The sequence below is a fragment of the Miscanthus floridulus genome, chromosome 8, assembly GCF_019320115.1.
Source record: "Miscanthus floridulus cultivar M001 chromosome 8, ASM1932011v1, whole genome shotgun sequence".
Lineage (NCBI taxonomy): Eukaryota > Viridiplantae > Streptophyta > Magnoliopsida > Poales > Poaceae > Miscanthus > Miscanthus floridulus.
In genome coordinates this window covers 35,727,800-35,869,800 of record NC_089587.1, presented here as the reverse complement: position 1 = coordinate 35,869,800, position 142,001 = coordinate 35,727,800, and the positions used below count along the sequence as shown (strand labels likewise).

Sequence of the window (142,001 nt, the reverse complement as noted above, 5' to 3'; positions counted from 1 at the left end):
GGTTGGGTCGTTCGAATCAGTAGAGGGCTCTAAAGAAGTCCTCATAGACCCCGGGAGCATCGAGGGTAAAATGGTACACATCGGTACCACGCTTTCCTCTAAATAGGAAAGTTTGCTCGTCGATTTCTTCCGCGACAACAAAGACATCTTTGCGTGGAAACCCTCAGACATGCTGGGCATTCCGAGGGAAGTCACCGAGCATACTTTGAAAATCCATCCAGGCTCCCAGCCGGTGAAGCAACGCCTATGTCGCTTCGATGAGGAAAAATGCAGGGCCATCAGGGAGGAAATAGCTAGACTTTCGGCGGCCGAATTCATCAAAGAAGTATACCACCCAGAGTGGTTAGCAAATCCCATTCTTGTACAAAAAAAGAGTGGGAAATGGAGGAAGTGTGTTGACTACACAGGTCTCAACAATGCGTGCCCAAAGGATCCGTTTCCTTGGCCACGCATTGACCAAATTGTCGAGTCTACCTCAGGGTGCGAAACCCTCTGCTTCCTCGATTCATACTCCAGCTACCACCAGATCGCAATGAAAGAATCTGACCAGCTCATGACATCTTTCATCACCCCCTTCGAATCATTCTGCTACATTTCTATGCCATTCGGTCTGAAGAACGCTAGGGCCATGTACCAGCGTTGTATGCTCAAGAGCTTCGGGGATCTCATCGGGCGGACCGTTGAGGCCTACGTAGACAACATCATAGTTAAGTCCAAATGGGCTGACCACCTCGTGGCCGATCTTGAGCTAACCTTCGCAAAACTCCAAGCGAATAGCATCAAACTCAACCCCAAGAAATGTGTTTTTGAGGTCCCAAGGGGCATGCTGCTCGGCTTCATTGTCTCTGAGCGCAGCATCAAAGCCAACCCAGACAAGATTTCAGCCATCACGAGGATGGGCTTGATTCAGAACATAAAGGGGGTTCAGTGAATCATAGGGTGCCTTGCCGCCCTCAGTCGATTCATCTCGCGCCTCGGCGAACGAGGTCTCCCCCTTTACCACCTTCTGAAGAAGACCGATCACTTCCAGTGGACCCCCGAGGCCTAGGAGGCACTTGACATGGTCAAACTGCTTCTAACAAGGACCCCAGTCCTGGTCCCTCCAAACAGTGGAGAAACACTCCTACTGTACATAGCGGCCACCATGCAAGTGGTCAGTGCTACCCTGGTAGTAGAGCGAGAGGAAGAGGGCCACGCACTTAAGGTGCAGCACCCTATGTACTTCATTAGTGAGGAACTGTCCGACTCTAAGACCTAATACTCCTAAATCCAGAAACTCCTATACGCCATCCTCATCACCAAAAGGAAACTACGCCATTACTTCGAGTCACACCCTGTGGCAGTCGTGATGTCATTCCCCCTCGGCGAGGTCATCTGAAGCCAGGATGCCATAGGAAGAACCACAAAATGGGCGCTCGAGCTGATGGATCAAGGCATCACATATGTCGCCCGAATGGTGATCAAGTCCTAGGTGTTGGCTGACTTCATCATGGAATGGACCGAGGTCCAGATGCCACCACCGGTCGTCGATCAAGAATACTGGACGATGTACTTTGACAGATCGCTTATGAAGAAGGGCACTGGCGCAGGGCTAGTCTTTGCATCACCCCTCAAGGTCCGCATGAGGTACAAGGTTCGCCTCCATTTTCCCTCATCAAATAATATGGCCAAATATGAGGCACTCATCAATGGCCTATGCATCGCCATCGAGTTGGGCATCCGACGTCTCGATGTCCGAGGTGACTCCTAGCTGGTCGTCAACCAAGTCATGAAGGAGTCAAGTTGCCATGATGCCAGGATGGCCATGTACTGCCAAGAGGTCTGATGGCTGGAGGACAAGTTCAACGGCCTCGAACTCAGTCACATCATAAGGTGCCTCAATGAAGCGGCCGATGCACTCATGAAAGCAGCATCCGGTTGAGAGCCAGTGCCGACGGGTGTCTTCACCAGTGATCAACACAAACCCTCAGTGCACTATGAGGGGTCAGAACAGGCCAATGAAGGCCCATCTGATCCAGCCCCGAGGGCTAACCCGCCGACTGCTCCATCCGACCTCAAGGTCATGGAGCTTGAAGAGGATCCATCTGCAGAGCCCAACCCTCTGGATGACTAGAGAACACTTTACCTCAACTACCTCCTCCGCGACACACTACCGATGGACAAGATGGAAGCTCGATGGCTCGCATGTCGCGCCAAGTCCTTTATTCTTGTAGAGGGCGAACTCTACAAACAGAGCCATACCGGGATCCTATAGCTCTATATCCCCGACAAACAGGGAAGACTTCTACTAAATGACATCCACGGTGGGGTCTGCGGTCACCATACCGTGCCAAGGACTTTGGTTGGCAATGCATTCCGATAGGGCTTCTACTGGCCCACTGCAATAGCCAACGCTAAGCAAATCGTATGCACCTGCGAAGGGTGTCAGTACTACGCTCGGCAAACTCACCTCCCAGCCCAAGCACTCTAGATGATCCCCATCACATGGCCCTTCATGATCTAGGGGCTTGACCTAGTTAGGCCACTCAAAAAGGCGCCTGGGGGCTTCACCCACCTGCTTGTCACGATAGACAAGTTTACGAAATGGATCGAAGCTTGATCGATCTTCATGATCAAATCTGAGCAAGCCTTGTTGTTCTTACTCAACATCATCCATCACTTTGGAGTACCAAACTCCATCATCATAGATAATGACACATAGTTCATCGATAGGAAATTCATTCGATTCTACGATGAACAGCACATCTGGATCGATTGGGCCATCGTCGCGCACCTCCGAACAAACGGGCAAGTCGAGCATGCAAATGGCATGCTCCTACAGGGCCTCAAGCCTAGGATCTTCAACCGCTTGAGCAAGTTTGGTGCACGCTGGGTCACCGAGCTCCCCATAGTGCTCTAGAGCCTAAGAACAACTCCCAGCCAGCCATCGGCTACACACCTTTCTTCATGGTCTATGGTGCCGAGGCTGTCCTCCCGATGGACCTCGACTATGGAGCACCAAGAATCAGAGCGTACGACAAACAGGAAGCCAAGACATCCCACCAAGATGCCATGGACCAACTAGACGAAGCCCATGACATCGCCCTTCTCCATTCGACCAAGTCCCAGCAGGCGCTACGGCGGTACCACAGCCGACAGGTGTGGGACCGAGCCTTCAACGTGGGGACCTTGTTCTCCGCCTCGTACAGAGCAACAAGGACCGCCACAAGCTCTCCCCACCCTAGGAAGGGCCGTATGTCATCATGGAAGTACTCCGTCTAGGTGCCTACAAGTTGAAAACTATTGACGGCAAGGTCTTCACCAACGCCTGGAACATCGAACAGCTACATCGTTTTTACAATTAAATAAATGCGTACTTTTCCTTATCAATTTTTGCCTTTATAAATCCCTGATCTTTAGTGACATCCGACCCCTGCAAATTGCGAGGGGTTAGACCTCACTCAGGGGCTGATACAAATGATACAAAGTATGTTTATCTTGCAAACACTTCCTATGTTATCTTTGCAAACATTCTCTAAGTTTTTCGTTCTTCTCATAACAAGTCCTAAGGGCTAAGATTTTGGGAACAAATTCAGAGTACAACTAGTAGGACTGTGGGAGGCCCATGCCCCAGCGGCTATGACCTCTTTGCTCACCAGTGTGATCAAAATTAATTCGCCCGCACTCCTAGTTTCTTACAATTTGAACCATGGGAAGGGTCGGAGGGCACCGAAACCTCTTCTACAAAAAGAGGAAACTGAAAAGCTATTTGTCGTAACAAAAGATAAAAATTTGTTCATTCTTCGCACAAATTCACCACTTACAAAGTGATTTCATCACGAAAAGGACTAATGTAATCTTAAATTCAAAGGACTGTTCACTCGGAGGCTCCCCCACAAACTTATTCAATTATAGTCCCTACCTAGCTTTACTACGAGTAGTACTGCGGCCGCCGCGCCACGCCCTCCATCGGCAACATCCGGGCAGGTACACGGGCCAGTTCATCTACTATGGCCGCCACACCACGCCCTCCATCGCAACGTTCGGACAGGTACATGGGCCAGTTCATCTACTATGGCCGCCGCACCACGCTCTCCATCAGCGACATCCCACCGCCCCATAGGATCCTCGAAGGCATCATCATCTGCAACGTCGAGCACCATGCTGGCGACTGTGGTGCCCCTCCGCCGGGGCATCCAGGGACTACGCCATCATCATCAGCCACAACCCTAACAACGGAACCTCTACCGGAGCATCTAGGGACTACGCCATCGTCATGAGCCACAACCCCGACAATGGCGTCTGACCGTGGGGCGCTTGCCGCCGAAGGAAGGCTGCAACGAACGACGGCGAGGCCAATGATGCTCGACACCCTCCAACGCCCTTCCTCCTTCAATGGCAGCGACCCCTTCTCAGCAAAGGCGACCCACACCATCTCATCTATGTTGGATGACTTCCAGCTCGACATCACGCTCTGAATTCACAAAGCAGATCAGTGAGTTTCTCTCTCTCTGGCATTACCCTTCCTCACTCAGGAATCGCCACGACGCACAGATGCATTTGGTGGAAAGGGAGAAGAAGAAGAGGAAGCGGCTCAGAGGTAGGCTAAGAAGTGGGACGAGAACTCCCCTCCCCCTCCCTATTTAAGGAAGAGGCGTAGCGGCTAAGGAAAGGCAAAAGGTGGGGACGAAAAACTCTCTGCCTTCCTATAATTCAACGTAGGTGCGAAATCAATGCCGATGGGAACCCGAGGAGAAACGGTAGAACCGACGAGACGCGCTCTGAACTGACAGAATGCGCTCCAGTCAAACAAGACATCACTAGGGCATGGCCCACCACTACCGTGCACCGGGCGTGGGAATCAAGGCGCACATGCGTGCTGGCGACCCTCTACTTCCCCAGGCAGGACCACGGAATGATCCGATGACAGAACCCCTATCCAGGGGGCCCAATGGGCCACCTGGGCCAATCGGATGGCCTGAGCAAAACAATGAACCAAAGGCCGCTGAAAGATAAGCACCCCTATTTTCTTACTTTGCGCGTCAATTCCATTACCAAGCTTCTGACCCCAGCAACGGTAGGGGCACGGACATCGCTCGGGGGCTGCCGAGGATGTCTACCTGTTTAGACATCCTCTTCAGCTGACCCCACCATACGTTTAAAAACTAGAGGCATGGCATGTGGGTATGAAACTTTGAGTAAAACTGGACAAACTGCTAGACCCTACACCTCGACGGCTATGACGTTTTTTGTTCACCAGAATAATCAAACTCATAGTCCCCCGTGTCTCTAGCTTCGGCATCCGCCTTCTCAAGAAGGGTTCGGAGGGGTCCACCTATGGAATCTCCTCCAAGGAGAAGCTGTTAGGTCGCCCAAGTCAATCTAACGGCTCGGATCGCAACCGAGGTTATAGAAACAAAAGTTGCGATACTCATGCAGGTTGCACCAACCCCATCGTGAAACGTTGGACTCGAACCCCGCACAGACACATTTGGTAGGAGCTTCTCGTTGCTCGTACCACCAAGGTAACGTTACCAACCCTGTCTTCATTTCGATTAAATTATACATTCAAAACATTGCATATGTAAATCACTGCATCCCAATGCTTCGTGTCGCGTCACAAAGCGGCAGCCGCCTCATTCAATATGTGCAGCAACCGACCGAGGTTCGAAGGCCGGCCCGCAAAGGGCTTGAGGCCGCCTTGCATCAAACAGAGCCAGGGGAGAAAAACTGAGAGGAGCCCTAGCGGCCCTACCCAACCCTACTTAGAAGCAAACAGGGACGTCTCGACCTTTCTCATTCGATTCTAACCCCGAGCCAAACCCATAGAATCTCTGTCGAGGAGAGGCCAATGGGCCACCTGAGCCCAACGAATGGCTTGGACATCTGCCGGGAGGCGGGTTAAGGAGTAGTGGAATGCCACATAAGGGCTCTGCCGACCCTGTCAGCGAATGATGGATCCAGATTCCACACGAACATACCTGTTAGTGAGCTTATTGAGCGCGACACTCGAGCCATTGAGGCAAGTATCATCAACTCAGCCCCTTCGGTCGTGAAAACTGAGGATGGGGTGACACACAAAAACACGGCCGACCTTTATCAGACCCTAAGGGTCCTAGGGGCTCGAGCCGCTTGATCCAAGATCGAGAGACCAAGGTTCGAAGGCTGACCCATGAAGGGTTCAGGGCCGCCTCGGATCAAACAAGAGCTAGGGGAGGAAACGCAGATGAGCCTCGGTGGCCTTCGCCCAACCCATATTGAGGTGGATAGGGTCATCTCAACCTTCTAGTTCAATCCAGCCCCTAGCTGAGCCTATAGAAACCCCATTGAGAGGGAATCTGTTGGAAGGCAGGGCAAGGAGCAACGAAATGCCACCCGAGGGCTTTACCGACCCTATCGCAAAGCAACGGGATCAGATTCTGACTGAACATCCCCATTAGCGAGCTCATCAGGCACGTCACTCGAGCCATCGAGGCAAGGGATGTCGCCTCAAACCCTCCAGTTGTGAAAAACCGCTGATGGGGCGACAATCACAAAACGTGCCGGCCCTTGACCGAATCACCACCATGCGCGGGGGCTCGGGGAAGGCCGGACCAGCAATAAGACCAAGTATAATCTCCAGTAACATCTGACCCCAGCAATCGCAAGGGGTCGGACCTCACTCGGGGGCTGATAAAGGTATGGGTACCTCCTTTCTTTTTTCAAAAGGGGAAGAAGGTAAGATCAAACAAATGAAACAAAAATTACGAAATGAATCCACGAAACCGTTTCCAGGACACGAGAGTACCGACACTTGTTCACATATTACGAATAAAATTTTATCAAAACTGATTGAACTAACTACTTCCACAGAGGGAGAACCACTTCTTTTAGCTTGTTCGCTAGGTTCCATGCAAGGGGAGTCACCACCTTCTCCATCTCATCCAGCTCATCATCTTCATAGATAGGCACGAAGCCTTGGCTCATTACCTCCAGGTTGATCTCCCGATCATAGTGGGAATGGGCAACAGCGAAGGCTTGGGTGATCCCAACGTGAAAGGCATCCTCCTCAAGTTGGACCACCCATGCTGTGATACCCGCGGCATGAGCTACAAGCGAGCTGGTTTCCACCGGCTGCGCCACCCTCAAGGCATCGATGACCACCCCGACAGCGGCTTGTACAAGGTCGTGCTCATCACTCTTGGTCTAAAGGATCCCTCACACTTCAGTAAGCTCCTTCTCCAGCCTGGCAGCAGCTCTCTCGATATCGAACCTTTGGTTCACTGCAATGCCAAGATCTGCCCAGAGGGAGTTGGCCACCCGACGTGCCTCATCACGCTCCTGAATGGCCCAATCATGATCCTCATGGGTTGTGTCGCGCTTTGAGTGAAGTCTTTCCTCGGTCCGGCGTAGCTCGTCCTGCTCCTCATGCAACCAGACGATCACCATGGCATCTCGGTCCGCCCTCTGCTACAACGCCACGGACCTCTGCTTAGCCTTCAGCTTGAGGTCCCGCTCTGTCTCCAGCTCCATCAAGAGCTCGATGGCTTGCTCCCCAACCATAGCATCCTTCTGTAGCAGCTCATCCTGCTCTTTTCGAAGCCTGGTGGTTGCCTCCTTGTCCACCTTCACCCTCACCAACAAATCATCGAACATCCCATGGATCTCCTCCACATCCCAACGCGCTGCAACCTCCCGCTATTGGGCGGTAGCAAGCTGCACACCAACGTCTCCTCATAGCTAGGCCTCCTTAGTAAGATGGTCCTACTCCGCCTTTTGCTCGTAGAGGAACCGGGATTTGTTCCAGCTGTGAGCAACGATACACTAAAAAGAAGACCGGTATCAAAAATACAAAAACACAAGAATACGTAAAGAAAGCAGGAAATAAGGGAGAAGATTAAGCAGACACCTGGCTAGAAGGAACAAGGATCTCACGCAGGGCACCACTGGCCTGCCTCAAGGCATCCATCATCGCCAAGAGCCCAACGTCAATATTCTCTCGCTCCATGCTCTCGGAAGCATCATCGAGAGAGAAAAGAACCGATGTTAGGTCCTGAGCGGCCATCCACTGAAGCGGCGGCTCGCCCCGCATAGGGGAGTGACTACCCCCGACAACAGGGTTGGGGATGACCTTCGGTGTCCTCCCCACCACCTCCATGACACCTGAAGACCCTCTAGCTGTGTCCTCCTCCATCCGACCCGCCTCAGACGCCGTGGCCTAGGCCACCGTTTAGGCCTCTGGTGGCACAAATTACGCTGCTCCCTTGGATGCCACCATGGCTACATCTGACTTCGCCCAGCCTATGTCAGCCGCCATCAATTGGGCCACCGAGGGCACGAATTACGCCACCCCTTCGGACACCACCACGGCTGCGTCCAGCTACTCCTAGCTTGGCGCGGTCACGGCTGCCTGCTCAGCAACCTTCGAGGGCACGAGCGCCACCATGCGCTCCGTCGGACCAGCCAACGAAGCCGTGATGTCAGCACCACTCCTGCCCGAAACAAGGGCGACGTCGGGCAGCACCATACGTCCCTCCTGAAGGGCAAGGCTCTTCTTGGGCGCTGGACCTAGAGGGTGGCCCGTCACAATAATCTACAAAAGGGGAAAAGGCATAAAACCAGAATAGAAAAATAAAAAGAAAAGAGCGAGGGGAATTGGTGACATACTCTGGCGCTTTCGGGTGGCGGGTATGATTTGGGGACGAACCCCTAGACCCCTACTCCAACTCATGTGGACGGGACCACTTCAAGCCTACCCCTGCTCCAAGGCAGGGGGCTCGTCTCCCTTATCTCCGAGGGTGTGGTGATAGGGCCGCTCCCCTCCATCGGCTCATGGGGCACGGCGATAGAGCCGCCCTCCTCCATCGGCTCAAGGGCTGCGGCGATAGGGCCGCTCCCCTCCATCGGCTCATGGGGCATGGCGACAGGGCCACCCCCCTCTATTAGCTCATGGGGCATGGCATCGGAGCTATCCCCCTCCATCAGCACCTTGGGGGCAGCCGTAGATCCGTCCCCTCCCATCCACTGATCCCCCACCGACACCCCGATGGTGATGGTGGATCCACCGGCTCTCACTGGACCTAGGGGTAGGCTTGGCTCCACCGTTCTCACGAACTCGCTTCCCTCCACGTGGAACCGGAAGGGTCCCTATGTGGACAGCGAGTCCTTGTCCTCCAGGTCACCCCAATCCACGAGGGGTGCTGCCTCATCAAACTTGTCGTCATCATCATCATCTTCACTGCTTGTCTCCTCTCCTCGATCTCGAGCTTGCTGCTTCCGTATCACCTTTTTCTTTGTGAGCTCCCACGTCTTCTTGTCCCAACTGGCCATGGCGCGGTTCGCTGCCACCCAGGTTGGGTCCTTCGGCAGTGGAGCCGGGCTATCCTTGAAGAATAGTCCCCCCGGCTGGTCCCGCTATCCCGATGTTAGCATCAGGGGGTCAGAAATTCAAATAAAAGGAGGAGCAATGGGAAAGAAAACTTACAAAATCAACAAACCCTGGTTCCGGCTGCATTGGGGGATGCCCTACTGTAATAGAACCGACCAATTATACGAGATTAAGTAAGGAAATCTTCCACCGAAGTAGATAATTTAGCAAACTTAAGCCCGTATAACCCGGTAGTCCGTGAAACCACGAAGAATTTCAAACCAATTAACATACCAACCAAGATCATACAAGTTTAGCAATCCCCGTCACATGTTACATAAAGTTCGCAATGATAGTTGGATACATTGGAGTTTAGAACATAAAGTTATTACAACCCAAGTTCAAACTGAAATAGCGGAAGCAAATAGTTTTAAAGCCACACACACACTTTTGGTTCAGATACAGTGCCAGTAGGTAGTCATCTCCAACAAAAGCATCAGATGAGAGATACGGAGTGACCATTGCCCTTGGTCCTAGTTGTCACCCATTGCCGGGTACAGGCAGTTAATGCAATAGCCGTAGTACATTTGACCATCTGCAACAACAATGGGAACAACGCCCTGAGTACGAGAAGGTATTCAGCTAGACTTACCCGTCTTAAACCAAAATAAAGCGACACCAAGGATTATGCAAGGCTTTCTTTAGTGGGCTAATTGACTCGTTTGTGAAAAGCATAAGCTATCATGAAGAAACCATTTTAAGTACTTTGCATCATCTTTATTATGACCTATCCATCTAGGTAAACACCTATACTATAGCAATCACTTGATTAACCAATAACATCTAGTTACCAACTTAGATTTAGCATATCCCATACCATCTAGATAACCATCAGTGTTCCATCATAATTACTACGATGCTGTAGCTCGAGTCAAGTGCTCACTATCTAAGAGTGATGGTGATTCAAATCGATTCCTAACCAGCTGGTGATTTATTCCTCACACAAACCACACTCACCGATCAAGTGAGCTACAGATCACTAATGACACTTTCCAAGTAGCCGTGGGATAACAGTCATGGACCGCACTACCCAGGGATCGCTCGACAGCCAGGATGCACCTTGGGCTCACTCTTCGCATCCCCGTCATACCACCTTCAGCACCAGTCTACCAATCCGAGTTTATCTTGGCTCGAATAGTGTCACTAGCTTCGTGGTCGAAAGGTAATTTATTCGGCTAGCTAAATGTGAGGCATACATTCAACATGACAAGAGGGACGAGCAACGATCGGTCCTTAATCGACATAGACGGAAAACTAATAGCACCCTAGAACCCTATCTGGTTGCCTCCAACTTTTTCGTCCAGTCTCCAATTATCCATCATACATGGTTAATTCCAGGATATCATTCTTTCCATAGCTAAATTCATTCCAGTAACCACCTATAAATGTAGGTGACCGAAAATCACCGATCGCTGCCGATCTAAGCAAGGCTAAGCAGTTATTCGATCCTGGCCTAACAGGGTAAAAAGGTAATAAGGTAGGTAAGGATAGTAATAAATGCATCAACGGTTTCAATCAACTCCTACAACTTAATGCGATAATATATAGACTCATATATAGAAAGAATTGCTTTTATAAAGTAGGAGACTTAGAATGCTCTGAGGCTTGCCTTATTCGAACGAACTAGGTTGATGATCCACGCACTCAGGCAAGTCCTCTCCTTGCTCCTCTTCCTCTGGCACCTCTTGTGCCTGGATTTCTTGTGGATCTGTCCTGGTCTGCTCTTCCTGAACTGCTACTAGCAACTCCTCCTACGATCCTGTATGATGCAGATGTATAAGTGCTCATGCATAGGTGCATCAGAGAGATGACATATAATGATCATGATGCATGGAATGTAGATGAACATGTTTAACTTTATTGGACATAGTAGAAGTAAAGCTCTTCTACAAGGTAGCCAACATCATCCAAGAACATGTACTACTATAATACTACTACAACCACTGTACTAACATGCCAAGTCACCATAGCAAGCTAAGATGCTTCAAAGATACACCAAAGCAAACATTATTAAATCAACATGCATTAAAAAGGTTAATTAAACCCTAATTGAAACTAGATTTGAACAGCAACACCTACTTTGGTAGCACAGAAAAATCTGAGAAAATTACGGTAGCATAGTACTACTCTAAGTAGACTACCATAAAATTTTCATGGCATTTGGATAAGTAAAATAGCCTACACAAAAATGACAAGCTATGGCATAAATATGAGCATGAAAATACTTTGTATTATAAAAAGTATCAAACAACAGATTTAATATTTTTCCTATGTTCTACATAGTAAACAATCACTACACAAAAAATATCATACACATGTTTTATACAATTTTTGCTCTCTATCAAAATAACAAAAAAACATCAATTAAAGGCACTTGAACTACACATCAATATTTCTCTACAGAACATGCATGGCATATATTTTTCACAGAAAGTACATCTCAAGAATAGATCAACCAAATTGGAATCATATTTTTCTGATGTATATTCTATTTATTAAGCATTTTCCAAGAAAACACCATATACAAGAATTAAATAAAACCCTATACAAAAGTATCACAAAAACCACATGCAATATTTTTCTACTGTAGATCTAAGAATAAGAAGCATATAGAAATTTGTTTCATCAAATTTGGACCAATATTTCTTAATTTATGAATTTCCAAAGCATTTGAACAAAATCTAGAAATTATTTCTTTTATTTCTAAAAAACCAGTGGGCCTTAAAACGCTGGGTGCACCCAGTGCAGTGCACCCAGGTTCGCACTGAGGAGCTAACGCGTGGGCCCCCGCAGTTCAGTTGGCCCCACCTGCCAGCCACTGCGATAGGGGAGGCGGCGCTGACCGGCGTGAGCTCGCCGTCGGCGAGGTGGCCGGCGACGAGGTCACCACCAACGTGAGCACCATGCCAGGGCGGGCACGACAGTGCAAGCGGTAGGGTCGGAGGAGCTCGAGAGCGAGCTGGCCGGCGGCCATGGCGACGCGGTGGCGTGGCTCACCGTCGGCCGGCCATCTCCGGCCGAGAGGTGGCGCGAGAAGTGGCGTGGGAGCTCCACCGAGCTCGGGCAGTGCTCGTGCGCGTGAAGGGAGGGTGAGAGATGGAGCGGAGAGGGGGAGTCCACGGAGCGGAGCTCTCCGATGAGCTCGGCCGTTACTCCATCGAGGGATTCCCAGGGAAGGGAGGCTTCCCACGGGTTACCAAGACGAGCGTGAGATGCGCGAGGTGGAGGAGGTGCTGAGGTTGAGGTGTAGCGGCTGGCGGTGAGCGGTGGTGGCCGGTATGGCCAACTCCGGCAAGGCGCGCGCGGTGGCGGAGCTTGCCTGCATGCGCAGGAACTGTGCTGCTATGCCGTGGCTGGCGGAGTGGAGAGACGAGTGGGGAGCACAGCGCGGTCGGGCAGGTGAAGGCGAGCGCATGGAGTGGCGGAGCCCACTGGGGTGCCACCCGTACGCCGTCGGCGGCGAGCGGCGGCCACGCGGCGGTCGTCCTCTGTGCGCGGTCGACGTGGGCGCATGAGTTGGCGCAGGCGAGCGAGCGGCGGGCACGGAGGTAGGCCGGGCCAACTTTGGCCATGGGCCGAGAAGCGAGGGCGCGGCCCGCTAAGCCGGGCTCCCTTCTCTTTTTAAAAAAAATTAAATTCAAACAGCCCCAAATTCATCATTTTGAGCAACTTAAAAGCATTTTCAAGATTTGGTGTAAAAACAAAAGTTGCTCCATTTTTCAAGCTCTACAACTTTGCCAAAAAGAGTAAGGCCAAAATCCAATTAGATTTTGAACTATAGATTTAAAGTTAATTTAAATCAAAAACCCTATTTTTAGAAGATTATTTTTTAAAGCAAAATTTTGAGAAAACTTTGAATATACACCTTGCTCCAAATTGCATCCTAATTACTTCTAAGTGGTCTAAGTGATCAACCCAGGTACACACATGGCAAAACAAACATAGCATCCAATCTATTAAAACAAAACTATGCAATATACATGTTTCATTAGTATGTTTCAATTCTATATTTCATGTCATGCTTATGAATGCATAATAATGATTATGCTCATGATTTGCAAAATGTTAATGCATGCTTAACATCGAGGTGTTACAGCCCTCCCCCCTTATAAGAATCTCATCCTAAGATTTTGAGTTACGAACCATTTGTTATAAAAATCCTTATAAGCGTTTTGCAGATATTCTCCTGTTTCCCACGTCGCATCACCATCATCGTGATTACTCCACTGTATCTTATATGTTCTCACCACTTTATTCCAAGTGACTCGGTCCTTAGTGTCCAAAACTTGAACCGGTTGCTCACAGTATTCTAAGTCTGATTTGATCCGAATTCCCTGAGGTTCTATTCTCTCTTCCGAAACACGCAAGCACTTCTTCAACTGTGATACATGGAGGACTGGAAAGATCGAACCCATCGCTTCTGGTAACTGTAACTTGTAAGCCACTGGACCCTTCTTTTCTAGTATTTTATATGGTCCGACAAATCTAGGAGCGAGCTTTCTCTTTACTCCAAACTGTTTCTTCTTCATTGGGGTAACTTTCAAATAGGCATAGTCACCAACTTGAAATTCTAGTGGTCTCCTTCTCTTATCTGCATAACTCTTCTAGCGTGACTGTGCCGCTTTCATGTTTTGTTGGATAATATGGACCTTTTTCTCAGCCTCATCAACAAAATCAATTCCGTAAAACCTTCTCTCTCTAGGCTCAACCCAATTCAATGGTGTCCTACATTTCCTACCATACAATGCTTCAAATGGAGCCATCTTGATACTCTCTTGGTAACTGTTGTTGTAAGTGAACTCTACCAAAGGTAACCATGATTCCCATGAACCCCTAGACAATAACACAAGCTCTAAGCATATCTTCAAGAACAACATTAACTCGCTCTGTCTGCCCATCTATCTATGGGTGGTAAGCTGTACTACGAATCAAGCTAGTACCCAAACCTTTATGAAGATGCTCCCAAAAATGAGCGGTAAACTGTGACCCACGGTCAGACATGATAGTCTTTGGTATACCATGTAATCGGACAATCTCTACAATGTACTTCTCATCATACTAAGGGGGTCGAAAAGCATTCTTGACTGGTAAAAAGTGAGCTGATTTGGTAAGGCGATCTACAATCACCCAAATCGAATCATTCCCCTTTGGTGTGGTGGGAAGACCGGTGATAAAATCCATACTTATGTCATCCCATTTCCAATCTGGTACTAACAAAGGTTGCAACATTCCTGTGGGTCTCATGTGAAGAGCCTTCACTCTACAACACATGTCGCAATGAGCAACATACGCTGCAATCTCCTTCTTCATCTTCGTCCACCAATAACGAGGTCTCAACTCTTGGTACATTTTGCTACTTCCAGGATGGATAGACAACTTAGAGTGATGAGCTTCATCCATCAATTTGTTCTTGAGCTCTTGATCTTTAGGTACAACCAGACAGTCCTTAAACCATAACACTCCTTGTTCATCCACTCTAAAGTGCTTGGTCGGTTCTTTCTTCATTTTCTCCTTGATATGGAATATTCCCTTATCTGTTTTCTGACCCTCAATGATCTTGCTCTCCAAGGTACAACTAACCTGGATATTATGCAACACAGCAGGGTGCAACAAATTGAACCCATCTTCAAACAACGGTTGCATAGCAAGAAAATGTGACTTCCTACTTAAGGCATCTGCTACTACATTTGCCTTTCCCGGATGATAGTGCACATTTAGATTATAATCCTTTATTAGCTCTAACCATCTTCTCTGTCGCATATTCAACTCAGACTAAGAAAATATGTACTTGAGACTCTTATGATCTGTAAAGATATTGCACACATTCCCAAGCAAGTAGTGTCTCCAAATCTTTAGAGCATGCACAACGGCTGCAAGCTCTAAATCATGCATAGGATAGTTAACCTCATGCTTCCTCAACTGACATGAGGCATAAGCAATGACCCTTTCATCTTGCATCAGAACACATCCTAAACCATTCTTTGATGCATCACAAAACACATCAAATGGCTTCTCTATATCCTGTTGCGCCAGAACAGGAGCAGTGGTTAGCAAATTCTGCAAGGTACAGAAAGCTACCTCACACTCCGCTATCCAAATGAACTTATGATCCTTCTATAGCAAACTTGTCATTGGCTTGGCAATCTTCAAGAAGTCTAGTATAAAACGACGATAGTAACTGGCTAATCCAAGAAAACTCCAAAGCTCATGAACTGTGCTTGGTGCCTTCCAATCTATAACCTCTTGTACCTTACTAGGATCCACTGAGATTCCATTCTTAGATAACACATGACCGAGAAAAGGAACTGTCTTCAGCCAGAACTCACATTTACTAAACTTAGCATACGGCTGGTGATCTCTGAGTCTAGTCAAGACAATTCTTAGATGCTCTACATGATCCTGTTCGTTCTCTGAGTATATTAGAATGTCATCAATGAACACAATCACGAACTTATCCAACTCCGACATAAAGACCAAATTCATCAGATACATAAAGTATGCAGGAGCATTGGTCAAACCAAAGGACATGACAAGATACTCGTACAAACCATATCTGGTGGAGAACGCGGTCTTGGGTATATCTTGTGGTCTAATTTTGATCTGATGGTACCCTGATCTCAAATCTATCTTAGAGAACACCTTGGCTTTTGACAATTGATCAAACAAGATATCAATCCGAGGTAGAGGATACTTGTTTTTAATTGTCACTGCATTCAGTGGTTGGTAGTCCACGCACATCCATAAAGAGTTATCCTTCTTCTTCTTCACGAACAGTGCAGGACATCCCCATTTCGATGAACTTGGACGAATTAAACCCTTAGTCAATAGATCTTGGAGTTGTTTCTTCAACTTGGCTAATTCATTTGGAGGCATCTGATAAGGCCTCCTTGAGATCGGTGGTGTTCCAGGGATTAACTCAATGGCAAACTCAACATCTCTATCCGGTGGAAGACCGAGTAACTCATCTGGAAACACGTCCAAAAACTTGCACACTACTTGAATCTTGGCTAGAAGAGTAGTCTAGACTACACAAGTTGTACTGGCCAGATCTATTCTCTAAGGTAAAATTACTTGAAATGTACCTTCTCCAACAGGTTCCTTGAGAGAAATGCTTCTTCCTCCAACATCAATTACTACTCCCATCTTATTCATCCAGTTCATTCCCATAATCACATCCAGAACTAGTCCTGGCATAACTATCAAGTTAAGCTTATACTGTCTGTCTGCTATACTCAGGGTTACCCCCTGGATTATCTGATTAGTTAACAGATCAACCCTAGCTAAACTTATCTGATAAGCACATTCCAATTCAACTATCTTTTGCTCATACTTTCTTGCAAATGCTTGACTTATGAATGAATGAGATGATCCAGATTCAAACAGAACGACTGCAGGATGATTGTTGATAGAAAACATACCGGCTATCATGGGCTCTCCTTCCAGGATGTCATCAAGGGTGGTGTGGTGCACATGAGCTTGGTACTGATTCTGCTGCTTCTTGGGATATGGGCAAAACTTCACAAAGTGCCCAGGTTGATTGCAGTTGAAACACGGTCCTCTTACTTGAGTAGCAGCTCCAGATGAACTGTATTGTCTGATCTTGGCTTGTGGCACCATCATCTTGAATGGCTTCTGATTCCTCTGAGGTTGTTGGGCATTCTGATTCCTCCGTTGGGGTGGCCTAAACCATGCACCAGGGGCAGGCTGACGATACATAGAACGATTTGCCATCAGGGCCGTTGGCTAGGACGGACCTGACTCAAAATCCCTCTTGTGAGTCTTGGATGCAGCATATACATTGTTGTTCTTTTCTTGCTTTAAGTAGTCACTAACAAAATCATTGAAACCAGTTCTCATGTTGGTACCCACGTGCTTCATCATCTTGGGATTCAGACCTCTCTTGAAACTAGCGATCTTTTTGGCATCGGTATTCACCATGTCAGAGGCATAGCGACTTAGATTGTTGAATGCATGTAGATACTGTGTCATAGTCTTGGTGCCTTGATTTAGTGCTAGAAATTCTCCAAACTTCATTTCTGTCAAACCAGGTGGAATGTAAACTCCACGAAAAGCCTCAGTGAATTCCCTCCAAGTAATGTGGGCATTGGGGGAAAAGTGGTGCGGTGGTGCTTCCACCACATTCCTGTAGGGCCTTGTAGCTAATGAGCTGCATACTCAGTCTTCAACACTTCTGTCATCCTTAGAACACAAAACTTATCTTCCATGGTGTTTATCCACTCTTCTACATCTAATGGCTCTGCTGCTTCTTTGAAAATTGGTGGTCTGGTGTCCATAAAGTCCTTAAAACTGCTATACTGATTCGCTTCATGTCCACCTAGGTTTAACCCACGACGGGTGTTGTCAGCAATGTGGCGCAATGCAGCTTCCATGTTTTGCTGCATGCCCTCCATGTTGCATTGACTTTCAAGGAACTATGCGAAGAACTGTTCCGCGGTGTACGGTGGAGGAGGAGGTGGTGGTGGATCACAGTTCTCATTCCCAGTGGCACTGCCACCTGCCTCAGCAGCATCATACACGGTACGGTGAGTGTTCGGCATCTGCATATTTCAGCAACAGTAATTATTAGGTGATGTTGTAGAAATTGCAGGTGAATGAAAAATTATGTCGTACTGAATTCATTGGAGAGAATAAATTCATACAATAAAACAGGGGCACAATAAGTCATTCCAATTAATACAACATCACTAATTAGATTACTTAAGCGCACACATCGCATCCATTTCAACCAAATTGCTAGCATACATACACTGGACTTTTGACGTTCAGATATCGCCACAAACACATCCAAGTTTTCTAACATTACATCAAGGTCTTAGTCTTTCTACTCATTATTACATGCCAGACATGCCAGCCATGCAAAAGGTCATCGCAAACGAAACCCTAGTAGCTAGCGCAACAACTACTAGCCTACTCATCGTGGTCGTTGTCTAAGTCGGAGATGTCGACATTGTCACCATCCACATCATTATTGTCATCATCAGTTGGTGCCTCAGGCCCTTTGGGATCCTTGTCCTCATCTAGATCCATCTCTGCTGCTCTAGGAGGAATGTAAGGGTGGAGCTAGTTATTCAGCTGATGAACCTCCTCATGTAGGTTGTCATTGTACTCTTCTGCATTGGCCAGCTGCTACTCCAGCTCAACCTGTCGAGCTCTTAGAACATCTTCTACAGACCAGACTTCATTCCTCTGGTGGAGCACATGGATCAACATGCGCTCAGCATTCCTGTTGGTGGTGGTCAGACGCTCAACCTGCTCTCTCAGTGCACGTACGTTTCCCTCATAGACTCTAGTCCTCTGGGTCACCTGATCCCTCTAACAAGTCAACTGAGCCATCTCTGTATTGAGCCTCTCAATCTCTGCACCGTGATCCCTATGAAGCTAGCATCGGTCATCACGGGCCTGACCAAGAGCACCAGACACACGTCTCAGGCTACCTTCTACTCTATCGAAAGCCTTCATCACTACGAACATGGCGCTCATAGTAGGGTTATCACTGTTCTGTCCTTCTACTGCACCAATCTCTAGAGATCTTCCTCTTGCTTGCTGCCACGAGTCAGTGGAGGGGTTGCCCCTCAGAAAGACTCCATCTATAGTGGCTACCAACTCCTGAGGAAAACGATCCATGATATCCCTCAGTATCCCAAAGGCTACCCTATCAGCTGCTTCTTCAGTGGTCCTGCCAGCTGACTCATAACGCCAACCAGTCCACTTAGAACCATCACCTCGGGGACAAACAACGACCTCCACAGTAACCAAGAGACCTTCCCCCAACTGCTTATTTGTCTAGAAATAGCGGGGCTCCATTCTATCAGGATAGCCTACATAGTTGAGCACTCTCCACAAGAGTGTAGGCATCCCAAACTCTCCAAGAAACATGTGGTGCTGATGGTTACGTGGAGCAAGCTGATGACGGGGAGCTCTGCCTCCAGTGGACTTGCGAGTGGTCTGCTTTGTGCGTGCCATCTGTAGCAAATTTTGTTTTATTACTAACGTGAGAACAAGGTTAAGTTGTCATTTTTATCAAAATGAGATAATCAACTTATAAGGGGAGGAACAATGCCATGAATGATATGTAACAACATGATGCATGCACGTTCCGTACGTTCTCACAAACTTAGGAAAAATAACAATTGCTAGCGGCATAGACGGTGGCATACAACGGTCTCTCATAAACATAGCTAATACATACTACACGATAGCGCTATTATGTACCTACAAAAGATCCACTTCAGCCCAAACCCTGACAGTATGAAAAATATGCATGAAAGCAGTAAAGTAATCTACTTGCTCTACACGCATCCCTAGATACGCGTACAATGGTAGCAACTACCCGAACCATTGTCCTATTGATGGCATCGTCACCACAGGACAGAATTCCCCACACATTGGATACCTTCATACAAAGACGCGTATGGCATGTAAATAATCTGGCATTATATAAGCACTTCCCTAGATCGGTAGTGTATCCAATCATGCTCTCACAACTCTCACTTACCGAGGCATAGAGGCAATGGATTCATACATTACCACTCAAGTGAATGGCACTCATACAATAGCATGCCGTATGAGCAATGAAATAGAAATATGGTGCAAAGACCCCCAAGTCACTACTTAAATAAGCCACCTAGAGTCCTTAACTGGGCATACAAGATATGACCACTGGCACACTATTAAGTTTTAAAACTTAGTTTTTAAACATAATTTTGGTTTTAAATACTCATGGGAACAGTAACCTGCTAAACCTTGCTTTGATACCAGCTGTAACAGAACCGACCAATTATATGAGATTAAGTAAGAAAATCTTCCGCCGAAGCAGATAATTTAGCAAACTTAAGCCCGTATAACCCGGTAGTCCGTGAAACCATGAAGGATTTCAAACCAATTGACATACCAACCAAGATCGTACAAGTTTAGCAATCACCGTCACATGTTACATAAAGTTCGCAATGACAGTTGGATACATCAGAGTTTAGAACATAAAGTTATTACAACCCAAGTTCAAACTGAAATAGCGAAAGCAAATAGTTTTAAAGCCACACACACACTTTTGGTTCAGATACAGTGCCAGTAGGTAGTCATCTCTAACAAAAGCATCAGATGAGAGATACGGAGTGGCCATTGCCCTTGGTCCTAGTTGTCACCCATCGCTGGGTACAGGAAGTTAATGCAACAGCTATAGTACATTTGACCATCTGCAACAACAATGGGAACAATGCCCTGAGTACGAGAAGGTACTCAGCTAGACTTACCCATCTTAAACCAAAATAAAGCGACACCAAGGATTATGCAAGGCTTTCTTTAGTGGGCTAGCTAACTCGTTTGCGAAAAGCATAAGCTATCATGAAGAAACCATTTAAGTACTTTGCATCATCTTTATTATGACCTATCCATCTAGGTAAACACCTATACTATAGCAATCACTTGATTAACCAATAACATCCAGTTACCAACTTAGATTTAGCATATCCCATACCATCCAGATAACCATCAGTGTTCCATCATAATTACTATGATGCTGTAGCTTGAGTCAAGTGCTCACTATCCAAGAGCGATGGCGATTCAAATCGATTCCTAACCAGCTGGTGATTTATTCCTCACACAAACCACACTCACCGATCAAGTGAGCTACAGATCACTAATGACACTTTCCAAGTAGCTACGGGATAATAGTCATGGACCACACTACCTAGGGACTACCCGACAGCTAGGACACACCTTGGGCTCACTCTTCGTGTCCCCGTCATACCCCCTTCAGCACCAGTGTACCCATCCGAGTTTATCCCAGCTCGAATAGTGTCACTAGCTTTGCGGTCGAAAGGTACTTTATTCAGCCAGCTAAATTTGAGGCATATGTTCAACATGACAAGAGGGACGAGCAATGATTGGTCCTTAATCGACATAGACAAAAAACTAACAGCACCCTAGAACCCTATCTGGTTGCCTCTAACTTTTCCGTCCGGTCTCCAATTATCCATCAAACATGGTTAATTCTAGGATATCATTCTTTCCATAGCTAAATTCATCCAGTAACCACCTATAAATATAGGTGACCAAAAATCACCGGTCGCTACCGGTCTAAGCAAGGCTAAGCAGTTATTCGATCTCGACCTAACAGGGTAAAAAGGTAATAAGGTAGGCAAGGATAGTAATAAATGCATCAACGGTTTCAATCAACTCCTACAACTTAATGCGACAATATATAGACTCATATATAGAAAGAATTTCTTTTATAAAGTAGGAGACTTAGAATGCTCTGAGGCTTGCCTCGTTCGAACGAACTAGGTTGATGATCCACGCACTCAGGCAAGTCCTCTCCTTGCTCCTCTTCCTTTGGCACCTCCTGTGCCTGGATTTTTTGTGGATCTGTCCCGGTCTGCTCTTCCTAAACTGCTACTAGCAACTCCTCCTGCGATCCTGTATGATGTAGATGTATAAGTGCTCATGCATAGGTGCATCAGAGAGATGACATGTAATGATCATGATGCATGGAATGTAGATGAACATGTTTAACTTTATTGGACATAGTAGAAGTAAAGCTCTTCTACAAGGTAGCAAACATCATCCAAGAACATGTACTACTATACTACTACTACAACCACTGTACTAACATGCTAAGTCACCACAGCAAGCTAAGATGCTTCAAAGATACACCAAAGCAAACATTATTAACTCAACATGCATTAAAAAGGTTAATTAAACCCTAATTGAAACTAGGTTTGAACAGCAACACCTACTTTGGTAGCATAGAAAAATCTGAGAAAATTACGGTAGCATAGTACTACTCTAAGTAGACTACCATAAAATGTTCATGGCATTTGGATAAGTAAAATAGCCTACACAAAAATGACAAGCTATGGCATAAATATGAGCATGAAAATACTTTGTATTATGAAAAGTATCAAACAACAGATTTAATATTTTTCCTATGTTCTACACGGTAAACAATCACTGCACAAAAATTATCATACACATGTTTTATACAATTTTTGCTCTCTATCAAAATAACAAAAAAACATCAATTAAAGGCACTTGAACTACACATCAATATTTCTCTATAGAACATGCATGGCATATATTTTTCACAGAAAGTACATCTCAAGAATAGATCAACCAAATTGGAATCATATTTTTCTGATGTATATTCTATTTATTAAGCATTTTCCAAGAACCACATGCAATATTTTTCTACTGTAGATCTAAGAATAAGAAGCATATAGAAATTTGTTTCATCAAATTTGGACCAATATTTCTCAATTTATGACTTTCCAAAGCATTTGAACAAAATCTAGAAATTATTTCTTTTATTTCTGAAAAACTAGCGGGCCTTAAAACGCTGGGTGCACCCGGTGCAGTGCACCCAGGTTTGCGCCGAGGAGCTGACGTGCGGGCCCCCGCGGTTCAGCCGGCCCCACCTACCAGCCACTGCGGCAGGGGAGGCGGCGCTGACCGGCGTGAGCTCGCCGTCGGCGAGGTGGCCGGCGATGAGGTCACCACCAACGTGACCACCGTGCCAGGGCGGACACGATAGTGCAAGCGGTAGGGCCGGAGGAGCTCGAGAGTGAGTTGGCCGGCGGCCATGGCGGCGCGGTGACGCAGCTCACTGTCGGCCGGCCATCTCCGGCCGAGAGGTGGTGCGAGAAGTGGCGTGGGAGCTCCACCGAGCTCAGGCGGTGCTCGTGCGCGTGAAGGGAGGGCGAGAGATGGAGCGGAGAGGGGGAGTCCACGAAGCGGAGCTCTCCGGTGAGCTCGGCCATTACTCTGGCGAGGGATTCCTAGGGAAGGGAGGCTTCCCACAGCTTACCAAGATGAGCACAAGATGCACGAGGTGGAGGAGGTGCTGAGGTTGAGGTGTAGCGGCTGGCGGTGAGCGGTGGTGGCCGGTATGGCCAACTCCGGCGAGGCACGCACGGTGGCGGAGCTTACCTGCGTGTGCAGGAACTGCTGCTGCTGTGCTGCGGCTGGCAGAGTGGAGAGGCGAGTGGGGAGCGCGGCACGGTCGGGTAGGTGAAGGCGAGCGCATGGAGTGGCGGAGCCCGCCGGGGTGCCACCCGTACGCCGTCGCCGGCGAGCGGCGGCCACGCGGCGGCCGTCCTTTGTGCGCGGTCGGCATGGGCGCGTGAGTTGGCGCGGGCGAGCGAGCGGCGGGCGCGGAGGCAGGCCAGGCCGGATTCGGCCATGGGCCGAGAAGCGAGGGCGTGGCCCGCTAAGCCAGGCTCCATTCTCTTTTTAAAAAAAATTAAATTCAAACAGCCCCAAATTCATCATTTTGAGCAACTTAAAAGCATTTTCAAGATTTGGTGTAAAAACAAAAGTTGCTCCATTTTTAAGCTCTACAACTTTGCCAAAAAGAGTAAGGCCAAAATCTAATTAGATTTTGAACTATAGATTTAAAGTTAATTTAAATCAAAAACCCTATTTTTAGAAGATTATTTTTAAAAGCAAAATTTTGAGAAAACTTTGAATATACAGCTTGCTCCAAATTGCATCCTAGTTACTTCTAAGTGGTCTAAGTGATCAACCTAGGTACACACATGGCAAAACAAACATAGCATCCAATCTATTAAAACAAAACTATGCAACATACATGTTTCATTAGTATGTTTCAATTCTATATTTCATGTCATGCTTATGAATGCATAATAATGATTATGCTCATGATTTGCAAAATGTTAATGCATGCTTAACACCGAGGTGTTACACTCGGCATCGGATACACAAAGTCAAGGATGGCGCTGACGGAGTCCTTCGTAGGCTCCATTGCCTCCATGATGCGCTGTGCCACTTCAGAGGGAGGGAGCGCTTCGTCGGTGAGCACAGTTCCTTTGAACAACGCTCCGAGCACCATCTGATACTGGGGGAGCGCGCATGCCATCAGCGGCGCGACCCTCCTCGCATGGTAGGCGCCGATAATCCCTGATCCCTTCATGCCCCTGTCCTTTAGAGTTCGGAGGGTGGCAAGAAGGCCATTGAGTTGCTTCTTTTCCTTGCCTGGGACACCCCAACCCCATGACCCCGGGGTCTCCACGATGTAGCGCCCGGTGAAAACCGACAAGGGGGCGGCGGTGTCATTCTTGACATAGAACCATTGTGAATGCCACCCCTTGTGAGAGGTGGATAGATGCATTAGCGGGTATGCTCCTGCCCAGTTGTTGTGGAGGTGGATGCTGGCACACCCCATCGATGCATGCAGCTCCTGCTTCCTGACCTGCCTCTTTAGAAGATTGACGGCAAAGAGATACCGCCACAGATCAAAATGAGGACTGATCCCCAAGAACCCCTCACACAGGGCAATGAACACCGCAATATGCTAGATCCCATTGGGGGTAAGGTGTTGTAGCTCCAACTGATAGTAGTCCAGCAGTCCCCAAAAGAACGAATGGGCGGGCATGGTGAATCCCCGCTCATGGAAGTGAGAAAAAGACACGACGTACCCTTTGGGCGGCTGCGGCTCGTCCTCTTCACCGGGCAGCCGCCACTCCTCGGTGGCGGTCAACGGGCGAAGGAGGCCTCGGCGGATGAGGCCCTCTAAGAGCTGAGGGGTGATGTTGGATCTATACCCTGGTCCATTGCAATGGCGGGAGCAGCACAGGGAAGAAGGCAGCAGCGAGTTTGATGGCGGGAGCAGTACGGGTGCAAGAAGCTCAGGCGATTGGCGGCGGAGGCTAAGAATGCAAGGGCGAGGAAGCAAAGTACGGAATCCTAGGGGCGAACCCCATGGTTTTATAGGGGTGACGGATGCGAGAAGGGCAATGGTCCACCTCGATCTCCAAGCCTGCCATGACACACCGTTGCGTCACTTCACGGGACACGCGCACGCGATCCCTATCCCTTCTCATGAAAGCCGCACCGAGCGGTTCGCCTTCCCTTAGCGGACCAGGACTCTCTTCCCACTGATGGAACATGGGTCACAAAGCTTTTCTCTCCGGCCCACTTAGGGCCCCAGAGCCCAAGGACCATCCCGACAAAGGATGGGCCTGCAAACGACCAAGACTCAAAGATACGAGTATCATCGGGGCCTTGATCCATAGTCAAGCCCCAGCTAGGCTGGCCTAGAATGAAATCCCCGTGAATGGGATACCATGATCCCCTTAAAAATATCCAGTTGATGAAAAACCAAGTCTTACGGCCTTACCCACGGAGGGTCCGATACTACCTCCAGGCGATTCTACTCGAATCACCCGGGGGCTCGGGGGCTACACCCACCAGGTGCGCTCGCGCGCACCCTCTGGCAAATTAATTCCAACGAAATCAAAACACCCCCCGAGCGATTCTATCCAAATCACCTGGGGGCTCGAGGGCTACACCCACCAGGTACGCTCACGTGCACCCTCTAGCCAATTAATTCCGACAAAATCAAAACACCCCTCGGGTGATTCTGTCCAGGGGCTCGGGGGCTACTATCGAGGACCTAATACCAGGGTACCTAAGGAGGTAGAACTAATAACCATCGAATGTTAAACACTCCCGGACGGCCAAGAGCACTACTACGCTTCTTACCCAAACGACGGGAGTTTGGTTCCACCTCTCCCAACGCCCGTGGGCCAGCTCCAACTCACCCGATGGCTGAGGGCTGCTTTTGCCTCGCCCGAGAGCTAAGGGCTAGTCTTCGCCTCACCTGAGGGCTGAGGGCTGGTCTCCACCTCACCTGTGGGCTGAGGGCAGGGACAGCCTCACCTGAGGGCTAAGGGTGGGCCCCGCCTCACCCAACGGCTAAGGGCCGGCTCCGCCTCGCCCGAGGGCTGAGGGCTAGTCTTCGCCTCACCCGAGGGCTGAGGGTAGGGACCGCCTCGCCCGAGGGCTAAGGGTGGCCCCCGCCTCACCCGACATCTAGGGCCAGCTTCACCTCGCTCGACGGCTAAAAACAAAGCTTTGCCTCGCCCGATGGTCAAGGACTAAGCACCGTCTCACCTGACAACTGCACCCCGCTCCTTCGTGATGACGGACATAGGGTAAGACAAGGCATTCGGGTCAACCGCGGCATCGAGGACCATGCCCTATGCCACTGTGGGAAAGTACTATTAGAGCACGATGGGACGGGCGCTTTAGACCCTTCCAGGCATGGTTGGGGTTGAATAGTGTTGTGGGCACGTGCTTTTTGCCCTATAGTGTTGTAGGCGCCGCCTTCAGCCCTCGGGTGAGGAATCGGACACCAATATATGACAACCACTACAGTCCAAGAGGGGACTCCCATCCTCTACAGCGACGAATGAGCAGTCACTGCACCGTCTGCTCCCCATAGGGCCGTGGGACAACACCTTAGCCCGACACGCCACCCGCAGGGGCAGGACGAGACGTGACCACTTATAGATCAAGTAAAGGCCCAGCGTCATCAGCACCTAGGTACCCAGCGAACGTGCCAACCTCTAACACCAGCTGGCCGTGTCAGCAAGGCTAGCTTGGAGGAAAAGGAAGACCTGGACCCTTCAAAGGACCTTCTATACCCATGGTATTTTCCTCTTTCACCCATCTATAAACCCTGCTCCCCCCTTGGTCTATAAAAGGGAGGGCAGGGCTCCCTGCTGAAGGGACGACTGACTTTTGATGGACAACTCACACACAGATGAGCTCATAGAGAGTTCAATTTGATACACACACATACAATGCATCACACACACAGCCAGGCAGCCACTAGGCTCTCGGCATCCTTTCGACCCTTCCATCAGAGACCTAGGACCAGTCCCTCTCTCGACTGTTTGTACCCCCTACTATGAATCATTTTTGGTGTTAATAACACGAGCAGCAACAGACTGGAGGTAGGGACATTTAGCCTAAACTAGTATAAACCTTGTGTCCTTTAGCGCACCATCCGGGCCTAACGCGCATAAATACAAATTTACTAGCCGGTGTTTGTTCGAAACACCGACAATGTCCGGTCACTCTAGTGAGCCAGAGTCTGGTCACCTCGGCAACTCTGCCCGCGCCTGGCTAGAATACCAAACACATCTGATATGGATATCGGACGTGTTCGGTCACGTCAGGAACACTGCCGCTGAGACAGATACCGGACGCGTCCAGTACACTTATCGGACGCGTCCGGTCACCCCATGACCAGCGCATTCAATTCCTTTTCTTCACCAACTTATTCTCCTTTGCAAATATGCCAACACCACCATGTGTATGTGTGTTAGCATTTTCATAAACATTTCCCAAAGGATTAGCCACTCAACTTGCCACGCCACTCAATCCTAGCGACGATGCAAAGTTAGATCACTCAAGTGGCACTAGATGACCGATATGCAAACAAGTTTGTCCCTCTTGATAGTATGGCCATCTATCCTAAACCCGGTCATAAACTTATCTATACACCAATAACCAGTGAAATGAAATGCCCTAGGTTATACCTTTGCCTTGCGCATTCCATTCCATCTCCTCCAATGTCGATGCAACACATGCACCAACATGATCAACAATGATATGATCCACTTCATATCATCATGTGATCATATTGGTTCATCGATCTTGACTTCACTTGCTTTTCATCATTGCCTTTGTCCATCGGCGCCAAGTCTTGCTCAAGCTTCACCGCCACGAGGTCCATCGCTCCAAAGCCTCCAACTTGCCCTTCACGCTTGCAACCGGTCCATCAAGCCAAGTCATGTCTTGACCTTCTCCACCTTGATCACATGACTCAATGTCATGTCTCATGTGCAATGAGCTCCTTCATCATCATATGTGTGAGCTTTGCAACATCTCTGAGCCATTTCCACCTCCAGGGCATATGTTGCTCACACACATGTACCTGTGGACTAATCACCTGTGGATCTCACATAAACACAATTAGTCCACTTAGCTTGTCACTCAATTACCAAAACTAAATAAGGACCTTTCAGCAGGCCCTGTGGGTCCGGTCACAAACGCTGTTCAGCGTCCGATCATAGCTCAGACCAAGCCTGAGCATGCCAACTCCTTTAAAAATGACCAAACTCACCAAGCCTATGTCTGGTCACTTCGTGGCCTAGGTCCAGTCACTGAAAATAGTGTCTCCTCAACTCCAAACTTTGCCAAACTTTACCACCTTTGAACAAATGTGCTAACCACCAAGTGTATCACCTTGTGCACGTGTGTTAGCATATTTTCACAAACATTTTCAAGGGTGTTAACACTCCACTAGATCTAAATGCATATGCAATGAGTTAGAACATCTAGTGGCACTTTGATAACCACATTTCACGATGAGTTTCACCCCTCTTAATAGTATGGCTATCTATACTAAATGTGATCACACTCATTAGGTGTCTTGATCACCAAACTAAAAAGCTCCTACCAAGTTTCACCTTTGCCTTAAGCTTTTTGTTTTTCTCTTTCTTCTTTTCCAAGTTCGAGCACCTTGATCGTCACCATGCCATCACCATCATCATGATCTTCATATGCTCCATCACTTGGAATGTGCCACCTAATCTCATGATCACTAGAGCAAGTAGGTTAGCATCTAGGGTTTCATCAATTCACCAAAACCAAACTAGAGCTTTCAATCTCCCCCTTTTTAGTAATTGATGACAACAATTTCACAAAGATATGAACTATTCAATTTGAATCCATGTTGCTTGCCCAAGCTTTTTTACCATGTGTAAAGTAAATAGACAAGTTTCATGAACCCCAATTGGTAGCATTAGCTCCCCTTACATATGTGCTAAGAGTTTGGATTGAAGCTTGCACATATGCATAGATTGGAGTTTTGGGGAAGTAATGTCTACCAAATGATGCTAAGGTATAAGAGATGGACCTTTGAAGCGTGATACCAATCAGAGTGCACCAAATATACCATCCTTAGCACCATTGTTAGTTAGTTAGCTACCACTTAGAATTACATGCAAAACACAAACACTAGATACCTCGTTAGATCACATTATATGCAAGGCTCTAGTACTATTTGAAACACAAAGCCAAGGCATATCTAACTATCCTATGCATGCTAGTTTCTCACTTCATCATTCAATCCTACAACTAGCATACACCACACAAGCATAGAATTTTAATTTAAAACTTGTGTCATGTAAGCATACATATGAAATGCACATTCAAGTTTATGAGCTTGCTCCCCCTACTTGTATGCTCAAACTTTTAATTGATCCCTATTGATACTTCTTAACGACTATTGGAGGATTCTGCAAGCGCACAGAACTATCACATAGCACTTCGCTCGGTGAGTACCGAGTATTGAATTTATATTTTTCCCATAGGAAGGCGGAAGGCTAGAATTTGTATAGGACTAGGATTTGTTAAAGGTAGGTCTTAAATTGATCCTAGGTAGGTGAACGATAGTGAAGGATGGGTGTGAACTACCTAAACTAACTACTAAATATAAGCTAACCAGAGATAGCTAGGTGGGAGAGCGAACGATATATCTTTCTAGTAACTAAGGGTAAACAAATAACTAGGAGAAATGCGATAGTACTTTGGGGCATAGCCCGCCTACCAACTAGGAGAGTTAAATAGACAAGGTCTGCCATGAGCTCTACGATTTAATAACAAGACCTATCGTGGTGGAATATAGAGGATGGACAAGGCTATCACCACTTGCCACCTACCACAATCTGTCCGAAGGCCTAGCCGTATCCACATGTAATCTATAGCCTAAGCACCATGCTTAATCTATAAACTTACTACTTTGATCCAAGCTCTGATGAAATGAGATCAAAGCACCCTAACTAGATGGTGGAACTAGTACTAACGAAAGACTACCAATGATAAGATAACATATGCTACTAATGCCAAACAATAAGCACCTAAGCTCACTAATGACGAACACTAATGACTAAGTACTTAAAGTAAAGCAAGCAATACTAGAATAAAGTACTAAACTAAATACTAAATAAAGTAAATGCTGAAATGAAAGAATTACAAAGGAGCTATACCAGACCCAGAAGACTCTTCTAGACTCCGAGAAGCTCCGCTCTTGCTCTACTCCACTACTAGACTACTACTCTATAGCTAATGCTAAGCTAGAAAGCTAAGAGAAGCTTGGAGAGCTTGGAAATGAATGGGGTGTCTTTCCACCGAGCTCCACACCCTCTATTGATAGTGTAGAAAGGCATGGTGGTACTTGTAGGTAGTGGCAAGGTCAGTGGCCACAAGGGGGTGTTGGGCGGTGGCTAGGGGGCGCTGGCCAGCCCATGGATGCACCACCTTTGCATCCAAGGGCACTGGTTGCTCCTCCAAGGCAGTTGTGAAGACAACACATGGTGAAACTTGGCCGGTAAGTCGGTTGGTGAAGTTCCATGTCTATAACAATGGGCCTATGGATCCATGGCCTCTCCATCGTGACCATTGGTTGGAACTAACTTAGATCAACGCATCCCATTGGTTCTAGAGGGGCTCCCATAGATCAGTGACATGGCAAAGTGCTAAGGTGGCACCAGGTGGGGCCAGGCGATGCTAGCCTATGGGCCCAGGTGGCCCTGCCACGTCCACTTGCTTCCTTAGTCCATGTTTGTCACTATTTTGTTCAAAATTTGCCATATTTCCTACATACAAATAATTCTACAAGCACAAGTGGAACTAGGTGAAATTTAAACATAATTCTTCAAATATGATGATGATTTACCTCACTTTACCATGCTTTTGGGGTGGAATGTTGATGGTCAAAACAGGTGTTAGTGACCGTCAACAATGCCTTTCCTTTATCATATTTCTCCCCTATATCAAAGTTCTCCCCCTTTGTCATTCAACCTTATCTTTGTGCAATTTCTCCCCCTTTGTCATCAATGACCACAAAGGTTCAATTTTAGATAGGTTAAAATTATCAAAGTCAATCAATGGGGTGAGGATCATTTTCCTAAATTTGGTTTAATCTAGAACACTTGCCAAAGATATTTAACTCAGCTTGATCTAAGGACAAGCTTCTTCACACCTCATTGGAAGGGTTATCTTGTACCATGTTGAGTTAAACACTTATAACTCATTTTCTAGATCAAACATTAGGTTCACAAGCCCACAAACATGTCATATGCTACCACTAGATCAAGTCAAACATAGAAGCAATAGTGGTACCATACAAGCATCAAATTCATTTGATTTTCATGAATGAGCCTATAAAACATGAGAAATGACTAGATGCACTAAATATGTCCTTAGCAAGGGATGTACGCATGCCAATCAACTTTTACCTTGGATTGCTTGAAGGAAAGGCATGTCATATAAGTGTGGGTGCATCAACACATATTTGAGAAATCCAATATGTTCAACTCATTCCTTAGCTTGCAAAACCTCTTCTCATTAAGTGGCTTGGTGAATATGTCGGCAAATTGATCTTCGGTGCCCACACTCTCAATGCAAATATTGCCTTTTTGTTGATGATCTCTTATGAAATGGTGGAGGACATCAATGTGCTTTGTTCTTGTATGTTGAACCAAATTATTGGTTAGCTTGATTGCACTCTCATTGTCACATAGCAATGACACTTTCTTGAACTTGATTCCAAAGTCATTTAAGGTGACCTTCATCCAAAGTATTTTTGCACAACAACTACGGTGGATATGTATTCAGCTTTGATGGTTGATAATGCAACACTATTTTGCTTCTTTGACGACCATGAAACAAGTGATCTTCCCAACAATTGACAAGTGCCTGAGGTGCTCTTCCTTTCAACCTTGCATCCCGCATAGTCGGAGTCCAAATATCCAACAAGCTCAAACTTTGCTCCTTTGCAATACCACAAACCAACATTTTGTGTATGCTTCAAGTATCTCAATATTCTCTTTATAGCCTTCAAATGACTCTCTTGGTGAGGCTTGAAATCTTGCACACATGTACACACTAAACATAACATTCGGTCTTGATGCGGTCACATAGAGTAGGCTTTCAATCATAGAGCGATACAACTTTTGATCCATCATGTTGCCACTTGCATCACTATCCAAGTTGTCATTTGTTCCCATTAGTGTACTAATGGCTTTGCTCTCATTCATGCCAAACTTCTTGAGCATGTCCTTGATGTACTTGCCTTAACTCACAAATGTACCATTCTTCAATTGCTTGATTTGAAGACCAAGGAAGTAACTCAACTCTCCAATCATGGACATCTCAAACTCATTAGCCATCATTTTCCTAAACTCTTCACAAAGGTCTTGATTGGTTGATCCAAATATGATGTCATCAATATAGATTTGCAACACAAATAAGTCCTTTCCAATCTTCTTGGTGAAAAGAGTGGTGTCAACCTTGCCCATCATGAACCCTTTAGAGAGTAGGAAATCCCTCAACCTCTCATACCATGCTCTAGGCGCTTGCTTCAAGCCATACAATGCCTTCTTCAACTTGTACACATGGTCGGGCATCTTGTCATCTTTAAAACTAGGAGGTTGCTCAACATAAAATTATTCATTGATGTAGCCATTGAGAAATACACTCTTGACATCCATTTGATATAGCTTGATGTTGTGGGCACAAGCATAGACTAGCAAGATTCTAATTGCTTCTAATCTAGCAACCGGGGCATATGTTTCTCTAAAGTCAAGACCTTCAACATACGTATAGCCTTGTGCTACCAATCTTGCTTTGTTCTTTATAACTATCCCATCTTGATCTTGCCTGTTTCTATAGACCCATTTGGTTTCAATCACATTGTGTCCTTTTGGCCTCTCGACTAGTTCCCATACTTGATTTCTTACGAAGTTGTTTAATTCTTCATGCATAGCATTCACCAAAACAATATCCTTCAATGCTTCATCTATCTTCTTAGATTCAATGGATGACACAAATGAGAAATGCTTATAAAATAAAGCCAATCTTGATCTTGTTTGTACACCTCTAGAAATATCTCCAATTATTGTGTCTAATGGATGATTTCTTGCAATATGAGTTGGTTGGAGTATTGAAACATTGCTTGCACTTGCTTGATTATTAGGTTGAGATGATATACAAGCCACTTGATCTTGCACATTGTCATGCGAGCCACTTGTACTTGCTTGATTTTTATCATCTTGCACATTTAAGTTAGAGAGCACTTGCACTTGATCATCTTCTTCATCAATCACTTGTCTAGGCCTCAATTCACCAACATCCATGTTTTTCATGGCATTTGAAAGTTGAATGCCTCTAACATATTCCAAGTTCTTATTCTCATCTTGGGAACCCTTGGTTTCATCAAATTCAACATCATGAACTTCTTCAAGAGTACCACTTGCCAAATTCCAAACTCTATATGCTTTGCTAGTGGTTGAGTATCCAAGCAAGAATCCTTCATCACATTTCTTCTCAAACTTGCCCAATCTAGTGCCTTTTTTCAAGATATATCATTTGCAACCAAAGACCCGAAAATATACAATGTTGGGCTTTCTACCATTCAAGAGCTCATATGGTGTCTTCTCTTTCAATAGGTGACAATATAAAGGGTTGCTACAATAGCAAGCCGTGTTGATAGCTTTGGCCCAAAAGGATTGACTCATATTGTACTCACTCAACATTGATCTTGCCATGTCAATCAAGGTTCTATTTTTCCTTTCAACAAGGCCATTTGATTGTGGAGTGTACTTGGCTAAGAATTGATGTCTAATTCCAAAATCATCACACAACTCATCAATTCTAGTGTTTTTGAACTTACTACCATTGTCACTTCTAACTCTCTTGATGGTTGTTTTAAACTTATTGTGTATGCCCTTGATAAATAATTTGAATGTTGCAAACATATCACTCTTGTCCACTAGAAAGAATGCCCAAGTGTATCTAGTATAGTCATCCACTATCACAAAGCCATATTTGTTTCCACTGATGCTAGTGTATTGTGTTGGCCCAAACAAATCCATGTGCAACAACTCAAATACTTTACTAGTGCTCATGATGCTCTTCTTAGGATGGGTGTTTCGAACTTGTTTACTAGATTGACAAGAGCTACAAAACTTATCCTTCTCAAACACAACATCTTTTAAGACTCTAACCAAGTCATGCTTAACCAATCTATTCAATTGTTTTATTCCAACATGACCAAGCCTTCTATGCCATAACCAACCCATACTAGACTTAGTGAACATGACAATTGAGCTTCACTAGCATTGAAATCAACTAAGTATAGATTCTCATATCTAAAGCCTTTGAAGATCAAATTAGAGCCATCTACACTTATAATCTCTACATCATCTACCTCAAATATGCATTTGAATCAAAGATCACACAATTGAGCCACGGATAGCAAATTGAAGTTCAAGCTCTCAACTAGCAACATATTGGAAATACTCATATCATTGGATATTGCAATCTTACCAAGCCCTTTGACTTTGCCTTTGCCATTGTCACCAAATATGATACTATCATGACCATTGCTATCATTGGTGTTGATTGAGTTGAACATTCTTGCATCACTGGTCATGTGTTGAGTGCACCCACTATCAAGAACACAATATCTTCCTTCGGCTTTGTAATTAACCTACAAAGGAAGATTAATTCTTTTTAGGTACCCAAACTTGTTTGGGTCCTTGAAGGTTAGTTACTAAGCTTTTTGGTACCCAAATGGCTTTCTTCTTTGAGCCCATCCATGGTGCACCAATGAACTTAGCATGAACACCATTAGTACCCTTGGTAAGCAATAGAAAGAATCAAGCTTAATTGAGGATACATTAGCTTATGATTTCTTGTTCGTGCATTTTTTCTCTATGTGACCAACTTGCTTGCAACTAGTGTAAAACCGACCATTGTTCTTCACAAAACTAGTCTTATGAGGAGCAAAGGCCGCCTTGCCTTTCTTGGGGCATAGCCCAATCCCTCTTTGTAGAGAGAAGCTCTTTGGCTACCCAAGCACATAAGCAAGTGGTCCTTACCACCATAGGCTTTGCCTAAGGCGCGAGTGAGCTCATTGACCTCCTTCTTCAAGGTCTCATTCTCAACCATAAGTGGGGCATCATAAGTGAAACAATCACTCATAGGTGAGGTGGAAGTGGATGATGAGCTACATGAAGGGTTAGCGGGAGCAACAACAATAGCTTTATAGAAAGATTCATCAATTATGTCATATGTTAAGCCTTTGTCACATGTTACAACATGCTCCTTCTCATTTTGCTCATTAAGTAGAGAGGAATGAGCTTTTTCAAGCTTTTTGTGAGCCTTGCCAAGCTCCTTATGGTCTTCCTTTATACTCTCATGAGTTGCATTGAGCTCATCAAAGGCTTGCTTAAGGGCTTTTAGTTCCTTACGCAAGTCTTTATATTCCCTTCTCTTAATGTCAAAATGTTCTTTAGCATCTTCCAACATGTCAATTAGTTCATCTTTAGTGGGTTCATCATCATCATCACTTTCACTTTTATTATCATGTTCCTCATCACATCCATCATCACAAGTTTGTACCTTAGTGGCCTTAGCCATGAAGCAAGTCGATGGAGTGTCGAAGAGAGAAGACTTCTCATTGATAGCAATGCTTGCAAGAGCCTTCTTCTTGGTGGTCTTGTCATCATCACTATCATCATCATCACTTGAGGAAGCATCACTATCCCAAGTGACCACATATGATCCACCCTTCTTCTTGAAGGTCATCTTGTCCTTCTTCTCCATCTTGTCCTTCTTCTTACTCTTCTTGTTATCGTCATCGTTGTCGCTATTGTATGGGCATTGAGCAACAAGATGATCCTTGCTTCCACACTTAAAGCACCTTCTTGACTCTTCTTTGTTCTTAGATAAAGACTTCTTCCTTCTAGTATGATAGCCCTTCTTCACCATGAACTTTCCAAATCTCTTCACAAAGAGAGCCATCTTCTCATCATCCATATCATCAAAGCTTAAATCTTCATCTTCACTTGATGTATCTTGCTTGGCCTTGCCCTTTGATGATGATGTGGCTTTGAATGCCACACTCTTCTTCTTCTCATCCTTCTTCTCCTTTTCTTCCTTCTTATCATCATCTCTATATGTATCATCGGTCATCACATCACCCAACACTTGGTTTGATGTCATTATGTCCAAACCACTCCTCACTAGCAAGGTGACCAACATGACAAATCTTGATGGTAAGCATCTCAAGAACTTATGAGAAAAGTCATTGTCCTTCACTTCTTCACCAAGTGCTTTGAAATCATTGACTAGCACTTGTAGCCTATAGAACATCTCTGGCACACTCTCATCATTCTTCATCTTGAAACTAGCAAACTTCTCCTTGAGGGTGTATGCCTTGGCACCCTTCACCACTTGTGTGTCCTCAAATGATTCCTTCAACTTCTTCCAAGCCTCATGAGCCATCTCAATGTTCTTGATTTGCTCAAATGTTCTCTCATCAATAGCATCATGAATGGTACTAAGAGCAATGTCACTGTTTTGGAGAAGTACTTCTTCAGCCGCGGTGGGATTCTCCAAATTGGCTATCTCAATTTTGGTCTCCACCACTTTTCACACCTTTCTATTGATTGACTTGATATGTGTGGTCATCTTTGACTTGCAATATGGATAATTTATGCCATCAAATTGGGGTGGCTTCTTGGTATTGTTGATTTGAGCCATTTTGACACCAAAGGTTGTTAAGCCTCAAATTACGGTGACCACGGCTCTGATACCACTTGAAAGGTCCTAACGGCTAGAGGGGGTGAATAACCTATAAAAATTTCTACAACAACACTAAGCAATGTGGTTAGACAAATATGAGGCAAAGCAATTGTTGCGCTAGCCTACTAAAAATGCAAGCCACCTACCACAATTCTAGTCACTGTAGTCTCTAAGCACATAAAGGGCTATGTCACTATCACTAATTTAGTGAGCTCTTAAAGACTAACTAAAGAGCCTCACTAAACACTAGACAAGATACAAGCTAACTCTCAAAACTAATTACACTAAAGAGCTTAGCTACACTAAGAATGCAAGTACAAGAGAGAGGTAGTGAAGATATACCGCCGTGTCGAGGAATGAACTAATCACAATATGAAATCAATCAATCATAATAGAATCCTAGTGGCAAGAGATGACACAATAATTTTTTTTCACCGAGGTTCACTTGCTTGTCGGCAAGCTAATCCCCATTGTGGTGATTCACTCACTTGGAGGTTCACGTGCTAATAGGCATCACACGTCTAACCCGCAATCGGGTGCCGCACAACCAACATAAGATGAGGATCACAAAAGCCATGAGCAATCCCCTATATTATCTTTTGGCTCTCCACCGGAGAAAGGTCAAGAACCCCTCACAATCACCATGATCGGAGCCAGAGACAAGCACCTTCCTCTGCTCGATGATCCTTGCTATACCAAGCTATCTAGGTGGCAGCAACCACCAAGAGAAACAAGCGAATCCCACAGCGAAACACAGTCACCAAGTGCCTCTAGATGCAATCACTCAAGCAATGCACTTGGATTCACTCCCAATCTCACAAAGATGATGAATCAATGATGGAGATGAGTGGGAGGGCTTTGGCTAAGCTCACAAGGTTGCTATGTCAATGCAAATGGCCAAGAGAGTGAGCTAGAGCCGGCCATGGAGCTTAAATAGAAGCCCCCACAAAATAGAGTCATTGGGTTCACCACAGAGCCCTACTCGGGGTGACTGGACATGCTAGTCACGCTGACCGGATACACTAGCCCTAGCTCCAGTTGCTGCCAGACGTCCACGTGTCCCCCGTGTTCAACGTCGATCGCCCGATCCCAATGGTCAAAATCGCCCGCGCCTTCGCTTAAGTGATGATCAAACTCATGACCTTATGACCGAACGCGCCGCTGTAATGTCCAATCGTGCCTACGCTCGAGCCAGCCATGCAGTGATCGGACGCACCGTTCCCCACGGTAGCCCAGCCTCAGATCACTTCCAGTAAGCATCTAGAGCTGATTTTTCTTGATCGGACACGTTAGGTCAAGCATGACCGGACGCGTCGGTGAGTCTGGTCACCTCTGCCTCACTCTATTGCTTGCGTCAGCATACATCACCACCTGACCAGATGCAAGCCCTGTGCATCCGGTCACTTTTACTGTACATCATCCAATCACACGACCGAGCATGCCCTTCTCTGTGTGCCACCTGACCGGACATAGGACCGAGTCCAGTCACTGCCCGAGGCAGAGTCCGGTCAACTCGGGACACCTCCTCCACTTCTCAAACTTTGCCACCCTCTATCAAATGTGCTAACCACCAAGTGTATCACCTTATGCACGTGTGTTAGCATATTTTCACAAACAATTTCAAGGGTGTTAGCACTCACTAGAATCTAAATGCATGTGCAATAAGTTAGAACATCTAGTGGCACTTTGATAACCATATTTTGATACGAGTTTCACCCCTCTTAATAGTATGGCTATCTATCCTAAATGTGATCACACCCACTTGGTGTCTTGATCACCAAACCAAAAAGCTTCTATCAAGTTTCACCTTTGCCTTGAGCTTTTTATTTTTCTCTTTCATCTTTTCTAAGCCCGAGCACTTGATCATCACCATGCCATCACCATCATTATGATCCTAATTTGCTCCATCACTTGAAATGTGCCACCTATCTCATAATCACTAAAGCAATAGGTTAGCACTTAGGGTTTCATCAATTCACCAAAACCAAACTAGAGCTTTCAGCTTGGTCTTCATCTTCAATTTGAGTACCAAATATGTGCTAAGTATACTCCACAATCAAATGGCCTTGTACTCTTTGCTTGTCATGCATCTAGCTCATCTCAAAACCAAACTTAGGTTTCTCAATCATTTATAAACATGTTTCCAACTTAAGGACCTTTTAATCAATCCAATAATTGTCACTTTTCTCGCAGATTCTATACCCTTCAAAGAATAATCCATATCTCCCAATATACAGATTCAAATACCAAAAAATTTGGTGGAGATGTGCTTCACTAAGTCATCTAGTAGCTGTAAAAATGTGATCTTCATTTGACTTAAAGATTGCTACCAGATTTCAATTTTTCCACCACCGCTACATGCTGAAAACTGCTGCACTATAGCTGACAAGATCTACTCCAAAACTTAAGCATCTCTTATCTAATTCTCATGAAATTTATACAGCAACTTATACCACAAGTCTAGAGCATGCATTCCAAATTTCAATCCAATTCAAATAGATTTGATCACTCGAATTCAGACTTGATCATAGCTAGCTCAGTTTTTGCAATTTTGGACAGATTTCAATACTTGAGCTATATTTCACCAAATGTGAATCAAACTAGAACTTAACTTGTTTGAATACTTTCACAAGACATATATCCATTCAATCCACTTACTAAAAGTCATCTTATGAATTTATCCAACTCAAATCAATTCAAATTTGATTACTAAGCAATTTATCCAATCAAACATCTCATAGAAAGCAACATATGCATATATATCCAATTCAATCAACACATATGCACCCAAATAAATGAGATCAACTAGGGATATACCTTGATTAGTTCATGATCATCTATAGCAAGCTTCAACTCAATTATTTGTAAGCCACCAAATAATTCCAATAAATCACCACAACTTGAATATGACACTTGTATGTTGTAGCACTTGGACTTCACTTGTTTTGACTTGGCATTGGGTTTGGATGTGCACTAAGCTTCACAACTTGACTCAATCATATGATGAACAATATGAATTGAATTGAATCAAGCCTCCAATGTTGATGGTACCTACAAACAATTATTCATTTTTTGATGGTACCCAAACTAGTTTGAGTCCTCTCAAGTTAGGAGCAACATACTTAGACATTGCCTTAGTATGGATGGTGGGATGTTTTGCAATAGCAATCAATGATGTACCATTTCCATCCCTTCTAAGCACATTATTATCATCAATTGAAATGGGCTTAGAATTATTACCTAAGGGACATAAATATGCCATGTGTCCTCTTTCCCGGCATGAGTAGCACTTTATCTTTAGTTGAGCCTTCTCTTCCTTGCTCATGTTGTGCTTCTCATTGCCTTGCCTCTTGTGAGTTGCTTGAGCCATCATCTCAAGCTTGGTAGGACACTTTGAGGCAAAGTGTCCCTCATTTTTCACTCAAAGCACTTGATATGGGTGAGGTCTTGTGTTGATCTTGATTTTCTACCTCCCCTTCTTGCCTTCTTCTTCATCATTATTAAGTCACCACCATCTTCTTGGTTGTTCTTAATTTGCTCTTGGGGTGATTCTTCTTGCTCAACTTATGGCTTTGGTTGAGGCTTCACTTGATGCTTCACCAATTGCTTGGTTAGGCACATAGAGGTGAGATGACCCCATGTGCGGCACTTGAAGCGTTTGACATGCTTGAGACTCTCTTTTTCTTTCTTTAACTTGAGCTTCTCTTCATTGGGGCAATCATTTGCAAGATGTCTAACTTCATGGCATTTGAAGCACATAAAACAAGATAGCCTCTCTTTTTCTTGCTTCTTCATCTTTCTTTCTCTTTTTCTTTCAACCTTGGCCATGCTCTTCTTGTTGAATTTGATGCCACACTTGTCACCATAGCTTCTTTGATTCTTCAACATGTGTTCAAAGGTGACTTTGAAGTTGTAGCACCTCTCTAACTTGTTGCTCAAATTCTACAAGACATAAAAGTAGAACACGCATCTATATGTGAAGAACATGGTATATCTAATAAATCATCACAAGAGGTGGATACATGCATCTTGCCTACATCACAAGAGTTAGTCACATGTTGCAATTGATCACTTGACTCATGTGATGAGCTCTCATTCTTTTTAAGTTTCTTTGAAAACACTTTAATAAAAAGAAGCATGTTGTTCTAATAATTCTTCATGAGATGTAAGTAGTGTCTCATGAGTCAATTTTAGCTCACCATGTGAAGAATTAAGAACATCAAGTAAGTGCTTATGTTCTTCACATGAGTTCTTTAGAAATGAGTTTTTATTTTCCAATTTCAATGTTTTAGCTTTCTTATTTTATAAAGACATGGTCATGCTAACAAATCTACTCACAAACTCATCATATGAATCAACATGATCAACCACATTAGCATTTTGTACCTTTGTGTCACCTTGTGACATGAAGCAATGTGGTGAAGATGGAGAGCTTGTTGTGGCATCACAATCATGGCTTGAGCATGAACCATCATCATCAAGATCACCACCAAGTATGCTTGAGGTAGAATCATCATGTGCATCACTTGTGGCATCATCATCAACCTTGTCAAGTTAACTTATGGTAGAACGATCATCATCATCACTTGACCATGAGGTGGAGCAATCTTCCACAATCACCGAATTGTGGTCATGCTCAACACACTCATGCGCCTCCTCCTTATGATCATCCCCCTTCTTGAATTTTTCATCATCACTTGTGGAGGAGTCACCAAAGAAGGCTTGGAGTGCCATCCACATATCATAAGCACTCTTCAAGTCCTACACACGTCTAAAAATATCTTCATGCAAAGCACACGTTAGATAATATTGAGCACGTGTATCAAGTTGTAAGCAATCCTTTTGAGCTTGGGTTAGATTTCTCTTATCCAAAGCATCATGAGAAAAGCCAACAATAATGATCCACCATTCCTTTGGACCCATTGCATGAAAATGATCAAGCATATGGTGTTTCTACCGTGCAAAGTGTGTGACATCAAAAATGTGTCACACTCAACATCTAGCCCGAAGTTCGCCATTCTCTCGGGTCAGTGAAGACCACAAATAAGAGACCTAGCTCTGATACCATGTGCAGGGTCGAGATGGTAGACTAGAGGGTGGTGAATAGTCCTTTCTAAAATTAAACGCACCGACTAATCGAAACAAATGCGGAATTAAAACTATTGATCTAGCCAAGACTATACCCCCTCTATCTAAGTTTCAAACACCTTACAAGGAACCTAAATAGGCAACAAAGGTGTCGGGCTAGCTAGAGCTCACCTAATCAATTCTAGAGTAAGGTCACATAAACCTATGCACTAGTACTTTGTCAACCGGGGAGCTCCTACATATGCTAGTAATACAAAAGAACAAAGCTCCTAATATCACTAGCAATGCTCAATAACAAGGCTACACAAGCCAAAATAGAGAGCGCAAACTATTTAGCTACATAAACTAAGCAATGTGATTAACAAGGTTACTAAAACCAAATCAACCACGCAAGGAAGCTACTTTTATGCTACACAAGCAAGAAGGTAACTAGCAAGCTACACAAGCTAACTAATTATAAGAGCAACTACACAAGCACAATGTAAAGAATGTAAGTACAAGCTTGTGTTAGGAAATTGCAGACCAATGAGAAGAACAATGTTGACATGGTGCTTTTTCTTCTGAGGTTCACGTATTTACCAATACGCTAGTCCCCGTTGTGTCAACCGCTCACTTAGTGCTTCGACGGCTAATTGGCATCACCCGCCAAGCCCACATGTTGGGCACCGCAAGAACCTATCCACAAGTGAGGGTAGCTCAATGACATGCTCAACTAGAGTTGCTCTTCACGGCTCCCGCGGGGCGAGCACAATACCCCTCACAATCACTTCTCTGGATCATCGCACAATCTTCTTTGCGTGCTTCAACGGAGACCACCACTAAGTCATCTAGGAGGTGACAACCTCCAAGAGTAACAAGCATCATTGGCTTATAACTCGATCACCTAGTGCCACTCGATGCAACCTCACGATGCAATCGCACTAGAATCGCACTCACACTCTATCGGATGATCACTATCAATCGTATGTGAGTTAGAGGGCTCCCAAGCACACCTACACAAGCTACCAAGGCTTAAGGGTGCTCAGCAACCAGTCCAAGGTTGAGCTCCACCTCTATTTATAGCCCCTAAGCCAAATAGAGCCGTTGGAGCAAAGTTGCTGGTTTCTGCGAGGGCACCAGACATGGCGGTGCCCCTCCCAATGGTTAAATTCCAATGGCTAGTCACCGAATAGGGGTGGCGGTGACCACCTAGGCCAACCCTCAAGAAAACCATCTCTTTGGAAAATTAGGGCGGTGCACCGCCATCACCATGGTAGTGACCCCCTGCCCTCAACACCGAACTCGCCAGCCTCAGGTAAAAAATAGCAGTGCCGCCGGACAGGGCAAGGCGGTGCACTACCCCTGGCACGACGGTGAACACCGGTGACCAAGTCACCCACGCTCGTGCGAGACAGCCGTCCAACTGGTCACCGAACACAAGGGGGTGGTGCCACCACCAAGGCAGGGTGGTGCCACCTCCTTCACTGCTGTTCTCGGCCATGGCCAAACAGTCACCGCCACTGGGGTGGCGGTGCACCGGACAGGTAGGGGCAGTGCCTCCAGGGCAGCCCCTCGAGCTCGGTTTCGCCTCCTTTCTTCACATTTTGACCTCTCCTTTGCAAATATGCTAACACCACCAAGTGTTCACCATCTTGTGCACGTGTGTTAGCTTTTCACAAATATTTTCCAAATGATTAGCACTCTTTTCTCAATGCCACTCAATCCTAACACGTATGCAAAGTCAGATCACTCAAGTGGCACTAGATGACCGATATGCAAACAAGTTTGTCCCTCTTAATAGTATGGCCATCTATCTTAAACCCGGTCATAAACTTCTCTACACACCTATGACCGGTAAAATGAAATGCCCTATAGATTATACCTTTGCCTTGCGCATTTCATTCCATCTCCTCTGATGTTAATGCAACAGATGCACCAATCATATCATAAATGATATGATCCACTTCATATCATCACGTGACCGTATTGGTTCATCGATCTTGACTTCACTTGCTCTTCACCGTTGCTTTGGTCCATCGACGCCAAGTCATCACTCAACTTGCCCTTCACACTTGCAACCGATCCATCAAGCCAAGTCTTGTCTTGATCTTCTCCACCTTAGTCACATGACTCCATGTCATGTCTCATATGAAATGAGCTCCTTCATCACATGTGTGAACCTTGCAACATATCCAAGCTATTTCGCCTCCATGGCATAGGTTGCTCACACATGATGTACTTGTGGACTAATGACCTGTGTCTCTCACTCAAACACATATTAGTCCACCTAAGGTTGTCACTCAATTACCAAAACTGACCTTCCAGAGCGTAGATGGACCTGTTGGGCCAATCGCTGTGCTGGTTTAGGAATATGTCCGGAAGGACACGTCCGAACGGACGCCCTCACCATCGCATTAGCCTCTGCTAAAAAAATAGAGCATTAGCCATTTTTTATCTCCTAAAATTACCATTGTAGATCTAGAACCAATTTTAGATGTCTCATCATCTATAAACTTTCAAAGCCGTGACTAGCCAAAATTGTTGTTATAGTTTCGCTATTGTCATCGTTGAAACAAAGACAATGCATAGTTAAAAGAAATTTTAGAAAGGGTGTAGGAGAGTAAGATGTTTAGAGCATCTCCGAGAGAACCCAATATTTTCTTTCTAAAAACATAGAGTTTTACAACTCCTAAAAAAGTATTAGAAGGAATAAAGAAAGCAGTCTCCGAGAGTTTCTAATAATACAGTCCTAAGACAATTTTACATCAGGAATCCTATATTATTTCTAAAGTATCGTAACCACTTTTATATATTCTTTCTCTCTTGTACATTTGCATCCGGAACCCTTTTCCTACTCTTTATTCTTTTCACGCCCTTCGTTGACCGACAAACACACACGTGGAGGGAAGATACGCGCGACTCGAAAGCGCATAACTTTACGTGGAACATGGTGACTTTTCGCAAGTTCTAAAAAAATAGGGGATGGATTAGGAGTTGTTAGAGGAGAGTTTTTTCTCATCTTGCTAAAAAATAGGGATTTAGGGAACTCTTAGAGATGTTCTTAGTGTTGATTTTTTTTTAAGATCTCACAGCGGTTATTTAGACAGATTTGAATTTTTTAGGGAGTAGAATACCTGGGAGGGGTGAAGTAAACAAGTATAATTTTTCCATTTGGACGAAGTCCACTTTAACAACAGCATATCTCCAATTTTCTTGTTTCTTGAGCCCTTCATCAAAAACAGCCCGTACTTTCTCGTGTAGTCGTGTGTGACCGCCGGCGCCGGCGCCGGCGCCGCCCTAATCCAGGTCCCTACTCCCTAGGTCTTCGTTGGATCCTTCGCTGTCGATGAGATCCCACCAGGTATCGGCACCCTTTCTCCCTTCCTGCTGTGCGAACCCTAACTTGTTATGTGGCTATTTGTATTTGGATCTGATCGAAGTGTATCCATGGCCACTAACTTCGATTTTTTTTTTTTTTGCCAAAAATATTGAGTCCCATGTTCTCTACTTGCCCCTGGTCTGGAACTTCATTTTATTTATTCACTTTTAAGTTCTGAACTTCTGATGCATTCTGTTTCTACCAAATGGCCAATTAGTCATGTGCTAATCCTTTTTATGTTCTAGAAATGTTATACAACCCATGTGTATTTTAGCGAAAGAAAATACATAGATTTTTTCTCTCTATCCCTCTCTCTTTTCAACTGTAGTCGACGTGACTGAGCGCGTCGTGCGTACAGCAGCGATGCCTTTGTTGCCTTGCGCGACGCTACACGCCTGCGCCACAGCAACTGCCAGACCGCAGAGTTCTTGCCAAGCTACACCGGCCTGCAGAAAAAAAAAAACTGCCGACTGGGAACTTTTTTTATTTTCTTGTCCTCGCGTAGAAAAAAATTGTTTCCTGTGGATTTGTGATCTTGTGATTTATGATTGTCTAGAGGTAAAAGAAAGTTGGAGGTAGAAGAAGACTGGAGGTAGAAGGGGATGGAGGCTGTTGGATCTTAATTCTATGATGTAAAAAAATTCATGTGATAAAACTGTATAAAACACATGGTTGTTAGGTAGACAGACTCTTTATGTTCTCATTTATGCCTTCTCAGTAATGGCGTTGCCAATCTCAACAAGACGCTATCAGCAATTTCCTTTAGTACAAAACAATGGTGAGCATTTGTAGTCATGTTCTGTTACTTGATCACAAATGTTTTTATTCTCTACATTCTCGGTTGCTGGAAATGAAATGTTCACGTAATTCTTCAGTATACAAAACTGGTTCTGAAAAAGAAAATTTCCAACAAGTTATCCCAGAGAAAATAAGAGCCATTTGGAAGAGACTGCAAGCCTCTGTTGTAATATTGTATGTATCCACTGTATTTAAGATGAACTGGCTGCATGTTGGTGCGCAAGCTAATCATTTTGTCTGATCAACTTCACTAAGTACTTCTGGACTAGCCTTGATTATTTTATTCTAGTTAGCTTTATCATTTGCTTTTCTGAAAAGTACATATTTTAGCAACTAACAGATCAATGATACCCTTCTTTGGTTTATTGTGACATTTGAGTATGTTAGTATTCACTGCAGTATATCAATAATCATGTGGTTTTGCACAAATAGTACTTCAACTCACTTCCTTTATATGCTCTACCACCTTACCCTGTCTTTTCCCACACAGGACTTCCAAGAATTTCTAGAGTAAAAATGTCATGCTTGGGAACAAACCAAAGTAACCATCATTCTCATACCGTCGTATCTTCATCGCCTAGTTGTGGAGATACCAGAAAGATCCACCCTGTAGTCAAAATGTGTGGCATCACATCGGCTAGAGATGCAGAAATGGCTGTAAAGGCAGGAGCTGAACTTATAGGCATGATACTGTGGCCCAACTCTAAACGCTCTGTCTCTTTGTTGGAGGCAAAAGAAATATCAAGAGTTGCACAATCTTATGGTGCTGAATCAGTTGGTGTCTTTGTGGATGATAATGAAGATACAATACTACGAGTGTCTAATTCATGCGACCTTAACTTTGTCCAGGTTCGATTTAGAAATGCTGTAGCCTATGTTGTTTACGCTGGTTATGACTATTATTTACACACTCCAGAATTTTTATTATGCAGCTTCATGGTGATGAATCTCGTGCATTGGTTCATACTCTTTCAAAGAACAATCGTATCATTTATGAACTAAATGCTGATGACAATGGAAAACTAATCAACGCTCCTGACATGGAATATGAACTTGATTGGTACTTAGTGGACAGTGCAAAAGGCGGAAGGTTAGATCTTGCTCTTATTGCTTCTATAATCCCATGTTTGCTCGATGTGCTAAAATTAGTTCTGTTTGTTCTACAACAAGGAAATCATATGATTGTAATTAAAACCCAAAAGAGATAGTTGAGGCAACTGATCATTCAACTGTCCGTGATGTGAATACTCACTAAATTCAGCGTTATTATATTGCATTACTTCATTGCAAAAGCAGTATCTTGTCATTCCTTACTCTATAATTCGTAGAGAAGTTCTCTTGGATTGTATGCTAGCTAATGGACATATTTCTATATGACAAATGCGACCAATTTTCATTTGCAGTGGAAAGGGATTCAATTGGCAGAAGTTCCAAATGCCGTCTGTCAAAAGCAAGAATGGATGGCTGTTAGCTGGAGGGCTTCATGCAGATAATGTTTGTGAAGCCTTTTCTGCTCTGAAGCCAAATGGTGTTGATGTTAGCAGTGGCATATGTGCTCCTGATGGTATCCAAAAAGATGCAGACAGGATTGATTCCTTCATAAGCAATGTAAAATCCCTGAACTTCCTATCATAAGGTCATTTGCTGGTCGAGAGCTTAGTTTTATATCATTTGCTCACTCCGCGGAATCCCTGAATTACTGCAACCTGAAGGCAAGCTGTCGAAATTGCGCTTGGGGATGAGGGGAAAATTAGTGATTGAATTTTTGAAGAGTGAGCATATGTATCACCGTTTATTGTTGAGTGTAGCAAACTCCTTAGTGAAGGTAAGATGTTGAAATTGCACTTGAGGCTAGTGATTAAATTTTTGAATCTGAATATTATATGTATCACTGTTTGTATTTGTGGATTTTGTACGCATGTCCAGTTCAAACGCAAAAATAAAAACACATTGCACAATCTGACAAAATCCCTGCAGTAAACGATATACATATTATGACTTTAGTTATAACTGGAAAATTTTCATTACCTGTATCTTGATCAAATTCGTCGTCTGCTATGTCAGCTAGCATTTGATACGAGCAAAGAGTAGTGCCACCATGGTTTTTGTTAGGCAACAAACAGGGGTGGTGTAACCTGAAGCTGGTTATTGGAAGGTAACATGAAATCGCTTCAATTTCTATGGACTTGGGAACCTGAGTTTTGCCTGAAAGAGCACATTTGCTGGTAAAAGCGAGACAAAAAACATATAGAACATGAATACTGACGTTCTCGAAAAAAAACATGAATACTGGTGAATCACAATTTCGAGTCGAAGCATCCCATGCCAAAAATTTCTCTGACGAGAAACCTAGTTTTGACTTTCAAGCGTCCTTTTTTTTTGAAATTAATATATGAAGTAAAGTCGATTACATAGTTAACCTACATCGACTAGCATACAGGGCCCCAACCGCACCGATTACACTTGAAGATTTTCTCAACAGTCCCTTGAATTCAAGCTGACAGAAATGGCCTCAGTTAAATGATGGCAACATTAACTTCCAAAGGAGCAGCCTTTCTGGGAACATCAACTTCATATGTCAACCAAGTAAATGCCTAAGGAACAGAATCAGTGGTTGCCCTCTGATGGCTGTGCATAGGAGAACGCAGGCGGCTGTGGAGCAGTCGGTGGAGCTGGAGGAGCACCAGAAGTCGTACCTGCGGGTGCTGATGGGTTCGCTTGGTAAATGGCTGGAGGTGCTGCACTGTTAGGAATGGGGGCACCTGGGACTCCAGATGTTGGAGGCGGAAGCGTTGGAGGCCTTGGGAGTGGGGCCATCTGCATCGGCATAGAACCAGGTGGAGCGCCTGGTTGTGGCATGGAGCCAGGTGGGGCGCCTGGTTGCGGCATGGAGCCAGGTGGGCCGCCTGGTTGCGGCATGGTTGGTGGGCCGCCTGCATATCCTGGCACATTTGAAAAAACAGTAACACAAAGTAGCTATTGTTAGGTTCGAATAAGTGAAATCGATATGGAAAATGTAAAGAAAACTCTTCCAAAGGCCAACTTATCAGCTGTGTAACTCAGCACAACATTAAGCAACTCCCTCCATCCACAAGTATAAGCATTTCTAGGAATTTTAGGGCAGTTGAGGAAGAGAAATGATTGTGGTAACCCTCAATCAATCGCTAAGATTACTGAGACGCCGTTGCCTTTACAGAGATGCCAGAAATAGAAGACTCCAACACCAACATCACGTTGATGCAAACAAGTATTTTTTTTTAGTTATGAGGGAGATAGGGTTGATGACGCAGCGGATGTCTGTGGACAAATTTTGAACGCTAGTAGTAAATAAGGACGAGGGAGAGGGAGATAAACGTAGTACCATGTTTGAGATAAACGTGAATACAAAAAAATATCAGAGTACTCTAATCTAAGCATTTTAGATAGATCTCCAATTCTCCACTCATCACAAACCACGTGATTAATTGCTTTGGCAAAGGTAAAAAACTGGGGTAGTTTTTGAGAATACATTTACAGCTTGTTCTAAAAATTCTGTTTCGTTCCCCAGAAAAAATATCAGTACAGAACAGTTTGCTCATATTGGTTTCCTCGCATAAAATAAAGATCAGTTTCTTCTGGATTGGAACTGTGCAAAGGGTTTAGAGATCGCTTAAAGTCACTAGTAACTACAAATCAGGATGTACCCAAAACAAATCAAATCCATGAAATCTCATGATACAAAATAAACCAAACCTAATTAACCGACATATGGTAGGTAACAAGCGCCTTATATACCGATGCCCTATTAAGTAACATGAAAATAATTAATGCACTGTGCAGATACATGCAGAAGAACCTGATTCGGGCCATAACAAACAAGTAGCATTCTTTGCAGAACATTGAACTTTTGATGTTTGTTCTGCTAAGGTTGGAGGCAGGGGTAAATGTAGTTATTTCGTCTTCAATGAAGAAAGCAATATCGAATTAATGGGAAATGAGGCATAAATGGGTTATAGACATGTACACATAGTAGCCATCATAATACATGCTAGTAATCATGATGAATGATACAAACAGCAGCCCTATTTACCTGGAATACCTGGAGCTGGTAAAATCGGGGGCCTAACTCCTGGCATCAAGTGTGCTTGAGGGAATCCATGAGGCATGCCAGGGGTTGGCAGAATTGGAAGATGAGGGCGGGCCACAGCTCCTGGGAATGCAAGCAGATGTTGGTTGAAAGGGGCACCTGCCTGGAAAGCTGCAGCTTGTCCAAGATGCTCCTTGATTCTTTGATCAATTAAACTTTGAGTTTGCTGCTCCTCAAATTGCTGATAGTAGGTTCGAACATTTGCCTAGAATATTTCAAATAAGGTTGAGCAACATTTTATAGATGAATAGGCACCAAAAAACTAAGTTGGGACTATGGAGATTATACAAAGAATAAAATAAATACCTTGTGTTTGTATCCAGCATTGTGTTGTTTCCGGACAGATGGCTGCAACATTTTTTACAAAGTAGTCAACTCACGTTTCAAAAAGAAGACGAGAAATAAAGAGTACATGGTAGCAATGAGGAGACAGCATTCATGGATCTTTACAGTTTGCAGAAGCAACTATGGGCCTCTTTGGCAGGGCTCCGGTGGCTCCGACTCCCGCACCTGTCGGCCGCCCATGGGCCGATATGTGCCAGGCGGAGCCGGAGCCGCGGAGCCCGAAAAACGAGCTTCTCCGGCTCCGCCTCTGTCTGTGAGAGAGGATAGGAGGAGAGAGAAAAACAGCTCCGGTGAACAGTAGCCCCCTGTCGGCCCATGGGCGGCCGACAGGTGCGGAGGGGCGGGAGCCGGAGCCCTGCCAAAGAGGGCCTATGTTGAAATCACTTGTATGCAAGGTATGAAAGTCTAAAAGGGAGAACACCTATTTTAATTCAGGAAGCCAAGAGAACTGTAGTTTGTGAATATCTCATACATTATGCAAGCTTGAATAGGCGGCTACCTAGTGCACTGATATATAAAGGATGGCGCACTGCAGTCTATATTGAGCATCAATAATTTCAAGGACCACGCAATGTCACAAAATATTCTTAGGGAGTTGGAAACATAATTGAACTGAGCCACTGAGATGAACAAGTGGCATAAACAACTCTTATTTCGCTTATGTTCGTTAAAGCATGGCAGCAACACAACTTATGCTTAGATTAGATTACTGCATGCAATCCTAAGGAAACCTACACAGAAATGACGAGCCTGCTACATGTCTGTAGCCTTATAAAATTGAAGCACAACAAGACACTCACCGAGTCATGGGTCAGGTAGGTGTCGCAGTAGTCACAGTAATACCTGCACGGTAAGAACAAGAGAGAAGTCAGAACACGAGCTAGGACATAAATCGAAAAGAACATATACAACAACGCAGCACAGACAGAGGCAGGTAGTATCATCTAACTGGCTCCCGGTGAGCAAACCCAGACCCCAATCACACCGCACCGTGGAATCAACCAGCGAGATCTAGGCGCAAATCATGGAACACCAGTGCTAGGGTTTCAACGCCTATCACCCCCCACCCCACAACCGCACCCCCGCGGATGGACATATGGGCGCAAGTTGAGTAGACAAGACGAAGAAGCACTCACCGAGGCATCGCAGCGGCGGAGGACGGCAGCGGCGGAGAAGGGGATCGCGTCTCGGTCGAGAACGGAGTCGGAGGCTCGGAGCAAGAGCACCAGTCTGCTGCGCCCTAAACCCTTGCCAATACGAGCCGCTCGAGAGTTCCAGCCTTCCAGGACCCTTAAAGGGCTGGGCCGGTCAGTGGCAAGTAGGCCCATCCAATTCGGGCTCGATGACGGCCCATAAGCTGAATCCTGACCACCGGCCACCGCCCCTGCGTAGCGAGTAGAGTACTTCGCCCTCGTCATTCGTCAAGGCGCAGCGCAGCCGCCGCTGGCGGCCAGAGATGGCGCGTCGCGGTGCACAGCTCCTGGTGGCACGGGGGATCTCCTCGTCGCCGTGCCTTTCTCGGAGGATCAAGCAAACGGGTGAGGCGCGTCTTCCTTGTTTCACTTATTTCGGTTTCCTAGCTCGCTTTCGAGGAATTTCGGGTAGTGTCAGTACCCTGCCTATCAGTGTGTGCTTAGCACATTTTTAGATTTCGCATGAAGTTTTAATGAGAACTAGATTGATCTAAGTAAGGTCGGATTTATAGAGATCAGACAAAATCGAAAGCAGTGTTGTGGTAGTGGGGCTATGAATTTGGGATGGATGTAGATTTGTGTTGGGAAACATGCTTTCAACTACCTGGTGTATCCAAAAGTAAAAAAAAACGATGGATTATTTTGACATGTCACCAGAATGCGGAACAGACACTAGTGAGGAGTCGCGGACTCGCGATGTACTGTATATGCAACAAAAAATGTATTGCACTTTGTTTTATTTGGGCTCTGTTAGAGTTTGTGGGAATTCCCAACCTCAGCTTTATAATTGCAAGAGGGAAGATATTACACAAGTCAGATTTGATGAATTGCTGACACATAATATGTCTGTTGATATTTAGCAATGTAATAATGTGAAATTTGCTATGCTTAGTATGAGTAAATTAATTCATATGTTAAATCAGTACCAGAAACCAAGTAGAATGAATTTCCAACAAACATAGTTCACAAGTTGTCCTTCCAGATTAGAAGCTGAAGCCAGTCTTGATTTGACGTGCGTTTTGTTAGTTTTAGTTTTAAACCAAAAAAAAAAAGCTTTTCTAATGATGACTGATGCTACGTTTTTTCTTACTATCTTTTCCCCTTTCCTTGACCACTCTTGATTTTTTGGCTTTCAGAAAGTGAGATTGTTCGGATGTTTCATCCTCCAGTTCGTCAGAGTGAGGAAGCAATAGCAACCACTGTGCCAAGATACGCGCATTCTGTGCGTGTCTTGGATGAGAGGTTCATTAGGATCCTGAAGATATTCAAGTGGGGCCCTGATGCTGAGAAGGCACTGGAGGTTCTCATGCTTAGAGTTGATCACTGGTTGGTACGGGAGGTTATGAAAACTGACATTGGGGTCAACGTGAAGATGCAGTTCTTCAGATGGGCTGCAAAGCGGAGGAATTATGAGCATGACACATCCACTTACATGGCATTGATACGTTGTTTGGAAGTAGTAGAGCAGTATGGTGAGATGTGGAAGATGATCCAAGAGATGGTACGGAATCCCATTTGTGTTGTCACCCCAACAGAGCTGTCAGAGGTAGTTCGGATGCTGGGGAATGCTAAGATGGTCAGCAAGGCAATTGCAATCTTCTACCAGATCAAAACGCGGAAGTGTCAGCCAACTGCGCAGGCATATAACAGCATGATAATAATGTTGATGCATGAGGGCCAACATGAGAAAGTCCATGAACTATACAATGAGATGAGGACTGAGGGTCATTGCTTCCCAGACACTATGACGTACAGCGCACTGATTTGTGCTTTCTGCAAACTAAGTTGCAGTGATTCAGCAATTCAGTTGTTGAATGAGATGAAGGAGAACGGAATGCAGCCAACTACCAAGATATATACAATGTTAATAGCTTTGTTCTTCAAATTGGATGATGTTCATGGAGCATTGAGTTTGTTTGAAGAGATGAGGCATCAGTATTGCCGACCGGATGTATTTACTTACACTGAGTTGATCAGGGGCCTTGGTAAAGCTGGCAGAATAGATGAAGCGTATCACTTCTTCTATGAAATGCAGCGAGAAGGCTGCAGGCCAGACACGGTTGTTACGAACAATATGATAAATTTCTTAGGCAAGGCTGATCGTTTGGATGATGCTATGAAGTTGTTTCAGGAGATGGGAACATTGCGGTGCATTCCTAGTGTGGTGACATACAATACTATCATAAAAGCACTTTTTGAATCAAAATCTCGTGCTTCTGAGGTTCCGTCTTGGTTTGAGAGAATGAAGGAAAGTGGAATCTCCCCCAGTTCATTTACCTATTCTATCCTGATTGATGGATTCTGCAAAACCAACAGGATGGAGAAGGCCATGATGCTACTGGAGGAGATGGATGAAAAGGGTTTCCCTCCATGTCCAGCGGCATATTGCAGCCTGATTGATGCTCTTGGAAAAGCTAAGCGCTATGATCTTGCTTGTGAGCTTTTTCAGGAACTAAAGGAAAATTGCGGCTCGTCCAGTGCTCGGGTGTATGCAGTTATGATTAAACACTTAGGAAAGGCTGGACGGCTTGATGATGCTATAAATATGTTTGACGAAATGAACAAACTTGGTTGTGTTCCTGATGTTTATGCGTACAATGCTCTCATGTCCGGATTAGCAAGAACGGGCATGCTTGATGAAGCTCTTAGTACAATGAGAAGAATGCAAGAGCATGGGTGTATTCCTGATATCAATTCATACAATATTGTCCTTAACGGGCTGGCAAAAACGGGAGGACCTCATCATGCAATGGAGATGCTTTCTAACATGAAACAATCTACAGTAAGACCTGATGTTGTCTCTTATAATACTGCCCTTGGTGCCTTGAGTCATGCTGGCATGTTTGAGGAGGCAGCAAAGCTGATGGAAGAGATGAACACATTGGGGTTTGAGTACGATCTTATTACATATTCGTCTATACTTGAAGCTATTGGAAAGGTTGATCATGAATATACTGGCCAAGGTTGCTGATGGGCAATAGATAGTGTTGTTTGTTTTCGACATAACACACCTAAATGCAGGCTTTCTTTCTTGATAAAATATTCTTTAGGAGAGCTTTATCTGTTTGCATGTGTGAAAAGATGTGCCTCATGCTTACTCAGGTGGATTGTTGTAAAAAAGAAATACCGAAGGCTGAAACTGATGAAACTGTAAAGGTGTATATTTCACTAATTGATCATGTCTCATGTATTGTCCAGTCCTATTACTTTTGAGTATCTTTTGCTAATACACAATTACAAGTCTAACTACAGTTAGTTTTTACGAAAGTGCGAATCATCTGACAGTTTTTCCTGAAAGATTTGAGATCATTGAAGCACAAGCCTAACTACTGTATGTTGAGATGTTTCTTCAGCAACCCACATTCACAAGTATACATTCCTGAAGTCCAAGCAGCTGTTACTGTGCACAACTCTGTTTTTTTCAATCATTCTATTACAGTGAAAGAAAAATATGGAACACTTATTTGTCACACATTTCTCTTGTGTGGCCATGTCCTCGATTTGGACATGGATAAAAGATAAATCCTGGTTTCCTTTTGATGTTGGCACTGCTGAAAGCCTAAAACTGACTTTTATTTCCGGTTACTACTCTAATGGGGCCAATGTCTGGACTTCTTTTGTTTCATGGTAGCATCAAGATGTTCCATGGAAAAGAAAGGTTCCTGGGTCAAGCTATGTAGGCATCCACATTGCAGATCTACCTTCCGCTACTATCATGTAAAGCAAGATTCCATTCCACCGAAAGACAATGCAAGAGCAAGAAGGCAAGTTTGGGATCAACACTGCTCTGGAGGCACATGAAGTTGCATGCTTAACTATTAGCCTCTGACAGAGCCTCTTGTTACTGAGATTCCTGTATAAACTGTGCATGTATGGTCCTTGCCATATACAGACACGCTCATGCATTTGAGCACAGCTCAACGGCATGTGAACAATCACATTGTTTTCTGAAAGTGGATGTCATCACATGACCGATTCGTGCATTTGTTTCTGAATCCTGGTCCTGACCATGGTCACACCTGGGCCAGCTGATGGGGCCAGTGATGGGAAGATAAGGATTTCGTAAAAAAGAACTGGTCATGTAAAATTTAGTTAGGATTCAAACTCAATTATTTCCACTGTCAAATCTGAATTATTTATGCACGTACCATGCGTTACCGATGTATAAATTCAAGTTCGACTCAAACATCAACTCAGCCTGACATATCAGAGTCATGGGATGATCAACATACCATATGTGGCACTAGCTATTCCACAAATGTCAAATATTTTTAGAAGATCCAGAAATGAATGAATGAGCTACTGCTCGCATCAAAGAAATCTTGCGGTCTTACTTCTGTAGGCAAGCATCGGACCTCTGACACTGATTGTTAGGGCATGAATGTATAATTGTATATACACAGGTAATATTTATTTATATGTATACCTCATCTGGAATAATATAGGAATTCAAGGAACTACATGCATTTTACTACTACACTGCTACTGTTGGACGGCATCAATCTAGCAATGACTAGATACAACAGAAAGAATAGCCAAAAGTGTTTAAGGATGAGACCCTGTCATTGTACGGCCATAACTTCATCTTTGGAGACAAGCAAGAAATAATCAAGAAAAATTCTCCTGAATTTAAATGTCACTGCAATTGCCGTTGTCTGGAAATCTGCCGAAGCCCTGCTTCCAGGTCTTCCAACGTGATCGTGATCATAGTATCAGTGTCGTCGCAGTTGAAATCAAGCCGTGAATCCAGGTTCTCACGGGCATTGATGAGCAGTGTGTCTACAAGGCCTCCATTCATCTGTTTCCGCCGCTCTTCGGTGGTCTCTCTGGCAATCAGCTCTCCAATGACTTCAATGCTGCAGCTTGGGTGCAGCTTAAACCCATAAAGCAAGCTACTCTCACTTGGGCTCTTCATCTTCATATGTAGGATCTCTGCTAGTTCTGTCGTGCTGAAATCGTCAAAATAGAAGAATTTTGTGACCCGCCTACAGAAGCCATCATTGGAAGCGATGACTCGCTTCATTGGCTCACAGTACCCAGCAAATATGACAACTATCTTGCCACTGTCCATTACAGACATTATCTCCTCCAAGGCTTCTAAACCATAATCCTTGTCGTCAGATTTTTGCATTGGTATCAACCTGTACGCTTCATCCATGAAGAGAATACCTCCCTCTGTGTCTTGTATCTGTTGAACCATGATCGTGGTAACAAAGTATTATGTAAGGTAGAACATGTAATAGAAATAAGTTCAGAATTTGTTTCGCAATTTCTCTGAAATTGAAAATTGTGCAGCTGACAAAGCCTTTCTGACAAAAAATAGAGGATAAAATACCTTCCTCCTAGTCTTTGGTCCAGTATGCCCCACGAATTCTCCAACAAGATCAGTTCGCTGAACTTCAGTTACTTTGTCAGTAGGGAGAATTCCAACCATGTGAAGGAGCTTTCCAAGAATTCGAGCAACCATAGTTTTGCCTGCAATAGAGGATGGATAATATAAACAGAATATTGATGTTTTCAGTAACTATCTACCCGAAACTTGTGCATTTTACTGCACTGTACATGTAAGTGCAAAATGTATAAGAAGCAGGCAAATTTACAAAGAATGTAGCCTTTTAAGGACATGTTTAGCCAAACTTCCAGGTAACTACTCTTAGTTCATGATCAGAGCAAAAGCTCCCAACAAGATGTTTAGTATCGCATAGCTGATTGTAACTGTACCATACAAACCCAATGCAATGATGCGCAACACTATGAAACCACCTTAAGGATAACCCATGGCAAAGCATTTGATCATAGAACTGAACAGAACTGTGGTAACACAAAAAAGGTTGCTTCTTTCGAAATTTTACCAGTTCCCGGATTGCCAAGAAATGCCATATGGGGAGCTCTCCTTCTAGCAATCCCTAAGCCCATAGCCCGTCGCTTCTCATCAAAAAGCATTCCCTTTGCCCATCGGCGCAATTGCATTTTTAGCTCCTGCAATCCAACAATTTGTGATATTGCCTCTTCAAACTCTGACATTGCTTTCCCTTCGAGGCATGACATGAGAGCTTTCTTTTTTCTTTGCTCTTCCATATGATGAGTGAGGAGTTTCAGAAGCTTCTCACTACCAGCTCCTCCTGGAATATGATTTAAGGGCATTTTGCCTTCCTGGTGGATAGATGTTATAACAAACCTTACCACATTGTAAATTATAATATGATTTTAAACAAGTAATTGAAAACCATTACTGTGAATCAAGTAGTACATCATCTTTCGCAAAGCAATCCGCGTTGTAGCTTAGTAACACGCTAACCGTGCTGCAGTCTCCAGCTTGAAGTGCATGCCAGACAGCTAAATGCAATGGTGTCATGCCGTTCTGCACCACCATGGGTTGAACGTAATAAAATTTGTGCATGCAATACGAGAACCTCAAAGGAAATGAAAAGAAACAGGTAGATCATACATTGGCTTTGGTTTCTATGCGTGCACCATGTTCAAGGAGTAGATTTGTTGATCCGCAAGAACTGTTCTTCACTGCCATATGCAGAGGAGTCTCTCCATACTGTCAAAAAATGAGATAATTGGTTTATGTATTAAGCTCGATGCATGAAAGAAGTGTGGCAGAGTACCCAATCAGATGCAAAAGAAATGTGGCAACTTAATTACCATGTTCTTTGCCTCCAAATCAACTGTTTCTGTACCTTGCTGGTTAAGCAAGAACTTGACTATTTCTGTATTATTGTAGCCAGCAGCAACATGAAGTGGCGTTTGACACATCTGCAAATTACTATATTTTCAGAGAGGCAGATCGCACAATGTTTAATTTGTTTCCGCCTTGTAAATGACTAGTGTAAGCTGTGTCAGGAAGGCAATTGAAGCCTCAGCCAATAAAGTCAGGTTAGTGCATTACAGCAGTATAGGATATAGGATAATCAGGTCACAAAACAGAAAGGTCTAAACTCTAGATTAGCAAATGCAAGGCGATAAGAAGGGACACGAAAGCGAGCCCGCCTAATGGAAATGGCCGCAGAGATTTTTTAAAGGAGACCAAAAGCAAATCGTAACTACATCAGACCTAACAAATTAATCTTGCCTGCAAAGAACCAAACACGCAAGATAAAAACAAATCTCGAGAGCAAGTGTTTGACATTCCGAAATCCGGGGAATTTTTAAACAGGACAGAAGAAATAAAAGAACACAATAAAATTATCAATCATTAGTATATCATCTTCTTGGCCCAGAAAGCATCGAAACGGCAGCGACAGAAGGAACCAGACGAGAAACGCATAGGCTACACAATGGAGCAAATGAGCAATTAAAGTCGCAATCAAGACGGAACGCAAGCTAAACGCGCACTAAAGAAGAACGGGAACGAGGAGCAAACGCCGCCCCACCGCCCAAGAAATCTGTTCCAAGAAAAGGAACTATAGAAAGCACAATACCAAAGGGCAAATTAGCCAACGCCGCCTCACCGCCCGGGACAAATTCAAGAACCGGCTCAAGAAAGTCAAGCTACGTTTACACGACTCCGAGCAAACTCACGTTTCTCCACATTAAAGAAAAAGAAATCAGTTCCTAATGAATCTAATACGCTCACCCCTCACAGCAAGCATCAAGAACCGTGAAACCGACCAAAGATCGTATATTTCTTTAAGCGAGAAAAGAAGCACGGATGCTGCACGCACCACGGGATTCTTGTCGTTGAGGAGGGCGGGGTTCTCCCGCAGCTTCCTCTGGACGCCGGCGAGGTCGCCGGCGCGCGCAAGACCGTGGATGGTCTCGGCTTTGACCGGCCGAGGCCTCGGCCAACCGTTCTGGCTCCCCGGCATCTCCTCCCTCCCCCTCCTGTGAACCTCCACCACCGTGTGTGCGCCCGCGCGAGCGCTCTCCGTGTGAGTGAGTGTGAGGAGGAGGTGCCGTCGAGGAGGAGGAAGAAAAGGAGGCGACGGCGAGGCCGTCAAGAGGACGAGGCGACGGGACCAGTGCTTTCGCTGTAATTGGCCTTTTAAAAATAGTCGCGTTTCTCGCATTAATTTTTGTTTTTTTATTTTTATTACTTTTTTCTTGTTTTATTTTTGGCATGTATCCCGGATTCACTCTGCTAGTGGGCTGAAACCCAACCACGTAACCACACCAATCCATACAATATTCAACAAAAAATAAACCCACCCCAATCCTATCCGTCGTCTACAGAAACCAACCCACCCCCACGTACATGCATGTGATCAGTGCATATTGGATCACTTTGGGAGGAACAAACCTTCCATGTGGCAATATATAATCTGTCCTCTACCAGTGAGTTCACACATTCAATAAAGTGACATGATCTCGATCTATTCAACAAGTTAACAGCATGTTCATACAAGTAGCACCATGTTCCACACTATGAAAAGCAGCACCATGGTCACAGAAATAATACAGACAAATTCAGCTCACGGTATTTTCAGAACTGCAACAGGATGCAATTTTCTGAAAACAGATAACAGGAAACAACCATGTCTTCATATCAAAACGCTGACTGGTCACAAAGAGAAGACATGTTCACACTAGAAATAACTTCTTCCTCGACTTCTTCTCAATCTGCCATATCAACTTCAAAGCACTGCAGCAAGAAATGCAACAGCTCACTATATTCACAAAGGTTTGAACAGCAGCAGTGCAGGTCAAGAAACAAGCAATGGGGATCAATATATTCAACAGTCAACCAGAAATTTACTACTGCCAGAAATTAGCTATATATACTTCTAAATTTGATTTACTAGCTAAGATCACTCAATCAATATGCTGGAAATCACTAATTGGCTAATACACAACAGCATATGCTGCAATTGAGCAATTTCAGAGCGTAGACTCAAGCAATATGCTGGAATCACTAATCGGCTAATACTCCGTAGTATGCACAGCAGATGCACCAGCAAGCTGCAGACATATAAATCACCCAAAAAAACAATTTCAGAGTGTATGTGGAGTAATAGCCGAAGTAAATTATCTCCTCAGTACATACAAAAATTTTGAAAACTTCCTTGTGGCAATGCCGAGAACTAAATAAAGGGCACTATAACACAACAACTCAGCAAGCTTGCGTATCAATTTCCAGTTGCTTATTAGAAAAGTAAAAATGAACGAAAAAAAAGAGGACAGGAAAAAGGTACTGATCCTCCTAAAACATGTCAATGTAAGAACTTGTAAGTCTACTGCATAGAACAACATCCTTTCCTACTTGCAGAGAACAGCATCTCTAGCTGTGATAGCTAAAAGTACTGATAGACAGACCAAAGTACAGATAAGGAAGGTCTATCAAAAGTTAAAATACAAAGCAACTGCAGCATAGATACCTGAAATTTCCTAAGGCAATTTTAGAGTTGTACTGTAGCTTCCAGCATTATACAGCCTGTTCGTTTCGGCTGGATTGGCTTAGACTGACTCCAACGAGGGAACCTATACCCAAAATGCGTCACTCACAGTGCCTTTGCCTACCCAAAACACCGTCCAACGGAGGACCCAAACCCACGACGCATTTTGGCTATCAGCTGAATCGCTACGCAAAAAAGCATCCCCTCTCTCTTGCCTATGCAAATCGCCGCCACTGCCAAGGTCGAGGAGGAAAGGAGGAAGCATAGGAGGAAGGAAGGAGCCCCTCCGCCGCCGCCCGGCACTTGCACGGGCACTGGCCGGCGCCACCGCAACCACAGCAGGCGGCCCTGCAGAGCCCCACGCGGCTTGCTCGAGGGCGCGCCCCGCCGGCCCGCTGCTCCGAAAGCCGCCATTACCGCCGAGCGCAAGGAAGAGGAAGAGCCCCGCAACCGGCGCCCCTTGCAGATCCGGCGTCGAACTGGGCCGGAGCCGCCGCCGCCGCCATGGGTGTCGCCCAGCGCCCGCCCAGGCGCGGCCCGCCCGAGCGCCACGCGGATCCGGCCCTGGGACCACTGGATCCGGATGCCGGGGCAGGGAGGCCGCCCCGGTCCGCCGCAGCCGTCGGCGGCGGTGCACAGCGGCCTTGCCGCGCCCGAGTACGCCGCGCGCGAGCCCATCCGCGTCCGTGCCCCTACACCGCGGCAAAGGACGCGGATCTTGGCCGGAGCCGCAGCGGGTGGTGGCCGGAGCCAAGGGAGATGGACAACGACGGAGATGGCTGGAGCTCCCTCGCTGACGGAGATGGCTGCGGCGCGGCCGAGTGCAGACTCCCACAGTAGCTGTTGGAGAGGACGAGTTTACGGGTGCGTGACCCTTTCCTGTAGGAGACCCAGAAGCTGAAATAGGCGTCGTATTTAGGTCTCCCTTGTTGGAGACAGTCTTATAAGCCATGAGTTGAAAGTACTGTTGGCTGGTTTGGTGTAAGAGGAAAACATTGTTGGCTGACTGATAAGCCAAGCCAGATACAGGCAGTTACAGGCTGCCGAACATGCTGATAGATAGTTGGATCAATTTTAGAGTTGCACAGTTTCAGATTAAAGCAGATTTGAGCAACTAATTACGACAGGAACTTATAAGGTTGACATAGATATATCAAATCAAACACATGGATCCAACTAAGCTGCAGTACATAGGCCAGACCAAACCACTAATCAAACCACTAAGAATGCAGTACATAAACAGGGCTGCAGCCAAGTGTTCTAGAAACAAAAATTCTCCATGCCGAAAACAGGGAGGCATGTATAAAATTTCAGAAGAGAACTTTTTACCATTCTTGGCTACAGATTTGTGCCAACACTTTTGAGGTTAAGGCCCCACCGGCTCAGCTGGTTCCACCTATTCAAGAGGCCTTTAGTAAAAACAGAACAGACCTATATGGTACAAATAAATACAAAAAAAGTGGACCAATGTTGTACCTGATAATCCATACCCACGATGTGAATACAGAAGGCACTAAGACAATAGTCCCTACATACACTAGCAGTAAAAAAAAACAAAGAAGAGATTCAAAAAGGATATTAACAACTCAGTCCTGAAATACTTCAGGAACTGTGCCGTGGAAACACAGAGATGAGGAGATATGTCAGTCTACAGAAACAGTAATGTGGCCAAAGGTGGCTTAAAAGCCAAAATATAAATAATTGCCAATTTGGACGGGAAAGAAAGCTAATCATTGGAACTAATCATACTTAATCTACATGGACAGGAATAACAACTTATCAGTTGCTCCAACTAGGATCAAGGAAAACGGGGTGAATTCAGAAAAACTAAAATATTGAACTATGTGGCCACTTATTGAAGCTTACTTATGTCATATCCATAAACTATCATCTGAACAATATTAGGCTGGGCATGGCAATGTCAATTTCACAACAAGTTCACCAAATCACCAATTTTCAGGACACTGCTAATGCAAAAGTATATGTAAACAATCAAAATAATTAGTTCTAGAGAAGCTAAACATAAATGCCTTGAGAAGACATCAATGTCAATCTCCAACATATATGCATGCCAGTTTAGGATGATTAAGATTTAAGAAAATCATTTAATACTACTCCCTCCAGTCCAGGTCAAAGTAGACCAGAGATCGAGGGTGTGCTCACCAAAGACGGTGTTGATGGGGATCATGGTGACCAGATAATTGGTTGCATCTCCAATGAGCGAAATCCATCTCGGCAATGGTTGCATCTCCAATAGGCGGGCTTGGGTAGTAGCTGTGAATCCACCTCGCTCCTCCTCACGGGATCCATAAGGCGTTCTTGGAGAGGCACCTGCGGACATCGCACGATAGAGGTGACCAGGGATCCATGATTTCGTTTCTTTTGAAAGCAAGATTCAGAAAAACAGAAGAGGAAGGAAAGGGAGAAGGAGGCGGAGAGAAAGCACGCACATCTTGGAGAGCGGCGAGCTAGGGTTCCTGTCGGTGCCGGCGCAGACCAGTCTGATGGCGGCGGGCGCAGGCGAGAGTGAGATCCAGGGGGTGGAAAGACTCCTCTCCTACGCCGACGAATTCGTGGGCGTCCTCCGCGCCAGCACCGACCGCGACGGCATCGCGCAGCCTGTCGATCCGAGTCTGACGACCTCGAGCTGCACCCTACGGTGATGTGCTTTTGAGGAGATAAAGCCGGTACTTGCAGCGGCGTTGGCGTGGCGGCGGCCGTGCGGTGACGAGGTGGAGTCGTGGAGTCCGAGCGTCGGAGCGTATAGGCAGCCTGGGCTGTAACTCGTTTGCACCCATGGGTTGGGAACGTTTGGAACTTGTAAACTCCGAACCAAACCATGCCTCCTAGAAATTCTGTCACATCAAATATTTGATACATACATAGAGTAGTAAGTATAGATTAATTATAAAACTAATTACATAACTTACGACTAATTTACGAGACGAATCTTTTAAACTTAATTAGTTCATAATTTGACAACGTGGTACTATAGTAAACATGTGTTGATGACAGATTAATTAGACTTAAAAAAATCGTCTCGCGAATTAGCCTCCATCTATGTAATTGATTTTATAATTAATCTATATTTAATATTACTTATTAGTATCTAAACATTTGATGTAACATGAATTTTAGGAGCGATTGAAGAACCAAACACCCCCTAATCCATTAGGCCCGTATCCCCAATTCTATCCAGCCCAAGACGCACGTGAAAACTATTGCTCCCAATCCAGAGCCATCCGATGCACAATGCAAACCATTAAAGCCATTCCAGCCCAATCCATTAGCAGAATGATCCCGGATTGTCTTGTTTCATTTGTTGTGCGAGAAAACTATTTTCTTGTTTTTCCTCTTTTTCACATGCAAAAGTTGCTTGCTCTTGTATCTTGTATGTAGTTTGGCTGTTCTCTATTTTACCAGAAAAATTCAAGAAGGCGAAACCAGTAAATAAATATTGCAGCCGTCCTTTGGCAAAGAAAAAGAGAACCATGAGTTTTTACTAGGATAGCTTTTGAGAAATCTAGAGTTTACCTAGAGTAAACTTTTACAAAGCTTATATAATTACTATGTTGATTCGCCCAACTAACCATTAGCTGAAAGAAATCAGCTAATAGCTAATTGTTAGCTTGGTGGTAGATAAGATATTAGCTGGCATATCAGCTAAGGATTATAAAAAAACTAAGGATCTAAACAGGTTTTCGACTAATTTTAATAGCTAACTATAAGCTATTGAGATCAAACAGGAGCTACAACTATCCCGGTATCCTTCGTGATTCGTATTGTGATTAGACATTTTGGGTTACGTGAAAACAACATGATTTTAGTGGACAAAAGAGGTAATGATCCAAGGGATGACAATTTGATTCATCAACTTGAGTCCCAATTCTCAACACTATATAAGGCCAAATTCAGTGAGGTTTCATCTAGGTTTTATTTGTATTTAATATTATGACACATTAACAGATTTGATGGCTTAGCAGGTTAACTATGAAGTAAGATAGAGAGAGTTTTATAAAACTTTGTGGATAAAACTTGTTGTCATAGTTACCAACACAAAAGTTAATGTGATAATCTTGGTAACAACGTCATAAAACTCACTACTCAGACTACCCTAAAGACCAACATCTTCTGTATGAGCTCGATAGTTTACTCCAATACAGCTACATATATATATAACAACCCCCCCCCCCCCCCCCCCCACCAAGAGCACAACATTGTTTATGGAGGAATCAAGTGTTTGAAACTATATTTGATTTTCTATAGGGTAGCCGTCCCCACCCAACAAAGATTCCAAGTGGTGCATATATATCGTGGCATTGCTCTCTCATTTTTCCAAATTTGCTTAATCCCTGCTTGTCTGCTGTTCCTATTTCGGTCAGGGAAGCCAAGAATAAGCTGCCAAGGAACTTTGACTCACGAGGACCTTTACCACCTACCGTACGGCGAGGCGTGCGTGAGTGACAGGATGAGGTGGTGTTTAAATTCAAAGGTAAAGTTTAAGATGTCATATCACGCCGGGATATTAAATAGGAGTGTTTCGATAATAATAAAATAAATTATAAAAATATTTAATAATTCATGAGACGAATTTATTAAACCTATACTTAAAAATTTATCTGACAAATTAATTATAATCTATATAATTTGTTATTTTTTTAATCTACGTTTGATACTCCAGACGTCCAAATATCAACATAAGGACTAAACTTTAATGGAACGCTGTCGGTGGGCGGGCGTGGGTCTGCACGTGGGGAGCCGCGTCGCACTCGCACAGCTGTCTCTGCATGCGCGGCTGGGTGGACGGACGCGGCGCGGCTGCTCGATCGCTGCCAGGTGCCAGGAGTGCCCGCTCTGGCCGTGCCGCGCCGCAGGTCCAGGTCCAGGTCCAGCAGCTCACCGGAATCCAAAAGCCAGTGGGCACTGCCCAGTGCGGCAGCGGCAGTGCTCACGGAGTGAGTGTGTTAAGCGCAGAATGAGTGCAGTCTCGACGTAAAACTATCATATACAGTTTTTATAGCTTTCATATACAACAGTTTTTTTTCGTACAGATTTGTATTCCGTACTCCTTTTGGTCCTCTTTCTTTCCGGCTTTTTCAGGTTCCTTTTTGTTGGATTCAAGAATTTTATTGGACTTGGTCTAATTTATCAATTAAAATCAAATAAACCTTAAATGTGCAATAGAGTCTTAGTCTCACGTGAGAATTGGACTCAAGGTTGGCTCAGTTTAAATAGGTGTTTATTTACGCCGAGCCTGGTTGAGTTGGGCTTTCACGACATGGTACAGAGTAGGTTGATTATAGGTGGATTGATTGTAGTTAATGGTCAAATTTGTAATGGTCACGATTATGGCTGCGGTTATTATCAGCTCATATAGTTATGGCTCCACTAAACAGTAACCGATGGTTATGGATGTAGTTACTAGAAACTCCTATGTTTGTAGCAGTGGTTAGTAGTGATTGATGAGCGCTTCATGACATTCTGGTTCGTCCTCTGCGCTTCACCTTCTACCTCCCGTGTCTATAAGGAGTGCTTGTCTTCAGCCTCGCATATGAGCAACATACATCTAGCGCCAGTGGTGGAGCTTGAAGAGGATTTGAGGGGCTAATAGTATTCAAGTTATTAATATTGTGCGAATTTTTATAACTTTCTATTGACTAAATATAGACATCATTAAGAAAAATGCAATCATCAGGGGGGCATGGCCCACTTTGGCTTCCACATAGCTCCGCCACTATCTAGCGCACCATTGTTTTTCTATTGCTGTTGCTTTCTAGTTTTCTCATCACAAGCGTTGGGAGAGCAGGCTTACAAAACTTATGGTGCTTAGGAAAATTAACTAATGAGATTAGGAACCTAATAAAAATTACATGACTTCTGTGACTTATAGTGCTTTGTTATGTTTTTTGAGAAAATAAATTGGTTTTTATTATTTTTAGAAAATACAAAAACAATATTTTAAAGCAGCTATTATCCTGTATTTGATAGTTCAGTGATCAAACATCACTAGTTAACTTCAAAAAAAACACCACTAATTTAAAAAAGAGCGGAAATGCTAAACTCAGGGCGTCCGACGCTCCGAACATGTCCTTTTTAGGCTTGCGCAGCCCAATACATAGCTCCTCTCAACTTTCCCATAAAAATTGTCGATTCCCCATACATCCCGTCACGACCTTCTTTCACCACATGCATGCGTCTTCCGCGGGCGACTCCACATGCCGCCCGCTCATCGCTCACCTTCCTAGCGCGACGCTCGACGCGGGTAGCGCAATCACCCCGCGCTGTCACCTCCACCGCGGGGGACCGCACCTGCCTGCCCTATCGTCGAGAGCCGCGTTGCAGCTCATCGGTGGCCGCACAACCGCTCGCTCGCTGGCACCCCCCTCCCTCGCGCCACTCTGTGACATCAAGCTCCGTGTCGATGAACCTCTATTCATCTAAGCAGCAAGTAGATGCTACGCGAAAAGCGCATGTTGCAAGAATATATTTCAAGTGTTTTAGATGTTGCAAGTGTTGTATATCGATGTTGCAAAGTATATTAGGATGTTGCACATGTTTGTAATGGTTATACACGTACGTCTCAAATGTATGTTCCAAATGTTTCATCTGTTCTAGACTATGTTGCAAGTGTTTTCTCTCGATTTTGCAAAAGTAGATCTAGATGTTGTATATACATACATGATGCAAGCATATGTTTTCAAGTGTTTTAGGTGTTTCCATACGTATATTGTAACTGTTTTATCTGGATGCTGCATATATTTTGCAATGGTTTTTCAAGTGTTTTCAGGCGTTTTCGCAAGTGTTTTTGACGATTGTTTCAAATGTTTCATCTGTCTTCTTTTGTATGTTGTAGCTGTTACATCTGGATGATTCAAAAGTAGATCGAGTGTTGCACATGAGATGCACGTGCAGTGACGAAGCCAGAAAAAAATTTAGTAGGGGCTGAACAAAAGAATAGAGGCTTTTTTTATCTTCTCCTAACCTTAGCTTCCCCTACCTAATACATATATGCATAAAATTTTAAGAGAAGGCATAGGGGGGCTCCATGTGCCCAGAATCGATAGGGTGGGCTAGAGCCTAGAGCCCTCAAGCCCCACCGCTGGCTTCGTCACTGTGCACGTGGGAAGCGACCGGCGGTGTGAGCGACGTTCGAAACAACACTGGCCTACTGCTAGGGGCTCGCTCGCTGTGCGGGCACCATCCGTCGCTCCGGTCGATATTAGGACGCTAGCATTAAAAGAGTTGCATTGTAAAAACAAAGACAAAATGGACTTCTTGCTAACTTTTTTGACGATGGCCATATTAGCACATTTTTTTTGGAGCAATTGCATATCTGCCCTCCTTTTGACCTCTTACTGTATGCTTGCTCCTCTTTTTCTGAGTTTGCAGGTTTGCCCCCATTTTTTGAGTTTGAATGGTTGCATTGCCCCTGTTCTGTTAACCAGGACTAACGGTGTGTGCATGAGTACATAAATACATATTTGCACTTGGTATAAAAAGCACTTCAATCCATTAGTAAGCATCATCTATTTTGCATTAGATAGTAAGCAATAGACTAGAGGTCCATATCATATTTAAGCACCATATACTCTGAATGGTTGACTTGCCCAAATCACATCTAAAATTGTTTACATGTCCAGATCACATCAGACCAAAATAATGGCACTATATGCCTAAATGACATGTCAGATCACATATCAAGACCAAAATAGCGGCATTATATGCCAATATGACATGTCTAGATCACATCTTAAGATCAAAATAATGGCACTAATTGCCAAGATGTCATGTCCAGGTGACAAGTCATTACATATCCAGTCAAATGATCATGTTTAAGCATTGAAGAAAGCAGCAAGCCTTAAAACACCTCTTCCTCTTCCTCTGCCTGTCCTAGTTGGTGGTGTTTCTTCTACCATCTGACTTTCAGTAGCACTTCAAAAAGAGAGAAAAATTGCACCAGTAGTGAGAGAACTATAAATTGAATGTTTGCACTGCCAAAAATATTACAAACTGAATAAATACAGATCAGCACCTTGTTTGTGATGCATGTGCAGTCCTAGTTGTACCCCTGCGCCTTGTTTGTGATGCACGTGCAGTCCTCGGCTTATCACTTCCTTCCCCAAATGCATTCTCAGTAGATAAAAGCCTCTTTTCTCTCTAGCAGTTAGACCTCCTTAACACTTTTTGGCTGTATGGCCTAGCTCATGACATTCAGGACACCTCCTCCTATTGTTAGCACCAGGCTCATCTGATGCTTTGATCCTAGATTTCCTTGGCCTTCCAGGCTTTCTCCTCAACTTTGGCTTCTTGATTTTGTATCCTAGATTCACACGTGGCCAGAAAATGTTTGGAAGTCATTGGATTAAACACACCTAAATATGTCTTCATAAACTTGTCAACAGAGAAGTATTCATCGACAAAGTCCTCCATTTGTACCTCTCTAGTAAATTTTGCAATAAATGCTAAAGCATGTCTACAAGGCTTTCCACTCACTTGACATGCCCTACAGCTGCATGTCTTCAGCACCAAGTTCACTGCATACCTAAAAGATGCTCCTGATTTAGTAGGTGTAGTTACTTCAGCAGTGTCATTTGCACATTTTAGAACTTCACAGTCCTTGATAGCTTTGCTTTGAGCAGTAAGAACCTTGGTAACAGCTAGGATAATTATGCCCTTCATCGATATAGCTATCTTTTTTCTCAATTCAAACTTGGTTATTATCATTTGCCTTATCTTGTCATGCATCTCAACAATCTGCAGGTCCTTGACATTCTTCACCCAATTGTTGAAAGATTCCGAGAGGTTATTGTTGATGTATCTACCTTGGAATGATCAGAAAATTTACTTCTACTCCACAAGTAGGGATGATTCAAATTTAAGTATGCTATTGCTTCAGGGCACTTCTCCTGTATCCTGCCCATGTGATAATTGAACTTCTCAATGGTGCAAGCCTTGGCGGCCGGCCACATGTTATAATTAAATAAATCACCATAATAATGCTTCTTGAAATTTTTCCACAAATGCCTCATACATTCTCTATGTTCCACTCCTGGATATACATCTTTTACAGCTACACCAAGTCCTTTACCTGCATCTGTGCTGATAACCAAACCAGTAGGCATGCCAATAGCAAGCTTCAAATTCTGTAAAAACCATGTCCAGCTTTCCGTTGACTCAGTTTCAATAACACCATAAGCAACTGGAAATAGCCCATTATGCCCATCTAATGCAACAGCAGCCGCCAACTGACCTCTGGACCTTCCTGTTAGGTGGGTGGCATCAATGGAAATGTATGGTCTGCATCTTTGGAGAAACCCATCAATGCATGGTTTAAGAGCAACAAAAAAATCTCATGAAACACACATCCACTTGATGTATTTCAGTATCAATCTCAACAATGCTTCCAGGGACTGATTTCAATAGTTCAGCCCTATAAGTGGGCAGCAAGTCATAACTATCATCCCACTTTCCAAATATTATATCAAGAGCCTTCTCTTTGCCCCTAAAAACTCTATCATAAGGAATTTCCATTTTGTACTTCTTATTCAACTTTTTTTGTAAATCCATTGGTCCCATTGTTGGGTCATCCGTCAACCAGTCAACCACCCTTTCAGCTACCCAATTACTTGTGGCCATTGTGTCACCACAGGTGTTGACTGAACCACACTTGTGAATTGGCCCATTCATCTTAACCTGCACAAAAAGACATGGATTGTTTTATTCACTACTGGACATTTATGCCTAGAAAAGAAAAATATATATAATCCACTTGAGCCGCTAGCACCTTGCATCCAGGGGATTTCTTGCTGGTAGATGCAAAAAAAATCCACTTGCAGCCCTTATGCGCTCTCAAGCACTTGGCTCGAAATCGCTTCTTGTCTTTCTTCACAGTACGGAAAGCATAATCATTCAAGATTGCATGCTGGGTTAACGCTGATTTGCACTGATTCACATCAGGAAATACCACACCTATATCGACACATGGAGCATCAACATCAAAAGAGAAGACATGAATATCATCTTCGTCATCCTCTTCAACTATTTCATCATCAGGCAACTCAAGATCAGAGAAATTAGAGTCAAAAGATGCAGCCAAGCCACTGTCATAGCTACTGTCACTAAGTGCAACAAGTGATTCAGTGTCAGAGTATTTTCCCTCCTCATCAACTCCAACTGCCTCTTCATCGACATGTGTGTCTTTCCTATTGGGCTTCTTCCCTTTCATGGGTGAGAACTGCAGTGTACCGCCAAACTCATTGATCTGCGCATCAATGTGCATTGTTCCGTTCTCTTGGTAATTTCCAAACCATTCTAAAAGCTCGTCATCAGTTCTAATCTCAATAGAAGCATCCTCTAACGAACGCCTACACATCACATCGTATGATTATAGTAAGCTGAAAACCCTAAATCTCCAAAGAAAGCGAAATTGCACAGCCAGGTAACTGCAGAGGCTGAAGAGCTTACACAATCTCTCGAGGAAGCAATTCCACCATCGCTGGAGTAGACCGCCGCCCGCCCGTCTGCTTCATTCCCCGCGCCGCCCGTTCGCCCGTGCCGGCAGTCCGCCCGCGACGCCCCCGCCGGCAGCCCTGCTCGCCCTTGCGCGGGCCGGCCGCACGCGCAGGCCCTCGCGCCGCCGGCCCAGGTCATCCGCCCGCGCGGTCGCCCTGCTCTTCCGCCCGCACGAAGGATGCGTCCGTGTGGCTTTTGTGCGGCTGGTACGGTGGATAAACGAAGAGATGGGAAGAGATAAGGAAGGGATATTAGAGTAATATTAGCCCACAACTGGTCCGTGTGACGAGCGGGGCAAACGGAAGGCTGCATGTAATAGAAGGAGGGCAAATCTGTAAGCTAAGCGCGTGTTTAGTTCCCTGAATTTGGGAATTTAGGCCACTGTAGCACTTTCGTTTTTATTTGTCAAATAGTGTTCAATCATAGACTAATTAGGCTCAAAACGTTCGTCTCGCAATTTTCAACCAAACCGTGTAATTAGTTTTTTTTTTCGTCTACATTTAATGCTTCATGTATGTATCGCAAGATTCGATGTGATGGCTACTGTAATATTTTTTGAGAATTTAAGATGAAAACTAAACACACGCTAAAGAAAAGAGAGGCAACCGTGCAGTTGAAGGTGAAAACGAGGCCACCAACACAATTTCCCCTTTTTTTTTTATACCTTGCCGGGAGCATTAAACCCTGCAGCCGTTCATCCCTATCTCCCCCTCTCAGCTCTGGGCCTCTGGCCATGCCGCCTCTCCTCTTCTCCCTCCGGGCCTCGCCCTGTTCAGGCTTCCCGCTCCGCCGCCTTCTTCTATTCCGCTGCTCCGCCTCCTCCGCTACCCGCTCCTCGTCGCTCGCCCCTTACCACGCCTCCTTCGCCCGCCGGATGGCCCTCGCCGGCATCCACCCGCACCACCGCATCGGTTCGCCCCTTCTCCCGCTCCGCTGTTTTAGTCACATTTCGTTTCAGTGGGTTTGAACTTGCTAATTCGGGTTAATTTTGTTGGTCGGTTGCAGCAGTCGGGGTCTCCGGCGGACCGGACTCGATGGCGCAGTGCGTGCTCGCCACGGCCTGGAAGAAGGCGGCGGCGCGGAAGGCCAGTGATGAGGAGGGACCCGTCGCCTCAGCATTCGTGGACGGGCTCCTAGGAGTTGTCGTCGACCATGGGCTGCGGCCCGAGAGCGCCGATGAGGCGCGTCTAGTGCGTGACCGCGTCCGCGGCATGGGTAATATCATATACTTAATCTCGTAGAATTTACTGTTTGGTCTTTAGTGAGAACTTTTATAGAGGTAGTCGAGCGCCTGGACACAATCTATACAGTTTAGGGGATTTCCAGCGTTTTCTGTTTCATTAAGAATGCTTAACCTGGGCTTGTGATCCTCAGGTCTTGTTTGTTTTGGAGGATTAGGGAGTTGTGGTGATAGCTGAAGTCATACCTCTGCCATTTGGCCGTTTTTTGAGGTTCTATGATTTTGTTGCAGGTGTTGAGTGTGAGATTGCTAAGTGTGAGTGGCCTGATGGTCGTCCAAAGCAAGGGCAGGTGCAAGAGGCTGCCCGCGAAGTGAGGTATTTGCCTTCCATTTTACTTTACCCCTTGTCTAACCTGATGCTACTGGGTTAATTTGACTTCCTGTAAACTTGGCATTTAGTGGCTCAAAGTTGGAAACCTGCTTATATTTAGTTTGTTCTGGTATTTATCTGAAATGCATAACGAATTTGTATTTTCTGGACATTGTTAACAACTTGTACCCCAAAATAGTCAGGGTTCCTTGTTAAAGCCTAACTGATGATGTTTATAGAACATATTACATATGAGATGAGTTTTTTGTACTTGTGTTCGCACAAAATATGTACAAATCAATGATCTGGCTGACTGGTTGGAAACCACAGTTTTGGCAACTCTATTTGGCAAAAGTGTCACTGTGACATCGTTGAATTTGGCCTATTGTGGCCCATGTTGTGTGTTGATGTGAGATTGTGGGTATTTAGTTCCACCTTGCGTGGTGAGGGTGAGTAAGACCGACATATGAGGTTTCTAGAGTACGTCTCCAACCCTGGGTAACCCTTTTATGTGAAGCAAGGACGAAAGCGTAAGCGGGTTGGTGGGAGTGTGTGCTTCACTCTGCGTGCAGAGCTGAGCCGTTTGAACTCAGGCGTTACAGTCGTGCCTTACATCTTCTGTGGACAAATTGTTTGTAACAACTGTGTCAAGAAATGCTTGTAGTAAACAATGTTATAATATGAGCAAAAATGATATTTCCCACAAAAATATCATGAGAGTAGGCACACAAGTGCTCTCCCAACATGATCATATACTGGTATTGAACAAGAGTGTATCATGTAGAATTGATATACAGGTGTATAACCAAATCTGGACACGAGTTGATTTTAATCATGGCTCTCGGTTTTGATTGAGATATTAGGGTCCATGACTAAAGACTCCTGCTCCCTTGAACAACACAGGACGATTTTAATCATGGCTCTCGGTTTTGATTGAGATATTAGGGCCCATGACTAAAGACTCCTGCTCCCTCGAACAACACAGGACCTCACTAACAGGACAAAACAACTAGTCAAGGAACTTGAAGACACTCTAAAATTACATAGACTGCTGCTAACTTTCAGAACAAGGCAACACAAAGATGTTACTCAACAGCAATAAAATGCTTTCTGAAGAATTAGAACGACAAGAAGCTTTGGTCAAAACACAAATTATCACCAAGTCCTCACACAAAAGTATATATGTCATTAATCCACAAGGTTTAAACCACTGTGCATGGTTAATTTCCCAGTGTTAGTGACAACCTAGCAACCTTGATCATATATCAGAAATATCACAAACAAGCTATCCAGATCAATAGAAGGAAAGACTAATGCTCACAGCGCGATGTGCCCAAACAAATCAATGATCGAGGCAAGGCACGGCTCACCAGCCACTGTCCCAGAAGTTCCTATGTGCCGTCGTTGCCGCTGGCATGGAGGACGGAGATACAGAGCTTAACTGCACCGCGAGTCACCAACATCACCTTGGCACCTTCTTCCAATCAGCTCACTGCACCGCGTAAGCGCGTGCGGGCGAGCCTGGGTGTTGTACCAGTCACCAACACCACCTTGGCACCTTCTTCCAATCCAATAACTGTACGAGTTCTGCAGTGCACTCACAGGCCAGTAGGAAAAAGGAAAACAGGGGAGATTTTTCCGAGGTTAGTTGAATACTAATGCTTATAGAGGAGATCAGCCATGGAAGAAGGTGACCAAGAACTGAGTCAGCTCCGTACTACGCGCTGCAGCTTCAATCCCAGCAGTCCATCCTCGATCTGTGCGCTCGCAGCCACTGCTGCACGGTGCACGCCCGACGGACTCAGGCATGGCCATTGCGCCACTGCCACTCTAGAATGAGAGCCGCCACTGCTTGTTCCACTCTGCTACTCAAAACCTAGCACTGCCTGTATTCCACGAGAAGTAGGGCTGGGCTAAAGAACAGAAGCAAGAAGGCCCAGAGAACAAGCTGGATTTGGCCCATAATCAGAATTTTCTACATTAAAATTCCATTAATCAACTACAATCATTTCTGTGACACATGGAGCATAATGCTAGGAAAGAGTTGCATCCGTAAGTTTGCCAACAATCACTAAATTAATGCTAAACTGTAACAAACCGTGTCTACTCCTGATACTGCTCTTGTATCCACTACACATTCTATATTTGTATAGTTTTATACTCCCTTCGTTCCAAATTATAGTTCACTTTAACTTTGTCAGTCAAACTCATGGAAAAAAATAGCGGGCTATAGCGGCGCTATAGCCGCGCTATAGCAGTGGGAGAAGCCTGCCGCTAAGCTATTGGTCTTTTTAACGCTATGACGACTTTCGCCACTTTTTGCCGCTATAGCGCCGCTATTTGCCGCTATAGCGTCGCTAAACGCTATGACGATTTTCTACTTATTAATTATCATTTGCTACTAATTTGGTATTTTGGACGGTTAAACTTTCATGAATCATGTTGTAATGTCATTTGGTATTTGGTAATGCTACCTAGAATTGTGGAACCTTAGAAACATATTTGTGTTCATCGAATTTCATATTTGCCATGTTTTTTTATCAATTGCTGGTGTTTTTCATGTTTTTTTTATAAAAACGCTATTTGGCATAGCGCCGCTATAGCTGCATAGCTTCTGGAAAAAATTGCCGCTATTTTCAATAGCCCGTTATTTTAAACAGTGGTCAAACTTCTCTAACTTCAACAAAGTTATAGAAAAATTCATCAAACTCTACAATATTAATTTAGTTCCATTAAAGTATCCTTGAATTATGTATTGATAATGCATTTATTATTTTAACTAAAAGATGTGCTCCTTCCATTCCAAATTATAAGACGTTTTAACTTTTCTATATAAATAGGTTTTGCTATGGACTTAGATATACACTATGTCTAGATACATAGTAAAAGTAATGTATCTAAAAAACTAAAACATCTTATAATTTAGAATGGAGGGGGTAATTGATATTAATATGTTTTTTTTTCTAAGAACTTGTTCAAAGTTAGAGAAGATTGATTTAGAACAAAACTAAAGTGAACTATAATTTGGAGCAGAGGGAGTAGAACATTTCCTATAGCCTTGAACTCTATAAATGCACAGATGATTTCAACCAATGCAAAGAACTATTTTTTTTAGCGGAAATGCAAAGAACTGTTGGACCCAAGAGGTAGGTATTCTAAAAAGACCACAACGTTCAACTTTGCGTAACATAAAGGGCGTACCCGGTGCAGAGAGCTCCCACTCTGTGCGGGGTGGTCTGGGGAAGGGTGTTAGTGGCAAGCCTTACCCTCGCCTGTGCAATGCGAGGAGACCGTGACTCGAACCCGGGACCTTCCGGTCACAGGCGGTAAGACTCTACCGCTTGCACCAGGCCCGCCCTTCTCAACTTTGCATAACATGATAAAATTTAAATGAATGTTGAGGCCTTTGTGGTATATTTGTGTATACTGACCCAACCTATGCACTGGCAATTTATTGTGTCAATTTATTCACCTTGATAAAGCCTCATGTGTTAATAAATTCAGGTACCAAAAACTACTGGACATTTGTATAAAGGAACAGATAGGAATCTTGCTTATTGCACACCACTCTGATGACCAGGTCTGTTAATTATTCTTGCTCTTTTGATGTTGATGGAGAAGTTATCCCAATTTTATAATTGTAGCTTAACAAATAAGACTTAGTTCTCAGTAGTAATTAACTTGGTATTAAATGATAATACTCCAGATAATTTACAAAATCTAGAATTCCCTCTTGTACAGTTATAAGCAATGTCTAGGAAAAAAGGGCCAGTTGATGAGTGTTTCCTTTTGTTGGTCAGTTGATGAATTCCTACTTGGTGACACATGCTCTGTTGCGCATTACTTTTTGAATTTTTTTGGTGAGGAACTGGAACTAGATAGGGTATTATTGTGTGGTTCTGTACTACCATGTCTTTTTTTGCCCATCCGTTTTCAGGCAAAACAAATGGATAGCTGATTGAGTGAACGAATAATATAGATTTCAGATTGAATGGACTTTTAAATTATATGTTGTAATTGTAACAGTACCCATTGAAGCATCAAATTGAGGTTTTGTGAATAGGCTGCACACTTGCATGATGTGTATTTGGTTTCCATGGTATTTACTATTAGGATATGTATAATCCTGCACTAATCATAGATTGGGTGTAATCCCATAGATAGGCTAGCTGCCATATATAGCCTAGGATTCTTTCTATGTATAGCCTAGGATTGCTTCCTTGTACAGGGTATAGCTTTCCATATGTGTAATTTCCTTGTATACATATTAGCTATATATGAAAGGCTCCCCACCCACATTCAGTGTGTGGTGATTCCCTCCTTTCCTGTCTATTCTACATGGTATCAGCTTAGCCGATCCTCCTTCCCACCGCCCCCCCTCTGCTGTCCCTCCCTCCTCCCATTAGGGTCGCCATGACGACTGGATCTGCCACCAGCTCCTCCTCCTCCAGCACCACGAACAGCCTGGGCTCCCTCTCTGCCCCTGCTGTCTTCGTTGCCCCCTATGCAACGATCAATGTCAAGAACCACATCCCGGTGACCCTGGAACTGACGAGGCCCAATTTCAACCAGTGGGAACCGTTCTTCACTTCTCTCTGCGGGAAATTCGGCCTTCTTTCCCACATCACGGAGGAAGCTGGCTCTCCCGACCCTGCCTGGAACATCGCCGACGCCTGCGTCCGTAGTTGGCTCCTTGGCTCTGTTGGGCCGGATGTCCTCGGCCTGGCGACGGCACCAGATCAGACCGCGCGTGCCCTCTGGCTCGCCATCAGGTGCCTCTTCGAGGCCAACAAGGCCCCGCGCGCCATCTTCCTGGGTCACGAGTTCTACTCCATGACCTAGGGCGACTCCCCCGTCAACGACTACGCCCAAAAGATGAAGGCCACCGCCGACGCACTCCGTGATGTCGGTCGCGTCATCACCGACTCGGAGCTCGTCCTCAACTTCCTGCGCGGCCTCAACCCCCGCTTCGCCAGCACCGCCGACAACATCGCCGACTCGCACCCGTTGCCGGACTTCGCCACTACGCGCGAGAAGCTTGTCCTCAAGGAGCTCCGCCTCGCCAACGAGGGCACCGTGGCAGCCCAGACGGCGTTCCACGCCGCGTGCGGCACTGCCTGCCGCACTGTCTCCAGCGCCACCGGCGGTAGCTTCACCGGCTATGGTGGCGGCTCCAGCAGCGGCGGCAGCAGCGGCGGGAAGGGCGGCGGCAATGGCCGCTGGAAGAAGAAGGGCAAGGGCGGCGCCCCGAAGTCTGCTGCATCGGCGGCTCCGTGGCTCTACTACCCGCCCTGGACTGCTGCGCCGCATCAGCAGCCATGGCGTCCACCAGCGTGGGGCGGCCCTGGCGTGCTCGGGGCTCCTCCCCCGGCCCAGGCCCACACGGCCTTTGCCCCCGCTCAGTTGTCCGGCGCCACGAACTCCTCTCTGCCTCCTCACCAGCAGCAGGGCGGCTGGGATCAGGCAGGCCTCATCGCTGCCCTGAACCAGATGTCGCTTCAGGGGTCCTCCCCCTGGGTCTTCGACACTGGTGCCACTGCCCACATGTCATCCTCGGATGGTATACTCCTGTCCCGTCTCCCTCCTCCTTCTGGCATCACGGTTGGCGATGGCACTACCATTCCCATCACCTGCCGTGGACCATCTAAATTACACTCCCCGCACTCTACCTTTCATCTTCATGATGTTCTGGTTGCCCCTGCTCTAGTACGCAACCTCCTTTCAGTTCGTCAATTCACCCGTGACAATGCTTGTTCCGTTGAATTTGACTCTTGTGGCTTTTCTGTCAAGGACCAGCAGACCGGGCGCGTGACTCTTCGCTGCAATAGTGGTGGCGACCTCTACACCTTCCCCACCACACCGTCCACTTCCTGCAGCCTCGCCATCACGTCGTCCCTGTGGCATCACCGCCTTGGCCACCCCGGCCCATCCAGCCTCGCCACTCTACGGAACATGTCGGCCATCTCCTACAATAAGCACTCGCCTTGCCTCTGCCATGCATGTCAACTTGGCAAGCACGTGCGACTCCCGTTTAGCCATTCCACCTCTGTAACTAGTGCCCCATTTGATTTACTACATTGTGATGTGTGGACATCTCCCGTGCCTAGCAACTCCGGTTTTAAATATTATCTCGTCATACTCGATGATTTTTCCCATTACTGCTGGACATTCCCACTGCGCCACAAATCTGAGGTGCACCGGCATCTTGTCGAATTCTTTGCCTATGCTACAACACAATTCAGCACCACACCCAAATCCCTCCAAGCAGATAATGGCACCGAATTCGTTAACCACGCCACCGCCACACTCCTCAGCAGCCAGGGCACTACCCTACGCCTCTCCTGCCCCTATACGTCCCCGCAAAATGGCAAGGCCGAACGCATACTCCGCACTATCAACAACACCATCCGCACCATGCTCCTCCATGCCTTCATGCCTCCTCCTTACTGGGCTGAGGCTCTCACCACAGCCACCACCCTCCTCAATCGGCGTCCCTCCTCCTCCATCCACCACCAAATACCTCATCAAATTCTCTATGGCACTCTCCCAGATTACTCCTCCCTCCGTGTCTTCGGGTGCCTTTGCTATCCAAACCTCACCGCCACCTCCCCCCACAAACTCGCTCCTCGCTCCGCCCCGTGTGTTTTCCTCGGATACCCATCCTCTCACAAGGGCTACCGCTGCCTCGACATGAATACTCGCCGGATAATCATCTCCCGCCATGTCATATTCGACGAGTCAGTGTTCCCATTCGCGGCAGCACCATCGGCGGCCTCTGTGCCGCCCTCACTTGAATTTCTGATGCAGGGACTTTCTTCCTCGACGACAACAGTGAGCACTCCTCCGCCGCTCCCTGAAACCAGCGAGGATCCAGCCCCTGCGCTCCTGGACCCAGCTGTTATCCAGCTGGGCCCCCTGGTTGCCTCTACGGGCGGGCACCCACCGCCTGCTCCGCCTGCGGGCGGGCAACAGCCGCCAGCTGCTCCACAGCCGGGGCGCCAGCGTTTCGGCATCGTCTTCACTCGCCGCAGCCGAGTTCCTGCGGCTGACCCCGTGGCTCCCCTGGCGCCGGTTCCTGTGGCTGCTGCACCGCCCACCGAGGTCGTCACCCCTGCACCATCTGCTCCGCCACCATCTGCTCCGCCACCTGCAGCGACCCAGCAGCCTGCTGCACCACCAACCCGGCCTGTGACACGGTCACAGACCGGCTCCCTGCGCACTGTCCAGCGCTACGGCTTCACCACCTCCGTCGCCTCGCTGGTGCCGGCGAACTATCGCAGCGCCCTCGCCGACCCCAATTGGCGCGCTGCGATGGCCGATGAGTACAAGGCGCTGATCGACAATGGCACTTGGCGCCTTGTCCCTCGGCCCCCTGGTGCTAACATTGTTACTGGGAAGTGGCTGTTCAAGCACAAATTCCACTCCGACGGTTCCCTCGCCCGGCACAAGGCGCACTGGGTCGTCCGCGGTTTCTCCCAGGAGGCCGGCGTCGACTACGACGAGACCTTCAGCCCGGTCGTCAAGCCTGCCACGATCCGCACCGTGCTCAGCATTGCTGCGTCCCGGGATTGGCCTATCCGCCAACTCGACGTGAAGAATGCCTTCCTCCACTGCAATCTCGAGGAGACAGTCTACTGCGAGCAGCCCAAAGGCTTCGTCGACCCTGCTGCTCCTAATTCCGTTTGTTTGCTGCAGAAGTCCTTGTATGGACTTAAACAGGCGCCGTGAGCTTGGAACCAGCGCTTCTCCGCCTTCATCAGCAGCATCGGCTTCACCACATCCAAGTCGGATGCCTCCCTGTTCATCTACAAGGCTGGAGCTGACATGACTTACCTTCTCCTCTACGTTGATGACATCATTGTCACCGCGTCGTCACCGGCTCTACTCCTGCACGTCGCCTCCCGACTCTCTCTGGAGTTCGCCATGACGGACCTTGGTGACCTCCAGCACTTCCTCGGCATCTCGGTGACGCGGGACAGCAGTGGCCTATTCCTATCCCAACGGCAGTACGCCGTCGAGCTTCTTCAGCGCGCTGGCATGTCTGAATGCCACCCGACCGCTACCCCGGTGGATGCCTGGACCAAGCTGTCCTCCACTGAGGGCGCTCCCGTCGCCAACCCCTCGGAGTACAGGAGCCTGGCGGGAGCCCTCCAGTACCTCACTCTGACGAGGCCAGACCTGGCCTATGCTGTGCAGCAGGTCTGCCTCTTCATGCATGACCCTCGTGAGCCGCATCTTGCGTTGATCAAGCGCATCTTGCGCTATGTCAAGGGCTCGCTATCTGCAGGCCTTCACTTGAGCTCCAGACCTGTAGATCAGCTCACAGCCTACTCTGATGCCGACTGGGCTGGCTGCCCGGATACACGTCGCTCTACTTCAGGCTTCTGCGTCTACCTCGGCGACAACCTGGTCTCATGGTCTTCCAAGCGACAGACGACTGTGTCGCGCTCCAGTGCCGAAGCTGAGTACCGTGCGGTGGCCCATGCGGTTGCTGAGTGCTGCTGGCTGCGTCAGCTCCTCCAGGAGCTCCACATCTCCATTCCGCTAGCGACGGTTGTCTACTGTGACAATGTGAGCGCCGTCTACATGGCTGCCAACCCTGTCCACCACCGCCGCACGAAGCATATCGAGATTGACATCCACTTCGTCCGTGAGAAGGTCGCTCTGGGACAGTTCAGGGTTCTCCATGTTCCTTCTGCACACCAGTTTGCTGACATTATGACCAAGGGTCTGCCCGTCCAGCTCTTCACTGACTTTCGGACCAGTCTGTGCGTCCGTGATGCTTCCGCTACGACTGCGGGCGGGTATTAGGATATGTATAATCCTGCACTAATCATAGATTGGGTGTAATCCCATAGATAGGCTAGCTGCCATATATAGCCTAGGATTCTTTCTATGTATAGCCTAGGATTGCTTCCTTGTACAGGGTATAGCTTTCCATATGTGTAATTTCCTTGTATACATATTAGCTATATATGAAAGGCTCCCCACCCACATTCAGTGTGTGGTGATTCCCTCCTTTCCTGTCTATTCTACATTTACGTACAGTCATACTTTTTGTGTTAGAATTTATCTGAATGAGTCCAGTCATGTAAATGCAGGCAGAGCTCTTTGTTCTCAGACTATCTCGCCAAAGTGGGGTTTTAGGGCTTGCTGGTACAGCCTTTGTGTCTCAGTTGTTTGCATCTAATGTAAAATATGATGGGGAGAATTTTCGACGGTATGGCATTCTTCTTGTGCGGCCTATGCTTGAGTTTTCAAAAGATGACATGTATAAGGTGAGTTAAATCTCTTATGGACTTATTAACGTGTTACCACTTACCAGTGGGCTGGCAGACATTTTCTCAGACCTTCTGATTATTGAGATTGGCTAGACATCTTATATTTAAGTGTGTTCTTACAACTTCAACAATTTCTCAATCGGAACCAAAAGGATCTTTTTGTTGATTTAATCCCTTTTTTTTTGAATAAGAAATTTCTTATGGACAGATTGAAGTGTATTGCCAATGTTTCTTGTTGCCAATCAGTTTAAGAATCATCTTTTCATATTTTAGTACCTAATTTTTCAATCTTTTTTCACAGATATGTCAAGGTAGTAATCAATCCTGGGTGGAAGATCCAACAAATACTAATATGAAGTATGCTAGAAACCGAATTCGGTCGTCTTTAAGAAAATTATCCACTGAAGGTCAAGCTGTACTTAAGCTGCCATGTTTGATTCAATATTATAGTCCTTTTATGTTGTTTTCACAATTAATTTGTTATGTATTCAATTTTAAATTCATATATCGTGCAGGATCGATGTTTATCAAAGTTGCGCATGCTTTTAGTTAATCAAATAATCAACTACACAATTTGAAAACTTGAAATGCATAACCCATAGACATTCACCAAAATTACTGAGCTTGGTTGACCATGGCTGACAACGCCTGGATAGTGTTATGGTACATCCCCCAGTTGTGGGTCTGCCAACCAAAAAGGGACCATTTTCAGCATGTTCCTAGGTGGGTCTGGCCTTCCTTTGGTCCCTTTTCTCAACCCTTAAGAAAATTCTTTGCTGGGCTATCATCCCCCATAGGTTGGGGTTTTTTAAATCTATTTTTGCTTTGTTTTGATTGAACATGGCTACATTTTGCACAAACGAAAGTCCGCCTTCTGTTTGAGCCTGATGTCCCTCTTGTTTTCTGTGGTTAGGTGCCATGCTAGTTATCATAACAAACTCTGTGATTCATTTACTTGAATAATCACTGCTTGCCAGGTGGAGTTACCTCTTGTACTTGAAAACTGTGCAACCTTTCATGTTTCTTGTCCAAGTTAGACTCTTCTGGGAAGGCTGCATTTCGCCACAGTAGAAGTATGTCATTGATGCACATAAATCACGGATATCTGGCTAGTAGGTGTCTCAATGTCTGCACATTTCTTGAGGGCTAAAACATGACCTTCGTGCTACCAGATGAATAACTAAAGTTGTGTCTATGTTAAACTAGTACACCGTCTGGTCACAGAAATAAGTATCTCTTTTTTTTACAACAATATGGCCTGCAAAACAACTTTGACCGTTAGTTTAATAGTTTCAATTATAGTTTATTATGAAGTGCAAGAAATTTTAAAAAATATGAAAGTAGTTTCCAGGATAATTTTTTTATATATTGTCACATCATCTTTTTTCTATCAAAGTATTAAAAAGTTGTTGATATTCAGATTTTTTTTTAAAAAAGTTCCACTGCAACATCCCAAACTACTCGTCTTCTGTTTCTGCAGGGAGTATGTGTGCAATTAGCCTCGAGTGCATGAACACACATTATTCTGATAAATTCTTGTTTACATCAGGTACCTTTCTCTCAGGAGTTCATGAACTGATAAGCGCATGCCGGCTGACACGGGCATTTGTTGATTGTGCTTGCAGTATGATTGCAAAGCAGTCTGTGTCAATATCGGAGGTCCATCCTTGCTCTCTACTTAGATATGAAGTTTCCTAGCCTTAGGTGATTCTTGTGTTATTATTGTGTTTCTAGGCTGGCTTCTTCTCTTAAATATGTTTTCTGTCTTGCAGTATGGATATGCTATTATTGACCTGGAAAACCTTGATCCGTTAAATGTTGACGACCTTAGTCTTTCACAATATTTAGCATATATCTTGCAGGTATGCATTAAATTGGATACTTTATTTGTTGGTAGTAGCAGATTTAATTCTTCATTTTTTTCTCTTTTGCAGTTTGTTTCACAAAGGCACAGGCCACTTCGTGGTAGATCTGCTCGACTGCTACTCGATTACATCCGTAGCAGTCCCTGCAAGGTTTGTTCTACTTGACGATTTCAGTGTTGTCTTGGAAACTTCTGAAATGATCAAATTAGTAGGACAGACATTTGTGGCTCTATATGCTGGTTCATGATAGATGAAATATAAAACATATATGCTTACATGAATACATGATTAGTCATTATGCAGTCGCTTAGGAATTCATTCAGCAGTGCTTGATTCTCATGCAGGCTGCCCTTACTGTAGCTGGTTGTTACCTTTGTGCTGTTCCAAGGTCTAAAGGTACAAAAGTACTTGTTTGTTGTTCTGTTGACTGGATCGAGTCATCTTCTGCTGAAACTTCCTACAAGTGTTCCTATGAAGAGCAGGCACCTCCAGTACCTGCTATTGATCACATAGTCCTTGAAGGACATCTTCAGGCTAATCAGTCTATACAGAACCACTCGGACATACATTTTCTGTATTCCAAATCTTCCATAGATGTTCTGAACAAAGCGAAGGATCTCAACATAATAGATGATTTTACATTAGAAAAGCTCCATTACTTACGAACAGATGAGCACGATAAATTTATTGTGAAAGAACATAAACACGAAGAACAGGACCTGGAGGAAACAAAATTTCCTGATTGTAATGTTTTAAGCCTTTGTCCTGGTGAAACATGTCACTTTATGAGCAAATTCTTGATTACATGGAAAGCGCCAGAAGATGTCAATGAAATATGTTTGCTTGAAAATAAAGAATCTCTGTCCAAGTTTTGTACTGTGAATTTGGGTGGAAGTCTTGAAGTCCGGCACATGGTTGATACTGACTGGTTGTTCCTTGCTGAAGTTTGTAACACCCCTTCAGTGGAAGAGACCCTTAGTGATCCAAAAGCATCCTGTACCAAGATGGAAATGGATCCTGCACCGCATCACTCCAGATTCTTGCAACATTCAGCACAAAAAGCTCTTCAGATCCTTAGATCTATTCCAGCTGCTGCAAGACGAACACTTCCAGTACTAACCAATGCGCAAGGTGACGTAGTGTGTATACCGGTAAGTATAAGTATAGCCATCAGCATTACCTGATTTTCCTTGGAGTTGATGCTTTCAGTAATTCAATGTCTTTTGCTTTAAGAGAGGTCTTCTCCAATATCCTATCCGCTAACTCGATTGTAGTAATTATATTTAACTACTGCATGGCAAGTTAGACAACCTATCAACACTACCTGTAGAGTAAGTTAATGTGGGCAGTTACTGTATCACAATGTCCATTGGAAATTAGTGGCATCCTGGATTTAAAGGTTCTGGAGGCTTGGTGATAAATTGCATGCAATACTTTGGGTGATATTATATAGCCTTTTCTGAGAACTGGCTGGTTTTCTTGTACAATACAATTATGCTGTGTTTGCTACTTGCTGTAAATAAAAGTTGGTATTTTTCCTCTGGATAAACTTGTTATCGTGCTCAAGCTAATATTTCTCCTTATCAGAGTGTTGGCTTCAGATGTTGCCCTAGTCTATTGATAGAAGCAATATTTTGTCCAAGAGTACCTCTCGGTGGAGGATACAGTTCATATTTATGATTGATTGAGCTTTGTTTTGGATGAAATGAAACATTGGGTGGATATTCACTGCTGGGATAGTGGCTGCTGGTAAATATCTGCTGCAAAGGATTCTGAGTCACTTAGTTTATCATAATCTCTGTGCTTCTTATAACCTTATCTTAATGTTTTGTTCTTGTTAACCTCTACAGTTGCTGAATGATGCAATCTGTCTCGGCATCTTTGACTCAACCGTTCAACTTCTGCGACCAGTCCCAGTGGATCTTGAGTAGAAATGTTTACTTTGGCTTTCCCGTGACAGACAAGGTTGGTTATAACTGATAAGAGAACATATACAGCAGGGACAAGATTATGTAATCGCACTGAAGATACAAATAGAAATAATGTAAGCATACAGGTTCTTACAGGCGGGCCCAAGGGTTATTAGTATTTTGCCTATGCATCTTGAGTTTCTGAGTTTGCTCTTCCTCACTGATATAAGGATGATAGGTCCATCATGCTTAGGTATCTGTTGTGTAAAAGGATGAGCAATCAGGACACCAAGTATGCTGAATGGTGGGAGGGGCATCAATGCATCATCAAGGTCAACTTGTAGTCCCCAGTGTCGATCTGACATACCATGGATATAATTTGTTGGGATGATATCTGGTACAAATGCAAATTGATCTTTTTCTGCCAGTGTACAAGGTTTGTTCCGAAGGTTGTCAGAATATGAAACTTCCACTGCATTCCTTAGGCAACCATGGCATCCGCAACCCCCCTTTTTGTTTATTACAAGTGGCATTCTGACAGTGCCCCCTTAGCTTGGATCAAGACTTGTTGCCCCCCTGAGCTGGACGGTCTTTGTATATCCGACTTGCAAAAGATGAGTTGGCCTCTCCGAATGAGGTGGCTGTTGCAAAAACTGAACTTAACAAACCTTGGTCGACCTTTCCCGTACATGTTTATCAATGTGTACGGGCTTTCTTCTCCATGGCGGTCTGTACTGAAGTGGGTGATGGAGCATACACCCTCTTCTGGTTAGATAAGTGGATACATGGACAATATATAGCTGATATTGCTCCCCGTCTGTTTGCCTTGGTGCCCAAGCGGAAGACCAACAACCAGATGGTTTTCACTGACTTGCAGGGGCCTTGAATGTTGGTGCCCTTGATCTGTGGGATCTCCTTGCTCAAGTGAATTTGCAGCCCGAAGTGGATGATAGCACATTTGGCGTCTTGCACCTTCTGCGGAATATTCAGCAAAGTCGGCTTATGATAGTTTCTTCCAAGGATCAGTATATTTTGGCCCTTGGAAACACATTTGGAAGAGTTGGGTTCCGGGTAAATTTCGCTTCTTCATGTGGTTGGTTGCCCTATTGGATGGTTGATCGGCTGGCTCACCGGGGGTTGCCCATTGTCTGATCAAGAAAGTGAAACAGTTAATCACCTTTTGGTAGCATGTGTTTTCTCGTGGCGGTTTTGGTTTGGGTTGCTGCAAAGGTTGGAGCTGCATAACCTCTCTCAGCCGGGAGTGTTCCTTCGATGGCTGGTGGTGTAAAATCAGAGCAGGTGGACGGGCAGATTCAACAAGGTCTAAATTCTATTTTAATTCTGGGAACATAAACCATTTGGAACCACCGTAATCCCTTTGTTTTGATGGAGCCTCATCAAATCTTGAGAGCATCACACTGTTGGCCGTTGAGATGAGATTATGGGGTTTGGCAGGGGCTAAGGGCATTGCTTACCTAGCTGCCTTATCTGATGGGAGGACTTAAAAGGTGTTCTGTACTCCTGGTCGTGGTAGTGATATGTGGTGTATCATGGGCAATTTACCTATCTGAGAGTGTTAAGTCGTTGGTGTGTGTTTTTGCAAGTTTTTTTTCCCACCCAGTTTTTCTTGTTCTTAATACAATAATACGTAGCTCTCCTGCGTTTTCAGGAAAAAAAAGTGACATTCTGTGGCTGCTGGTGGGTATAATCACCTCAGGCAGGATGAATGCTAACATGCTATTCTCTTGAACATTTACACAATCTATGGATTTTTTAACTTTTAAGCCAATATCAATATGGTCTGTGATCTTTTGGGAGGAACACTGAACTTGTAGGGCGTGATTGGTTTCCTATTTGGCTTTGCCAAGCCGGCGGTGTGCAAGTTTGATGATTGAATGAGGAGTTCGGCCTGGCCGCCGGTTGCTGAAGATGCTCTAGCCGTGCTGAGGCGCGCGAGCAAGATGAAACAGAAAGTACATGGCGCTTGGTCGGGTGGGCAATCGATCTGCAACGCGCAACAGATAAAACACAAGAACCAATCAGCGTCATCCCGCACGCATTGAGCCTGCGAGCGGTGTCCTAGCTCCCATGTACACGCTGAGCCTGGCAAGCGGTGGTCCGGCTCTCATAGTCTCATGTATGAGCCCAAGCTTGGCAGTTGGCACATACAAGAAGTCAAGAGCCAATTACCATGTAGTTTGGCTTCCATGTATGAGCCCAAGAACGAATCACGCGCGTAGTATGATCTTATCCTGTTTTACTGGCAAGTCTTGTGTGTGCTATAGTTTTGGCAGAAACGTTTGCTAGAGATATGGCCATTTTAGTTTCAGCTAAACAATTCGGCATCACGACTCACTGTCATGATTAACTTGATTACTTCAAAGGAAAGCCATCCTAAGTTGCAATGCAGGTCAGTTTAAAACCATTTCTTTTTAAATAGTTCATTATCTGGAAAAGGGTATTTCAATTTCTCAGAAGCTCCTTCCACTTGCATCATATAAACGGATGTAAAGTTAAGCTGACCTCAGAGGTTGTCCAGAATTTGGAGCGCAGGAATTTCGAATGTATAAAGCTTAAACAGTGCATTTGATCGGTTCGCGGATTCCATCGAAATCTTCTCAAAAGTTATACGTACAATTTTTTTTAAAAATAAAATTGAATATTACTAGCATGCTTAGTATTTAAGCACACCACACCGGCCACTAGCTTACGCTTATCCTACCTTCCAGTCTTCTTCCCTCCCTCCGGTCCATCCCCAACCCAAATCAGCGGCTGGCACGGACGCCACGCCGGCGAGCCGCGCGGCCGGAGGACCACTGCCTCCTGCATATCGCCGGTTTCCGCGGCCATGTCATCCGTCCACTTCTTCCCTGCTTCCTCCCAGACCCCGGTCCCCGCCCGCCTCCTCAAAACTTCCCCAAAGCCACCCCTCCCGTGCACCCGCACCCTGCCCACCACCGCTTTCCAGAGCGTCGGCGGCAATTGCAATGCGTGGCGCTGCCCGTACCTACGGCTGCGGCGGAGGGTCCGCACCCCCGCAGCGCCGGCCGACGCGCCGTCTGTGGGCCCCGACGGCGGGAGCGGGGGCGGCGGCGCCGGGGGAGGGAGCGGAGGGGAGGAGGAGGAGGAGGAGGAGGAGGAGGAGGGGGAGAAGAAGGAGAAGGGGTTGCTGCCCGAGTGGATGAACGTGACCACGGAGGACGCCAAGACGGTGCTGGCCGCGGTGGCTATCTCGCTCGCTTTCCGAACCTTCATCGCTGAGCCGCGCTTCATCCCCTCACTCTCCATGTTCCCCACCTTCGACGTCGGCGACCGCATCGTCGCCGAGAAGGTGTGTTTCCTCTCCATTCCCTCCATTTTCGGTTTTCGGTTTTATTCATGTGCTTAGCTCAGATGGCAACTTGGAACTCCGGTTGCTCAAATACCTAAGCATTTCGAATGAATTTTGTGCCTTTTTGACAAATGTATGCTGTTATGCACCATTAATACAAATTCAATGAAAAGGTAAAATGATATGTTGGTGGTATTGAATTTTTTTTTTCTTTGTGAATATGTGGTAGTTTCAATCTGGGTTACTGCTGTTTTCCTCAACTACCGTAGTCATGAGCTTATTTTTGTTGGGAGTTGATATCCTATAAGGCAGGACCTAAGTTTCCTATTTCACTTGTCTATAGCATATATGGACTCAAATTATTCACTCAAGGTTTCATAAACTTTGCTGTCCACATTTTGTAGAAGCTCTTGGTGTGTAGCAACATCTTTGTTCAAATATGATGTTCTAATTTGGTTCTAAGTGAAACTACACATATTGACTACTATACATAAGAGCAATCTTCAGTCAATATGCTCTAAATCTCTTGTTAGTTATTTTGTAGTTCCGGAGCCATTTAATTTGGATGCAACTCAAGAATTCAGTTCCAATACTTTCAGCATATTATATTTTTTAAACTGCGCTATGTTTTGTACATAATTCTTATGCCGAAGTACATGATGTTACCAGGAACTGGATTTTGTGGGTCTGTCAAGTGGTAACTGGTGCCTAATGGCTAATGCACTTCGAAGCTAATATTGCTTGGCTTTATCTAGTTTTATCTTTTTATTAGTTGGTTTGTAGACTAGTTCACTTTAATCTTTCACATTTTCTAACTCGGATAACTTGTTTAATCCATTTGAATTTGCATGATGACACTATGGCCCACTATATTCTGGATATGTTTGTCTTTGCTGAAAGATGAAATCTGATGTTAAGTAAGAAAAGATATTATTTCATTGCATAATTGACCGTGTTAACATTTCTCAGGTTACTTACTACTTTAGGAAGCCATGTGTCAATGATATAGTAATTTTCAAAAGCCCGCCAGTGCTGCAGGTACTTGCAGGTACACATATGTGCATTGTTTTTTGATGATATATGTTGTTTATTGATTTAGAATCTTTCATATTCCTTTTCAGGAGGTTGGGTATACTGATAATGATGTTTTCATCAAAAGAGTAGTTGCCAGGGAGGGCGATGTTGTTGAGGTTTGTTTCAAAATCAGAAACTATTCTATTATGAATGCCACTATATCTCTTGAGTGTAAAGACTCAATCATTTTCTCTTTGTCCCTGAATTCCTCTTTGAGACAAAACAATTAACTGTGCACAGATGATAGTTATGATGCGGTATAGCAACAAGTTCTTAATGTTATTTGTTTTTCTGGTTTGTCTACTGCTTTTATTGTTCCATTGGTCGCATTTGTTACCTAAGGCATAAACCAAACAGGAGACCTTCTCAAATGTCATGTTGGAAGGAACTGAGGACCTGGTTGAATAGATGAGATTTGAATCCAAATCTTGAACTAAATCATCCTGGAGCAATCTCTTCCAAGCACCTCCTGATATTGTAATTCTCCATATAGAAGGAAAAAAGGATTTCCAAAATATGCATACAAAACAACTTTGTAATTTTATTACCATTCTATTGCTCCCTGTGCTTGCTATGTCCAACCTGTTGCTTCTTTACCACTTCTGCACGTCTGTCATGATGGAAGTCTTGTATTTCACCAAGTTCAACAGGATGGCTTTATCCCAAACACATGGTCACTTGGCTAGCCACCACTGTGTGGATGTTGAATTCAGCTGCAGGCAAACCTTTGTCTGCTTCATATCCATTCATACCAGGCACAATGACAGTGACTGTTGGTGTGGATACCAAATCTGAGGTCTTATTGTGATAAAAAAAAATCTGAGGTCTTATTCTCCCAAGTTGGTGTCAACAGTTACTGTCTGCTGGTTTCCATATATTTACGTTTACCACAGCTGATTGTTTTCTGTTGCATGCTAGAATTATCCACAACATATTCTTTTTTTCCACAACGGCATGCTAGAATTATCAAGGACTCATAAAAGTGATTTAGTCTTAATAAGTACTTATAATAGTGGAAGAGATAAGAAGAAAAACATACTATTAGTTCATTCAAATTGCATTACTCATGGTTAATCCTATTGTTGATGTGAGTTTATGTTCAAGAAAATGCCATAGATATTAAGTACTTGTTTATTTGTATGTTACTGCACAATTTTCTTATGTTTTGTTGCCTGGTGCGTCGCAGGTTCACGAAGGAAAACTTGTTGTGAATGGTGAGGCTAGAAATGAAGAATTCATTCTTGAGCCACCTTCTTATGACATGAACCCTGTGGTATGATTTTTCTGGGCTGCTCATGGGTAACATGTGAAATCCCCACACCCTGCGACACTTTCTATGACAAACAAATGGCAGATACAATAATTACGTTTTGTTGGACTACAGACTCCCGGCAGTGACTGTATTGTTGTTTGATAGATGAATTTATAGGTTATGTGACCTGCTCTTAAAATTTGTCACTTCATGAAAAAATGCATTTTGAGTGGCTCAATGCCATGTTATGCCAAATTATGAATAAGACAAAGCTGATATATTTTGAATCACATTAGTCAATGAAATTTGAGTTGCATCTTTCTTGAGAACACCCACCCAATTGAATGCAAATGCCTAGCAACATGCACAGATTAGTTGTTGTATAAATAGGGTTTCTTTTGCTTTATGCATGAATGATGTCTTTATGCTAGAATTTACTTTTCCAATCCTTGTAAAAGCATGCTGATTTTTCATGTTTTTTTTTTGTTTACTTAACCATGTGATGCAGCAAGTACCTGAAAACACCGTTTTTGTGATGGGAGATAATCGAAACAACAGCTATGATTCACATGTGTGGTAATACGTCAGTTCCATTCAAATTTCTGTTTTATTTTCTCATGTTGCCATTAATGCCATTTCAGAATTTGAATTTAATTGACCGGCACCATTGCACAACCTTTGCAGGGGCCCTCTTCCAGCAAAGAACATATTGGGGAGATCAATTTTTCGGTACTGGCCTCCTGGTCGAATAGGGGGTACTACCAAGGGTTGCTTCAACCCTGAATTAAACCCTGAAACAAAACAAGGATCGCTTATTGATGTCAAATTGACAAAGTAGGAAGTTGATTAGTTTTGGTGGTGCCTGATGTGTAGTGGAAGCTTCCCACTTTAGATTATTCCTCTTTTGGTAGAATGTCACGGAGGAATCCTTTGTGGCATGTAGCTCCGTTAGAAATCAGAGAGTATTAAGACATTTCATTCTCATTGGATTGGAATGAATGACCAAAAGGCACAGAAACCATTTTGTCTCAGGGTTTCTTGGCTTTTTGCCTTGTTGTATACTAGGGAAACTTGATATCATCTTCTGTTTTTTGGAAGATGCCTCCTAATCAAGCTGGAAAAAAATATGGTCCCACTGTTGAAATCGAGAGTTTGGAACATGATGAAATCCGTGTATGACATGAGACGCAAGTAAAATGTACATCCTGTAATGGAGAACATGTTCATTCAGTGTGCTATGCCGTGTGGTTGAACAGTAGTCCATAAGGTATCATAAATTACTACATCCGTGGTTACTATGCTGTCTTAGTTCTGTCCAAAGCCAAACTTGTTTAATTTTATCTTTTTGTTGTTGTTGTTGCGAGGATTGTTTAATTTTATCTAAACAATTAAACAGCAGAATGTATGAAGTATGATACCGAATGAAATACTATATATCAAGATATAATTGACTGTAGATTTAACAGAACTATTTTGATATATTTGATGGTAGACTTGATAAAACTAATCTGACACTGTGCGCTCTAAATACTGTCACTGTCTGTCTAACTTCCTCAGTCGAACAGCATCTCACTGCTCCCCAGCCATGAACTCGATTGTCTTCCTGTACGGCGAATCTCCCCAATCATGCATTTGCATCAAGGGGCGGAGTTAGCTTAACAAACTGCTGCATCTGCCACTGGATTGGTTGCCACGGCAACGAATCCCAAAATGGATTCCCGGGCAGATCCCCTCACAGAACGTGAGCGACCCGATCGATTATGACATGGCTGCACTCAGGAGCTAGCGCACATGCGAGCAGACACCAACATGACACGATAAGGCACCGTCCTTTTTGCGCATTAGCACACCTCACCTCCACCCCCTGGCTTTGCGCAGGATCAACCTGTGCTCACACTCCTCTTCAAGTCTTCATCTTGATCCCTGCGCATCCTTACGCCCGCGCGGCGCACGCGTTAGCGCTGGCCATGGTGGCCGCCGCCGCAGCGGTCGAGGCGCAGACGGAGTGGCTCAGGGCGCATGCCACGTTCTACGGCGGCCCGGACGCCTCCGGCACCATGGGTAAGCTAAGCTAAGCAGCCTCTTATTGTTAACTGCATGCGAGCTGACGACGAACGGCACCATATGCATGCCACTGGAATTCACTCTTCTGTCGTATCGTATGCATGCATGAGCAGGGGGCGCGTGCGGGTACGGCAACCTGTTCGCGCAGGGGTACGGCACGCGGACGACGGCGCTGAGCACGGCGCTCTTCTCCGGCGGCGCCTCCTGCGGGCAGTGCTACAAGCTGGTGTGCGACCGCAAGACGGACGCGACGTGGTGCAAGCCCGGCGTGTCCGTCACCGTCACGGCCACCAACTTCTGCCCGCCCAACTGGAAGCTGCCCGACGGCGGGTGGTGCAACGCGGTGCGGCCCCACTTCGACATGGCGCAGCCCGCGTGGGAGAAGATCGGCGTCTTCAGCGGCGGCATCATCCCCGTCATCTACAAAAGGCACGTAATTAACCACATGGGGATCGATCGATGCAGGAACTACTTCAACCCGTTCTGCAGATGATTAAACACATTTGCCTGCTGCATGCAGAGTCTCTTGCGTGAAGAAGGGTGGGGTGCGTTTCACCGTTAATGGCCACGACTACTTCAACCTGGTGCTGCTCACCAACGTCGCGGGGCCGGGATCCATCAGGGCCATGGACGTCAAGGGCTCGCAGCCCCGGGCGGAGGACTGGATGCACATGGAGCGCAACTGGGGCGCCAACTGGCACTCCCTCGCCTACCTCACCGGCCAGGGGCTGTCCTTCAGGGTCACCGTCACCGACGGCCAGACCATCGTCTTCACCGACGTCGTGCCGCCCAAGTGGAGGTTCGGCCAGTCCTTCGCCAGCACCCTGCAGTTCAAGCTGTGATCTGTGTGCAGAGCTAATTCAACCCGTATGTACCATACCACCGTGCGAGATCGATCATATTTGTATGCATGTGTTGTGATGTACATAAAGAGGTTTACTGATTTCGTAATTATCTATGCGTAAATTAGTAAGTCCCATATTTTTTTTCCTTTGGATTACAGGTGAGCAAAACGAACTCTTATTATTGATGATTTGGGCCACCAATATAATTAACTTGTTTGTTAGGATGGCTCGATTTGGTTGTCACATGACTTGTTGAGACTTGTGAGAGCTCATTAACCACTTCTATAGGAACTTTGGCTCGATTTGGTTGTCACATGACTTGTTGAGACTTGAGAGAGCTCATTAACCACTTCTATAGGAACTTTCTGGCATGAAAATAAAAATAAAAATTGTTATTTTTTTTGCGCTTGTATGTGTCATGCACATAAATAGATTTATTACTGATTTCATAAAACTACTCTGCTGAAATTAATTATTCCGATGTTTCTGATTACCTGACTCAATGATTACTGCTTTATTATATTACGCTGATAATAGAATGATCTTATTTATTAGTAACCTGAAAGAGCAAAATTTATACCCAAAGATGGAATTCATATCACTCCCATCGAAAGATTAAGTTGAAACGTCTATTTGTGGAATTATTAGCAACAAACCCATATATCTGGTGCTGTCCCAAAAGAAGCAGAATATATTGTGAGATTTGAGAACAAGTGGTTGTTGTTGTAGTAGATACCAAACTGGAGTACAATAATACTCCTCTCGATGAACTATCAACAATGAGATATAGCTTTTCCCATAAACAACCTACTTACAATATTACTCCTTTATCTCTGAATAAATTAATTGCTAGAGTTGTTTTAAGTTAAACTTTTTAATGTTTGGCCAAATTTATAAAAAAAATATATATAAATACTTGTGGCATTAAATAACACATTATGAAAATATAGTTTATGATACTAATTAATTTGGTGCCATAAATTCGGATGCTCTTTTATATAAATTTTATTAGGATAACTATAGGAATTGATTTGTTTCAGTATAACGACTTTTGCCAAGAGAAGTCAGTGGATCGGAACTAACGCACTGGCCAGCGTAACCTAGCTAGCTTGAGTAGCAAGCACAGTGTTGACTTTGACTCTGCTATGTATGTACACTGCGAAGCAATACGTGGTGTGGTGTTGAGGGCTTCTCAAGGCTGATCTCACAGCTTTACGTACGCATGTAGCACGGCGGCTAAGGCCTTGTCTAGTTCATCTCCAAAAGTTTATCACGTCCCATTGAATGTTTAGACACATGTACGGAGTATTAAATATAGACTAAAAAAATAACTAATTACACAGATTGCGACTACTTTGCGAGACGAATCTTTTAAGCCTAATTAGTCTATGATTTGACAATAAAGTGCTACAGTACACACATGTGCTAATGACGGATTAGTTATGCTTAATAAATTGAGAGAATTCCTTATTTGACACTGGGAAAATGAGTCGTTCCTTTCTTGGCCCTAAAATTTTCTTTGTTCCCTATTTGACACCCGCTTCAACTTTTATCCCTAATTTGACACTACCGTCAAATCTGTTAGTTAACGGTGTTAACTGACGGTTAAAAAGACGTTTTTGCTCCTAGAAAAAAAAGCGGCGAAGCAAATTTGAGAGGGAAAAAACCTGCGCCCGCCTCTGATGCAAGTGCCCAGCTGCAAAAAAAAGACGCATGTTTTTTTCCTCTCAAATTTGCTTCGCCGCTTTTTTTTCTAAGGGCAAAAACATCTTTTTAACAGCCAGTTAACACCGTTAGCTAACGGATTTGACGTAGTGTCAAATTAGGGATGAAAGTTGAAGTGAGTGTCAAATAGGGAACAAAGAAAATTTCAGGGCCAAGAAAGGAATGCCTCATTTTCCCAGTGTCAAATAAGGAATTCTCTCTAATAAATTTGTTTCACGTTTTAATGACGACTTCTGTAATTTGTTTTTTTATTAGTATCCGAACGTCCCATACGACACCCCCATGTAACACCCGATGTGACACCCAAAACTTTACACCCTGGAACTAAACAAGGCCTAAACGTCGGAAGCAATGTGCCATACTATACTACTACCGTGTCCGTTTATCACTTCCTTTTTTCCCGCATTGACGGGTCTCACCAATCAGCGAATGATGTTCAACCTATATGGGAACATAGGCGCCCTCAGCGTCCGAATTAATGGAGGGACTCTGTCCCGAAACGCGCTTGCTCCTGTCTTCTACGTGCCGCTGCTGCCGTCCCACCCATCCTCTGCGTCGTCGCCGCACCCCACCCTGCCCTCTATGCGTTATCGCACAACTCCGTACAGTGTCGCCGAGCTCCGCATTGCCGGCGAGCTCCACATCGCTGAGATCCACGCCACCAGCGAGCCCCGTGCCATTGAGTTCCACGCCAGTGACCCCCACGCACAACCGCCGAGCTCTGCGTGCCGATGAGCCTCCGTTCGCCCAAGTAGATGGAAAAGTTGCTCTTGAAAGCCTATGTTTTGAATGTTTCAGGTGCTTCAGGTGTATGTTGCAGGTGTTGTGTTTCCAGATGTTGCAACGTATTGTACATGTTTCAACAATAAGGTGCTTCAGACTAAGCCTGGGCGTTCGGGTTACCCGATTTTTTCGGGTCGGGTAATTCGGGTAATTCAAAATTCGGGTAATAAAAATTGCTACCCGATATTACCCCCGAAAAAACACTATCCGCAAATTCAGGTACCCGATAATTCGGGTTCGGGTATTACCCGATATACCCAAATTTACAGAAAACAACAAACTACACTAAATTTCAGTAGCGATCTATACATAATTTCAGCAACAATTTGTATAGAATTTCAATAGCAATTTGTAGAGAATAATATATTACAGTCACTCATTCAAATAGAGAGAATTATATTCTAATAAAGTGATAAGTTAAATGGTTCAGCTAACAACACATGATGAATACAAAGATAAAACAAATCTTTGGGTAGTTCGGGTAGTTTGGGTACCGGGGGATATTACCCGAATTACCCAAACTAATTTCGGGTAATCAAAATCGCTATCCGAATTTGGGATCGGGTACCTCGAGTTCGGGTAATTCGGGTCCGGGTTTGGGTAATTCGGGTACGGGTAATGGGTATCGGGTATTTTGCCCAGGCTTACTTCAGACGCATGTTGCAGGTGTTGTGTTTCTAGATGTTGCAACGTATTGTACATGTTTCAATAATAATCCGGATATATTTCATTAGTACATCGTCGATGTTGCAGCGATGGACGTTTGGGCGCTAGTTCTGCCCTATGGGAATGGTTGGAAGAGAGTACGGGAGTTCAACAAGACAACAACGCTGCAAGTTTGCCTTAAGAGAGAGAGTGAGTGTGGTTTCGATGTAATAATCTGCTTCAGGACACATGCTTAGTCTGGGAGCAATGTCCGTGAGGGTAATGAACGTTCTATTTAAAAATAAAAGCGGGAGAACCTTTTTTTATCTAAGCAAAAGAATTCCCGGACCCAGCACAGGTGTACAACGACTCGCCATGGACTTCGAAAATGAAATACACTTGGGCTATTCGGTCTGATGGGCTAAAGTTTTAGGGCTGTTGTGGCACACAGGTAAACTGTTCTATCGCAAGGGGCCATAGGAACGGCCCTAACCTTGCTAAAAAGAAGGAACGGCCCTAAACATGGTGAATCAGGGAAAGAGAGGGCACATTGCAAATTATGAAAATAATACTTGTGTCGTGATTTACAGCAATTGCCACATCAAATAGACCCCTTGATGCTGCATACAAATTGAAAGGAAGATTGTACTTTGATGTACATCAAACAGTAATAGTGACATACACAATGCGTGGAGGAGCTGGAACCGGTGAAGCAAAAATAGTGGCTTTACCAACTCCTAGTTCTAATAGAAGAGAGAAAAATAATTTATTGCTACAGTACACACTCGCGCTCGCCGGAGAAGCAACACACATATCATCACATCACATATATAGCGTTAACCCCGCCGACGCTGCCAACGAGCACAAGTCCTGCCGGCCCCCGCCGAGAACCCTGCCGACGCCTCCAAAGAGCAGTCTGCCGTGGATCCCACGCCGCCACCGAGTTCGGCGACGACGACGTGCTCGATCGCATCCCCTTGCCCCGGTCATATATATTCCCCAGGCATGCAAACAGCCTTCTATCTATTCTCTAGGCGAACACTGGGTTTAGAGTTTTTGACAGCTTTGCGGTGTTTCCCTGGGTTTAGGTGGTGCTCGTGCTTGCGCAGTGCGGTGGTGACGCGCTGAACACGCAGGACGAGGAGGGGTGGGCGCCGAAACACTCCGCAGCAAGCTCCGGCAACTCTCATCAGATCCTCGACATCCTGCTTGAGCGAGGTACGAGACCAAACCGATAAGTGTGGTCGGTCTCCACTATTTTTTGCTACGGATTTCTAAGATTAGTTAGCGCAAAACTGGTAGCACATGACGGAATTGATGTCTTGGTTTTTACTGAAAACATTGTTTTCTAGGTCCACTTCTGACGTTGCATGTTGAGTATTTTGAGTTTCTAGATTCTTTTTTTCTAACTTTAGTTTCTAGATTCTATTTTAGCGTGGTGCCGTGGTGAAGTGCCCTCTCATTTCTCGTTTAATAACTGCCTACACACTTAATCCAAATGAGTCCTTCAATGCTTGTGTTTGTTTTATATAAATCATAAAGATTAGTATGTACATAATTTATTTATTACCATTGTGTTGATATATATAATCATATATATATATATATATATATTCATACTTTTGCTTTCATTTGAATTGAAGATTGAATGGAGGAAGCAAAAGGTCTTGCGATGTGACCAGATCAAAGCAATTCAAAAGGCATTGTCAGGATTTCTTTTGGAGCAGGTCATAGATCCCAAGGGCGCGTACTATTATGACCCTAAAGAATTCATACCTAGTAGCCAAACGACGGAAGATTAAGGTTGCAAGAAATTCCAAGGACATGAGTACATTTGTGACTTTATTATATATGTACATATTTCATGCATGCACAACCTCTTGAAATTTTTGTATAGATATAGTTCCATACATTTTAGTGTGTTATTTATGTATAATGCCCGAACGGAACCTTATACGTACGTATATATGGACGTATATTAGCAGCGTAGAATTGTATATGAAAAGCTAATCAGAACCAAAAAGAATTGAATTGAAAAGAAACCATAAAATGAAAAGGAATGAAATAGAAAAAATAAAGGAATCTTTAGTACCGGTTGTAAACACCAACCGGGACTAAATGTGCCAGCCCCGGTGCAATGTCTGGGGGGCCATTAAGTCCGGGTTGGTAATAGCAACCGGGACTAAAGGTCCACTTTCAGTCCTAGTTCTCAGAACCGGGATTAAAGGGGGGGGGGTCTTTAGTCCCGGATTCGTAATCCCGGTTGGACAACCGGGACTAAAAGGGGTTTCCCAACTGGGATTTCAACCCAGTCCTGCTCTAGTGAAGTATGCCTCAGTTTCATACCTACCCAAAACTCCACAAAAGAGCCATTAGTGGTAGGATGAAAAGAAGGCAAAATATCAAAATGCCTTGGTGAGATTTTATACATATTGAGCAATCGAGTGAATCATTTGAGGAATTTATATTTATTTTGCAAAACTCATAAAACCTCCGGATAGACAGTTGATCGAAGAACGAATGATTGGTAATTCTATTATAACCGTTCTATCTTGCAACCATCCAAAAACTTGGAAAAGCTATAAGCCCTACAGGGATCAAGGAAAAGGGTCGATAAAAATGCCAACTTATTTAAATTACGGAAGAATACTTTGTTATAAGCATGGCACTTATGAATTATATTCGGCATAGTAGCAACCCCTGATCAACAACCAATGACTTAGTTGTTTGCTCGGGATGAGCAAAGGTTAAGCTTGGGGGATTTTGTTGGCGGTTCTTAATGACCAAATCTGATCGCCAATTAATATCCAAAACAGGAGAAATAAACAAACTTATAACACATATGCACTTATTATTGACATAGTTCCACTTGTATTGGAAGATTCATGTTTTGCAGGACATATATTTGAATACAAGTGGAAAATAAGACAAAAGGTGTAACTCGAAAAGCGTAAAACAGAAATGCATAATGGAATAAAGAAGGAAGGCCCACCTACACAACAAATCGGGGCCGAGCACCGACGAGGGAGGAGCCTAGGCCTAGCCACCAGCCCACCTGGCAAAGGCGGTGGCCAGGCGAGCTAGCCAGGGTGTGGCCGCACCCTAGGTGTGCCCGTACCTCAGGCGGCACGGCCCAGGCCCAGCTGCCTCAGGCGGTGCCATTAATGCTCCTAGAGGCGGTTTAGGCTAGTTTCCTTATTTTTTCAGCGCCAAACCGACCTCCAGCTAGTATAAGTAGGAGGGTAGAGTTCATTCTCAACACACACACACACACCATTTGAGCCTCTACACCTCACATCTCCACTTGTAATCTTTTACTTTTTAGTAGTCTTTGGAGCTAGCAAAGCTATCAAGGGGAGCTTTGCTCCTTGGAAGAAGAGCAACCTTGGTATGAATGATATGAAGAGTTCTTCCATAGCCTTGTTCTCATTCTATCAATATAGTTATGCTTATGAACTAGAGTATAGTAATCATGTTATGATCATGACATATGAACTAGCATATAGTTTCTATGTTATGAACTTAACATGTAGAACTTTATGCTTAATCATTCATATAACTTGTATGATTAGAAGTAGAGCTAAGTTGAGGTGGCAGTTCGTCGTTTCTTTGGGTTTGCCCATGTCCTATGCTTGTCGATCCGTAGGGTCGGAGTCTTGGGGGATATGGGTAGTTTCTTTGTACACGGGTGTGGTGCCCGAGTGCATGGAAGCCTTCGGATATGATGGTGCTCCACAGCTGAGGGGTAGGTGGTAGGTGGTGACATTCCTATCCGTTCCTTGTAATCCCCCACGTTCGATTATTCATGTAGGAGTTTGTAAAGTCTCTCGCGCTTGCTGGCAGACCAGTGCTCAAAGATCTCCCCGTCCATCTTACACTTAGGTCTAGCTCTAACCATGTAATTTGTATGATCATCAACTGTTCTTTGCATGGCAATATTAGAACAAGCCTGCTCCACTTAGGAATATTTTTTTATTCTTTGTTTCTCTTTTATCCTTGAGGTTGGTCCAAGTGTGTGTCCACTATCATAGAAATACCATGTTTACCCCTATCATAAACTTTGGTTCACTTTTCAAGCATGTAATCTTGTTCATATCCATACTAGAATCTTTACACCATGCCTTCCTTTGGGGAAATATAAATAACGATACCCTAAATACTTCCGGGTGAAATGCTACAACGATAGATCCGTGCGCTTGCGGATATTGTTTCTGTAATCGTTAAGAACTATCGTGCTGGTGTTTCTTGGTGGCGTCCCTAAGGTTTACTAAATCTTAGTGATGGTGCTAAGAAATACCAACAGGCATTTCTAGCACCATTGCTAGGAATGGATTCCATCTCCATACTTGGTGATTGCGCTAAGAAATGCCAATATTGGTGTCGGCCAGGTGAGATGAGGGACCGCCGGAGCCACATTTTTTTCCTAGAAGCAGAGCAATCTGAGTGGCGCACACGAGCCCTTCCCCAGTGGACCAGGGGATTGGCCATCGAAAAGCAAATAGTGAATTGAAAGAGGTCTAGAAGTTTGGGAACTTAGCTATTTAATTAGTGTGAGTGTCAACCACTTTGCCAGAACGGTCATCCCTTGCACGATGCGGCCATGGCAGAGTGCGCCCAAGCCACAACGCCATCTCCTCGGTAGCGTCGAGGGAGTAGACAATCAGCCAATGTGTAGCACATCTAGCGCCGGTCCGACAAGGTGGGGGTCAGGCCTAGACCGTGTCAGATCTACCGGGTGAGGACCTCGAGATCTGCTCCCTTGAGGCCCAATAGAGAGGGCAGGACCGAGGGCTCGTTGCTTGTCGACATAGCCTCCTAGAGCGGGTGGAGCTCGCCATAGTAGTCAGCGACATAGGCTAGGTTCCCAAAGTTAAGGACCTAGCCCGGAGCGAAGGCACCAGCTGTGACGGAGAACTCACTAGGGAAGCGGACACCGCCATCTAGGGCGGCGCCGCTTGCTCCTACGACGAGGAGGGTGGCTTCGTCCACCATAGAGTAGGGTCACACTTGACGCGCTACCCTACCTAGCGCGCCAGCTGTCGTGGGGTCAAAACTACGGTAAGCATTGTTGTTCGTCGGGTGTCAGAGTGTGTGTCTCCGATGGCCTGGTAGATTCAAGAATACAAGAATCACAGAGGAGATGCAACGGTTTATCTGGGTTCGGGCTATCAGGGGCCTACATCAAGCAGCTGATGATCCTTATACTCAAGAGCACCCAAAATCTAGGGGGGTTACAACAGAGTGTAAGAAAGATTTAGTAGGGGATTTCTCGGTGTTGATCCTAAGAAACCTCGTCGCCGGTGAGGACTTCCCCCTTGTCGGGGAGGAGGAAGATGATGGAAGCGGGGGAGGAGCTCTTGGTACTCCACTTGGGGTGGCTATGCTCTCGGTGCAGATCTTGAGCTGCTCGGTGAGGACAGGGATTGAATGATCTATTTCGGATCATCCTTCCCCCTCTAGGATCTGACCTCCCCTTATATATTGAGGTAGGTTGGGTACATGGTGGTTTGGGGGAGTTAAGCCTATGGTCTACATGTACCAGAGTCCAGGAGGATCTTACAGTAGGGTCGTGTGGACCTTGGCGATGTCGTGGAGCCAAAGAAGCTTTGGGAGTCGTCCGGCTGCTCTGTTCTAACACATTGAGTGTCAGGCTATGTCGGCTTGGACCGGCCTCCACCAGGTGCGCCTTCTAGATGCTTCTTTGTGGCTAAGGCGGTCGGATTAAGGGGCTAATGCCTAGGCCTAGAAGCCCCCGAGCCCCTGAAGCTAGCGGAGGAGTTTGTCTTCTTGTGTCACGCCCCGTGCCAGAGGAGCGGTTGATAGTGCCGCACCTGCGGGGCAACGCTGGGGAGCCCACAGGCTTTGCGGGGCTGAGGGCTGAAAGCTCTAGTTTGGTTTTGATAAATTGATAAAACCCTAAGTGCTAACCCATTGCTCTAAGTGATCATGAGATAGGGTAGCAAATTCCAAGTGGTGGAGCAAATGATGAAGATCATGATGATGGTGGTGATAGCCATGGTGATGATCAAGTGCTCAGGCTTGGAAAACAAGAAAGAGAAAAACAAAAAGCTCAAGGGAAAGGTGATATCCATAGGAGTTTTTGTGTTTTGGTGATCGAGACACTTAGCGAGTGTGATCACATTTAGGATAGATAGCCGTACTATTAAGAGGGGTGAAACTCGTATCGAAATATGGTTATCAAAGCGCCACTAGATGTTCTAACTCATTGCATATGCATTTAGATTCTAGTGAGTGCTAACACCCTTGAAAATATTTATGAAAATATGCTAACACACGTGCACAAGGTGATACACTTTGAGGTTAGCACATTTAAGCAAGGGTGGTGAAGTTGCCAATCAAAAGGTGTTGAAACAGGGGCGTCGAACCCTGCTTCACTGAGCATCGGACCGGCCTCTGCCTCGGTTCGATGGCTAACACTAACACGCATGCAGAGAGGAGGCGGCGTCGGACAAGGGCTCGCGAGGGTGTCGGACCGACCGCGTGCACTGTTCATTCAGTGCCGCGCGTGCGAGTGAGCGAGGACGCGACATGTGTCAGTGTCGGACCGTGGCTTGGGTCCAACGTTGGGCGTCGAACCAAGGTCCAAGGGTTTTTACCCTCTCTGGACCTTACTAGACCACGTTGGACCCTCCCTGTGTGGAGTCCGATGGTGGGTCCGATGGCCTGGGTCCGACCGTTGGTGATCAACGCGCAACTGATTGACCGTTGGTGGCAATGGACGACTTGTTTGACTAGGACGCGTGGCATCATAGGAGTGGCCACGGCAGGGCATCGGACCCTGCGTCGGACGGTCTGATGGCCCTGTGCCAGCGAGTCCGACGGTCACTTATGTGACCCAACAGATCTATTTCGAGGGGGCTTCTATTTAAGCCCTATGGCCGGCTCTAGCTCACCCTCTTGGCCATTTTCATTGACATAGCAACCTTGTGAGCTGAGCCAAAGCCCTCCCACTTATCTCCATCATTGATTCATCATCTTTGTGAGATTGGGAGTGAATCCAAGTGCATTGCTTGAGTGATTGCATCTAGAGGCACTTGGTGATTGTGTTTCGCTGTGGATTTTGCTTGTTTCTCTTGGTGGTTGCCACCACCTAGATGGCTTGGTGCAGCGAGGATCGTCGAGCGGAGGAAGGTGATTATTTCTGGCTCCAATCGTGGTGATTGTGTGGGGTTCTTGACCTTTCCCCGGTGGAGAGCCAAAAGGTACTCTAGTGGATTGCTCGTGGCTTCTGTGATCCTCATCTTGTGTTGGTTGTGCGACACCCAATTGCGGGTTAGACTACCAGTAGAGAAACTACTTTTACTCCCGGTTCGCAACCCCCTTTAGTCCCGGTTTTGGAACCGGGAGCACGAATTCGGGACTAAAGGGCCCCTCCTTTAGTCCCGGTTTCGCGCCCGGGACTAAAAGTGGACCTTTAGTCCCGGTTGGTAATACCAACCGGGGCTAAACCCTTTAGTCCCGGTTGATAATACCAACCGGGACTAAAGTTTTTTTTTTCTTTTTTTTGTTTCTATTTCTATTTTCACGCTGCTACCAGGTTTTTTTGTTTCTATTTCTATTTTTCCTTTTTTTTCTATTTTCACGCTGCTACCGAACTAAAGGTTTTCTTTTTTTTTGTTTCTATTTCTATTTTCTTTTTTTTTCTTTTTTTAATTGATGATTCGTTTTGGTTTTTGAATACGCATTCTACGCTGCTAGAATATACGTACGTTTATAATGTTCAACGTTTTGTATAAACTATAGTACGAAGGACCTTTAGTCAAGGATCAGCGGTACAATCCCATAGAGCAGATCCTGTTCAAGTTCGTGCTGCATGGTTTGAGAGCTGAGCTTTTAAGTTAGCTTTCACTTTTCTGAACAAGCGAGGTGGTGCTAATAGGTGGGACTGGCCAGCAATTCCAGTATATTGCGTACTGGGCCGGCCCATCGAAGCTCCTATAAACACTCGGGACTAAAAGACCTTTAGTCCCGGCTGGTAATACCAGCCGGGACTAAAAGTATATCTTTAGTCCCGGCTCGTAATACCAGCCAGGACTAATTGATTTCCTACGTACTAGTGTAGCAGCTAGCTAGCAGTCCTCGATGGTCAGCCGGGATCAGTCGGGACTAATTGATTTCCTACGTACGTAGCAGCTAGCTAGCAGAGAGACACGTACTGACATGTCCTGACGGTGAACAGCTAGCTAATGTACTAGCTAGCTAATGTAGCAGCTACTCTACGTACTAGTCCCGGTTGAACAAAATGTCGCTCCCGTATTCGGTTGGAGACCTTTAGTCCCGGTTGGAGACAGCAACCGGGACTAAAGGTTCATTTCTAATCTCAGACGGAGCCTAACCGGGAGTAGACTTTTACTCCTGGTTGGAGGGACCAGCCGGGAGTAAAAGTTAACATTTAGTCCCGGTTGGTAGCTCTAACCGGGACTAAAGGTCCCCTGCAACAAAAGGCTGCCACAGTAGCCATTGGGTAGGACCTTTAGTCCCGGTTAGAGCTACCAACCGGTACTAAAGGTTTCTCTAGTTCCGGGCACGAAAAATACCGGGACTAAAGCCAAATTTCGAAGTGGATCAAAAGTCGTTTCTCTACTAGTGGACGTGTGATGCCTATAAGCGCGTAAACCTCCAAGTGAGTGGATCGCCACAACGGGGACTAGCTGCCGGCAAGCAAGTGAACCTCGGTGAAAAATCTTGTGTCATCATTGTCTCCAAGGATTTCTTGGTATTCATTGTGATTGATTGATTGTCACTTGCCATGGTGGTATATCTTTACTACCTCACTTTTGTATTTACATTCCTAGTGTAGCTAAGCTCTTTAGTGTAATTAGTTTTGAGAGCTAGCTTGTGTCTTGTCTAGTGGTTAGTGAGGATCTTTAGTTAGTCTTTGAGAGCTAACTAACTTAGTGGTAGTGACATAGCCTCTTTGTGTGAGCTAGAGATCATAGTGACTAGAATTATGGATAGGAGGCTTGCATTTTGAGTAGGCTAGCGCAACACTCGCTTCGCTTTATAATTGTCTAATCACTTGGCTTAAGTGTTGTTGTAGAAATTTTTGTAGGCTATTCACCCCCCTCTAGCCATTAGGACCTTTCAGGGGCGCCTATCTCAGGCCCGGGCCTTGGCTAGCGCCGAAGGCCGGGAGGGAGCCAAGGATCTGGTCCAGACATCCATCGATTGGGAGACTGAGGTTCGAGCGAGCTCCCAGGTCCCGAGCAGAGGAGGTGGGCGTGCTCGGGCTCGGCCCAATTCCTTAGCTGGAGGGTGCGCGCGAGCGTACCCAATGGGTATAGCCCAAGAGGCCCCGAGCGATCCTGGAAGGGTCGGTGGGGGTCCCTCGGTCGGGAACCTTTGATTCCAAGGCTTAACATATCCCTAGGTTAGGATCTTGTCAATGTTCCTCAATGTTCAAGTGCTCCAAACAGCTTACAACAGGGGTATGCAAGCTAGGGTTCTACAGATAGAATGCTTGATATAGGAGGAATCGATTGTCTAGAAAGAAGGCCTAGCTCACCTTATATAGCTAGAGGGGCCAGGTTACATGTAGAAGTGTAGGGTTCTCCAAACCCGAGTGGTCAGGAGCCCGAGGGAGGGAGTAGCTAGTAAGCTTGGTCAGCAATCCTTCCAGTCTTGTCAGTATGTCTACGTATGGTCATCGAGGGCTTGCTCCCCACGCTAAGGCACAACGTACATGGTGGCGGCAGTGTGCCGGTCATGGCGGCATTGTGCCTCCCGTGGTGGCGCCATGGGAGTGGTGGTTGTTCACCAACTTTCCTGCATGGCATGGGCTCGTTGTAGTCGTCGTCACCTTCGTCCTGGCGTCTGTTTCTTTGGGATGAAGTCGTGATGTCATCATACTGGGAGGACAGGTGTCCCTCGCGGGCCTCCCACCCCCTGGGTCATGGTTTCGTTACCTCGACCTCCCATGGTCAGGTCAGGAGCATAGGAGCCGGTCAGAATGGGAGAACTAGCTCCCGGTCGTGATTCACATGCCGTAGTGGTTGTGATCGTACGCCCGTTCATCAGGCTGGACGAGATTTGGACGGTGCCAGGCCACACGGGGTGACGTAGCCGAGTCGAGATGTTGTCTTGTCCGGCAGTGGAGTGTTGCCCAAGATGACGCTCTGCCCCAGGAGTGGACGGTTAGAGGGGCGATCATCCTTCTTGTACCCGGTTGAATGCATGCGCGTGCATGTCGCAGGTGCATTTAATGCGCCCACCACACCTTCCGTCCTTCCCTAGCGGCTAAGGGCTGGAGGCGGTCAAGGGCACCGCACGGCGTGTGGTCGAGATGTAGGAGAGGTCGAGGCGTGCCTCGTACGGCTCCGGGGAGAGAGGTTGAGGCGAGCCACGGTCTAGCTGGGCTGCGGTCATCTGAGCCGTCCTAAGAGACTCTTCTATCCACGTCTTGGGGGTACCCCGGTTATGTACCCCCGACATATAATATCAATGGGTTTTCTAAGTTAAATAAAATAGATAATCATCTCTAATCAAACATATTTAACTATATTTGATAAATATATTTATTTTAGATTAGTAAATTAATAAAAAATAAATAAAATATTTACTCATATTAAATAAAATTAATAATGGCACATGCCTTAATTAAAAAGCTAATGCACATTTGCCTTAATTAAGTAGCTAATGCACATTTTCTTGCTGCAATTAAATGCAATTAAACCGGTGATTGGAATGGCATTAGTCCAGGCAAACATGCAGCAGCAGCGAGGCGGTCGTTTTCCTATGCCTGGAGTCCAGCCGGATGCTTGGGGCAGGCAACGCACCAGTGCTGCAACCAAACAACGCACAGTCAGCTTCCAGGCAAGCTACAGGCGAGGCATATTTCTGTCAGGGTTCAATCCAAACACACCCTGAGTCCCTCGGCCCTCTCGGCTGCTCGGCATGGCATAGCTGACGACTGACGCCGCCGCCGCGACGCTCAATGCTCTCGCCGGTATGGTTGACGCCCCACGCCCCCGCCTCCCCAAGAGAGAGCTCGTGGTCGTCTGCTGCCACCGCCGCATTCGACGTCTCACCACTGTGCTCGACGCTCCTCCTCCTCCGCTCCGTGAAAACTCGTGGTCATCCACCGCCGCTGCGCTCAACGCCCCCGCCATTGTGCTCACGACGCGCCTCCTCCCCACCGCGAGTCCTCGTGATTTGCTGCTGTCGGGAAAGCAGGGAGATGCTGCTGGCCAGTCGGCCCTTGTGGCCTTGTCTCCTATGGTTGTTTTTTTTTTTTTTTTTTTTTTTGCTTTCTGAGATGTATTTGGAAGAGGAATTGTTTGTCGATTTCATGCTTTCTACCGAAAATCCGATTGTTTTCTCTTTGATTTCTCACTTTAGAGGTGCAACAATTTTCACCGCACATGACCGCTACCGGGATTAACGAAACACAGTTCCACCCGGAACGGCCAGGATTGCCTGGAATGGCCGGAATTGCCCGGACTCCAGGCTGGTATTGGATGCTATGTCTTCTGTGCCGCTTTGGTGGCCGGCACGAGATGTTTCGACCATTCCTGCTGGTACCAGAATGGAATTGATAACCATGGTCTTGTCACCGTCATCACCTTTGCTCCCCGTCTCGGTAGTAGATTGAATCTTGTTCTTTCTTCTCCTCGAGCCCAATCGTCAAAAAGTGCGTTAGACTCCAGATGAGATCCGAATCACACACGAGCAGGGGCTAGCACGTCCAAAGGTTGCAATTCAACCAACAACACAGCGAGAACACAGCGGACCAACGAAACCGATCTAGAGACCGGTTAGGCCGATTTTGAGCCTGTTCTTCGCGTAGACAACTCCCGAATACCTGTCAGGAAGACCCGTCGGGGAGGAGCACGTGGAGGGTGTCTAGGACCAGCAAGGCTGCCTACAATGCCGTCAAATCTCGCAGGGAGACGTGACGAACAACAAAGTAGAGAGAAAAGAGGGTAAAAGGGGTTTGAAGATGTGTTTTCGACGATTGAGTGTTGGATCCTTCAATCGGTAGTGATCCTCTCATATATATAGTGGGGGTGGTCTTATCCCAATAGAAAACGAACCCAAATCGCAATCTTTAAGTTTCTTATAAAAAATCATCCAAATCTAGATATAAAGGAGTTTGAGTCGGACTGGAACATGCGAACCGGCCTAGTCGGTTTCCAAACCGGCCCGGCCGGTTTCCACGTGGCCGGGCAGCCACACGCCAGGCAAACCGGCCTGGCCAGTTCTAGAACCGGCCTGGTTGGTTCTATTGCACCCATACCGGCCTAGCCGGTTCCTGGCCGGTTCAGGTGCACTTGCATGGCAAAAAAAAAAATCTTCTGAAATTCATGATTAATTCATTCAGACTCCAAACGAGATGAACCATATATGTTTTTCAATTAGCTCAATAAGAGTAATGCAATGGTGCAATCAAATCTTGCATTTGAGAAAGATTCCTAAACCGGCCTGGCTGGTTTAGAAACCGGCCAAGCCAGTTCCGGCTGGGTTAGCACCCTTGAATCGCTGTTTCTTTGTCCGGTCTCCAAATGGGACCATCTAAATATGTTTTATGACTATCTTGATGATAGAAATTATGACTATCTTGATGATAGAAACATGACGGCGGAGCCCATTATACACTTTGATCACTTTTGGTTGTCAACAATGGGCTTCGCCACCCACTCGGCCTTCCAGATGGCCTTATGTGTCATCCCGGCGGTAGGTTCGAACAGCTGAGCCAGGTGGTGGGGGTTGGGAGCTGAGAGGCAGCCGTGGATGCCCGTGGACCCTGCCAACTGCCGTCGATGTTGGGCAGGTGCGTGGCGCTCGTGGGTAGGATGAGCAGGGAGGGTCCCAGGCTAGATAATGCGGGTGTCCTCGGCGACCTCAAGCGGTTCATCTACGAGCAAAAAGGGTCAGCTACGCCAATAAGAGCTAGATACAGCGCTAGAGAAGGATCTAGAAACACCCGGTTTTGAACGGCTTGATCAAAATCCAACGTCCGAGAAAAGGAGGCAACATAGCTTACTGAGACGCAAGAGACTTTGGTGCAAGATTCGTCTTGTAAGGGCGTGTTTAGTTTAAAGAATCAACTTTATTCTAGATAGAGCGATGCGTCATAAATCTATTCCTTACTTATTCTTAATTATTAGCTTGTAAAAAATTGGGTGATCATGGATCAACTCATTCTATTTCATAAACCAAACAAAAAATTAGAGTGTAAGATGGTGATGGACCACGATCATTCCACCAACCAAGCGCCGTATAAAAAATTAGGATGCTACAGTTTCAAATATGCTTTAGATCAACCTACTGCTAAATGGATGTACCGAAGAGCGCTGAGCTCGTATTGAATATATACTTTTGAATTGAAGGAACAAATATGAGCAATGATATGAATGTGATTTTATATTGAAATATTAGGGTTCTGCCCTCTGCTGTGCATCTATTCTAACAACTAAAACTGTTAGTACAATTACGAGTTTACGACCAAGGCCCAATAGCATCTCAAAATCACTAACTAAATTGTTAGATTGCTTAATATTTATCCAATTCTAATATTTGTTGCATGTCATTAAATTTCACATATGTTTTGCCTATTTTGTTGTATATCAGAGATTCTACATGTCTTGCCCGTAGCAGCTGGACGGACACTTAACTAGCAATCTTTTAAAAATCTCAGAAGAAAAACTATATTCTGACCAGTGACAATCAATCTCAGGAGAAAAAATATATTCTGACCAGTGTCAATCTAAACGTTTAAACAGACTAAACGATCACCTATCTTTTAGCTATTTATTCAAGGCCATTTAAACAAACTAAATGTTGATTAAACAGGATTAAACGGACACGGCAAGCCACTATACACTATTTACAGGGCGTTAAACAGGCGAAACAGCCGTGTAGGTAAACAGTGATTCTGACAGAATAATAAGAACATGCTGGTGCAATTTTTATCTTCCTTGTTAGCAGCAATCACATTCAGCACCAAAGACACCAGTTCCTGCGATGTAGAACATATGTTACCTCTACTGTGTATATACACGCTGGCACACAAACCTTCAACTATCTGCTGGGGGCACTTCAAGCATTAGACATTTTCAGCTATATTTGCAATCGATTTTTGCGCTTGCCACCTGAATCTTTACAGTTAATGGTGACCACCAATCGATCTACAACTCAACTGTACACAGAGCTGCAGTCCTGAAATCAATGGGTGCATCAACAGGTGGATGCGTGGTGAGCACTCTCCATTTCTTCGTCACAGGGTTGTACACCTGAAACTCCATAGCTAGCTTCTTCTTCAGCTGCCTCCACGGACCAGAGGCTTCAACACGAACTTTTGCAGATCTGAGCACGTACAGTTCCCCGTTCATTGGTATGAAACCGCAAGATTCAGTGTTTGGGATCTTTCTTCTCGTGGTTGCCTCTTTCAGCCACCTGTTTGAAGCGAAGTCATACCTGAACACAGTCATGTAGAGAATATAAGTGACATATGAGTCTTGAGCCAAAAAATGGCACAGATTTTTTACATAGAGGATGGCCCGGATAACAGAATGGGGCTTGAATAATAAGTTAATAACGCTTGTGAATTGCAAAACATGAACATGCACATTTCAGAAAGAGCAAAACAATTTAGATATTATAAGACAACAAAAAAGATGGTTTCAATAAACAAGCCATTAGCTGCATGCAATTAAATCATCCCTATATGGAAGTATCAATTCATCTTAATGGAAGGTAAGAGAAATTTGTTGTAGACAATTCCAACCTCTTGAGTGAGCAGTGCTGAAGTTAAAGGCCCAAACATAAATTCGGTTGACATGTGGTTACTCTTCCCCTATATTAGTAGACAATGTGGTACAAATCATATCTACATATATGCAGCGCTGGGTAGCTTGGGCGACAATAAAGAGGGTCCAGCCCAACTACAGCTACAAGGCCCAACGGGGCTGTACGGCTAATTCTAACATTAACAAACTTGCCTAACAATTATTCCTTAATTCCCTCCTGTTGTCACCATGTTGATCAGCATGCCGCCGGTGTGGCTCCCTCCCGGTATGAGGGCTGGGCTGCCGCCTAGAGCGTCAGCGCTATTGCCGGCCCACGAACGAGGCCGCAACACTTCCCTCCTTCCCGACAAACAGCTTGTCCTCGAGTGGCCTCTGCTGCAGTACGACCCTCCGACTAGACCAAGTGTTGCCAATAGGCCACGGTTGAGAAGAGCACGCACAATCTTGGACAGGGCCCAAAGAAGCAAGGGCTCAGCTTGGACAAGGAAGCCGGAGTGATCCTAGCCGCCGTTCTGTGGTGGAGGGCTGGAGGCAAAATCTCCCGCAGCAAACTCCACCATGCGGCGCTTCTTGTCCTGCTCCTGGGCCGGCAGCAACCTGGCCCGTATCTCAGCAAGGAACTCATCGTGGACAGGAACGTGGCCGATCAACGACCAAGCACTGCAGGTACATGACAATGATGCGGTTGGTCACCTCCAACTGTCCGTCCGTCGGAGGATGGAAGGCTGAGTAGCAAGAGCTGGACCCCGACTAGCGTGAACAGCTGCTCCTAGAAGTTGTTGGTGAAGACTGGGTCATGGTCACTCACAATCGAGCAAGGGATGTCGTGGAGCCGCATGTGTTGTCGAAGAAGGAACGGACAACAGAGCAGGCGGAGTAGGGGTGGCTCAAGGCGATCAACTGCGCCAGCATGGAGTAGCAGATCATGGAGAAGCAATCCATGACTGTGAGAATGACTGACTTGCCACCCACCCAAGGAAACCCCTCGACAAAGTCCATAGCGATGTTGCTCCAGCAAAAGACCTACCGGATGGAGATGCTCCATCTTGATGCGTTGGCACACCGCACAGCCACGGATGACGTTGTGCACTAGCCAGCCAATGGGCATGGGCATTGTGGAAGGAGGCACGCATGTGATGAAGTGTCTTCTGGGTCCGCTCATGGCCGACCTCATGGCATGGGCATCGCGCAGTAGCTGCGGCCATAGGGCAGAGTCAGGGACAAAGACACAGCCCTGGAAGAGCAACAGACCATCGACCAGGGACAGCTGGTAAGCGCCGTGCCCGTGGCCAACTATGTCTAGAGGTCTTAGGCCAGAGGACCCGACTAAAGTTTGGCCCACAGGGTATCGAAGATGCTGAAGTGCGGCCCCGAAAGTCCTCATCCTGGCGAGAGAGCATCAGGCGTCGTGTTCAACTTGCCTAGCCAATACTCAACCGAGAGGTCGTAGCCGAACAGCCCGATGACCCACTTGTGTTGCGGAATCGTCATGAGGCGCTGGTCAAGGATGAACTTGAGGCTCCAACGGTCCCCTCCAGACCATGAATTGACAGCCCCAGGTAGGGCCGCCAATGGCGAATGGCATTCACGGGGCTGATGAGCTCACGCTCATAGGCTGGCAGCTTGGAATGATGAGGGGCCACCACACCGCTGAAGAAAGCAACAACCCCATCACCCTAGTGCAGCACCACGCCAGACACGTCATAGTCGACGACGAAGCGTCTGTCGAAGTCGGGCAGCTACAGGAGGGGCACCAACATCAGCTCCAGCTTGAGGGCCATGAAGGTCGTGTCGTCCTTCGCTGACCATGAGAAGGCCTCCGAGGAATGTCGTCAATGGGCCGGCCACACCACCTAGCCGTCGATGAACTTCTGGTAATACCCGATAAGACCCAGGAAACTGGGCAGGGCACGTGTTGTGCGCAGCTGTGGCCAGGCCTCCACCGCAGCCACCTTCTCCGGACCCATGGTGATGCCCTCGGCCGAGATGATGTCGCCAAGGTACGTCACCAAGGGCTCGCCAAAGAAGCACTTGGCGAAGAGATGATGGCCACGCATCTGTTGCACCACAATCTTGACATGTGTGAGTGCTCAGCCCACGAGGAGCTATATACGAGGATATCATAAAAAAAAAACAAGTACAAAACAACAGATGAAGGGCTTTAGGAGATCGTTCATCAAAGCTTGGAAGGTTGTCGGTGCGTTGGTGAGACCAAATGGAATCACGAGAAAATCGAAGTGGCAATGCGTGCGGAACGTCGTCTTGTCGATGTCATCAGGGTGCATGCACACCAGGTGGTAGCTGCTATGAAGTTCAATTTTGGTGAAGAACTGCACCCTCTTCAGTTCATCAAGTAGCTCGTCCACGATGGGGATAGGAAATTTATCCTTCACAGTTTTGTCGTTAATGGTGCAGTAGTCCACGCATAAACGCTAATTGTGATCATGCTTCTTGACGAGGAGCACCGGGGAGGAAAATGGTGATGCGGACTCCCAAGTGATCCCCTATGTGAGCATGTCCTCACATTGGCACTCAATCTACATACTTTTTGCTTGTTTTCACTAATTTCTCCACAGGTCTAAATATATTATAGTTGCTATGATCCTTAGATCATTGGGGGTTGGGGGATAACCATTGCCAGGAGGATGGCTGGTGAAGGGGGTGAGATTGAGAGAGGAGAGAGATTAGGAAATTGGTTTGTTATTGCTTGATTCATCCAAGGCTGATTACACGATATAAATAGGCCACTAACCACATGGAGATAATAATAATTCTCCTAATTTGTAGCCCCTGATTGCTAGCCTGGAGATAATAACAAATAGACCTACTTGACGTGACCTAGGGTTAAGCCTTTCACATCTCGGCTTACCTTTGTTATTTAAAATGTAAAATAAATTTGAACTGCAACTATGTCCACCTGGATCCCATGGAAGGAGCCCAACCGCTAGCTTCATGTGGAATGAAGAGTGGAGGATGTACCAGCCCACTAGTACGCTGGACCTGCCCAGCACCAAGGTGAGTGCCAGAACAAATGAGACGGCCATCGCCATCGGTGCTTGATGTTGGGTTGTGCTGGTCATTCGCCGCACCGGGAGACCGCATAACCATATCTCTACTTCAGCTGGAGCCGCAGGACGTATAGGCGAGCCCGAGTGGTTGAACGTGCAAGCTGCGATTTGCTGCAGCGACGGGCTGAGCAGCATGCGCGGTCTTCCGCACCATCTGCCAACAAGGAAACCTCGCCCTGCTGCTTGCAGGCGCACCGCTGCCCGCTCCTCCGATGATGGCCACACGATGGCCCTGGAGATAATAGCCAGACGCTGCTCCCCACAGAGAGACTGCACCCGCCGGCGTGCCAGCAGCGACGTGCTGCTGCCTGTAGGCGTATTGCCACCAGGCGTTCACATGCAGTCTTTGCCTCGAGCAGCGCCATTAAGCGATCCAACGTTGTGGACATATTATGGAGCCCCTCAACAAGGGGCCGTAAGGCATTGTTGGCAGCAGAAGCCATGGGAATGGATCGAAACCAAAGCAAGCTGATCCCAGATGCTAGGATCCTTAGATCATTGGGCGTTGGGGGACAACCATTGCTAGGAGGATGGCCGGTGAAGGGGGTGAGATTGAGAAGGAGAGAGATTAGGAAATTGGTTTGTTATTGCTTGATTCATCATCCAAGGCTGATTATACGATATAAATAGGCCACTGACCACTTGAGATAATAATTCTCCTAATTTGTAGCCCCTGATTGCTAGCCTGGCTACTAATGCCCCTGATTGCTAGCCTAGCCACATGACACCTGGCCACTAATGCCCCTGATTGCTAGCCTAGCCACATGACAATGGTGATGCCGAATAATTTTTGCTTGTTTTCACTAATTTCTCCACAGGTTTACATATATTTTTGGTACTTCAGTATGAATTAAAACAGTAAAAAACTGATTAGCTAATATCTTGACACAGCAGCTGCCTATTGTCCGCCGTTTGATAGAGCAGATAGAACACAGTGTGGCTGGTAACTTTGTTTATTGCAATCTGGTTTTCAGATCCTTGCCTATTACATGCACTGAGTCACTAGAGCGATTTTGTTTGAACCTAAGGCCCATATGTGTCCATTCCATTACCAGCAGGCAGCAGCTCCTTGTTTGTTGCACCTAGGCACTAAGATATGACAATGTTTCACACTTTCAACCTACAAGGCTACTACTTAAGTGGCATCATGAGAACCTTGTATTAGGCTATAATAATGTAATTCACCAATCAGTTTTGTTATATATTCTAGCATCGGGGTTACTTGAGTTTCCGAGCCTGTAGTATCTACATACAAGTACGTATGTAAAAGATCTTAGTAGGTTTCTTTCCAATCCACTGATGTATGAACCTTATCATATATAGGTCAATCCAACCTATCTGATCAAGTGTATGTATTAACCTAATCAAATCTTGTTGAGCCCACATACCCTGCTTTCACCAACAATCAATAACACTAATGTGTCCTTTTAATCAGCACCACCTTGCCTAATTGATAACATTAACGCTAAAAGTGTTGCCCCTATTCTCCATCACGTCACCACATTAAAAGCATGCATTGCACATGCAAGTTTTTTAGTCCACAGATTCTAAAATGGTAGCATGAACTGAAAGTGTGCAATTAGAATATTAGTTAGCATACAATATTTTATTTTCACTGACAAAACAAGGACGTACAGTAGTACAGTTCTGATTCATGTCAAATTCATTGGCTTACTACATGCTCACTGGAGCACATACTGTCACTACTGGTGGCTGTAGTTATGCACCAAAATCTTCTGCATTCGAAGGGTACATTCATGCCCTGTGTCATAAATTTAAAATACCATGACCAGAACCTCATCTAAACATCCTCACCGTGGTAGGGCAACCAGGTATGAAATCCCCTAGGCTCCTGCCAAACCACATAACCTCATCTCAGAGGCCAACAACAAAATGTTCACTATAGGAGAGACTCCATCAAAGACACAGCGATGACAGTGATTTCATATAGGCCAAGCTCCAATGATGATGATAGAGTTGGGGCCTTGCCAGGCTTACCCATCCACCACATCATTAGCTCTAGGACACCAATCATCAAAGGACCTCTGAATTAACTACCATGTTTAAGGTAAACAAATTGCATTTGACCACTTAAAAACTTAAAAGTGTACAGTTGTTATGAATGTCGGCTTATGCTGATGCTTATGCTCATGTAAACTGAAACATAGTAATCAAAGATGATTTAGTGACTCTTCCAGGATTTTCATGATTTGAGTTGGACATTGGTAGATTTAATTATGGCATCATCACTCTTCTCCCAAAAGTTAAGGAGGCTAATAAAATTCAACAGACCTATTTGTCTGTTAAATGTGATATATAAGATTTTCACCAAGACTTTGATGTTAAGGCAAGATAAGGGTCATGGGCACTGGGCAGAATCATAAACAAGAGCCAATCTGGTTTGTGGAAGGATAGGAATATTATGGATGGTGTCATGGCTCTTCATGAGATTTTGCATGACACTAGAATTAAGAAGGATGGGCTGGTTCTAAAGTATGAAAAAGCCTATGACAAACTCAATTGGGAATTCCTTTTTGAATGTCTTAGGCAGAGGGGCTTTTGTACAAAATGGTGTGAGTGGATTAAATTGGTGATCATCTCGCAGCTACTTCAAATCTGGCAAGGGAGTCAGACAAGGAGATCCTTTGTCTCCCTTTCTGTTCAACATTGTTGCAGACTCCTTAGCTAAAATGATTAATCTTGCCCAAAGGAATAATTTGATCAAAGGCCTAGCGCCTGAATATATTGATAAAGGGGTGTCCATTCTACGGTATGCAGATGACACCATTCTTTGTTTACAAGATGACAAGGATCAAGCTTCAAACCTTAAACTCCTCTTGAAGCTATGTCAGGCTTAAAATCAACTTCTCTAAGAGTGAGGTGATCATGGTGAGTCAAGATGACATTAAAAGTATGGAGTTTTCCAATATGCTCAATTGTTGTATTGGAAAATGGCCGATTAAGTACCTAGGGGTCTCTATATCTAGCTCTAGACTTCATGTGACTGACTGGTTTCCAATTGAGGAAAAGGTTCAAAAGGCTGGCTGGATGGAAAGGAAGTACTCTGAGTCTTGGGGGTAGATTGGTACTTATTAACTCTTGCTTGAGTAATCTGCCTGTATATGCTATGTCAATGTATTTGTTGCCTTTGTCAATGATAAGATGGACACTGTCAGAAAAAAAGTTTTTCTGGCAGGGGAAGTCTAGTCCAGGATCACTGAACCCAAAGAAAAAGGGGGTTTAGGGATCAAGGAGCTTAGAAGGATGAATGTTAACCTACTTTACAAATGGTGGTGGAAAGTTGAAAATGGTACTGGGATTTGGCGGAAAATTGTGCACAAGTACTTGAAGAAGGGGGGGCATAACACATCTTAAGAAGAGCAACAAGCATTCCCCTGTGTGGAATGATTTGTTGAAAATTAGACATATCTACTCAGTGGCGGACCCAGGATTTGAACCTAGGGTATGCCGAACAAAAATATCTCGCAATCAATATGGTGTATAATCTAAGAGACTAAGATATAATCTAAACTTAGCGGATACCAAGCACAATCGAGCACCAGTCGACACGAGCTATAGTCTGGGGACTAAAATACTTAAGAATGTTAGACTTCTAATTTAGACTTTCTAAATCTAACTAGTGATAATATTTTTGGCTAAAATCTAGAGTAGTCCACGGACTACCTTAAATCAGGCTGGGTCCGCCCATGTATCTACTTAAGGGGCAGGACTATGATCGTGGGTAATGGAAAAGCCACCAGTTTTTGGCATGATAAATGGTGTGGCCAGGTTACCTTAGCAGATAAGTTCCCTCAACTTTATATTATAAGTGAAGAGCGGGACTGCTCAGTTGAAACCATGAAGCAGAAAAATTGGAGCCTCACCTTCAGGAGGTTGTTACATGAGGATTTGGCAAAATCAATTAAGATTGCAGGATATTGTCCATAGATGTAATGTCAACATTGAGAAGGACAGGGCTAGTTGGGAATGGGAGAAGTCTCTCTGTGAAGTCGACATACAAACAGCTTTGCAAGAATACATAGCTGCAAGAAAATTTGGAAATCCAAAATTCCCCTAAAGGTCAAGGCCTTCATGTGGTTGGTCTTTCAAGATGCTATCCTCACTAAAGACAATTTGAGTAAACGGCTAAACGCAAATGGAAAGGCAATGTTCCTGTGCCTTTTGCACAGAGAAAGAAAGTGTGCAGCATAGCTTCTTTGAGTGTATGACAGCCAAATATATATGGAGTCTAATGGCGTATGCTTTTGGGTCTAACCGCTGATGGATAAGTCTCATGTGTGGCTGGTCTTTGTGGGGCTATGATGCTCACATGACATTTGTATGAGCTTGTGTGAGAAATAGACAAGAAAATTGCCCCAACTCCTAGTGTCATCCTCTCTCGATGAGAGTAAGAATTCTCCTACTACCAAGAGTGAGAATTCAGCGACTAACAATTGGTATCAGAGCCGTATTATCCTGTAGCCTAAGCATCTCTTGCTCATCTTCTCTCCCAGCCCCACAACAGCCCCAGCTGTTGGCAGCAGCAGCTCCTCCGGCCGCTCCTGTTCACTCCTCTCCTAGCTCGTCTGAAGCAGCCCTCTCCCCACGCAGCAGCCCCCCGGTAGCGCGTCATGTCCGCAGGGCAGTCTCAGCGCTCGGTCGCCTCGAGCACGCGGCGTCGGCAGGAGGCCGAACTTGCCGCGGCAGAGGAACGCGAGCGAGCGGCGGCAAGGGCGTCGAGGCCGGCAGCGGCGGAGCTAGCAGCAGCCAGAGCGGAGGCGGCGAATGCAGCGCGTGCGGCGGCAGCGGAGGTCGAGGCTCTGCGCGGCAGCATCGGCAGCTCCATTTCCGCTGACGACACCGCCGACGCGGACCTCGAGCTGCTAGGGAGGGAGGCAGCGCGAGCACGGGCGGCGCAGTGGGCAGCCGTGCACGTCCACGAGCGTGGCGGTAGCCCAGACAGGCGCGGACGCGCCGGCGGCGCTCCTGGAGGAGGCGCGCACGGCGGTGGCGCTCCTGGGGCAGCCGCGCACGCCCACGAGCGCGGCGGCAGCCCAGACAGGCGCGGACGCGCCGGTGGCGCTCCTGGAGGAGGCGCGCACGGCGGCGGCGCTCCTGGAGGAGGCGCGCACGGCAACGGTGGCGGACGGGTCGATGGAGAGCGCGGCCTTCACAAGCAGCGTGGCTCTCTCTCCCCGGATCGGTACCGACGGGTCGATGGAGAGCGCGGCCTTCACAGGCAGCGTGGCTCTCTCTCCCCGGATCGGTACCGTGGTTACCACGGGCTCCAGGCTGTTGTCAGGGACGTCGGTCCCGGCGGTGGGTGGTCTACCCTCACCAAGACCAACTACGTCGAGTGGGCTGCGGTGATAAGGGTAAAGCTCCAGGTGCGGCACATGTGGGAGGCAGTCCGGTATGGCGACGTCGACTACGACCTAGATCGACGGGCGCTGGATGCTCTCATCGCTGCAGTCCCGCCCGAGATGCAGTTCTCGCTTACCAGCAAGCGGACCGCCAAGGAGGCTTGGGACGCCATCGCTGCGGCACGCATCGGCAGCGACCGCGCCCGCAAGTCCACACTGCAGGCACTTCGCAAGGAGTGGGAGAACCTGGCCTTCAAGCCAGGTGAGGACGTTGATGACTTTGCTCTCCGTCTCAACACTCTGTTGCAGAAGATGGTGCAGTTCGGCGACGACACTTACGGCGAGGAGAGAGCTGTCGAAAAGCTCTTCCGCTGCGTCCCCGAGAAGTACAAGCAGATGGCTCGCTCGATCGAGTCTCTGCTGGATCTCTCCACGATGTCGATCGAGGAGGCGATAGGTCGCCTCAAGGTCGTCGACAGCGATGAGCCACAGTCCCTCTCGGGGCCCATCACCACTGGCGGGAAGCTCCTCCTCACTCGGGAGCAGTGGCTTGCCAGCCAAGGTGACCGGAGGAAGGGGGAGCCTTCTTCCGCGACAGGCGGCCGCAAGCGTGGCAAGCCACGCAAGGCGCGCAGAGACGCCCAGGCCGGGGCGCGAGGACGTGCCGAGGGTGATGCCCGCGGAGGCGCCCAGGGCGGCGCCACCGGCAGGCACAAGCCGGCACGAGACGACGCCTGCCGCAACTGCGGCCAGCTTGGCCATTGGGCCAAGGACTGTCGACAGCCACGACGCGGCCAGGCCCACGTCGCACAGGCGGAGGAGGAGGAGCCGGCTCTGTTCATGGCACATGCCAGCATCGAGCTACCTCCAGTGGCACCGGCCGCAGCGGCTCTCCTCCACCTTGACGAGCCAAAAGCACACGCCCTCCTCGGCGATAGCTCCGGCAACGACAAGACTGACAGGTGGTGCCTCGACACCGGCGCCACCCATCACATGACCGGTCGACGGGAGTTCTTCACCGAGCTTGACTCTAGCGTCCGAGGCTCCGTCAAGTTTGGGGATGCCTCCGGCGTGGAGATCAAGGGCGTCGGCTCCATCATCTTCACCGCCGTGTCTGGTGAGCACAGGCTGCTCACCGGAGTCTACTACATCCCCGCGTTGAGGAACTCCATCATCAGCTTGGGACAGCTGGATGAGAACGGTTCGCGCGTGGTGGTTGAGGACGGAGTCATGAGGATTTGGGATCGTCGTCGTCGCCTTCTTGCCAAGGTATCCAGAAGCGCAAATCGACTCTACGTCCTTAACGTGCAGGTGGCACAAACCCTCTGTCTCGCTGCTCGTCGGGACGACGAGGCGTGGCAATGGCACGAGCGTTTCGGGCACCTTCACTTTGAGGCCCTGAAGCGGCTCAGTGCCACGGAGATGGTGCGAGGCTTGCCGTGCCTCGACCATGTGGAGCAGCTCTGCGACGTCTGCGTGTTGACGAAGCAGAGGCGACTCCCTTTTCCCCAGCGGGCGAGCTTTCGACCCAAGGAGAGGCTCGAGCTCGTGCACGGGGACTTGTGTGGCCCGGTGACACCGGCCACACCGGGAGGACGACGCTACTTCCTGCTGCTCGTCGACGACCTCTCCCGCTACATGTGGGTGATGGTCCTCGGCAGCAAGGGAGAGGCTGCGGACACCATCAGACGCGCGCAGGCTGCTGCGGAGGCGGAGTGCGGCCGCAAGCTGCGCGTGCTGCGCACCGACAACGGCGGCAAATTCACGGCGGCTGAATTCGCGTCGTACTGCGCTGACGAGGGCATTCAGCGCCACTACTCCGCGCCGTACAGCCCGCAGCAGAACGGCGTCGTCGAGCGGCGCAACCAGACGGTTGTGGGGATGGCTCGGGCCCTCCTCAAGCAGAGGGGGATGCCGGCTGTCTTCTGGGGAGAGGCGGTGGTGACGGCCGTCTACATCCTCAACCGCTCGCCTACCAAGGCGCTCGACGGCAGGACGCCGTACGAGGCTTGGCATGGGCGCAAGCCGGCGGTCTCCCACTTGCGGGTCTTCGGCTGCCTCGCGTTCGCCAAGGAGCTTGGCTACATCAGCAAGCTCGACGACAGGAGCACTCCGGGAGTGTTCATCGGCTACGCGGAGGGCTCGAAGGCCTACCGCATCCTCGACCCGAAGACACAGCGTGTGCGCACGGCGCGCGACGTTGTGTTCGACAAAGGGCGAGGATGGGCGTGGGACAAGGCAGTGGACGACGGCTCGGCTCCGACGTACGACGACTTCACTGTCGAGTACGTCCACTTCGAGGGAGCTGGGGGAGTAGGCAGTTCTTCGGCGAGCGCGTCTACCCCTGTTTCCGAGCCTCCACCGACCCCGGCACCTGCTACTCCGACAACACCACGCTCTCCAGCCAGGACTTCGGCTGCGATGAGCTCTTCGCCGGCTCCACCACAGCCGACAACGCCACGCACTCCAGCACCGACAGGCACCACTCCGGGCACGTCTACTCCACCACCAGCTCGTGTCGAGCACGGCCCGGTTGAGCTCGCTACTCCGCTCTCTCACGACGAGGAGCGCGTCGACGCGTACCACGACGGCGAGCCGTTGCGGTACCGTACGGTGGAGAACCTTCTCGGCGACCAGCCGGTGCCGGGACCGGTGCCTCACGACCTGGAGGCGCAGTTGCACCTTGCGTGTGACGACGACGAGCCTCGGTCGTTTGCAGAGGCCGAGAGACACGCGGCATGGCGCGCCGCGATGCAGTTGGAGATGGATGCGGTTGAGAAGAACCGCACCTGGGAACTTGCTGACCTTCCTCGTGGTCACCGCGCGATCACCCTTAAGTGGGTGTACAAGTTGAAGAGGGATGAAGCCGGCGCCATCGTCAAGCACAAGGCTCGCTTGGTGGCACGAGGTTTTGTGCAGCAGGAGGGGGTCGACTTCGACGACGCCTTTGCTCCCGTGGCACGGATGGAGTCCGTGCGACTCCTCCTTGCGCTAGCTGCCCAGGAGGGCTGGTGTGTTCATCACATGGACGTCAAGTCGGCGTTCCTTAACGGCGACTTGAAGGAGGAGGTCTACGTGCACCAGCCGCCGGGATTTGCGATCCCCGGCAAGGAGGGGCAAGGTGCTCCGCCTGCGCAAGGCCCTCTATGGCTTGCGGCAGGCACCGAGGGCGTGGAATGCCAAGCTGGATTCCACGCTAAAGGGGATGGGCTTCGAGCAAAGCCCGCACGAGGCGGCCATCTACCGACGGGGCAATGGAGGTAATGCCCTGCTGGTGGGTGTCTACGTCGACGACTTGGTGATCACCGGCACCAAGGATGCGGAGGTGGCGGCATTCAAGGAAGAGATGAAGGCCACCTTCCAGATGAGTGACCTGGGGCCTCTCTCCTTCTACCTGGGAATCGAGGTACACCAGGATGACTCTGGGATCACGCTTCGACAGACCGCCTACGCCAAGCGCGTCGTTGAGCTAGCTGGGCTCACCGACTGCAATCCAGCTCTCACTCCGATGGAGGAGAGGCTGAAGCTGAGCCGCGACAGCACGACGGAGGAGGTGGACGCTACGCAGTACCGGCGTCTTGTGGGGAGCCTTCGCTACCTCGCCCACACACGGCCGGACTTGGCATTCTCCGTCGGTTACGTTAGTCGGTTCATACAGCGACCGACGACGGAGCACCAGCAGGCTGTGAAGAGGATCATCCGCTACGTTGCGGGGACTCTCGACCACGGCCTCTACTACCCGAGGTGCCCTGGGGCGGCACACTTCATCGGGTACAGCGATAGCGACCACGCCGGCGACATCGACACCAGCAAGAGCACGAGCGGGATCCTCTTCTTCCTCGGCAAGTGCCTCGTTAGCTGGCAGTCGGTCAAGCAGCAGGTGGTGGCCCTGTCCAGCTGCGAGGCCGAGTACATAGCGGCCTCCACCGCTTCGACTCAGGCGCTCTGGCTCGCTCGACTGCTTGGTGATCTCCTCGGCAGAGACACTAGAGCGGTGGAGCTCAGGGTGGACAGTAAGTCCGCTCTGGCCCTGGCAAAGAACCCCGTGTTCCACGAACGCAGCAAGCACATCCGGGTGAGGTACCACTTCATCTGAGGCTGTTTGGAGGAAGGGAGCATCAAGGCGAGCTACATCAACACCAAGGACCAGCTTGCGGACCTGCTCACCAAGCCCCTTGGGAGGATCAAGTTCCTTGAGCTCTGCTCCAAGACCGGGATGGTTCAACTCTCCCACAAGACGACGCACAAGACTTAGGGGGAGAATGATGGATAAGTCTCATGTGTGGCTGGTCTTTGTGGGGCTATGATGCTCACATGGCATTTGTGTGAGCTTGTGTGAGAAATAGACAAGAAAATTGCCCCAACTCCTAGTGTCATCCTCTCTCGATGAGAGTAAGAATTCTCCTACTACCAAGAGTGAGAATTCAGCGACTAACAACCGCAGACCGGGTAATTTTGATCAATATTGGATTTGGATTGGTAACAGTTTACCTCAGGGTAAACAGGTGTATGCCATGGGGCTGGCAGCTATTTGCTAACCAGAAACGTTCTGTGTTTCGATAACAAGAGAATTAAATCTCCTACTGAGATTGTTTGTATGATTTGCTCTTTTATCATTTACTGGGCAGGTCTGTTAAAGGAAGATCTGGAGAAGCAGGTAATCCAAGGGGTGGAAGCTGTGAAGACGATTGCCTTATTCTTCCACAACAAGGACATGGAGATGCAATCTCAAGATGATCGCCAGTTGGTTCCTTATGTTAGTTGTGAGGGTATCAGCTGTATGCGGCCTGCGTGCTGTTTGGGCAGGAGCCCTGTACTGCGGGCGGTTTTTTGGTACTCGCTGCGCTTTCATTTCTAGTTCGTGGTGGTAGCTTTTGTTCATGAGGTTGATCCCTTGGTGATCATTTTCATGGAAGTGTTGCCTTGTCCACGTTTTTGTTTAACCACTGAAATCTGTAATTCCGTTACGTTTGTTATGAAATTCGGTTTCGAACCTTGTGGGAAAAAAATATAAACTGAAACATAGATAACTATATCAACACCACCTTCATAAAAAATCTTTATATCTAGGTCGTGGTTGATCTTTTTGTATAAGGTGATTGTTTTTATTCTCTTTTTGCAACCCTCTTATTTGTCTATCTCACTTTTAAAGTTTTCTCTGATGGTTCCACGGTAGTGGCTAAGTTTGACATGGCCTCTTTGCTCTCCCCCCCCCACAAACCCCAACCAACTTATCAAAATACTAAAGGACACTTGGATCCAACCACAACTAGGCCCCCAATCTATAATCATTTTTGGATATGTACTAAGAACCAGGAGGAAAAATCTGCAGTGATGACCTTATTACGATGAGCTATATGCAGATTGTTACACAGATCAATGCGCCAATTACACGGTGTGCTTACACTATACCAACAATAACTGAACAATGTAACAAATATCTGAACAGATATGGAGTGCTCTTAACACAAATACAGCATGCTTACTCCATACCTGTAATACCCGCATAACAGATATTTGAACAGACATGGAGATATCTGTAAACTGAAGTGAATGTCAGTGTACACAGTACTCAGTCCAAAGGATGAAATGGTTATTCATTTCGATGGCCTCCAAAGAAGCAAATAAGTTGTCAGACTTATGTTAGTTATATAGTCACATGTAAGTTACTCCTATAAGCAAGAGTCTTAAGTGGTGGCCTAGTAGGTTCTCAAGGGAACTTATACCTCTACACATTATTGACCACAGAAAAGGCTTTATGACATGCTATTGCTACTATGAAATTCCTGAATCCTGGCACAATCTCACTGTGTGGCTGGCACTAAACCAAACTCAGCCTACGAAGAAGACCTTCTCATGCAGGTTAGAAAACCCCCAAACCCCTGCCCCACCCATACACAGGGGCACCATAGCCTATAGGATAATGACCACGACCGGGGCCGGACCATAGACCTGTGCTTTGGCGTGTGACAGACGAGGGGATTTTTTTAACCCCAGCCTAAAAATTTGCTCCCACGGGGAATCTAACCAAGGACCAGAGGAGTGCTACTCAAGCCACCTAACCAACGCAGCTAAAGGCCCTTTCACATGTGGCTGGCACTTGACAAGGTAAACAGCCCGAGTTAATGAAACTCAGATCTTGTATTTTAAGTTCATTATTTACTAGGACTGTCACCTTCTCTAGACAAATGTAGAAACTTGTGCATGAAAAAAGAGCCATATAAACAACTTTACTGCAATATTATGAACCAAAGAAAATGTAAAACCACCAAAAATATTGTGAGTAATCCAAATTAGATAAGAACTAGTACACATTGACTTCTGATCATCAAATTTAGTAGGTTTAAATATCCGTAATATGTAACTGCTCTGTTCATAATTTCAGAAAAAAAGAAAAAGAGATGATAGTACGTTCTGTAGTTTTAACTATTTTGCCATTGCAAACAGTTGACAATTTCAAGGTGAGAAGATATAAAGCATCGATAAATTGATCATACCAGAATGGTCTTTCTTGACAAGCGGAATGGTGACAACAAACTATGAAATCCCACATCAGCTTTCTACACACTAATAGAACCACCAGACAATGAAAATCCAGAAATCAAACAGAGTTCGCTTCACATGTTCCTCCAATGAACGCTCATAATTCTCCGTTTGCATTAACAGGGAGTGTAACAAAACAGAGATGTAATGATTCTCCATGAGATATCCCCCACAATACAACACGGTTGCATCAGAGAATAAGCGCCAGCATAACAATAACAACAATCTCAGAACACAACAGGAAGAAACACAAAGGTATCATTATCATTTTTTTTGTCAATTTATAGTTTGTCAAACAAAAGGTAGGGCATCCTTAAAACGATCAGATACTGAGCATAATGGAAGACTACGCCTCGGTGGTGGAAATTAGAGCCAAGCAAAGTGAGAAGCTGCTCCCTGCCAGTCCTCAAGCCCCCCACACATCCACTAGATTACATTAATTTGGACACTTTGATTATTAGACAATCAAATAGAAATGAAAGGTAAACAATCAAACAGATGGTTCAGCCTCTTCAGTAACGAACATGTGAAATTTATAGTGTGTTTGGTTTGAGGAGCCACTCCATCCTACATGAGGTGATGCATCATGAGTCCATTCCTCAAATTTGGTGGGATGACTCCATTCCTCATACTAGTACTAATTATTATCTTGTGAGGAATGAGGTGATAATGCATAATTCATTCCACAAACCAAACAAAAAAGTGAAGAATGAGTAGATGATGGACTAGCTCATTCCTCAAACCAAACAACCTATTAATAACTAAACTGGAGCATGACAACCACAGAAGAAAAGTCTACACTATGCAAGTAGAAGTAAAAATGGAAGGTAGATTACTTAGCAATCACTCAAATACAAAAAATTACATCAAATTAACTACTAAGTTGAAGCAAATAAAATAAACAGGAACGTGTGTACAAAGAATTATAAGCAAGGAAAGCAAAAGACAATTCCACTGACCTGAAGACATCATTGCCGTCTAGCATGAACACCTCGGTAATTCTTCCATCATCTGCAGATAAAGATGCAATGGGGCCAAGACGCCTCCTCTCCCCTTCCTCCCACATGTCTCCAATCACCCTCCACTTACCACTCCATAGTCCAAGCACCACCGCATCCCGGCAGTACACGTCATTTGGCACCACGCCTCCCAACGTGGTGTATCCGTCATAGCCGCCCATCACCCAGAACTCATCCTCACCACCGTCCCCTGCTCCGCGTGCCAAGAACCCCACGCACCCAGCCCGATCACGAGGCATCGAGGCACCAAGGTGCCACGACTGCGCGGTGGCATCATACCACTCGGTGCTGCCCGTGCGGCTGCCGATGGAGGGGAACATGGGGTGTCGGGACCCGCCACCGGCGACAAGGAGCCCGCCAGCACTGGGCGTGTGGGCACACGCGAAACTCCCCCGCGGGAGCTGCATGTCGGGAAGGCGTTCCCAGCAATGTCGAGAGTTGGCAAGGTCGAGCCGGTAGACCGCGGCCGAGGCGGAGGGTTGCCCCAAAGGGTAGCTGCGGGCGTCGAAGCAAGACCCGCCGAGGACGTAGAGGTGGCGGCCAACGGCGAGGGCGGCAAAGTTAGCGAGCCCGTAGAGCTGCGGCGAGCAGGGGAGCGGCGGGAGGGGCCACCAGGCGGTGGGCGCGGCGGGGTCGAGCAGGATCGGGGAGGAGAGTGAGGGGTCGGTGGGGAAGAGACAGAGAAGGTGGCGGCGCGGGAGGCGGAGGCTACGGCGGAGCGGGAAGAGCGTGGCCGCGGAGAGGAGCAAGCACCACGCGCGCGAGGTGGCGCGGAGGCGGGACTGGTCGGGGAAGGTGAGCAGGCAAAGGATGACAGTTGCAACGTCGTCCGGGAGCCCCGGGATTAGCGACGCCGCCACTAAGGCCGAGCTCGTACGCAAGGCTAGGGTTCCGGCGATGCGGCCGGAGTCAGAGGAGGACGACGAGGCCATTTCGTTCCCCTCGTGGCCTCGTCGCAGGATTGACTCCAAATCTCGATCTTTTTTTGAAAGAAAAAAAAAAGTCTAGATAACCCTGAACTATTGGACCTGGCCTACTTAATGACTTAATCCCCCATCTACATAACCAGGCGTCTAACACTTAAAACTTTGACAAACCGTCTGATTTAGCCCCCGGGTGGTTTAGGCGTCCGGTTTTGTAGACATGGCGGTCCAACGTGGCAGTCGCGGCAAGGGTAGCGTCTGGCCCCAGTTGTAAGGTGCCCCTCAACTGAAATACGCCTCCCTCGTCTCCCTTTTCGTCTCTCTCTCTCTCTCCCTCTTCGCCCGCGCAGACCCAAACATCGTCGAACTGGTGGGATTAGGGTTGCCGCCGAGACTAGGGGGGTCGTCGGAGGGGCGGTGGAGGTGGATCAGTAGTGGCTCGAGCTCTTGCCATGGCAAAATCAAGCAGCCGATCGTCTCGGGGATCAGCTTCAACCGGCCATTGTGGCGGCACCGACGTCGAGGTTAGAGGCTCGTGGGTGCCGTACAGCATTCCCCTCTCGCTTATCTCCCCCAGTTTATTGCGAATGCTAGATGAAGGCGCCAAGGTGGATTTCTTTGGACTATAGAAAATCCTGGGCGTAGATAGTACAGGTGCAAGCACTACTATAGAAAAACTTTCACGCAACATTTGACTTTGGCTCTCCGAGGCGAGCGGGCTGGTTGCCCGCCTCCATTATTCGGTGGTAGGATAGCCCCCTCTCTCTCGTGCTCCTCTCCGCTGCCCCCTCTTCAGCGCTCCTCCCTTCCACCGTCGGAGGTCCTTCCCCTATAGATCCACCATGATCTTCTCTAGTAGAGGCAAGCTATGCAGCTACAACAGTGTCTAGATCCAGTGAGGGTGGGAGGGCCTCTCCGGTGGCACGCTCACCGAGGCAGCCAACCTCGCTCCTTAGTGGCAGGGTCGCATCCAGATCCGATGAGGTCAGGAGGGGCCTCTCCGGTGATGCACCCACAGGGGCAGCCATTCTCGCTCCTCGGCGGCGGAGGTCGTGTCTAGATCCAGTGGGGGTAGGAAGGGCCTCTTTAGCGGTGCGCCCATTGGGGTGGCCAGGCTTTGAGTAGGCTCCATGATGACGATGGTGGTGACGGGTCATAGATCCAGCAAGAAGCGACGGCGCATGGATAGGCTCGGTAGGGCTGTCCATGGGGTTTTCTTTTTTGTTTTTTATTTGATTTACCAAGGTGGGCATTTGAACCGCCTCAGTAAAGATCCATTTACCTTGACCTTTAGACCAAGGTGGTTGTGGTGCCCACCTCGGTTAATTTTTCTGTAGTAGTGAAGATGGGCAATGTAAGGCAGCAACTCTTTGCTCAATTTGGTGTTTGTAATGAATGCTTTGGTTAGTTTTATGGATTTTGTGGTTGCAGACGCTGTAGGACTATGGATTCTTTGTATGGGTTGATCCACCCACATCAGACTGGATCAAGGAGTTGTTGATGGCCTGAAGAATGTTGTGTTTAAGTTGAAGTGGGAGAGGAGAGAGCATGTTGCTGATGAAGAAAGGAGAGAGCATGTTGCTGATGAAGGCAAGACAAGCATTTTGAGGAGGTTGAGAAGATGAACCATTCCTTGCAAAGGCAGTTGCTGAACATGGATGCATAGTTAGAGGCCAAGGACAAGGAGTTGCTCAAGAAAGATGAAGAGTTGCAAGGCAAGCAGAAGGAGTTGGAGGCATTGCAAGTGAAGATGAAGGGAATGAAGAATGGATGCACTAATTTGTGTGGTTTCATCTGTGTGTTTGTGGTGGGCATGATGGTATTAGGATGACATGATGGCCTGTAGATCATGTTTAGTTGAATGTTAGAGCAAAGTAGGCATGATGGTTGTTTGTAAGATGAATGAAGGTTCTTTTGAATGTAAGATAACTGTTGTTTCACTACTATATTCAGACCTATCATAGCCACATCGTAACCTCCCATCATAGCCGAATTTTGGCTTCGACAGTAAGCTGTCGACAGTGATGGTCATAGCCCTCACCGTCGGCTTTATCACCGACTGTGGTGTACACTAACATCGCCGTATTGGCTTATGATTCGTCTGTGATTAGGTCTTTATTTTTGTCGAATTGGAGCATGACCCGCCTGTGTGGGTATACACTAACACCGTCGTATTGGCTTGTGATCTGTCTGTGATCAGGTCCTTATTTCCATCGCATTGGGCCTCGACCTGCCTATGTGGGTATGTACTAACACCACTATATTGGCTTATGATCCATCCATGATCAGGTCATTGTTTCCGTCGTATTGGAGCATGACCCGCCTGTGTCTAGGTGAACTTCTACTACTATAGATTGATATACCATAGTCGTCACTTTCACTGCCGTAGCGATAGAAGCGACGGTGTTATACTTCCACCGTCGGTTGGACCAATAGCGAGGCCTCCTAAGGAAGAAAACTGACAGTTGAAACTTCTACCACCCATGGGTTAACAATAGATGAAAAGCCCTACACGACCATTTTGTCTACCGACGGTAAATTCAGCGTGAGTATTGAATGTCCCCCAACTTCCAACACCGTCTCACCACTTCCGCCGAAAACCGTCATATGCCTCGTCTTCCCTGATACGTATGCCTAGATCATGCATCTTAACTGCTCCTCTCTGCTTCTCCATCTTCAAGGTTGGCCTATTGAAGCCGAGACTGGATGCGCTTCTTGGCAATCCACACACTCCTTCCTCTTTAGATACAGATAGATACAGACAAAGATCTCGAGTCAACCATCTATATTTTCTTCATCGCCATGGCTCTCCTTCTCCAACTCCTCCGGCAGCAACAGCGGTGTTTGGAGAAGGCCTTCAAGATTGGGTACTATCAGCATCTAGGCACAGCGGGGGCTGCTCGATCTAGGTGCTAGTGGAAGTTTTGTGATTAAGGGGGTTCACAAAACTTACTGAACACCTAATTCAGATGGGCCTTAATAACTTACTGAACACACACCATAAAGATATAATCATTACACATCATTCATCATGTCCACAATGAAGTGTACTTGTTATAATAATAATCGACACTAACATAACAACTATGTCAACTGATGAATTAACACAAGCGGTACATAGATAACATAACAAAGGTTCTACTCCCTATAGACTTATGTAACGAAAATAAGGTAGATGTGTTCCGCTCCTTGAGATTGGCACTCCTGCTTACAAGGCAAAGCTAACTTGATCAGCTTGGTAGCCAATGCACCATGGAACCCCTCTTCTTCCTTCTTTAGCCATTGTAGAAAAATTGTTCAAAAGCACTGAGACCCAAAACCTGCACAAAGCAGCATAATTAATAATATTCAACATACCATTGGTTTAGTTACCAAGCCAAAATTGGACTATATATAAACTCAAAACAACTACCTACCTGAACAAAGACATATCTTAACAATAAAATACAACATATGCACATTTACTGCTATGCTAATGACTCCATAAACAAGGGAACATAAGGCAGACAGTGAGGTCCGTTCAAACAAAACTCCTGGTACTTCTAGGATAGCATACGACCTGGGTAGGGAGGACATGAACTTTTCTGCGGTTCATGTCATATGTCATCAGTGTTCTATCCTCCCCAGCAAGGAAAATCAAATTTTATTCTAGGTGAACTGCAATCACTTTGTAGTCCGCATTGTAATCCTCAGAACCAAATTGAATATTATTCTGTCCAAATAGCTACAGTGTGTTCACCGTATGCTTCAATGTCTATTTATTAGTACCATAGTCTTCAAGGATCTAGATTGAAAGGTCATACATATTAAAAATATCAGCAATACATATACACAACTGACCCTAATCCCCATGGATGGACATTGCATGACGATGTGGCCTACAAATTTTCCTCCATATCTTCCCCTCCATATCAACAGCAACTATCTAGGATGACTCCATCATGTGCATAAAACCATTAAGAAATATAGTTCTTAAAAAATTTGTATACTAGAATACCCTCTCCCCATTCAGAATCTTTAAGCATCCATGCTCCCATTTTAGATGTGTAGATGTTGACAACTAACACCCCATTCGACCTAAACGATAGTTCAACCACATGGAAATGCGAGGAGACTATCGGATCGAACCCCAAGTGAGCTGAACCATAAGAATGGTTGCTATGCGGTAGTACCACTGATTTGCTAGTCACCGGATTGTAGACAACATAGCGAAGCCCAACATACCAGCAGAGGATGAGGCCTATACAACAATCTGAGATGACTAAATCCTTAATGGTGAAGGGCAAGAAGGAAAAGGAGGGGTATTCATCGGTGACGCTGGCGAATCAGCGTTTGCCTTTTCCAGGTGCCATACAAGAATCCAGCAACAATCTAGGGTAACTCCTTACGGTACTTGGATCTTGAGATGAGGTGGTTCCAGGAGTGACAAACACACTTATAGCTGCATAAGCAAGGTGCAGGTGGTGAGGCAGCGGAGGATAAGGACCAAGACATGGTCTGTGAGGATGGCCACTTCGTTCCTCTTATTGGGGGCCTCCTCCTCCATCTTCACAAGGATCTGGTGGAGTGGGGCAGGCAATCGAAGCGGCGACACTATCACCTGAATTAGAGTAGGATGGAGTGCCTACGAGGATGTGCTTGTGAGCTCCTTAATAATCAAATGGAAGATTGATTCATACTCAGATGAGATAAGAGAGGAATAAAAAGATAAGAAACATGGATAAGAGAAGTGTGAGAAAGCATTACCCTTGCCTTTGGATCTTGCGACAGTGAGCTCGAGTGGCCATGCCAGTGATGAGGACCAATCGGGTCACCGATGGATCTATGTGGGCGTGCCGGTGAGGCATACCGGTGTGGAGCACTAGCTTGTTGGTGGTGAGTCATGGCTTGCATGTCGATGAGTAGGTGTAGTCGTGCCATTCAGCACTGGAGAGTAGGAGCGACGATGAGGAATAGTAGCACTGAGGAGGAGATGGACAGGGTGGGTAGAGGTCTTTGTAAGCTAACTACAAAGTAGGACTTTCGGGAACAGAAATTTCCGCCAAAATTTCTAAAAACACGCGGGAGTCTCGCGCTGGCTTGCAAATTGACGACGTCGATGGTGAAGGCTATCGGCAGTTGTGATTGGGTCTTAAAGAAGATGTTAGCACCTAACGACGGATATGTCATACGAAAATTGAATGTTGGCATCACAAGAAAAACACAGCCAGAAGATGTTAGCACCTAACAACGGATGTGTCATATGGAAATTGAACGTTGGAAAGGAACTAAATATTATCAACATTATTTTTGCAGGATGTAGAGACATGTTAGAATCCAAGTACTCATGGGGAGCGTTGTGAATGATGTCCTCTACATCTAGCACGTTCCTTTCTGAGCACTAAGCAGCGGCCCCTTAACATTGACAAATGCGAATAGCGGTGATGATACAATTTTTCAAAAATGCTTATATCCGATGGTGACAGAATTCTACAATGTTGATACTAATTTAGCTGGGCCTTAATAGCTTACTGAAGACATAGCATATATAGATATAACCATTAAATTACATCCATACATCATGTCCACTAACAAGAGTACTTTTTACAATAACAATGGACACTAACATGACAAGTTTGTTAGCTGATGTTGCATAATCAAGGTACTGATCTCTACAATAATAATGGACGCGATAACAAAGTTGTACCATATATATGGCAGTTTGAACATACAAAGCAAATACAGTTATGGTAACAAAAACTATGTGAGCGTAGGTTTATCCCCGCACTCAGCGATGGGCATTTCATGAAGCATAGAAGGCGGATGAAGGCGTAACTAAACCTTCACCGTACCTCCAAATCTTCGCCATGAGCAGGGATGTGCCTCATAGAAGCCTAGGGAAGAACCACCTTGCAGAACTCCCTCTAACAATCGAGAGCCCCATGATGAGCCTTGCCCATGCCGTCTTCTTCAATGTCAAGGAGGAACCCATGGCGATGACTCAATGGTTCCCAAGTCGAGATCTATGGGCTCAAAGGCTTCCCTGCAATAGCAAGCTATAAGATGCCTCTAGCCTCCAAGATTTCCTACAAATATTCTCACCTAGAAACCCAAGCTCACCAACCATGTATAGGTCTGGTCGCCTCACCGCTGATGATTCAGGCCACTGACGGTATTGTTCCTCCCTATCTTTGCGGAACTTCCTCTAACATCCAAGATGAATGGCCACCAGTAGGCCGCTGCAGAACTCGATCTTGAAAGCCTTCTCCTAGCCACGGCAGAGCCACCAAAGTACGCCATGAACCATGGTGGACGAAAGGAGTTGCCACTCTCTCACTCAGTCTAATGCTAAGGGATTTGGGGGGAGGGGACGAGGAAGAGTGAATCTATTCTATATCTATTCTAAAAGATTAAAGAAGGAAGAGTGTGTGGAATGAGCCCAAGAGGTGCCTCTAGACCTGGTTTAAATAGACCAACCTTAAAGATGGAGAAGCAAAAAGGAGGAGTAGATACATGAGATACGCATATGCATCATGGAATATGAGGTAGTATGCCGGTTCTCGATGGTAGTGGTGAGACAGTGTTGGAAGTTGGGGCATTGAACACTCACATTGAATTACCACCGATAGATCGAACGGTCTTGTAGGGCCAATAGTCATAACGCGTATCTCAGTCTGCTGGTTTTTTGTTACATGGAGGGCTCCTTCATCATGTTCACTTGGTTTCCCTAAGTTTTTAAAAGCTTCCCTGAGTTTTGGGCTTCCTGTGCATCTTTCCAAATTTTAGTGTAAACACATGCCCTCAATTTTGGTATAAAATATACTTTTCCTGAGCTTTCGGCTGGTTGGCATTCCATATTGATTGCAATAATCTCGCGTGTAACTCAATGAACCCACTATAGAGGTCCCCTGGGCTATAAATTTGGAGGCAATAAGGAGTAGAAGGAATACTTGTGTTCATTTGTTGTGCTGTCACACATATCTTTTCTTCTTCCTTTCCTCCTTCCAGTCTTCTTCTGAACAATGGCTCATGGCAAGCGTCCAAGGGAGGAAACTCTAGAAGTCACAAATCCACCTCCGTGCCTTCGTGTCCCTCTTCGTCGCCAAGGGTTAGAGGGAATGATTTCTTATCTCTATGGCTGCCTTGCATTAATCCTTTGAATATACAGGGCTATCTCTCATGTTGTGGTACATCAACCAACTCTGGTGGAGGTTGGAGAACCCTCGAATGTGTGTGCTATCAAAGCACATCTTGCTAGGTCTATGGTATCTTCATCTTCATACTTTGAGTCATATGATAGTTAGGATGCCCGGAATCTTATTCATGAAAGGAGTGAGGTAGGTTGGCTCAAGCTATGTCTCAATGTCGTTCAAATAGCCCTCTCTACATCTAAAGGAGAGACCAATGTTGCTCGGATGAAGGCTGATGAAGCTCATGCTAGGGCAGCGGGTAAAATTTCTTTGAATAGTCTTTGCTTTTATATTCGTGACTTTATCCGATAGCCCTTCATTTTCATTAGATCTTGAGGAACAACTAGCTACTTCTCGTCATGAGATCGAGGAGGCTCATCGCTGAGAGATTGACCTAGAGAATCACCAAGAGATTCTCCAATGGGCAACACTTGGAGCAGTTGGAGCAGTCAACGCCTGGGGTGTTTCCCTTGAAGATCGCCTGTAGGATTTCCTGGAGAAGTGGTAACTCATGGGATCCGCTATGGTGCTGGTGTCGCTCTAGATGTAGCGCAACTATGTTCAGGGTACGAGCGCTATCACCTGGAACCTAGTTTTTGGACACTGGTCGGCTAGAAGATCAAGATGACCTGATTGAAGACTTCATTGATGCTGCTGAGACTATCACAGTGATCGTCCATGCAGAAGATGTTGTAAATAATATTTTCTTAGGACCATAGATTATATCAAGGGTCTTATAAGTAAAGAATATGTTGTTTGAATGTCACTTTTGACCTATGTCTTTTATTGGCTGTAACACCCTGTGTTTTGCATCATAATAAAAACCACTAAAAATTTTGAACTTTTAAAACTTTACTACAAATTAAAACTTGACTAGTAAATTTAGACATAACCCTTTTGAAAAGTCTATTTCCAAACTCTACATTTATAAATCCACCATATGCATTGTTGTGCCTCGTAGGATTTAGTTGTAGCACTAGAAATATTTTCTAAGATTAGAAAAATGCTTCGCATTATTTGCATTTGTACTTGGAATGTTTGCATGTTTGATTGACTGCTTGTGTGTTGACTTGAATGCTTGAATGTTTGCTTGGGTGTGTGTTCAAATGCTTGTGTGTTTGATTTCTAGAATTTATTTGCGGCACCAAAAGTGATGGTGCATACTCCTAGGATTCCCAACTACCGGATATGCTGGCCACCGAATCCTACCGAAGAAGACCCGAAGGTTCACGGCTCGCCTATTCAAGGAAGGATATCTCAAGATCATGCCAAGACTCCAACTATGGCATGACTATGTAACTTGTAGGGCAAATAGGCCTCGAATATAAATAGCTAGCGATCCGCCCTGTTGTAATCATCGAAACGCTCATAGGCATAGCCATCTTGTAATCACCATCTCGCTATTCGACGAGATCATAATATAAATAAGTAGCAACTGGACATACGGCTTTTACTCACTTCCAGAGGGCCCGAACCAGTATAAATCTTGTATCCTAACCGTGGTTGTTCTTTGCATCAAGCGAGTTCCTCCAAGAACTGAATATCTGCTAGTTAAAACACCGATAGAGGTGCGCTTGGTAGGGGGGTTTTGCTCAAAGAGTGATCATGCCGATCATCAGCGGAGTTTGGTATGCCGATTTGACATGCTCCGATGTCGAGGCACTGCCTACTTTAGCCAAATCTGAGATCATGGGTGGCTACCACTTAGGGCCTTAGATCTATTCACCATCTCGCAACATGCCACTAACTATTCACTTTGAAAGTCTTGTATTCAAGCATGACGAGATTTCAATCTCAAGTGGACGGGGATCGATGACCTTGATCTGACTCATGCAGAACTTGAGGTTTTCTCCTCTTGGGCACACCCAACCGAGGAGGAGATGAATGACAAGGATGCCCAACTCTATCTCACTACTACAGATTGATCTTTCACTATCGCCACTTTCATTGCCGTAGCGATATAACTGTCCGTGTTATACTTCCACCGTCGGTTGGACCGATAGGGAGGCCTCATAAGGAATGAAACCGACAGTCAAAAATCATCAATGCGGCAGTGGTAGTGGGGTTGAATTCCACTATCATTTGGAACGCTAAGTCGATTGAGATATGCGTTATGGCCGCCGCACCTACATGACTGTTTGGTGTACCTGCGGTAAATATTGAAGGTGAGTAAATGAGAGTGTGTCCCAATGCCCAACTACCAACACCCCCGCTGGCCCGCTCTACATATTCTTCAAGCCCACTGCCCTCTAAAACCACCCCTCTTCCATGTTCATCCCATTCTTCCATCAGACTAGAACCATGTCAGTGGATAGTTTTTTCAATATTCCTAGCTACGACTCGTCCTCCAATGAGGATGAGGTCCAGCAGCACTCATCGTCTAAGGAGGCCTCTAGGGAGTACATGGATCCTGATTTGATTCCTGACGAAGCTCTGACACCACGGAGGAGGACGACGACGATGAGCCCAAGGATGATGATGTCGACGAATGATGATGGGCCTCCTCCAAAGCGACCAAGGCGACCATCATCCTTGCTCTAAGAGGATTATTTTTAGGTGTATTATCTTTGTGGACGAGTACAACCACTCGTTGGAAATGTATCTATATATTTTATAAAGTAATAAACAAAAATTCTAGTCCGACCAATGCTTCTTTCTTTTGCTGTCATCACTCGTAGTGCTATGTCATGTCGCTAGACCAATGTTTTTGGTGGCCCTATTTGGATCCCTCTAGTTTTTGGCAGTTTTTAAGAATCTGGCTTTGTAAACTGGGTGGGATCCAAATAGGCCAGTTTTTAAGAATTCGAAACTGGTCCAAATAGGGTTGTAACGGACCAGTGCTTGATGGGCCATGCTGCTCACACTTCCATACATTCCCTATGCCTGATATAATGGCATTTAGTGTGGTGTTCGTTCTTTCCAATGCCAAAAGCCAATGGTAAAGAGTATTTCCCCGCTAGACTGCATATCTAGGTGGAGGTAAAGGCTGATTTCCACCACCGGGTCGATGGCATATGTTGCCTTACTTAAAGTCGTCCGCTGCCATAGCCATACCCAAAGCGAATCCCATTGTTCCCCTTTCCTCGACCATTGCTAGTTCCCTAATATCTTTTGAAGGTTGTGTCTAAATCAAAGCTGGGTCATCACTTAACTAATCCGAAGTCCGCAAAATTTTCTTCATAGATTCAATTACTTGATTTTTGCTGTTGTGCTTTTTACTGTGATATCGATGTTCTTGCTCAATGGGACCTCCATGTTCATTTTTTATTTCTTCATGCTATAAGATCTACCTTTGCTGTACACAGATGGATCATGGATGGATGTATACGAAGCGTAGTTCAGTTGCATTCATGCAAGGCCTTGAGTTGTTTATCAATGCCGTGAGTGCTTACATAGAGCATAATGTTGAGGCTCTTGGTTTCATAAACTGCCCATGCAGGGATTGCAAAAATCTTAAGTAGTGGGATAGCATGGGGCTGATCAGGGGTCATCTGCTTTGAGGGGTTTCATGACAAACTATATGGTTTGGACGAAACATGGGGAAGAAGGCGAGAACCCACCTGACGAACAAGCTTCAGCGGGTATACGGAATCACAACAAGGATACAAATGTGGGAGAAACAGGGCACGTGAATGAGAATGAGACAGTCCTATAGACCGTGAATGAAGGTGTCGAAGAAACTGTCACCGTCCCAGGGAATGAGAGTTTGGCATATAATGAAGTGGTAGATGCTCTAGACCAGATGATTGATGCTGGGAATCTAGATTTCCTTGATGAAAAAAAACAGAAAGAAGTTGGAGGACATGAGGAAGAATGCAAAAACTCCACTGTACAAAGGTTCAACTGTGACAAAGTTGGAAGCTGATATTTTGCTTCTGGAGATGAAAGCAAGGAATGGAATGTCAGACACTGGGTTCAATGATGTCTTATCCCTGTTGCAGAAGTTTGTTCCAACCCCGAATGAGTTGCCTCAGAACATGTACTAGGCCAAGCAAATGATCTACCCATTGGGACTCGAAGTATAGAAAATACAGGCTTGTACCAATGACTGTATATTGTTTCATGGAGATTACATAGACTTGGATTCGTGTCCTCGGTGCCGTGCCTCACGATACAAAACTAGCAATGATGCCATGATGCAAGGTGGCCACGAGAAAAGATTGACCACGAAGGTGATGTTGTATTCCCCTATCATTCCTCACTTGAAGCGTTTGTTTGCCACAGCAAAGACAACAAAACTGATGAGGTGGCATGCGAAAGATTGAGTGAATGATGGAAAGTTGTGGCACCTGGCTGATGGCGCCTAGTGGAGAGCTATTAATCACAGTTATAAGTGGTCATTTTCTAATGAAATAAGGAACATAAGGTTTGGTTTGAGCACATATGGGATGAACACATTTAACATGGTTAGCAGCAATCATATCACTTGGCCAGTGACTCTTTGCATATACAACCTCCTGCCTTGGCTGTGTATGAAACCAATGCACCTTATGATGCTGATACTGATCCAAGGGCCAAGGCAACATGGAAATGACATCAACATATTCCTGCAGCCATTGATGGAGGAGCTACTACAATTATGGATGAAAGGTGAGAGAGTGTGGGACGAGTACAAGAAAGAGCACTTCAAATTGAAAGTGCTGATGTTCGTAACAATCACCGACCTACCAGGCCTTGGTTCATTATCTAGACAAGTGACAAAGGGTTACAAAGGATGTGTGGTTTGCTTGGATGGCACTTCGCTAAATTTCTAAAACATAGCAAGAAGATGGTTTATGTGGGTCATCGATGGTTCCTACCATCTACGCACCCGTACCGCAAGAACAAAAAAAATCCTTCAATGGGATAGTAGAAAATCGAGAACCACCTAAGTTCAAAACTGGAAGGCAGATCATCAAAATCATAAACAAACTCAAGGTCGCCCTAGGAAAGGGCATAGGAAGCATACATGCTTCGGTGAAATCTACGTGGAAAAAATCTGTGTTTTGGAAACTACCTTATTAAGGACGTTGCATGTTCGACACGCACTTGGTGGGATGCACATTACCAAAAACATCACAGAGAGCTTGTTGGGTACCTTAATGCAATCAAAGAGCAAGGGGAAAGATTCACTTCAATGTCGTATAGACTTAGAAGCTATGTGTGTGAGGGCGGAGCTGCATCCCTTAACACTACCTAATGACAAAAAGAAAGTACCAGT

General features: G+C 45.9%; 9 protein-coding genes and 1 pseudogene across 13 annotated transcripts; 6 read left to right on the top strand and 4 right to left on the bottom strand.

Moving 5' to 3' along the window:
• The first annotated feature begins 45,194 nt into the window (after nt 1–45,194).
• LOC136471600 (N-(5'-phosphoribosyl)anthranilate isomerase 1, chloroplastic-like) lies at nt 45,195–48,067 on the top strand. Of its 2 annotated transcripts, XM_066469346.1 has the most exons (5): nt 45,208–45,293; nt 46,030–46,089; nt 46,600–46,958; nt 47,042–47,199; nt 47,513–48,067. In XM_066469346.1, the coding sequence occupies exons 2-5, from the start codon at nt 46,032–46,034 to the stop codon at nt 47,742–47,744; spliced, it is 807 nt and encodes a 268-aa protein (XP_066325443.1). In that variant the 5' UTR covers nt 45,208–45,293; nt 46,030–46,031; the 3' UTR covers nt 47,745–48,067. The 2 variants fall into 2 exon arrangements, with proteins under 2 accessions (XP_066325444.1, XP_066325443.1); XM_066469347.1 differs by lacking the exon at nt 46,030–46,089 and having other exon boundaries at nt 45,195–45,293.
• Nucleotides 48,068–48,442: 375 nt separating this feature from the next.
• Nucleotides 48,443–51,833, bottom strand: LOC136471599 (U1 small nuclear ribonucleoprotein C-2-like). 2 transcript variants are annotated; one of them, XM_066469345.1, is made up of 5 exons: nt 51,717–51,833; nt 51,381–51,423; nt 50,542–50,583; nt 50,188–50,440; nt 48,443–49,051 (listed from the first exon to the last, which is right to left on the bottom strand). In XM_066469345.1, exons 1-5 carry the CDS (start codon nt 51,722–51,724, stop codon nt 48,717–48,719), a joined length of 681 nt encoding a protein of 226 aa, XP_066325442.1. In that variant the 5' UTR covers nt 51,725–51,833; the 3' UTR covers nt 48,443–48,716. The 2 variants fall into 2 exon arrangements, with proteins under 2 accessions (XP_066325442.1, XP_066325441.1); XM_066469344.1 differs by having other exon boundaries at nt 48,445–49,051; nt 50,179–50,440.
• Nucleotides 51,834–51,985: 152 nt separating this feature from the next.
• Nucleotides 51,986–54,968, top strand: LOC136471598 (pentatricopeptide repeat-containing protein At3g16010-like). The gene is made up of 2 exons (XM_066469343.1): nt 51,986–52,118; nt 52,910–54,968. The coding sequence occupies exons 1-2, from the start codon at nt 52,037–52,039 to the stop codon at nt 54,742–54,744; spliced, it is 1,917 nt and encodes a 638-aa protein (XP_066325440.1). The 5' UTR covers nt 51,986–52,036; the 3' UTR covers nt 54,745–54,968.
• A 1,149-nt stretch (nt 54,969–56,117) lies between these two features.
• On the bottom strand, nt 56,118–63,883 carry LOC136476170 (uncharacterized). Of its 2 annotated transcripts, XM_066473900.1 has the most exons (11): nt 63,562–63,883; nt 63,275–63,442; nt 62,588–62,648; nt 62,441–62,507; nt 59,444–60,360; nt 58,425–58,535; nt 58,222–58,320; nt 58,024–58,134; nt 57,626–57,926; nt 57,109–57,248; nt 56,119–56,961 (listed from the first exon to the last, which is right to left on the bottom strand). In XM_066473900.1, exons 5-11 carry the CDS (start codon nt 59,786–59,788, stop codon nt 56,410–56,412), a joined length of 1,659 nt encoding a protein of 552 aa, XP_066329997.1. In that variant the 5' UTR covers nt 59,789–60,360; nt 62,441–62,507; nt 62,588–62,648; nt 63,275–63,442; nt 63,562–63,883; the 3' UTR covers nt 56,119–56,409. The 2 variants fall into 2 exon arrangements, with proteins under 2 accessions (XP_066329998.1, XP_066329997.1); XM_066473901.1 differs by lacking the exon at nt 59,444–60,360 and having other exon boundaries at nt 56,118–56,961.
• A 5,162-nt stretch (nt 63,884–69,045) lies between these two features.
• On the bottom strand, nt 69,046–71,761 carry LOC136468864 (uncharacterized; annotated as a pseudogene).
• Nucleotides 71,762–72,328: 567 nt separating this feature from the next.
• On the top strand, nt 72,329–88,575 carry LOC136476169 (uncharacterized). Its single transcript, XM_066473899.1, has 12 exons — nt 72,329–72,534; nt 72,629–72,838; nt 73,095–73,179; nt 76,678–76,753; nt 82,275–82,451; nt 82,756–82,861; nt 84,004–84,113; nt 84,227–84,316; nt 84,389–84,469; nt 84,664–85,470; nt 85,907–86,068; nt 86,170–88,575. The coding sequence occupies exons 1-11, from the start codon at nt 72,357–72,359 to the stop codon at nt 85,997–85,999; spliced, it is 2,013 nt and encodes a 670-aa protein (XP_066329996.1). The 5' UTR covers nt 72,329–72,356; the 3' UTR covers nt 86,000–86,068; nt 86,170–88,575.
• Nucleotides 77,159–79,071, top strand: LOC136471597 (uncharacterized). Of its 2 annotated transcripts, none has more exons than XM_066469341.1 (2): nt 77,159–78,733; nt 78,964–79,071. In XM_066469341.1, the coding sequence occupies exons 1-2, from the start codon at nt 78,049–78,051 to the stop codon at nt 78,999–79,001; spliced, it is 723 nt and encodes a 240-aa protein (XP_066325438.1). In that variant the 5' UTR covers nt 77,159–78,048; the 3' UTR covers nt 79,002–79,071. The 2 variants fall into 2 exon arrangements, with proteins under 2 accessions (XP_066325438.1, XP_066325439.1); XM_066469342.1 differs by having other exon boundaries at nt 78,973–79,036.
• A 358-nt stretch (nt 88,576–88,933) lies between the features above and the next one.
• On the top strand, nt 88,934–93,107 carry LOC136476168 (chloroplast processing peptidase-like). Its single transcript, XM_066473898.1, has 6 exons — nt 88,934–89,560; nt 90,530–90,598; nt 90,682–90,750; nt 91,821–91,907; nt 92,395–92,462; nt 92,571–93,107. The coding sequence occupies exons 1-6, from the start codon at nt 89,078–89,080 to the stop codon at nt 92,722–92,724; spliced, it is 930 nt and encodes a 309-aa protein (XP_066329995.1). The 5' UTR covers nt 88,934–89,077; the 3' UTR covers nt 92,725–93,107.
• Nucleotides 93,108–93,596: 489 nt separating this feature from the next.
• LOC136468863 (expansin-A13-like) lies at nt 93,597–94,792 on the top strand. The gene is made up of 4 exons (XM_066467276.1): nt 93,597–93,627; nt 93,765–93,947; nt 94,064–94,379; nt 94,471–94,792. The coding sequence occupies exons 1-4, from the start codon at nt 93,597–93,599 to the stop codon at nt 94,790–94,792; spliced, it is 852 nt and encodes a 283-aa protein (XP_066323373.1).
• A 16,795-nt stretch (nt 94,793–111,587) lies between these two features.
• LOC136471596 (F-box/kelch-repeat protein OR23-like) lies at nt 111,588–129,689 on the bottom strand. Its single transcript, XM_066469340.1, has 2 exons — nt 128,650–129,689; nt 111,588–112,384 (listed from the first exon to the last, which is right to left on the bottom strand). The coding sequence occupies exons 1-2, from the start codon at nt 129,639–129,641 to the stop codon at nt 112,096–112,098; spliced, it is 1,281 nt and encodes a 426-aa protein (XP_066325437.1). The 5' UTR covers nt 129,642–129,689; the 3' UTR covers nt 111,588–112,095.
• Between the last annotated feature and the right edge of the window lie 12,312 nt (nt 129,690–142,001).

What these genes read in the sequence shown, in the direction of transcription:
- LOC136476169 (XM_066473899.1), top strand. Translation starts at nt 72,357, where the DNA reads ATGCCGCCTCTCCTCTTCTCCCTCCGGGCCTCGCCCTGTTCAGGCTTC. An exon ending in TGACCGCGTCCGCGGCATGG is followed by an intron (nt 72,839 to 73,094) that starts GTAATATCATAT and finishes ATTTTGTTGCAG; the next exon opens with GTGTTGAGTGTGAGATTGCT. An exon ending in CAAAAGATGACATGTATAAG is followed by an intron (nt 82,452 to 82,755) that starts GTGAGTTAAATC and finishes CTTTTTTCACAG; the next exon opens with ATATGTCAAGGTAGTAATCA.
- LOC136471598 (XM_066469343.1), top strand. Translation starts at nt 52,037, where the DNA reads ATGGCGCGTCGCGGTGCACAGCTCCTGGTGGCACGGGGGATCTCCTCG. An exon ending in TCGGAGGATCAAGCAAACGG is followed by an intron (nt 52,119 to 52,909) that starts GTGAGGCGCGTC and finishes TTTGGCTTTCAG; the next exon opens with AAAGTGAGATTGTTCGGATG.
- LOC136471600 (XM_066469346.1), top strand. Translation starts at nt 46,032, where the DNA reads ATGGCGTTGCCAATCTCAACAAGACGCTATCAGCAATTTCCTTTAGTA. An exon ending in TCCTTTAGTACAAAACAATG is followed by an intron (nt 46,090 to 46,599) that starts GTGAGCATTTGT and finishes TTTCCCACACAG; the next exon opens with GACTTCCAAGAATTTCTAGA. An exon ending in GCGACCTTAACTTTGTCCAG is followed by an intron (nt 46,959 to 47,041) that starts GTTCGATTTAGA and finishes TTTATTATGCAG; the next exon opens with CTTCATGGTGATGAATCTCG.
- LOC136471597 (XM_066469341.1), top strand. Translation starts at nt 78,049, where the DNA reads ATGAAGGCCACCGCCGACGCACTCCGTGATGTCGGTCGCGTCATCACC. An exon ending in CCACATGTCATCCTCGGATG is followed by an intron (nt 78,734 to 78,963) that starts GTATACTCCTGT and finishes TTTTCTGTCAAG; the next exon opens with GACCAGCAGACCGGGCGCGT.
- LOC136468863 (XM_066467276.1), top strand. Translation starts at nt 93,597, where the DNA reads ATGGATTCCCGGGCAGATCCCCTCACAGAAC. An exon ending in GGACGCCTCCGGCACCATGG is followed by an intron (nt 93,948 to 94,063) that starts GTAAGCTAAGCT and finishes ATGCATGAGCAG; the next exon opens with GGGGCGCGTGCGGGTACGGC. An exon ending in ATCCCCGTCATCTACAAAAG is followed by an intron (nt 94,380 to 94,470) that starts GCACGTAATTAA and finishes TGCTGCATGCAG; the next exon opens with AGTCTCTTGCGTGAAGAAGG.
- LOC136471596 (XM_066469340.1), bottom strand. Translation starts at nt 129,641, where the DNA reads ATGGCCTCGTCGTCCTCCTCTGACTCCGGCCGCATCGCCGGAACCCTA. An exon ending in GACGGCAATGATGTCTTCAG is followed by an intron (nt 112,385 to 128,649) that starts GTCAGTGGAATT and finishes GACTGTGTTCAG; the next exon opens with GTATGACTTCGCTTCAAACA.
- LOC136476170 (XM_066473900.1), bottom strand. Translation starts at nt 59,788, where the DNA reads ATGCGAGAAACGCGACTATTTTTAAAAGGCCAATTACAGCGAAAGCAC. An exon ending in ATTTGGAGGCAAAGAACATG is followed by an intron (nt 58,321 to 58,424) that starts GTAATTAAGTTG and finishes ATTTTTTGACAG; the next exon opens with TATGGAGAGACTCCTCTGCA. An exon ending in TCTTGGCAATCCGGGAACTG is followed by an intron (nt 57,249 to 57,625) that starts GTAAAATTTCGA and finishes CCTCTATTGCAG; the next exon opens with GCAAAACTATGGTTGCTCGA.
- LOC136476168 (XM_066473898.1), top strand. Translation starts at nt 89,078, where the DNA reads ATGTCATCCGTCCACTTCTTCCCTGCTTCCTCCCAGACCCCGGTCCCC. An exon ending in ACCGCATCGTCGCCGAGAAG is followed by an intron (nt 89,561 to 90,529) that starts GTGTGTTTCCTC and finishes AACATTTCTCAG; the next exon opens with GTTACTTACTACTTTAGGAA. An exon ending in AAAGCCCGCCAGTGCTGCAG is followed by an intron (nt 90,599 to 90,681) that starts GTACTTGCAGGT and finishes ATTCCTTTTCAG; the next exon opens with GAGGTTGGGTATACTGATAA.
- LOC136471599 (XM_066469344.1), bottom strand. An exon ending in CCTACCTGACCCATGACTCG is followed by an intron (nt 50,584 to 51,380) that starts GTGAGTGTCTTG and finishes AAAATGTTGCAG; the next exon opens with CCATCTGTCCGGAAACAACA. An exon ending in ATGCTGGATACAAACACAAG is followed by an intron (nt 50,441 to 50,541) that starts GTATTTATTTTA and finishes GAAATATTCTAG; the next exon opens with GCAAATGTTCGAACCTACTA.